General features: G+C 37.4%; 1 protein-coding gene across 1 annotated transcript; it reads right to left on the minus strand.

Moving 5' to 3' along the window:
* Positions 1-18,829: 18,829 nt before the first annotated feature.
* On the minus strand, positions 18,830-108,423 carry stab1 (stabilin 1). The gene is made up of 69 exons (XM_036559229.1): positions 108,058-108,423; positions 107,696-107,823; positions 105,223-105,338; positions 105,059-105,144; positions 103,274-103,343; positions 100,710-100,805; positions 99,117-99,227; positions 95,920-96,107; positions 94,845-94,975; positions 92,208-92,335; positions 92,017-92,087; positions 91,742-91,888; positions 90,080-90,208; positions 89,542-89,613; positions 88,218-88,331; positions 88,076-88,129; positions 87,613-87,693; positions 87,361-87,519; positions 87,162-87,224; positions 85,971-86,066; positions 84,344-84,430; positions 84,152-84,263; positions 82,439-82,625; positions 79,218-79,311; positions 78,827-78,985; positions 76,361-76,456; positions 74,163-74,258; positions 72,898-72,945; positions 72,661-72,788; positions 72,456-72,564; positions 72,285-72,362; positions 69,322-69,423; positions 65,352-65,456; positions 65,124-65,258; positions 63,929-64,057; positions 62,240-62,293; positions 61,772-61,885; positions 61,163-61,358; positions 60,494-60,589; positions 60,334-60,379; positions 60,140-60,219; positions 59,902-60,027; positions 59,034-59,107; positions 58,727-58,798; positions 56,441-56,560; positions 56,245-56,292; positions 54,862-54,942; positions 53,662-53,808; positions 52,308-52,442; positions 52,141-52,200; positions 49,358-49,534; positions 48,307-48,393; positions 47,780-47,926; positions 47,622-47,678; positions 45,465-45,654; positions 45,102-45,251; positions 36,699-36,803; positions 36,506-36,613; positions 33,169-33,362; positions 32,214-32,358; positions 30,865-30,998; positions 27,609-27,774; positions 27,398-27,504; positions 27,180-27,299; positions 25,108-25,254; positions 24,252-24,365; positions 23,852-24,007; positions 21,945-22,046; positions 18,830-19,189 (listed from the first exon to the last, which is right to left on the minus strand). Exons 1-69 carry the CDS (start codon positions 108,109-108,111, stop codon positions 19,127-19,129), a joined length of 7,677 nt encoding a protein of 2,558 aa, XP_036415122.1. The 5' UTR covers positions 108,112-108,423; the 3' UTR covers positions 18,830-19,126.
* Between the last annotated feature and the right edge of the window lie 2,475 nt (positions 108,424-110,898).

Below are 110,898 nucleotides of genomic sequence, written 5' to 3' on the forward strand. Positions count from 1 at the left end.
TAATGTCTGTAGATTGGGATCACTGTTAGAATAATTGAATTACAGGGCAAAAGAAATGGCCTTACTCTTTTCGAAAGCATGAAAATGTACTTTTCATTCTTTCTCTTTCCAGCAATTTGGGGAGGGCTGCTGTTATTTGTGTGCAGTGTTTTTTTTGTTTTGTTTTGTTTTATTTTTTATTTTGTTTGTCCCACCCTTTTTTCTTTATGTGCCAACACTGGTATTTTGGTGCTTAACAATTACAAATGTTGCCACTAGCTTTCCCCTTGGGTATTTGGAATTACTCAGACATGGATGAGTTCGGGCTGTGCCTGCATTAGCTGATCAACCAACACCTTTAAAGTTCTCTCACTGATAAACAGATGCGAGTATAGCCCTCCTACATCTGCAGGTTTTGTCTAAAGTCTAACTTGAGTGAGATTCCAGCCTCCTTCTAGGTCGGACATCAGAAATCGCAGCCGATGTAGCCAAAACGTGAAACGCTTGGGGTTCTAAATTTTTCAGCAGTTCAGTTTGTCTGATGGTTCTCTATACTATACATAGTTTTGTGTCCATGTTGCCATGGTGACAAACATGCTGGATTGACTAACACATTTTCAAGTGCAGTCCGTTTCTAAAAATGGCTGAAAATGCTTTTTTTTTTCCAAGTTATATATACATATGTATATGAGCAGTTTAGTTGAACGATTCTCTACAATATACATAGCTAGATGGGCTTAGATATGGATGTATTCTTCAAGACTATTGCAGCATAAATGTCAACAAACACCTTTTTGGATCTTTTTGATAAATAAAAAAAATCACGTTATCTTTGTGCACAGCTGAACCCTTTCAGATAAGCCATCGGCTGTTCCTTTAATACTGGATCATTATCGGACTGGTTGTTTTGGGAGGTACGTTACATCTGAAACTGCAGACCTGCTGTTATACATCATAAATCATAAACTTTTTTTTTTTTCTTTCAGCCCTCTTTCAGTCTGCTGCAGTAACGATTCAAATACAGCTTGATATCGCCCTACTCAGACATTCAGTACAGACTTCTTTTTGTTACCGGACGGTCATTTTCATGCAGTTGAATCTGTGACCTTGAAAGCTGTAAATGTCAGTGTTGTATCTTTAGTTAATATTAAGAAGTTGTGAATTAAAGTATTTAAAAACACCCCGTCTTCATTTCTTCATCTGCTTTTCGGTTTGTGAAAGACGTTTAGCACAGAAACCAGTCACAGCTACTCTTCTGTGGCTGCTATTAATACTTTTGTGGGTTTTCTGAAACAGTGACTATCGAAAGGGTCGGTATGGCCTGGTTTGGGGGATGGGGGGGGGTGTCTTGCAGCTAAATTTATAAACCTAAGCAAATTGTATTGCTGTGTTCATAAAGCCAGTGGCCCCACAGTCGCCTGTAGATCACATTTACCTTGGGGTGGAAAATACTCATGTACTTCATTACTACACTTAAGTATTATTTTGGAAGAATTGTACTTGAAATGAGTTATTGGAACTGAATTGGATATTTGGACTTCTACACAATTATATTTCCAAAAACATTTCAGTTTTAGACCTTCAAAATACTCACTAGAACTTAAAAAATCAGTGGTCTTTAACATAAAACATCTGATTTTTGACCTTTGGTTTCCCTTTACGTTAGATGAGGTGTGAAAAATCACTTTAGGTAAATGGTTCAGTGTAAGATGAAATAAATCCATCATTGAAATTGAATGTTTAATTTTAGTGCTTTTTTTTAACAATTGCAAAGTTTAAATTTAAAGCCTCAGAGAACCAAAGTGTGTCTCATGCATAACTTCCCAATGACCAATAGATGGTGGATGCGTTTTGCTGAAATTCTTGTTTTTCCACTGTACACTGTAAAAAGTGGCTCATCAGATCTACCTAAAAAAACTTCATGTGGTAACAAGTAAATTAACTAGTTTTATTCAAACTAAATAAATACTTTGAATGAATGATTCTTTCAATCAATGTAGTTTTTTAAATTGAATAAAACTGGTTCAATTACTTGTTACCACATAAAGTAATTTTTTTGGTAGATCTGATGAGCCACTTTTTACAGTGTAACAAATGGCTCAAAAATGGCACAATGGCTTGTGACTGGTGAGAATATTGCTTATGTGTGAACCCCCCCAGTTCACATTGAACACTGTAAAGGTGGCTCGTCAGATCAACCTAAAAAATTACTTTGTGATCACAATAAACTAGTTTTATTCAGCCTAAATAAATACTTTGAATGAATGATTTTTTTTTTGTCTATGTAATTTTATGAGTTAAATAAAACTGGTTCATTTTCTTGTTACTACATGAAGTAATTTTTTTTAGGTTGATCTGTTGAGCCATTTTACAGTGTTTGATGTGAAGTGGGTGGTCCTAATCTTGGGTAGTTCATCCATAAGCAATGTTCTCTCCAGTCACAAGGTGACTTGTGGATTGTCCCGCTAACATATCCTTAAGACTGTGTTCAAAACAATCTCCTCTCTGTTCAAGTGAGAGAAATATACAGAGGGAAAGCTAACCACCAAGCGAAAGCCAGCCTAGCAAGCATAACTGAGCTGGCAAGAACGGCCATTGCCGATTTGTTTGGCCACCCAGCCACGCCAGCATGCCCTGGATGTACATCCAGCAGGAAAGTAAATAAAAATGTATTTTTGCCGTCACCAAAAAATAAAGTTGGACATTGTTTTACTGAGCTGTGGACGTTGGGGATTGTCTACAGCACCACCTGTATACCAAAGGCCCATTTAACTTGTTTTTCTCCGGTTCTTTTGCATCTTTTTTAGTTCTGCTTTAGTAACGTAACAGGCTGAAAGTGTTGGATGGAGGGATGTCAATCAAACATGGTCATCAGAATATTAGGCCACGCCCAGACAGTTGTCTGGCAATATTTTATTTGTTTTTTTTAATTGAAACTTGCCTGGATGTTTAATAAAACACTAAATTTTAGTATCATAGAAACATTTTAAACATTTTACACAATTCCCTGAAACTTAAAGCTTTTTACTTCCACTTTTGAGTAAGATTTTCACTAAAGTATAATTTCTCTGTACTTTCTCCACCCCTGCCTGATTATACCTTATATTTCTGAGGTGTTCTGGAACTAAATGCTTTTCTGAAAGGAAAAAAAACCTGTTCACAGCTGTCACAGCTATCTAGATGTAAACCACATGCTGTATTATGGTTTTGAAATGGGTCCAGAACATCAGCTCAGAATAGCAGAGCTCCCCCATTACAAACTCCTCAAGAAACACGTATCACGGACTGAAGCTTTGCAACGTCTGCATACTCTTCAGAAACTTAAAGAACTATGAGAAACCATTGACATCCAACGGAGCTTAAAGTTTCGGTGCCTCCAAATGCAATGGCTGTATGTGTATAATCATAATACTGTAAATGTACGCTGTGTGTGTGATCTTGGTTCTTGCCTGGCGTCTACCTTACAAAGTTTACAAATATGAAAGTTTGTCATGTGGTATAATTATCAATCAGCAGTGACAAGGTCGGTTGAGGAAAACAGCTGTGGCTCATGCTGGTGGTGAAGAAACTATGAATAAAAGCCATGAAAGAAGCACTGCTGAAGGACGAGGACAAGCTTATAGCACAGTAACTAACATAAAACACTGTGTCTGCAAAAATACACTACACAAGTTGCTCACACCTGCTCATCTAACGTATCTTCTGAAATCAAGGGTATTAACAGGATGTTTGTTGCTCCTTTTGCTGCAGTAACAGCCTTTGTTTTATTATTATTATTATTTATTATTATTAAAGCTTTTCGCGAGCCACAGTTCTGCTTTACAGTTTTGTCCAGAACCACAGTTCTGCTTTACACTTCATCGACAAGACCTCTGAGCGAGTTTGAGAGAAGTTTTGTGGATGTATTTGTTGATAAGATTTGGGTGACTATTGACGTCTTGTTAGCAACATTAGCCTCGTCGCTCCAGCGCTCAACTAAAGAAGCAGATTCGATTGACTGGGTAAGTGGAAAAGTTTATACTTTCGATTTTTGCTTTGTATTGGTATAATTATGTATAATGTGGTTCTTTATGGATGTAAAAGCTGGACAATAAACAAGCAAGACCAGAAAAATGTAGATGCCTTTGAACTTCGGTGTTTTGACTTTTGAGAGTACCTTGGATGGCAAAGAAAACAAATGGATCCTCAATCAAATCAAGCCTTACATCTCGCCCGAAGCCCAGATAACCAAACTGAAGTTCTCGTTTAGTTCTGATAAGAACCGGTTCATTGGAAAAGACCGTTATGCTTGCAAGAGTTGAAGGTAAAAGAGGAAGAGGATGACCAGGTACAAGATGGATGAATACAGTCAGAGTAATCATGACCAAACCATTCAGAAGCTGAAAGACCCAAACACGACTGGATATTCTAGAGAAACACTGTCCATATGGTTGTCAGGAGTCAGAAAAATAATAAAAATATAGTTTGTTTTAACGTCTATCCTGGAGCAAGGCTGAGGAAGCAGGATTGAGAAATGTTGCTTTACATTTTGCTTGTTTTCATGGAAATTTCCAGCTTAATAATAAAAAAATGTACGCCTCTACATGAAGTATTTCAGTTATTCTGTGAGAGGAAGCAGAGCTGTAATCTTTTGTTGATGCTAACTACAAAATTCATTTCACAAGGCCGTGATCATAGTGTACTATACCAGTTTGAAGCCTTAGACCTCAAATAATTACTGCTAAATATCTAATACAGCCACAAAAACGAGATACAATGTATACCAGTTCATTGTTAAACCCTTTTAAGTTTCCTTTCATGCTAATACCACACCAGTTCACACATTACCATTAGGTAAACCAACCCCTTGAGTTCCTTTGTTCGTTAAATGCTTGGACCCCTAAATTGCTGATTTTCAGGACATGTGGCAGTGCTAAGGCTCGCTGTGACTGGGCTACACAAGCATTTCTAATGAATATGTCTTCTTGAAGACTCCAGGCCGAATGTGGCTGTGCTGATAGATCTGTAGGTCAGTGCTTTGTTCATTGTCACCATGTCTAAATAAATAGTCCTTTACAGCACGTGTGAGTCAGTCTGCTTTCATCATACATTAGTAACCATTTACTGGGCCATAAAACGTGTGATTATGACAGGCCTGTGTGAACCATAAGCTTTTTTTATTGCTGCCTAGACATTTGGCTCAGCAATATTCATTCAGTTGGTGTTTTCAGAGCTTTGTGAAGGAAAGAGATTGGGGGATGGGAAATGCGGGTGAGAGCTGTAGAGGAAAGCCAAACAGAATTTATTGGCTTCTGGTCTGCCTCTGGGTCCTAAAGCCTGAGGGTTACTTCCAAAGCTTTGTCCCATAAATGTGCACCAGAGGCAGAAAAGAAAACAGGGATAGTTCTGTAAATCTGCTTGGCTGAGCCACATCGGAAGACAAAATACTTCACATATGCATGTATGCCCACATTAGTTGTATATTGTATGAATGCACCAAGTTATTAAGCATGATTGTGCTGTTCATGGAACAGTCTTTGTTCTGTTGCCACACACTGTTGAGGAATTGTTTGTTGGGATTACTGTTAATAAATGATTTATTAAACATTGGTGTGTTTAAGTTTAGTCACTTTGTGTGGTATTTTGCTTTACTTATTTATGATGTTTACAAAATAAAACTAGGTAATTCCAGCTCCCTGTTATTGCTGTGGTGTTCCAGGTGGTTGCCAGGGGATTGCAATGCAGTTGTCATGGTTTTCCAGGTGGTTGCAAGGATGTTGGCAGTTGGTTTCTGTGGCATTCTGTATGGTTGCTGGGTCATTAGATATTGCTAGATGGTTGCTAGGGTGTTGCTAAGCGATTGCAATGATATTCTATGTGGTTGCTAGCATGTTGCTAAGGTATTGGAGGAGATTGCTGCAGTGTTGTTAGGAGGTTATTAGGGTATATCATGGTTGCTAGCGTATGTTAGGTTTTTGCTAAGATATTGGTAGGTGCTTATTGTGGTATTTTAGATGGTTGCTAGGGTTTTGCAAAGCGATTGCTATGGTATATTAGATGGTTACTAGAGTGTTGCTAAGCAGTTGCTAAAGGATCCAAGGTGGTTACTATGGTATCTTACATGGTTGTTAGGATATTTCTAGGTGGTTGCTATGGTATCTCTGTAGTTGCTATGGTATAGAAGAAGAGTGCTGCAGTATTGTTAGGTGGTTATTATGGTATCTAATGGTTGCTAGGGTATGTTAGGTTTTTGGTAAGATATTGCTGGATGCTTATTGTGGTATTTTACATGGTTGCTAAGGTGTTGCTAAGTGGTTGCTAAGGAATCCAGGGTGGTTGCTAAAGTGTTACTAGGTGTGCTCTATGTTATCCCAGGTGGTTGCTAGGGTGTTGCTAAGCACTTGATGTGGTATTTTAGGTGTTAAGCAGTTGCTAAAGAATACAAGGTGGTTGCTGTGGTATATTATATGGTTGTTAGGATGTTTCTAGGTATTTGCTATGGTATGTCTGGAAGTTGCTAGGGTGTTGCTACGTGGTTGCTATGGTATTGGAGGAGATGCAGTATTGCAGTATTGTTAGGTGATTATTATGGTATCTCATGGTTGCTAGGGTATGTTAGTTTTTGGTAAGATATTGCTGGATGCTGATTGTGGTCTTTTAGGTATTTGACAGGGTTTTGCTAAGCAGTTACTAAGGAATCTAAGGTGGTGGCTAGGGTGTTACTAGGTGGTTTCTAAGTTATCCCAGGTGGTTGCTAAGGTGTTCTGATGAGGTTGTTATGGTATCTTAAGTGGTTGCCATGACATCTCTGGTAGTTGCTAGGGAGTAGCTATGGAAGCATTATGTTTTTGACAAGATGTTTATGACGAGATGCTATTGTAGTTTTGTCCAGCAGGCTTGTTGCCTGTAATAAACTTTGTTGTAGCCGTTATTTTCATAACAGCTGGTTGTCGTTGCCATGTTACAGGCGAACAAGACAGCGTGATAAGTCTTTTAGCCATTGGCACACATACATTGCCTCTCATCCAATCACATTGCGAGGTCAGAACTAAATGTGGTATAACCACTAATTATTTGAAGGCCTGTTTAAATTAATAAGTAACATTCAAACCAGCGATGTGTACAAGTTTCATTGATAATAAAAGACAAAAAGCAGAACCAGCAATGTATATTCAATAACGGACACAATAATTAAGTGCAGATTGGAAAACTGACTGAACAATTGATTTCATAGTCGCTTTTCAAATGTAAAGCATGACCTAATCAAATAGAAAAATCCTCCAATTTCTCATCTCATTTTCAGCAAATAAAGCAGTAAGCCATGATAAGATCCAATCTTCAATAAATAATTCAAAGCATTATTATTTATAATTACAATAAACAAGTCATCCCCCTCAAGGCAATGTAACCGTAGGCTGTGGTTGCCAAGCAACAGAATAGTCAAAGACTACTTAATGAATAGCACAATGGTTTTTAATTACATTCCTCATTCATACAGAATTCAGCTGATGTGTGGATTTATTAGTGTACACTGTATATGAAGTACATTGCAATGGCTTCGAATGTGGCTCTGCTAATCAGGTTTTAGAATCTGCATCTAAAACTTGACACATTTTATTGGATTCTCATCTGATTCTGATGAGCAGATCGTATTGATTTCTAGTCAAGCACTTCTTCTTCATTTTCTAGTATGTAGGCAGACAGCATGTACCCAAAATGACTGCTGAGGGAGGACTTCATGCCCCATAATTCCTCAGTAATCGTCACTGAAGCTGGTCGTTTGCCTTAATCTGGCTGGATCCACTTTTAAACTGGAATTAACTGCAGCATGAGGAGATACTCACCCACCCATCAGCACGGCGAGGCCTGGTGCGCCTGCCAAAGACTTGTTTTGAGTAAACAGACTGTTTTTGCATGACTTCAAATGGAGCTTTTTTTGGGCTGTTTACAGTATGTTATGAGCCAAAGTGCTATAAATATGTATTATGTGCTCCCGTCTCTTGAAAACTGCCGTGTAGACTTCCGAAGTCATGTCGTCAGTCTGTAGTCGGTGTCACCCATATTAGGAGGTCCGCTGGTTTTCTCTGTGGGGACAATGAATGGTGTTCCAAAGCCGAGAAATTCTGCCATACGGGTATTTTCCCCCTGCTGACAAATCCTGCTAAGATCAGCTTTTGCTGGAAGCTGCTTTCAGATGGTCTAAACTGATCTTTGACGGTCCAGGTCAGTGGGTCGTCAACTGGCAGACCCAGCAAAGTATTTCAGTGGACCAGCAAAGCAGATTAATGCAAAGCTGGACTTTTTTTTCCATCTCTCAAAAAGATTTTCCACTATTTTTTATAAATTTGTTCACAATAATACCCAACGATCAAAACATTTTAAAATGCTTAATAGATTGTAAAAGTATGTTAAAAATAAAACAGGTTAGTTTCCTGGACTAATCCTTAATGGCCAAGCATTTAAAGATAACCGTTTGTTTATCCTGACCATTGTAACTAAAAAATCTGACGTCTTTTCAGGAGATCCTCTGAATTAAAAGGTTGACACGACTACCGCTACATGCAAGCTAACACTGCTGCACGCTAGAAGCCTCAGCAAAATACCCCACGCAAACCAGCTAGCTCTGTTCAGTGTGGTAGTGAAGCTACTTTGGCAGTTTACGGCTGCAGTTTGAGTAGCTAATATTGGAATATTATTAGTGTTTAACAGTAGACTTGCTTTCATGTGATGTCATTTCAGTGTGCAGGAGTGTGAGCTTGATGTAGCATGTATGTAGTACTATGTGCACTTTGACTGCTGAATGACCTCAAAATTCAGAGGATCCAGTGATCACCGGAATGTGTAATCACTATTCATTTCTGTCAGCTTCCTAATACCATACATATAAACTGAAAGATGCACATGCCATTCATGTGAATTGTGTTGAAAGTTTTTTAATTTTAGATAGGGGTGAAGGGAAAATCCTTTCTTCAAAAATATCATTGTTTGTATCTCTTTGGACTATCGTAACAGCTATCAGGGCTAAAGGACAGTCTACAAATTACATCGCAAGTGGCGATCAAAGGGGTCCAAGCACAAAGCACCATTATGGAGCCAGTAGAACACAAATGATGGGAGTTTTAGAATGGCATCTTTTTTTATAATAGATGTTGAGTCTCAAAAGCCTGCAAATTTCATGCACTGCATTCTGTCAAGTTATTATTTGAAGCTCTGTAAACTCAAAATTTTAAGTTAAAATATAAAATTTTGGTTAAAATATTGAATCAAAAATATCAAAAATATGAAATCATACATATCTAATAAATATTGAATTTTAAACTTGATGTGGTAACCAGGACATTTTTTAAATAAATAAGTCTCAATACTTACAAATCTAAAATATTTGGACATGATTGTATTGCCATATCTTTTGAACTCAATGAACTAAATATTTCCACAAGTAGTTATGCCTGTATTTTAGTCTCAAAGTGCAGCAAAATATATCTTAAAAATGCTGCTGGACCTGTCTACAAGGGATTGGTTTCTGAACTTGTCACCTCTTTTACTGCTCATGGGTTTTCTAACATGGGCTATGATCCCTACTACAGAATGACTCATAACTTAATAGATCTACATGCATTAAATGTGTTCATGCCAGCCAACAGTCTGCACTTCTACAAGTCACTTGCCACTTTCAATGAGAGCTAAATATCCAAGGGAGGGAGGAGGAATTAAAATTATACCAAAGGCTGCAAAGAGGCGGGGGCCAACAAATCATATCTTTTTTTTTTTTGTGATGTGATTTTATGACTTACTGAAAAATTCTTAATTAAATCACTTTATTCATGTAATAACCATTAAAGACTAGTTTTAGATACAGTGCCAAAAGCAATGTGTCTCACATTCTGTCTCCCCTCCAGTGGGCCTCTCTGTGTAAATGTTCAGTGGTTTAGCCCGGTCACGGTCTGTATGAAGAACGTTTTTAATTCAAACAAAGATGATCGCCAAAAACATAAATCAGGCTTTCAAAAACGCCAAGACAAATTGGAAACAGAAAAAGAACAGCAAAAACAGGGAGGGCAGTATGTCACCCGGTCACCTGGGAGTATGCCGCCTGGTTTTTCAGAGGTAAAGGTGGGTTATAGGAATATACTGGAGCTGTTTGAGGAGGAAGCTTACTCCAAAGTAACTGCAGTTAACAGATGGGAAATGGAGCGACAGCTGTCTAAACAGAACCCCGTAAATGAAGGCGTTCTGCAAAACATTAGCATTTTTTAGCTTTTCCACTCATAAGCCAATAGTACAACATCTCTTTGCATTTATTTTAACATGTTATGTTCTTTCGAACACTGAAATGTAAAAGTTTAACTAGAAAGTAAAGGTGAAGTACAAAGTGGTATCTATATGTGTGCTAAGGACACTGTAGCTTCCCCATCAATCACAGCCTGGGTAAAGTACAGATTATAATAAAAATATCTCCATTATTTCAGGACTGAATTTTATGATCTATAGCTGGATTAACAAGTATGTTTGTGGAAATTTTAGTGGGTTTTCTATAATATATTTGTACTAGACTAGTCAAAATCAGTTCATTATAGAACACTTTTTTAGAAGCAACAAACAGTTTCGGTAAGTTGTACACAGTACACTGATATGCAGTCATCTTGCTTATAATTACGTTTTGCTACATGCTGGACATGCCAGCATGGGAAAGAGTTAGAATTATTTGTGAATATGCATCTGTGACCACCTCTGAAAGTGGTTTGAGTGACAAGATCATAGTGTTTCTCTAAGACGTACTGGACCTCGTTCACCAGAGCTGTAGCTGCAGGCAGGCTGGGGTGAGCCTTGGCCTATCCAGATTGATTACAGGCCCACCAAATAAAAGAAGGACAGAATAGTTACTAAGCTGCTTTTTTTTTAAATATAATTTGTTGTCGGTGAGTGCTGTCATTGTATTGTGTCTAATCAAGTCATTACACTCTCTGTTAAGCCCCACCTTATTTTCTCAGCCTTCCTATCAGTGCTTAGGAACCATTACTATGCACCACTGCCTCAAGCCTTCAGCACATCAGTGTTTAAATTTGAAGCTGCAGTTGTGGATAAAAGATGACACGGGGGGATGTGAAAAAGCAAGATCCCATCTCAACAGAGCACAGTAGGTCCTTTTCTACCCAAAACCAAAACCAAAGGCAATTAAAAAGACTTAGTTGTCTGGTTTCTGCAAATTTGATACAATGCACTTTACCACAAAAGTTGATATGGGATGTGTTGAAATGTCACTTTGGTACATTGTGTCATCAAAGGTAAGATATAAATGGTCCATAAGCATTCTTGTTTCCACTGTGGCAGTATGCTTTAGCCTAAGATGATCAGGTTCAGGCTAAGTTTGCTGTGTTGTTGTTCATTTGTATACTTGACTTTGTACATCTCAGCTGTCTGATTTAAACTTTGTTATTTCATCTTCATTGGGTAAAACTTGTTCCTGTGGTGAGCTCGCGCATGCTTTATAGTGCTGCAGTGTTGGTTGGATTTTTTGTGAATCCAGCATTCTGGTTGATTACTGTACGTTGAATTTTGTATCACAATAGGACAAAAGCCTTGTAATAAGTAGGGTGAAGACTGCACTGCTGTCATTGCATTTTATGTACCAAGTTGGCCTACCTAAAAATTTACTTCTGCTTACACCACTGCCATTCACATCTCTACTTATTTGTGATCCATTTCCTGTTAAACAGGTTCCACTGCTGCTGCATTACCAACACAACCAATAAATCAGGTCAGATTGCTAAACACTAACATCATATCCATCTCTCAAGGCTACGCCAAAACACAATTAAAACATATAAATATAAAAGATTTCTCACTAAAATGAAGAATCCATGAAATGCAATAAATTCCCCATTTGGAAATAAGAACTTTTCTGGGTTTTTGTAAGTATTAAACATGACATGCCTGCTGTAGATGAACAGCAGCAACTAAAATCCTTGAAACTGACTATGAAAATTTTGTTCTGTCTTGTGAAATTTGTCATGATTTTCATGTTTTCCATGGCTAGTAGCAGCGGAACAAAAACAGGGAGGGCAGTATGTCACCCGGTCACCTGGGAGTATGCCGCCTGGTTTTTCAGAGGTAAAGGTGGGTTATTGGAATATACTGGAGCTGTTTGAGGAGGAAGCTTACTCCAAAGTAACTGCAGTTAACAGATGGGAAATGGAGTGACAGCTGTTAACATGTTATGTTCTCTCGAACACTGAAATGTAAAAGTTTAACTAGAAAGTAAAGGTGAAGTACAAAGTGGTATCTATATGTGTGCTAAGGACACTGTAGCTTCCCCATCAATCACAGCCTGGGTAAAGTACAGATTATAATAAAAATATCTCCATTATTTCAGGACTGAATTTTATGATCTATAGCTGGATTAACAAGTATATTTAATCCAAATTTTAGTGGGTTTTCTATAATATATTTGTACTAGACTAGTCAAAATCAGTTCATTATAGAACACTTTTTTAGAAGCAACAAACAGTTTCGGTAAGTTGTACACAGTACACTGATATGCAGTCATCTTGCTTATACAATCTAGCGTGACAGATCCATGCTTGGTAAATATCTTGCTAACCTCATAAGCAGGCATGTGGCAATGTAAAATTTTCATATCACAATAATTGCTTAACATTTTATTCTGGTTTATAGTTTATATTATAGTTGGTTTATATTATACTGATATTGTAATGAATAGAAACACTACATGTAGAAATTGTGGTTACACATTTTAGGAAGTTCTGTTTTCCCTGATGGCTCTTTGTATAACAGCACAGCATTCTTCATTCACTTCTGGATTTTTTTTTATTTCTTTTCAGCCCAGGTGGTAGACTTTTTGGTACTCTAGATAGCATATTAAGTATTAAAGGACAGCACTGAGTTTACCATGAGCTGTGAAGGTGCTCACAGCAAAAACACAGTACAACAGCTGTACAAACATCAGAAGACCACAATCTGACGTCAAGTGGGAGCTTCTGAAACCAGACTTAATTTACGTATCCTAAAAAAATTCTGTTGAAACTGCACCTTGTGCACTAAAATGCAGTGACTGTATTTGCAAGTGTCATGATAACAATATAGTGTGTTAACTATCATGGTATACCTCATTTTTTATACAGTACACTGCAAATCTGACTGGCTGAGAATTTTTTTTTTTCCACAACAACTGTATCATTCAAGCCCTGCGATGGACTGGCGACCTGTCCAGGGTGTATCCTGCCTTCTGCCCAATGACAGCTGGGATAGGCTCCAGCACCCCACCGCGACCCAGAAGGATAAGCGGTTTAGATGATGTATGTATGTATGTATGTATCATTCAAGCTGAGCTCCGGTTACTGAGTAATTTTGCTGCTACTGTTTAGATGATGCCTTAAACAAAATGTACAGATATTTTTAAAATGCATTTGCTTGTAGTTTGTTCTCGGTCTTCACATGAGTGAGAAAATGTAGCTTTGATCATTTTTTGGATGTTTATTTCATGAGAAATTGAGGACAGAAAGTTCAATATCCAATATAAAACCAACTGTCCTGCAGAAAAGCAATAGAACACACCAGGTTGTGTGTTATCAGGATAATGATGATCTGATACTCAAATTTGGCAAACCTCATCCTCTTTGTAAATGTTCCATTGCTGTGCTGAGAAGTTTCTGATTGGTGAACCAACCATTTGTCCCTTATCTTTAAACATTGTCCAATGTGACAAAACAAGCGATACTATCTAGAACCCAAGTTAGCGTCATCAGGGCACACCAGGAGGCGTGAAATGCTACGAGGGTACTCCTTTGATCTTTTTCAGATGATGCACTTGGGCTCAGGAACTGAATAAACACCAAATTGTAGTCATATCGTTTATCTGCAGCTGTGATTGGCCAATGGAGAGAACAGCTGCTGCATATAAAGCCCACCGTGCTGGACTGTCCTCTCTTGACTGTGAGCTGGTCTTTATGCGGTTCTAATCAAAGGCATTATGGTTAGGTGTGAAATCAGGCCCCAGATGGTCTAGGTGATTCGAGTGATGTTGATTTGCTTCAGACAAGGAGCTGTGAAGTGCCCTATTCTGGCAAATGGCAGCCATTTTAGCCACCCGTTGTGCCAAATTCTGACTCTGCCACACAATCAGACTCTCCTTCACGTGCAGGTGTGTGGACGCTAGATTACATTTGCAGTTTCTGTTGTTTCTTTTTGTGAACATATACCTTCAGTTAGAAAAAAAACCCCAAGATTAACAGTTTTATGAAAAATGATTACAGCAGAAACCGTGTCCATATGCCTGTGTGAGATGAGTGCAGTGAAGAGGAGTCAGAATTTGGCACAACAGCTGTTGTCTAAAGTGGCTGCCCGCTGTGTTCATCCTCACAGTGAAGTTTTGTTCATTTTTATAGCTCACAGTGAGTCATACTGCGTCCTAAACCACTCTGACACGTCCGTACGATGCTAATGAAGAGCTGGAAACGGGTTGAGCAGGTTGACAGAAGTTTTGGGGATGTATTTTGCAGAAAAAGATTTGGGTGACTGTTGACTTCTAGTGTTTAGCTTTTCGCTTATAGCTTCAGTGCTAAACTCAGGAAGCAAGAAATTCGGGCACCAAACATGCCTCGGCTAATGGACGACATCAGAGCTAAGTGGAAAATTGTGTTAAATTTGATTTTTTTGTTGCCGAAATATTCCTTTAAAGTCTGGAAATGTGCTTAAGTGCTAGAACACTAGATGCAGTGTGTTTTTGCCAATAACATCCTGGTTGTGATTTTGTTGATTCGAAGGTTGCTGATCATTACAGCTGCAATATCATAACACACATCTTTGACTCTTCTGTTGGTTTTATACAAGAGTTTTGCAAAGTAAAGGAAAAGTAAAGCAAATAAGCTCTGTGCATTGATTTAAAGGTTTTTTTAATATTGGCAAGTTCTTCCACCAAAAAAGTAGTTCAAAAAGCTGTCTGAAGGAGAATGACAGCACCTTCCGAGCAAAGGACAGGCCACAATTCAAATGTTGTTGTCCTTTCTGACAGTCAAATGCAAAAGTTTGAACGCGTTTTGTTGATTTTCTAAGTGATAGCACATTCTCTACAGAGAACACAAACATGGCATTTGTAGTGCAAACTTTAAAGGGCAATTTCTGTTCATTTGCTTCTGCACAGGCCAAACTTTGTGTTTTCCCCCAGTATGTTAAATTCAGCAAATACACTGTAACTGTATTTTTTATGATTAACAGTTTTTACTGATTTTTATCTTAGATTAATACAAAACCACATATATTTGTATTATTGCAACATAACAGCCCTTTACCCTCCCCCTTCCCACCCCAACTGTGTCGGTACTACATTCACAACCTGACCTAATCCAGTGCAGTACAAGGAGAGAGACAGAGAAAAAGAGAGGAGGTGACAATTATGCTTTTTGGACTTCTGACCACGGATGGCTGAGCCATCGCTGAGCTCTGACAGTAGATCCAACACTAAGATGTGGTTAAGCTGTGGCTAATTGATACTTTATCAAATAGAAATATAGATGTAAAGTCACATGCAACACACACACACACACACACACACACATATATATATGTGTGTCCAAACCTTTGCATGTGACTTTACATCTATATTTCTATTTGATAAAGTCTTAGTGTTGGATCTACTGTCAGAGCTCTGTCTTCAGCGATGCCACAGCCATCCGTGGTCAGAAGTCCAAAAAGCATTATTGTCACCTCCTCTCTTTTTCTCTGTCTCTCTCGTGGGTAGGATGGTTCTTCCTCTCCTACCATTACTCAGCACAGTGCTAGCCAGTGTGGGTATCTGAAGGTGGGGGAAAAGAATTAGCAATTAGTGTTCTCCTACATGCCCTGTGATGGCCTGGCGACCTGTCCAGAATGTTTCCTGCCTTCCGACCAATGAGCGATTCCAGCACCCCCTGCAGCCTGGGAGGATAAGTGGCTTAGATGATGAGTGAGTGAGTGAGTGAGTGTTCTCCTCCAAGCGTGTTGAACTGACCAATGATGTTGCATACTCAGCAGTTTGAAAAGATGTGGTGGAGCATCACGTGTCTCAGATGAAGCATGTGCTGAGCCTTCACCCTCCTAGCTTTTGCAGACAGAGGTCTAGCTGGCAGGTAGAATTGGTAAAGGAAAACATCTCATCATCTTTAAATACACAGTGTTGAGTTTCAGTTTGATTGACATTATTTGCCAACACCATGTTCTATAACGAACAATCAGATTCACCCACCAGCCGCTGGTCTTTTCTGAGCCTTGCATTCGAACAGTGCAAGGCCGTCCTCAAACACGCAGTTATCTTATCTTCTTGCTCTGAGAGCCAAATCTGCTGCAGGTCAAATTTTTACTCCCTCAGTTCTGCTCTCAGTGCTGATGGTTTTGATGATTCCTGCTACAGTGATTGGGCTCAGATTGAGTCACGCTCTCCATCTTCCCCCGAGTACTCATTCCATCATTGGTTACATCAGCAATCAGACCGGCTCTTCATCTGAAATATGTTCTCTTCCTCTAGTTCTTTTCCAACCTCTTGTCGTAGATCAGAGGTCGGCAACCCAAATGTTAAGAGGAGCCATTTTGTCCTTTCAACAGAAAGCAAACCACCTTGGGAGCCACAACATTTTATGTCTGTTTTACCATCTTGGCTGTAAATATGTCTCAGTATGTGCTGATGTACTAGTGTAGGCTAACAAATTTAATATAAACAAAAACAAATATTTAGTGTGTCCTGCCTTAAGCTTTAGCTCAGCTATAGCTGCTTTTCTCGGATTTCCAGCAGGAAACTTTTCTGCAAAAGTAGAACAGTTTTTTGTAAAATGAGACTGAAGTCAGCTTCTCATTCGCCAGCTTCTTGTTCGAATTTTCCAGTTCCACCTTAAACAGGGCCTGAGGTGCCAGAATGTAACTGCTGCACCACTTAAGGTGGACTGGGAAAATTCGAACAAGAAGCTGGCGAATGAGAAGCTGACTTCTTGTTTCAGGCTAAACGTATCAGGAAACCAGCTGGAGTGCTTATAAATGTCAATTATTATAAAAGTCCATTTCCAAATTATTGATGTTATTCTTAAATTTTTCTCTTTGTCTTTTTGTTAGCTACTAACTAGGTGAGATTGCTGTTGTTGCTATGGTGACCAGCAGTCTGCACGCCAACCTTCAGGGTTAAAGGGTGAATTAGCAGTTCTACATTAACTCCAGCGTTTAAGACCACTTATTGTTAAAACTGTGTTAGAATGACCAGCAGAGCTTTATTTTACTGCAAAGGAGGATTATTTTATTTTTACCTAAAAATCTAATTCTGATGTGGAGCCGCAATGGGACAGAGCACAGCTGTTTTTCTGTACTGAGCACTTCTGAGTCATTATACATATTTGAGTGATTATTCACATATTAGCCTCAAATGGCAAAGGTGTTTATACCACTGTTATGCTTATGCATTGACAATCAATCTCTAAAATGGAAATTTTACTGCAAAAGGAAAGAAAAGCGTTTTTAACTTGTAAGTTAATGTGGCAAAAACAATTTTCAAGTCATTTTGAACCATTCCTTGGTCTGTCCATCATTATATTTTAGGCAAAGGGTAAATGGACTTTTCAGATTATGTAAATGACCAAAATGGAACATGAAAACAAGGATTTTGCGCAACAGTGACAACAGATATTTTTACCTATGCTTATTTGTGACTATTGGAGCTAGGCTTCAGTTCAGGTGATAAATATTAAAACATCCCTACAATAATGCTAATTTTCTCCTGACTGTGATTGGTCCTAATCACCGCATCGTTTGCTCTGAGACCTGATTGGTCCTAATCACCGCATCATTTGTTCTGAGACCTCCCCCTGACTGTGATTGGTCCTAATCACCACATTGCTTGTTTTGAGACCTCCCCTCCCTGACTGTAATTGGTCCTAATCACTGCTTTGCTTTCTCTCAGACCTCCCCTGACTGTGATTGGTCCTAATCACTGCTTTGTTTTCTCTGAGACCCCCTGACTGTGATTGGTCCTAATCACTGCTTTGTTTTCTCTGAGACCCCCTGACTGTGATTGGTCCTTATCACTGCATCTTTGTTCTGAGACATTCCCCTTACTGTGATTGGTCCTAATAACTGCACTGTTTGGTCCTAATCACCACATCATTTGCTTTTAAACCTCTCCTTGACCGTGATTGGTCCTAATCACTCCATCGTTTGTTCTGAGACCACCCCCTGACTGTGATTGGTCCTTATCGCCACATTATTTGTTCTGAGACCTCCCTCTGACTGTGATTGGTCCTAATCACTGCATTGTTTGTTCTGAGACCTCCCTCTGACTGTGATTGGTCCTAATCACTTCATTTTTTGTTCTGAGACCTCCCTCTGACTGTGATTGGTCCTAATCACTTCATTTTTTGTTCTGAGACCTCCCCTGACTGTGATTGGTCCTAATCACTTCATTTTTTGTTCTGAGACCTCCCCTGACTGTGATTGGTCCTAATCACTTCATTGTTTGTTCTGAGACCTCCTCTGACTGTGATTGGTCCTAATCACCACATCTTTTGTTTTGAGACCTCCCCCTGACTGTGATCGGTCCTAATAACCATGTTATTTTTTCCAAGATCTCTCCCAGACCATGATTGGTCCTAATCATTGAGTCATCACTGCATCATGCGTTCTGTGATGTTCCACGTAATGGCTTAATCATTCACTCAATCATCACAAGATAAAGTTCAATGCCACAGTCATCCTTAGCAGGAGTCCAAGACTGCATAATCGTCCTCACTCTCTCTGAGAGGGTAGAATGGCCTCAATATATCGTCTGTTGGTTGACAGAACTGGCATTTATTGTTCTCCTCTACACGTACAGCTGATAAATCCAACTGACAGGAAGGTATGAAATCAATCTCTTTTATTCCCAATGACAACAATTCAACATTGTCTCTCCATGACAGAGTTGAGGTCCAGAAGTAAGTTCAGTAAATGCATCACAGACAGATGTCAGAAACTATTTGTACATCTAGGAATGTGATTGGAGATGAAAAACACAATGTTTTGATGGAACTCTCTTTTAATTAATAAACAATGCTGAAAATGAAGAGAAGATTAAAAGAAATATCACATGTAGAAAACATGGTTGTATGAAAAACTTGGAGTTCTGCTTAAAAATGGCCCTGTGTGTTTCATTTGTTTGCTAGTCGAGGAGGTTTGGTGGGACTGCAGCATCCATGGCAGGTGATTCTGCTTGTTGTGGTTCCTGAAACAGAAAGTGTATACTTTTCATATACTGTACAAACAACAATGAACACATCTTATGCTTATGCTTGTAATATTTCTGTTTTAAAAAACAAAGACCCCATTTATGCCTGGTTGTTTAATGCGTCTTAGTATCAGGATTATATGTCCTGTAGTCTGGTTAGTGAATTCAGATGTTTCAGCTGAATAGTGAATTCAGTGGAGCTTGTATAATCTTCATAGAAAGGCGCTCACCAATAGAATGAGATGCTCTGGAGCAGCTGCACATTAGCCTAAGGTCACCATGTCTCCAAGTGTGGGCTAGAGGGGTATAAAGCCCCCCAGCATTGGTCTGTGGAGCTGTGGAACTGTGTTCTCTAGAGTGATCATCCACTAATACTCATGTGGCTGAATGCAATCAAATCCTTACAGCAATGTTCCAGCATCTAGTGTAATGCCTTGCCAGAAGAGTAGAGGCTGTTGCTGCAGCAAAGGAGGACAAACTCCCTATAAATACCCTTCATTTCAGAAGAAACGGTGGAAGATCGGGAGTCCACAAACTTTTGGAGAGCGTATCAGACACCATTTAAAATTCATCTAAATCTGATTGTTCAAACCACTTAGGTAGAAGGTCAGAGACGCATTTCAGCTAGTCTTGTGGACCAGATGTGATCTTGTAACAAGAATACGGGTCTGAGGACAACTTGTTAAACATTTTGTGCTGGATTGCAGCGAAATATGCCCCTAACAAGGGTACGCCCCCTCTAAAAACCCCACCCCTAAATTTCTCTAGCCCATGCTCTTTTAACGTCTGGAATACAATGATAATACAAGCCAGACAAACTAGCTATCATATTGCTTTTCTTAGCTAACAGAACTGTTTTTTCTCTCAAAAGAGGTAACACCCCCACACATCTACACACTTAACTGAAGTGTTAGGGGGGACATTTCAGTGATGATTACTTTTATTACATCCAAGGACTAACTCCGAGCTCCGGACTAACTCTGAGCTCCGTCTTCACAAGCCGTTGGATTGATTTAAAAATTTCCCATTTGGTTTGTTTTCACCCTAATAACCCTACGTCCCCATCCACAATTAGCCTAAAATGTTCTTTTTTTCTCAAAACATCTATTTTCAAAAGGAGGGATGCATTTCTAGATTGTATCCTGATTTATTTTTTTTCTTTTGTTCGTCTTGTGGTCTGTGCAAAAAATGTTCCCCAATCTATATCTTACTTTAGAAAATCTGGAACAGAATTGGTGACGGTATACTTTAAAAAGTAGTGGTTCTTCAAGGGTTCTTTAGTAAAGAAAATGATTCTATATAGAACCACGAACACTCAAAGAACCGTTTACATGATAAAAGGGTTTTTGCATTGTGAAACACTTCTTCAGATTGATGGAGAATGTACTGTAGATAGTTTTATATAGAACCTTTTATAGTTTTATATAGAACCTTTTTGAAAAGGTTCTGTACAGCAGCAAAAATTGTTATGACGTCAAACTTGTAATGATAGAAGAACCATTTTTGGTGCTATAAAGAACCCTTTTCAGAAAAGTTCTATATAGAAGCATCCACAGCACATTCTCCAACAATTTGAAGAACACTTTAATCATGCAAAGGATTCTTTCAGTACTCATGGTTCCATACAGAACCATTTTCTTTACTAAAGAAACCTTGAAGGACCGTCATTTTTAAGTGTGCAGTAAAGGATTTCTGACATATTCAGACGTCATACGGGTTTGCTCATTACTGTGCGACAGCAGATTTCACCACATAAACACTATGAATGGCATAAACGCCGTAAACGTCCTGCAGTCAGTCCAGTATAACCGCCAAGTCTGCCAACCGCGCACATGAGAAGAGCTGACTTCCATCTGTAGCACATCTGTAGAGAGCTCTGTGAAGACGCTGCCATTGTAGCTGAGCTCGCTAATCCTACTCGGAGAAGCTGCATTATGGGTATCCCCTATCTGGCAGTGTACATAGGTTTTACACTACTTATTGCAGTGCATTGTGGGATTGTTTGAGTGCACTGGACCTAGCACAATGTTTTCTATTCATCGTTACAAAATGGCAGAACCCCAGAATCGTGCATTACACAGTGAACAGGGCACAGTTTCAAACACAGCTTTGGATTTACTAGCAGCACCACATTTGCTAGTAACCGGTAGATCACGTTCTATGAGGGCGTGACAGATGGAGTGACGGAGCTTTCTCACTGCACATATCAAAACGAGAGCCAGTTAGCACAGTAGATTAACAGATAGAACAATTTTGTTGCTTAGTCACAGGGAGACGCGAAGCCAGAGGCAGCACTAGTGAACCTGCAAGGAAAAACAAGAGAGTGCAGTGTGCCTCGCATTTTTCTGGTTTCAGTGTGAGCCCCCATCTTCTTGTACATGTCAACTGAAGAGTCTTACCCTAAATTAAAGAGTACGAACAACAGCATGCGAAATTGCAGTTTTCAAGGTGGCAACCATCTTTTGTAGAGAACAGGGAACGAGGAACAGAACAGGTGATTGGTTGCTGTGTTATGATCTATTTGCATATTACGTGTCATATAGCAATAGGATTTTATTCAGGCTAACCAGAGAGACTCGTTAGACTACTAAACATTAAAATTCTATCAGCATACAATCCAGATACAAGTCACATGAAACGACCATGTGCAAACGTTACCTCAATGTGTTTTAAACTGATAAGAATGGAAAACATTGTTAGTACTGACAGTGTATGAGCTACTGAAATGTTCAGAGAAAATCTCAGCACATACCCCAAAAGGCTCTGCGAATGCCTTGTAGCCACTGTATAAAGGGTTCGGTATAGATACTATAGCGGGATTCCTGCCAGCCTTTGTGGAATCTTCATCCTCATTCTGTTAAAGACGCAATGACATTGAAAATGCAGTAAATTCAACTTATTCATGCATACATTTTGTACTATGTTGCTAAAGTATATACATAAAGAGAAAAATATCGAATAGATTTGTAGAGATAGACAGCTGCACTACGTAAGGTTTGTGGATTTGGAGACCTCTCTGGTGGAAATGTGTAATTGCACGCAACATGTTTTGTAACGTAGGTTGTGCTTCAGACTTCTTCCTTGAGCGGATCAACTTGATAATTATGAGCATGTTGGAAGAGAATTCAAAGAGAACTCAGTCAAAACTTGGTGAAGGACACGACTTCTGAGGGTATGAGAGAATTATCTATTACTGTCATCACATCTTCATCAGTATATTGTTGATTTTGCATCTGAGACCTAAACATTGTGCCAGACCTTCTTTTTGAGCCTGTGCATGTAACGTTAATATGTATAACATATGACGTGTTCTAAAAACTCCTGATCCGACGCCTCTGACTTGTTAATGACTATTTCAGGCTTTGGGGCGGGGGCGACTCGCAGCAGCACATGTACACAATATTTTAGCTTGTTTTCTGACTCAGCATATATAATTGGAATGGTGTAGTGGTTGACACCTCAGCCTTCTACGCTGTGGCCTGGGCTTCAATCCCCTGTCTGGGCAAGCACCCTACACTATACCAAGAGTCCTTGGGCAAGACTCCTAACATTACCTTTGCCTACCTGTGTAAAATGATCAAATTGTAAGTAGCTCTGGATAAGAGTGTCTGCCAAATGCCGTAAATGTAAATGTAATGTAAATATTTCTTCCAAATTTAACAAAAGGTCTTACATAGTGCAGCTCTAAAGTGGAGTGCTTCGCTAAAACTCTTTTTTGTTTACTCATAACAGCACTGCTGTGTGCTCATTTACTGATAAACTTCAAGGTTACCTTGCCCCACTTTAATACATGAATGAATCCGTGATGTAATTCTAGATGGGTCTGTGTAATTTTTCTGAATAATGTGAACTCCTTGATCGAACACCATTAGCACGTACAACGGTCATTATAAAAATAAAATATTCATTTGTTAAAGGGCTCATTTGTGAACTGCAGTTGTTTGCAGTGAAAACATGAAGAAGAAAAATTAAAACAGGACGGGCGACAGCAGAGAACCTTATGGCCACTGTAGGTTCTACTACACGTTTGGAAAGGAAGGGGTGAGGGAGGGGATTGGCTGCAATCTGCAACCTCTAAATCTTAATGGTGCAGCATGTGCTGCAGCTTTAATAAGCTCTTCCCTACTTACTGTGTAGTTTAACATCACTGGTGTTTTCCAAGTACAAATATGTCATCAAGTACATTATCTAACTTGCTAGTGAGCTTGATACTTAGAGAGACATTATGACAATTCCCAGTGTTTATCTGGGTAATTCTCTTACAGTTACACAGTATTGATAGCCTTTTAATTGGAGAAATACCACAATATACTGCTGGTTGAAGAATACTGCGTCAGAAATTCATAGCATATTTATTAGTACATTTATTATGGATCATAGTATATAGCAAGATCTTACATCTAAGCATAACTTACACTTTACAGATCTTGATATTTCTGTTATTTTTAAGAATCTCCATTTAGTTTTGTAACTAGATTGTTTTTCATCTTTACACATATACACAAACTGAACTAGATATTTATGTACCTTAAATATTCATGGAATAAAGTAACACTGACTATAAAACATTGAGCTTGTCTGCCACATCCCCCAGCTATGCCCATGATTTTTTTAAGAAACGTAGAGTGTTTTTACCGGAGAGTTTCGAGATGATCTTACCTTGAAATACTGGAAGCGAAAGGCATCATTCCTATACTTCAGGAAATAATATGCCACACCAGCAATAACACCCCCAATAAATATGATGATCAATACTGTAGTCACAGCTGGTGCACTGGACTTCGAGTGGGCAGCTGATGGGGCTGGCGGCACCACCTGAAAATAATGAAAACATACACCTTGCCTTTAATTCGCAACCAACTTTCGCTGAAAGCAATGCATTTTTATTTTTACATATTTTATTCTTATGAATAGGACCTAACTAGCTGTAAGACAGTAGAGATAACAAAGGAAATCAAATTGCAAAGCTTTCAGCACTGAAGTGCTTCTTTTCATTAAAGATTTGTGATCATTTATCATTTAATAATGTGTAATAAAATGACCCTTATTATAAACTCACAGTGACAGGAGGTGCTCTTAAAGGGCCCTGGATGACATGGATTAATCCATTAGTGGCTGGAATATTCCAGTCTAATATTACTTGTTTATTCACCAGTTTTATTGGTGGAGTATCCTGTGGAAATAAACCATAATTATGTGATACATGATAAAAATACTACAAAATCATATATATTAGAAATTACAGCTTAAGGTGTTTAAATATGAAGGGTTAGGTCAAAAGTCAGACAAAAAGCCAGACACTTAATGTTAGATTGATCTATCATTATTATTATCTATGGCTATCTATGGCATATGTTACCCACCAGTCTAGTACATAATGGTAACATATGCCATAGATACCTATAGATAATAATAACAATAGATCAGTGTAACATTAACAAACAGTATCTATGGCATATGTTTCCCACTGGTCTAATACATAATGGTAACAATGAAAAAATCAAACAATAAGCATCTTAGAGATATTTGGGTAGTTTCTGACTTTTGATTAACTGTATAATAATTTTAACAAACCTAAATTTTAGTTAATGTCTATATATTTGCAGGATTGACCATATTAAAGATAATGAACATAAAATGTCAACCACACATGTAATTTTACCAGGGGCGCCCAAAGTTTTGCATACGACTGTGTACACACACATTAGAAATGAAAAATAACAAAGGAAATCTAAATTTTCAGAATTTCTTCAATAGTTACAATCAATGAGCTGAAAATTTATTTTAAAAACACCTTGCAAAAAGCATAATCACCATATGTGTGATAAAATAGATATAAATAATAATTTGAATAAATTACATTTGTACTTCAATATAACTCCCATCAATAAATATTCACCAGTATATTAACTTACATCAGCCTGAGTTTTGTCTGAGGTTATCACTATTACGAGGTTGTAGCCCAGTCGAGACGGGATTGCTGTATTATGCTTCAGATCCTCATAGAAATGTAGGCTGTTGTTGGAGGATATGTGGTACTCCATGTCCCTCCATGACAGAGTCTGGAAATGATATATATGACCAGGATATAACAGGACAGAAGTAATAAAGTGGCTACCAGATAGGAAAGAAAGTCTTAGCTGAGATTGAAATGGATGAAGGTAAGTCTTATGGCACGGTACTTTCTGTATTTTCCCTTGATGCCCCTTTATAACGTCTGTGTGGTTTTATGTACAACAAAAGTCATAACTCATTTTTACAGGATTGTTTCCCAGCCTCTCTTTATCCCTTAGAACTAAAAGGCTGTTTTGTTACTGTGTCTTTAAGACTGATTTATGTAAGTGAGCTCTGTTTATATGAAATTTTTGCCAACATTTTCATTTAGTATCAGTTGCATTTGTGCATTTTGTAGATCAAAACAGCATTTATGTGGACTATTCTACAGTATTAAAGTACCAAAGTGTTCAGACCTTTGATATGTACAAGGATAATGTTATGATTTATTTAAACAAGACATTTAAATAAGCTAAATATATACCAAATCACCATTTATTTATTGAGGGGTGTCTGTCCCAAACCCTTACCTCTAAATTTACACTTGTGATTGTAATACCTGCTTCTTTTTTGCATTTTTTTAAAGATATTTCTGAATTCTTTTAAACTGAAGTTAAAAGATTTAGATTTATCATGTGTTTTTAAATAAAGTAAACATTATTTAAAAAAAAAAAGCCATGTTTTCATGTCACTACCGAAACAGAAGGAGATGTATTCCATGGGCGGGGCCTTGTTTTAGCCACGCCCCCTACGTTTTACAGCAGCAAGTGAGACTGCAGCCCTGTTCAGCCTTCATTGTTTTGAAGTAAATGTGTCCCAAAGTCTAAAAATCAGTGTGGAACATTAAGAACTGTCACTACTGAAACACATATTTTCTGCAATTAAATAAACTTTCTTGTGTTTTAATGATATTATTATGATTTTATGTTTGTACAGTTGGTTAAAGCTGTGTTTGGTAGTTATGTACTGCCTACTGTTTTTGAGTTCTACTCAAAATGGGCTAAAATTGTCACTCCTGAAACATTTGGTAAAGTTTACAAAAAACATAAACAAGGTATAGGGCAGAAATCGGCAACCCAAATGCTAAGAAGAGCCATTTTGTTCTTTCAACAAAAGTCAAACCACCTTGGGAGCCACAAGATTTTATGTCAGTTTTACCATCTTGGCTGTAAATATGTCTCGGTATGTGCTGATGTACTAGTACAGGCTAAAGTATATAAATGAAAATGCAGACTTATAGCTGCTTTTCTCGCATCTCCAGCAGGAAACTTTTTCTCAAAAGTGGAATAGTTTCTTGTGAAATGTCTCTTAACGTTAGATTTTTTATGAGGCTAAAGTCAGATTCTCATTCACCAGCATTTTCCCGTTCTACCTTAAATGGTGACTGAGGCGCTAGAAAGTAACTGCTGCTCCATTTAAGGTGGAACAGGAAAAACTGAATCTGGTGAATGAGAAACTGACTTCATCTTTGTGACTTCTTAGTGTTTGACAGTTTCTCATTGCAGATTAAACGTATCAGGAAACCAACTGGAGTGATTATAAATGCAAATAAGTCCATTCATCTCCAAGTTGTCAAGGTTCATCTTAAATCTTTCTCTCTACCTTTTCATTAACTACTAGCTAGGCAAGACTGTTTAAGACCATTTATTATTAAACTGTGTTGAACGATCAGCAGAGCTTTATTTTACTGTAAAGGAGGATTATTTTATTTTTACCTAAAAATCTAATTCTGCTGTGGAGCCGTAAGAGGGCAGTAAAAGAGCTGCATGTTGCTGACCCCTGGTAGAGGGTCACTCAAAGCAAAAGAATTTTAATCTAAAGTCCAAGTCAGTTAAAAGTCTGAAAAGTGTTCTCAACTCTATTGAATCAGTTCAGTAGACTGATCCACATACAACAGATATTTAAGTCTGTTTACTTTTGACAGACAACTCACCTCATTTCCAGAGAATCCTGCATTATGGGGCACAAAGAGTGTTGCATTTGAGGATCTGGTTGAGAGGAAGTTCAAGAGATTTTTTCCCTCCACAGCAGCTTCTGCGTACTTTACCAAGGTCTGAACGAGGGCCAAGTATAACATTAATGATTAAAGAAGTCTATACATCTGCAAACAATGTGTCGTTTGTTCAGGAAAGAGAGAGAGAAGCTACTTACAGAATAAAATACTGAGAAATTTGAATTGGTAGCAACAACAGATGCCAGATTGCCGTTACAGAAGTCTCCGTTGCCCACGTATCCAGGTCCACATTCACATGTTACCTCTGCAAAGTCAAACAGAGGTTTTATTACACATTGTTCACATACACAAAGACTATGAGTGCAAAACAGCTTTTTAAAATTCATCTCTCATACATTTTTAAAGTACCTCTCATTCTGTAGCAGTAAGCATCATAAGTGCTGCTTAAGTCAACAGGATCTTTGTACAGCACTATTCCAACGTGGTTGTCACCGCACTTAACAGAAGGAAAGCGTATCGGATAGCCCACTTTCTTCCCATCCATCCATCCGGCCACGCACAAATGCATACCCAACTAGGAAGAGAAGAGATCACAGTTTTGTAAACTCTCTTTATTTGTTAGATTAGGGGTTGGGAACATGAGGCTCTGGAGCTGCATGCAGCTCCTATTGTGGCTCCACAGCAGAATTAGATTTTTAGGTGAAAATAAAATGATCCTCCTTTACGGTAAAATAAAGCTCTGCTGATTGTTCCGATACAGTTTTAACAATAAATGGTCTTAAACACTGGAGTTAATGCATAACTTCTAATTCACCAACCTTTTACCCTGAACGTTGGTGCGCAGACTATTGGTCACCATAGCAATGCAGACAACAGTCCCGTCTAGCTAGCAGCTAACAAACAAGTCGCGAGGAAGTTCCTTGTTCGAATTTTCCCATTCCAATTTAAATGGTTACGTTCTGGTGCCTCAGGCACCATTTAAGGTGGAACGGGAAAATTAGAACAAGAAGCTGGCGAATGAAAAGTTGACATTTGACAAGCAACTTTTCTACTTTTGAGGAAATGCTTTCTGCCAGAGATGCGAGAAAAGCAGCTACAGCTGAGCTAAGTTAAAGCTTAAAGCAGAGCAAAGCCTGTAGTGAAATATATTTACAGCCAGGATGGTAAAATGGACATAAAATGTTGTGGCTCCCAAAGAGGTTTGATTTTTGTCTAAAGGATTAAATGATTCTTCTTAGCATTTGTGTTGCCGACCCCTGCGTTAGACCAAACGGTTCAGGAAGAATTAACAGTAACACTGTATGATAACAGTCCCTAATAAACAGCAACTTAATCATTATCTAATAGTTTGTTAATGAAGTTAATGTCAAGCAACTTGTATAGTCCCTGTCCAAAAATTAACTGTGACTTTTACTTTTCTTTATCATTTGAGCACAGCTGCCTTTTACACTGTGTGAAATTTACATGATGAATGAGCCATCAGAAATACTCCAAAATTGCTTGGAATAAAATCACTTGACATTAACTTACATTAAGGTACATTTAGGTACATTTCTCCTGTAATCTTTCTAATTTTTTTATGATATGCATTAATAAAAGGTACCATTCAAATTATTAACCATTTTGCAAAAAACTAAACATTAATTGTAGTTTATTGTTAGTGATTTAGTTTTTGATACTCATAACATATAAATTATAAAACTTGAAATATTAAGCATTTACTTAGTTGCACAATATTATCATGAGTAAATGTTTTCTTACTGCTCAGTTAATCATTAATGTATGTATGAAGGTATATTTTATAACCTACTACATTGAAATGTAATATGTTTTGTGTGTCAGTTAATCATACAAATGGTAACATTTATTAATAAACGAGTACAAATTCTGTAATTATTAATTATCATGAACTAACTATTGGATAATGATTAACTTATATTTATAGGAGCCTGTTATTACACAGTGTTACTGAATGACCTTTATCAAAGTACTTCTCTAATGAGATGAATTCTTATGTAGGCTCATCCAGGCACATCAGCTAAAAATAACTTGCATGCAAACATGATTCATTAGTGTGAGCAGCTTCATACGATCATTAACAAGCTCATTAGCTCCTTCTCACTGTATACTGTGTTAGTTAATGAAGCTATTCAGTATATTTAAACTGCTAGGTCCTCTGTATGTTTACACCTTGCAACATTTGTGTTTGTAAATAGAAGATATCTTATTAGGATTTGAAGTTATCGTTGTGTATACAGTCTTATTCTGCAAAAAGAACATTATAAAATAGACAGTTGTGGTTCTAAAAGCTGATTGGCTGAGCCACAAGTACTGGACATAAGTCTATATTAATGTACCAAGTAATGAAAAACTATTGCAGTGTTATTGCATCTTTAATAGCTATGTTGCTTGTAAAACGAAAACCTACAGTTAACCAACTTCATGGCTTGGAGGAAGAAGTGTTAATTGCAATAATTATTAAACATAATTTAATTCATTTTTTTACTGAACACTGATTTTTTCACTTTGTGTTTAGCCACAGTTTTATAAAATGTAATACTTTTACTGTTATTTAAAAATGGCCTGTTTTTGCTTTAACATTGCTTTATTTAGCCATGTTTTCATCATCGTTTGACAACATGAAAAATGCAGAATCGGCCCTACTGATACCGAATACAAATCAAATGTAAATGGGTCAATGACGAATAAGGCTTTGAAAATAATTCTTTAAAAATTCTCATTAAAAGGGATATGATGTAAATTTTTGTATCTGCAAGATTCAATGTGTTGATATCGGTTCCAATATTTATGAAAGGGCGGCTGACGTTGGCATTGCACCATTAAGGTCACTTGGGGTCTTTTATTAAAACATGTTAGAATAAAAGTCCTTTGTTGTCAGTGAAATTAGAATTTACATACAAAGTTTTGTAATGAATACTTCAAAAGTTGCAACTTGTAAATGACCTTGTTTAAACATTGAATTTAAAGGTTTCAAGCACAAAATCATGCAAACTATTTTATTTAGAATTTTGTATAATTAAATTGCTCTTTTTTAATAGCTGACTTAACCTGCATCTGGATGGTCGAACCACCTGACAGTTTTTTGATGTGGAAGGCGCAAATGCCTAAAATGAAGTTTATTCTAATGCACTGAAAATATACTGTGATATGTCACGCATTTATTCAATTATTTAACAGGAAACTGAGGTACTTGGACATAAAAAAATGCACATCATGTCAGTGACCCAAATGCAATTATTTTACTGTGTAACTGTATGTAATATCACTACTGTCTAAAGAAAAACATGTATCTCCAAAATAGTAACTTTACAGAAGAAAGGCAGGAATTTTCTTAACTTTTAATGTAATTTAATGTGAAGAGATTTATTAATCCAAGTAACTTTGATGCATTTCTATTGGTCCATTCGGCATGAAATTTTTACACAGTGTAAAGCACAGCTGCTGTGCTCAAATAATGTAGAAAAATAAAACTCAACAAAAATGGAGATACGTTTTTTCCTTTGGATGTGTGATTTATGGAAACTGAATGTAAAGCAAAACATCAATAACAACTCTAGACGTCTGATTACTGATTTACTGCTCAAAGGAAATGATTCCATTAGAGGAAATAATGTATTAAAAGCAAATCCTGTGAAGCTTTTACCTGTTGTGCATCAGAAAGCTGGGTGAGAGTAGCGAGGGTGGCACCTTCAGCTTTGCAGGCCACCTCCGCTGAGGTGTAGTTCATTGTATACTTCCCTGCTGGTGATCTCAGATGGAAAACGCCAGCGGTTTTGGCTGAACAAGAAACAGTCCCATTAAGTATTACTAAAACTAATCCTAGTGTGTTGTAATGTATGCACTGGAGGAGTGGCTTTATCACTACACATTTCTCTTTTTAGGAGTTTACCGCCATACAACACAAATCCAGTATGTGCAGACAGATAAATAGCAGGGCATAAAATACACAAAGCACTTCACACTGTAACAAAATGCATAATTCAGAACAGCAGCCAAAACTGCAGTGCAATAAATGTTATTTATAGGGCTGTATGTGCAGTGTATGAGCACAGGTTGCTGATCTAGGGGAATAAAGAGACACTGTAATAGTGCAGAAGGAATTGCGGTAACACTTTCTATGAATGTCACCTTTGTAAGCATCTATAAACACATGTTATAATGCATTCATAAGGCACTATAAACATGGCTATAAATATTTATAAAAATGCATTACACGTTATAGCCATGCTTATTATGCATTATGAATTGTTAAGATAATACATTATAAGTACTGATCATAACAAATTATAAGAGCTCATAAGTTGTATTTGTCCGCTCTAAGTAAAGTGAAGCATACTGTACTTAAACGTTCTTCAGTGATAAGAGTGAGGGTTCAAGTTGAAGTATTTACTGAAGGATTTACTGAAACACTAAAACATACACAATAAAGCTCATTACAGGCTTCAAATGTCAGAGTTTAAACTAGTGCTGCCATCAGTGCTTTACTCAATGTGGGAAAGTCAGTGTACACCACCGTTAGCCTGGTATTTGTCTTTACTTTGCACTCTCTAAGCTGGGACTGACTTCTGTGGCACTGACAGTATAATATGTTATCAACACTACTTATAATGCATTATATTAACAATTCATAATGTATAAAAAACATGGCTATGAAGTGTAATCCAGTGTAATTCATTTTTGTAAATGTTTATAATCATGTATATAATGCCGTATGAAGGTATTAAAACATGTTATAAATGTGTTTATAGATGCTTACAAACGTGACATTCATAGAAAGTGTTACCGGAATTGTTTTTGGTTAGATGGGGAAAACTGCATGAAGCTTGCCAAGGGGTTATTATCTAAATGACCAGATGACCATAAGAATCTATAACATAGATTGGGTCTGACTGCTACCTTTTTAATACATTCCAGCAGTTATCATTTGTGCACATGGCAAATCTGTTAATGTTCGGCAGCAGCAACAACCATGGAAGCACAAGCGAGTCTTACTGTGGAAATGTAAGTCTTTGCAGATGGCTTTGGCATCGCAGCCTCCATTGTCCTCCAGGCAGCGGTCCACAGGTGGCACCACCTTCTCAAGGCACTGGACACCATTTCCCACGTACCCCGGGAGGCATTCACACCGCCTCTCATTCTGACAGGTGAAAATGGACTTCATGAAATCTGTTTTGTCATGTGTTCTCTACAGTGACCTTAAAATGAACCTCGACTGGGAGCTCAAAATTTATGCATGATTAAAAGATGTAAACAAAGTTCATTCAGAGTGGTTTGGTGTAAAATGCTTTGTTCTAGAGAAACGTACTGTTAGAATTGTTGACAGTGGTGATGATAGGAACCAGACGTCCACATCTAAAAGCTCCCTCACAGAAGCTTTTGCCCTAAAATGCTTTTGTTATTCATTTATGTTTGAGAGCTACAAACAGAGTGCTGTAAAATAGTAGAATAGTCCCCAAAGACGACCTATTATATTTCAGATATATTCCTATTTTACCATCATCAGCGTTAAATATAAAAGCTCAGAAGACACATGTAGGTTCTCTGGTGGTTTTGGATAGTAAATAAAATGGCTATGTTTGTGTTGTTGATATCGCAAACTCTGGTTCTGTAAAGGAATCAAAATCAGTATTTTTCTCTATAATGAACGATTTCAAATCAAATCACTCTGTTTACATCTTAACAATTAAATTATGCAGAAATTATTTAGAAAAATCTGTGGATTTCTCCTTTAAAGGAGCCTCCTTGTAAGTTTAACAGGAATGGGCCGGGCTAAACTGCTGAACGTTGAACAGGCAGTATGTGTGAATGCACTGGTTTTCGTACACTTCGTCAAATTGTACATGCTACATGAACAAATATACTACATTGTTTTGGAAATAAGCTAAGAAAATTAGGTTTTCCATGCATGCCCTTTAAATCAAGCAAAAAGTATATATATAGTACTTACAGGTCCAGTAACAATGCAATTTGCAAAATCGCTACAGCCGCCATTAACTTCCTCTACGCAGGGGTTGATAGGGGAGCAGACAGTGCCATCTCCAGAGTACCCTGATTTACACGAGCAGGTGACGTTGGTACCTGTCTGTGTGCAGTCAGCCTGGTCGTGACAGCCTCCATTATATTCACTGCACAGATCAGGAGCTACAACAAAAAAAACATGAAATCCTTAACATTTATCAGTGACAAGTACAGCTTAACCCATTGAAGTCATAAACATCACCAGCGATGACAAAATCATGCTGCAATTTTGTATAAATTATTTTTTTTACTCATATCTCAATGAAATCAGCTGAGACATTGTTTGGAAAGTGCAGATTCTAAACTTTCTATCCACACCACATTTGTGGTTTGAATGCGAAAGCAGAGATATTTTATCATATATATCAAATTTGTAAATTTTCGCTGAAATAAAAGCCATCCTTTAAATTGGCCACCGTTTTTGTCATTTGTTGATAAAACAAAGACAAGTTAGAAGTGCAGACTTGAAGCTGTTGATACAGAATGTAAATCAAATGTAAATGTAACTATTACATAACTGAGTATGCAATAATTATGTAACTATGTAAATAATTATGTAACGTACTGCAAAACAACAGCAATAACTCAGACTTATGAGGGTTGCAGATCCATATCTTACTGTCTGGATTTCACACTGATAATAAAATGAGTATCATATGAAGGAAAGAGAAGCATATAAACAATCCGCATTAGGGATACATATCGACAGTGGAGTCATATCAGCAGCAGCAGAGTATGCAAGTGGAGCGGAGCCGCTATTCTGTAATCACTCCACTCCAACTCCGCTCCAGGTTTTCTGTTTTCTGTTTCTCACTCGCTCCTCGCTCACACATCAGAGAAAACCTGCTCCATATAATTTATTCTTTTGATATTTATTTAATGTCTATAAAGTATGGACATTGTGCATTTCATTTACTTGTAATTGTAAAAATGTATGGCAGTTATTAAACGAAAAACTAGTTAAATATTCTGCGCTACACAGTTTTTTTTCCAGAAGGTATAGGTGTGAAATGATGGCCCAATCACAAGCCAGAAACCTGCTGAGAGTAAACAAATACACGTTTTAACATGATCTTCTTTATCATCCGTGCAGTAAAATGGATGACGCTTTAACTGTGTTTGATGTCTGTAGAACTTTGTTGCGATCAGTGAGAATTTCCAGTGCAGGCCTGCTAAACAGTTCCGTCCTGTGTGAGCTCTCGTGGTCACCCTGCCGTGTCACTCCCCTGCTAGAAAACCCCGCATAGACCAACATGGCTGGTCACCAGCAAAACCAGTGTATGCTGCATCCTGGATGCTGGTATGCTGGTTGGCAGCAAAACCAGCATATCACTGCTCTCAGAACAAAACCTTGTATCTCCATTTTTTGTCATTGGTAACACTTTATTTGGATGGTCCACTGTAGATGTTTGGTAGATGCTCAGTATATCTTAAACAAACCAAAATCAGATAAATATATATTAAATGTAAGTTGCGTGTAAAAGATTCTATTAAATCTATCCCTAACTCTAAATCTAACCCTACTCCTAACCTCAAGGCAAAACCTACACCTACTCCTAAACCTAACCCTAACCTTAATGTTGTTGACAATCAACTCAGTATCACCAGAAAGCTTGTTAATAACTTATCTGTAGATCATCTGTAGTGGACCATCCAAATAAAGCATGACCTTGTCGTTTTTCTTTTTTTAAAATTTCTTTTACATTGTGTGTAAAATTCATGATGAATGGACCAAAAGAAATGGCCCAAAATTACTTGAAAAAAAACATCTGGTTATACTGACTTACATCAAAAGTAAACAATGTTTTTTCCATCTCCTGAAAAGTTATCGTTTTGGAGATATGAGGTTTTGTTCCGACAGCACCAATATGCTATGCTTTGGATGCTGGAATGCAGATCAATCAGCACGACCTTTCTGTGTGACAAGCTAAACCAGCACTAGACCAGCAAAACCAGCACACACCAGCATGGAATGCATGCTGTGCTGTGTTGTTTTCAGCAGGGTCCAATCACACAGAGGTAGTCAACACTGAGTTAAAGGCTACGTTCACATTACCAGGTTGAAGTGACACAAATTAGATTTTTTCCCCTAATGTGACTCAGATCTGATGTTTTCAGAGCTGTGTGGACACACAAATCTGATCTTTTTAAATCCGACTTTCATATGTGGTCCTAGATCGGATACGTATCTGATTCGTGGCCATGCGACCTTAATGTGATGCTCAGATCGGAATTCATGTGCTTTTTTGCCACTGCACGTGTGCCATTATTCAGCGTTACCATGGCAGCAGCGCCGAACAGAAGTTAAGGCCTGTAAACGGTGGAAAAGTTGCTAATCTAACCTTTTTCTCCTTCGTCTCGCTCTAATATGAACAGCTGATGAGAGTTAATTACCTTCACAGTGAAGGCTCGTTCACATGACGTCACTGAGTAGGATGTGTGCATGCGGGTCATTTTAGGGCAGCAGTTTTTTCACATTAATGACAGATTTGAATCACTTACCTAAACGAGTGTGAACTTGTGTCAGAGAGATCGGATTAGGGCAAATAATCGGATTTGAGCAATGAGGCTTGTAATGTGAATGTAGCCACAATATTTGCATTTTACTCATTTCACTTCATTTGTAACTATACAGAAATAAATATTACATTTATCTGTAATGCTAATCTAGTTATATTAAAAATCCAAATGTCTACTTTTTATGTGTATATACAACAACGTTCCTCAACCAATGCCTACAAAGATTTTAGGTACTTCACCCTCTACGGTGGATGACATGGAAAGATTCCAGGAATCCTGAGAAATCTCAGTGTGTAAAGGGCAAGGCTGACAGATGGCACTGCATTTAAAACCATCATGCTTCTCGGATGGATATCACCACATGGGTTTAGGAATACTTTGACAAACTGTTAATAAACCCTGTTTGTCACTGCATCCACAAACATAGGTTAAGACTGCACTATGCACAGAGGAAATCATATGTCGACAACGTCCAGAAACACCACCGACTTCTCTGGACTCCAGCTCATCTGAATTGGACTGATGCACAGTGGAAGCATGCATTATGGTCTTATGATTAGAACATTTTTATGGAATTTGTTCATTAAAATTATAGACGTGTTCTCCACACCAAAAAAGTAAAGCATTGTTACCAGCAAAAGTTCAAAATCCAAGGTCTGTCATGGTATGAGGGTATATTAGGGGGTTACTTGCACATCTGTGAGGGCACCATTAACTTCGGTGGAGAGACAAGTAGTTAAACCTACCTGCGCAGTTGAGGCCGTTTCCTTCATACGGAGGTACACACTCACACTGGTTCTCAGGCCGGCACACTGCGTTAGAGTCGCACTCAGGGGAACAAACAGGCTTGACTTCTATTAAATCACAGTAGGAGAATATTAGTGAGAGTCAAAACACATTATAATTGGGAACTTAATGAAGTCAGATGTTTTTTTTTACCAATTTTAGATTCGCATTGCTTTCCTGTCCAGCCCTCATTGCAGAAGCAGCTGCCATCGCCATCTAGGCCGTCATCACACTTGCCGTTAGCAGTACAGTTGCAGGCTGCAAGCAGAGGTCATTTCATATTTATTGAATAAGTAATTTTTACCGAAACGTTTAATGAACAGGGTTATGGAGCTAGACAGACAAGTCTTCAGTCGAGTCTGCGGCATAAAGCCTTTAGTACTTACAGGTCCTGTAACGATTTTTTGTGTGTAAACTTACTTGTTAACAAGAAAACAACAAAACGACAGCGCTGCACATAAAATGTAGGACACAGGTTAAAATGACTTGTTTTGACATTACATTTTTGGAAATTAACCAGATAGCTTTATAATTATGCTGTTGCTGGAAGATTTCAATGAATGTATTTCAGTTCAATGTCAGTGAGGTAGAACAGGCCAAAATCACCATATTAAAGATGGACGCAGACATTTTATGTGTTCTTGTGTTCATTTAAATGACCATTTTAATAACAATGAGAATGAGAAACTGTGTTAGATAGTAAAATGACAGGCTAATCATGAGAAAAGGCAGTCCTCTGCATGCAAGAGCCAGTTTAAATGTAAATTTTAAAGTTTCAAGATATGGAGCTGCCATTAAACCAACAGTTTGGCAAATAAATTACACCCCACCCCACCTTGCCCCAAATGTAGTAGATCAGCCAAGACATGTTTGATGTCCTAAGGTTGCTTCTTTATTTGTGTACAGCAGCTATGCTGCTTATGTAGCTAACAACAGAACTAGCACCAAGTTAGCACTGTGCAAACTGCATGTCCTAATCATCACAGCTTGCCTCAGACTGCAACCAGTTGATATCAAATAGACTTGCTTATGTTATTTCTGACACTGTATGACAGTGTTCAATCAATAAAATGCAGAAAAGTACAGACACAGTTCAGGCTTAAAGAAGGCTGCTAGCTTTCAGCCATGCTAACAAACTTCTGTCCATGTTTATAGATACCAGTGTGTCAAACAGTGTCAGAAGCCACAAGCAAGTCTATTTGAAATTACTTAACAACCCAGTGTGGTTTGAGGTTAGAATGTGATGATTTATTTATGCAGTTTGCACAATGCTATGCTAATGGGTAGCTATAATCTCCCAGTACTTGTTATTTACTTAGCCTCATGGCAGCAGTGTGAAACTAAAGAAACTCCAGACACCAAACATGCCTTGTCTAATGGAAAACATCTGAATGTAACTGCAGCACCATTTAATTCACAAAACAAGCAGGCGAAAAAGACTCCAACTTTAGCTCCCACATCTTTAATTTAAAGTTGTTAGTTTGCTCTGCACATCTTACTCTGGACAGTTTCACAAACCTTGGACAGTATTGAGCAGCTTCACTCAGCGTTTAAAGACACGGAGAGGCCGTTCCATTTTATTAGCATCACAATCCCAACAGCAGCCTGTAAGCAGCCATGCTGTGTGATTTTATCCACTTTTTGATGGCTGAAGCAGCATATTAAATTGAAGGCTTCACAGTGAGCTAACAACTTTAATTCACTTTGTGTTTTTGTTGAGATCGAAAACAAGAAGCCAGTGTAGGGAACGTTACTACTAACGCTACTAGCAAGGTCTAAGTCAGTAGCATAGCTAACTGAATAGTGTGACGACCGAGCTTATTTAGACAGGGGTTCATTTTATTTTTTATGCCTGTGTTTATTTCGACACGTTGCTTCTGTGTGAGCCATTTCAGTACCTCACTGTTAACCAGCTATTCAGAGCAGAGCTCATCAAATAATTCATGAACCCACCGAAAAAGTGAAAACAGCTTGTTTCATTCATGCACCAAATCGTGGGGTTGGAAAAGGGCATGTAAAACTGCATCTGGGTGGATTTTTCCTACCCATTTAGTTGACAAAGAAAACAAATTGCATTATGGAAATGAAAAATTCAGCAGAATGAATGCTTAAAAGTATGAATTTGGCTGAATTCTCGGTCAGACAATCTCTAGAGCATAGGCCAATTTTAGGTGGGCTTTAGCCCCCCCCCAAATGTTATTTAGCCCCCTTCTTCTTATGTAAATGTATGGGGGACCAGATTTGCCAAATTGAAAAATAAATAAAATTAAAAAATAAATGGCTCAGTAAATTAATCAATAAATAAAAAAAAATAAATAAAGTATATACTGCTTATTGTGATGGTAATTATACACATATTTCCTTTTTCTGCAGTTATATATTTCTCAATTCATTTATTTCTGTATTTTTTTTGTTTTATTAATGCCATTTTTATATTTTTTCCATATCTATATTTTTAACAATTGTTCGCTTTATTTTTTGATTCATGTATTCTTTTATTTATTTATTTTTTCATCAATTCATTTATTTATTTTTTCATTAATTCATTTATTTATTTCTGTATTTCTTCGTTCATATGATAATCAGGGGGCGTGTTTTTCACGTTCAGGCTTAGCAATCAAGCCCAGGAGGAGAAGAGCTGATTAAACTGTTCTTTCACTCCATAAAGAACTGCACGGGCAGACAAACCTGCTGATAAATAACTCTCGATGGCATCCACAGGCCGAATGTGAGATGGGTGTCCAAATGTCTGAGTGGTCCTTTGTTACAGCTGAGAGAGCAAGACAGGTACAATCGATCTACAGAATCTGATATCGATCATCCAATAGGAATATTAAGACGCTGTGACATCATTGACTGACGGCCCCTTTATTAGCATAAGGACAAGGAAATACAGAAATAAATAGAGAAATAAATAAATATATAAATTAATAGTTATGAAAATAAATTAATAAAATAAATTAATAGAAAAAATAGGAAGAAATGTTAATAAACAAACATATAAATAACAAAAATAAATACAAAAATTAGTGAGAAGGGGAAATTACTAAATAGACATAAATAAATGCAGACATTAATTTATATATGATTTTAATTATGAATATATTAATTGTTATGTATATTTATTTATTTTTAGATTTATCATCATTATTCTTTGCAATTCTACTTCATATATTAATTTACTAAGTCATTTATTTTTTTCATTTTGGCAAATCTGGTCCTTCATATAAATGTACCTCTCCAAATCATCAATATACTGTAATAGCAGGGCGAGACCTGGGGAGGCGCTGCTACTGCTCTAATCCAGCGCTGCCTCTGCTGTACTACCAGAGACTGACTAACGTAATGTTCAGCCAATCATATCAGAGCTCATACGTTGTAAGCCAATCATATCAGACCCGGGGGAGGGGCTCTGTTTCTGCACTGTAACCGAGCTGAAGACAGGATTTTAGCTAAAAGCTCACTAAAATAAATACTAGACGTTATTTAAAATGTATAACAGACAGAGTGAATATATCCACCTACAATATGGATTTGTGGCAGATTATGGTCAGGATAGCCGGATATCTGTCTCTTACTTGGCTGCTTAACTCTACTGAGCTTAGCTACTTAGCTAACCTAGCTACTGAGGTGAAGAAAAGAGGCTAGGCTAACACTAACATTAGTACGACGGCGTTTTAGGGCCGCTGCTAATAAAAATAAAAAAGTAGACTTCGAGAATAAAGTCGTACTATTTCGAGAATTAAGTCGTAATATTTCGAGACAAAAGTAGTAGAATTACGACATTAAAGTGGCATTAATACCAGGTACGGGCGCAGTATTATGGCCAAAGGCTTTGCAAAGGGAAGGCAGCACCTCCTCGTGTTAAATGAGGGGCGGTGAGTTGGTGGAGTTACACTTTCATATCGATTCACCCATAAAGAAACACTCAGTCTCCCTGTCTCTCCTGCACATCAGCACCAGCCTGTTATTAGTGTAAGAAACAGCTGAAACGGCTGAGCAGGAAACTGTTTATCTAGAATAAAGAGCCAGACTGACTCGGAGGAAACTAACTGTCTGTTCTGTTGAAGGAGAAGCGCAGGCAGGGTCGTCTACACAGCTATTGGGGGCTACATCTCCGCACCATTCAAAGAGGACATGGAGTTTCACAGACAATGAGAATGATAATCAAAATGATCGATACACAAGCAGACGGGAGTGAGTACAGCAACCGAGACCCCAACGTGTTATGGCAGCCCCCCTACAGTTAGCCCACTTTATGCTCCAAATATTACTTTTTTTCTCGAAATAGTACGACTTTATTCTCGAAGTCTACTAATTTTATTTTTATTAACAGTGGCCCTACAACGCCGTCGTACATTAGCTAACTAGCTGACAAGACAGCTAGGTTAGTTTGGAGAGTGCGAACCATAGATATAAACACCTAGATGCCGCGTTGGGTCCAGCCAGGCACGTCAACGGCGTCATCATTTTAGGGCGGTCAACATCACTGCAGGACTGCATTCAGTACCGTTAGAGAGCGGTAGTTTAAGTAAGATACTGTCCAGAATTACACTATTTCAAGAATATTGTTCTCAGAAAGCGGGATAGGATTATATAACGGAGGGAACGCAGTGATCCACGCTCTTGTTTGGGTGATGCGTATTGTTTGTGTGATGTTTGTGTAGATATGGCCGTGTGGTTGGTGAGGCACAGAGAACCTGTTTTTGTGATTGTTTTTCCTCTGGTTTTATATTAAGCTTATTTCATTTAATAGTCTATTCAGGGGGTCTTAACTTTATGTAGAAGATGGTAAATGCTTTGTAGGTAACTTATACCACTCCTTAATCCGTGTAGATATTCATAATAGATTAACTTTAGCATTTTAGTACACGAAACTGCACGCTTCTTATTTGCCAGTATCTTGTTCGAATTTTCCCGTTCCACCTTAAATGGTGCAGCTCCAGGCAGAAAGTGACTGTTGCACCATTTAATGTGAAACGGGAAAACTCGAACAAGATGCTGGCAAATAAGAAGCCAACGTTAGCTTTGTTCTTCTTACTGTGTTTTGGGGGGTTTATTTTATTGTGTGTGTGTGTGTGTGTGTGTGTTTAACGTCAGGTGCAGACTGAATACTGCTGGTCCTGACGGCTAATTAGCACGATCAGTTATTAAAGAAAGTCTAGATTAATCTATATCCGAGGATTATAACAAAATAAATTTGGTGAAAATCGAGTATTTAGGAAGTTGTGGCGGATTTAATCCTGAGACTCATCATCTCTCAATACAAGCGAATTTGTTCACAAGCAGATCTTGACCGCCCCAACATGGCGGACGCGCAGACGTATCGTCTCAGATAGAGAACAACGGACAACGCGGCATCTGGGTATTATATCTATGGTGTGAACGACCAAGAGGGGTGAGAAGGGTCTGGCATGTGTGCAGCCAAGCTCTACTGTGAGAGGAATAGAAATTACGTTACTGACAGCTGTTATTTTTGGTTTTCTGTTTGTCTTTCTATTCGCCAGATTCTTGTTCAAATTTTCCTGCTGCGAGGCGCCTGAATGAAACTGCTGCAGCATTTAAGGTGGAACGGATAATTCAAACAAGAAGCTTCAGCTTTGTGTGAAAAGTTCATACAGTGTTGATCATAACACAGTTTTATATCCCTCAATTCCTCAACCTATGGATTGAAATTAAGAGGCAGCAGCTCCAGAAGGCAAGTCAGATGAGAAGACTTTTACCAGTTTTAAAAAAAAAGATCGTTATTTCCTTGAGTTCTTTTTAATCTGAGATTAATAAAAATGATTGTATTACTAAACACAGGATGAGAGGGAGAGAAAGAAGCTGAAGGAGACTGACAGGACTGAAGGAGCAGATCTGATGGAGGTTAGTGATCAAGAAGAAAGTGAGGGAGAGTTGTGTAAGCTTTTGGTTAAAATTAATAATGAATTTAATTGAACTTAACTAAGAAAATATAATATTTGTCACCATGATCATGAACGTCTGTCACGTAGCTTATTAAACATGCCTACAGAGCAAAATCACGCTCCTTCTGACTGCACCAACTGAACTGATCTATAATCTGTATATTTGAATTATATATTTAAGACCTTGTAGTTTATCTAAGAGAGAAGAGATAGTGCTGCTTGACTTCAGTACCTTTGTTTGATCTGTGCCTACTGTCAATGAATGTATATAGTGTTTGTTATATTAGCTCTGTGTTTAATACAAACTATGAAGAGACCAATTTACTGTGTACCAATTTGACCAAATAACAGTTTTTTCAATGGCTGATGTACTTGAAATTTTCTGGCTGTTGCTACTCTAAAAGGGCATTATAAACATTTTCGGACCATTTAAAAAAAAAAAAAATCTTTGGGGACTATGCCCCCAGACCTCCCCTAGTACAAGCTTAGCCCCCTATCCATGAACCTGTATTGGTGCCCCTGCTCTAGAGAAACCACTGAGAAAGCGCTACACATACTGGCCTATATGATCTAGTTTCTATCTTTGGTTGTGTGAAAGATTTTCTTTAAGATTCATGGTTGGAAAAAATAGTAATTTCACTTTTAATGGTTAATTAATGGTTGATGTTATCATCGATCACACTATGGTGTGTTTCACAGCACTCTCTGACTATTGCAGCTTCTCTGTATGTGAAACTGTGACCCCGAAGGGTAGATTGGAGCTTTGTTCCCAAGTGCTACAAATTGTATTGCTGTGTTTCAAGCAGGGCTAAGAAACACTCCTCAGTCTCATTTGAACATAAAATTGTGTCTTGACTCATAGATAATGGTATAAATGAATATGTTGGCTAAAGCCAGTGATTATTATTTTTTACGTAATGTTATATGGGTCAACAAAACTGAAATAGCCGATGTGGGATGACGTGGTATTTTTGGAGAGAAACAAGGTGTTTGTCACAGAAGGCCAAGGCCAACTGAAAGAAACTGAGTGATTGTAAAAGAAACAAAAGTCTTACATTTCTAATAGAACTCAGTGAAGTCAGAAACTGCACGTGAGTGAGGATAATGTGAGGTAGTTGGGTGAGGGGTCCTCACTCCAGATTTCCCTGTTTTTACCTTTGGCTCGTGAGATTAACATTTATGTATTTGCGAAGCCTCAATCGTTAAATAAATAATTTTGTTTTCGTTTTTTTTTTTAATTTTGAAATAAACAAGTTTATAGTGGGTATTTTTTTTTCTCAATTAATAACGTGATTTCCTAATGCTGTTGTTATTTCCTAATTCTGCTGTTTATTTCGATATGTAAAGAACGCGATCTAACAAAGCTAAAAAACTGGTAGATTTCAATTTGGTTTGTGTCACAAGCATCACTTTGATCAAGAAAATACGTTTATATGAATATTCTAATAAGAAATTGTGAGTTGTGTTTTGAGTTTGCATGTGTTCTCACTGAGAAACTGCCACAGTTTCACCAACAATAAAGGCAGCATGGAGCTTCTTTTATACAGGGGTGTCAAACTCAACCACTATAAGGGCCACATTAAAGAATCTCAACAAATCTGTGGGCCAGATATTTTGTTTTATTTCATTTTTGATTAACATTTTGTTATAACTCGAACTGGCCATTATTTATTAAAAATATGATAAATTGTCAACAGCAAGATATAGGCACTGGTTGTAGACCTTAAAATATGACATGAATACTTGAAATATTCAATATTTAAAAGTCCCCAGGAGCTCAGTCTTTTAAACCTACCTATTTGTTTGAACTGGACACCTGGCATCTTTTTTTGCTGCAAGTTTATTCAATCTTGGGCTCGGTTTCTGAGCTGCTGAGCAAATGTTAGGTGCTTATACTGGTTGAACTGCAGCTGAAATGCAGCTAGTGTGTTTAGTGATATGACTGGTGTGGATTTGAATTGAGGTGAAACCGCTGTCCCATAGACTGTTGTTGGGGTAGGAGGGTCAGAGCACACATTACGCATTGTGAAATGAGCTAATATTAATAGAAAGTTAAAATTTTACCATTTCATGAAAAATATTAACTCATTTTAAACTTGATGGCAGCAGTGCATCTCAAAAAAGTTGGGACAGGGGCAATTAAAGGCTATAAAAGTAAGTGGTACTAATAAAAAAACAGCTGGAGGAGCAATCTGCAACTAACTCACATGACTGGGTATAAAAAGAGCATTTTAGAAAGGCAGAGTCTCTCAGAAGCAAAGATGGGTGGAGTTTCACCAATCAGCAAAAAACTGCATCTAAAAATTGTGGAACAATTCAATGTAAAATTGTGAAGACTTTAGATATCCCACCATCTACAATATATAGTATCATCAAAAGATTCAGATAATCTGGAGAAATCCCTGTCCCAACTTTTTTGAGATGTGTTGCTGCCATCAAGTTCTAAATGAGTTAATATTTTTCTAAAAATGTTAAAATGTCTCACTTTCAACATCTGATGTGTTCTATGTTGTATTGTGAATAAAATATGGGGTCTATGAGATTTGCAAATCATTGCATTTCTTGCATGTTTTTATTTACATTTATTTACATTTTACACAGCATCACAACTTTTTTTGGAATTGGGGTTGTAATTTTTGAAAATTACCTGTGCAGTTAGGGCCATAGTGGTTTGTGTGGCAGAGCTCGCATGCTGTCCCATTAAATCCAGGATGACAATTACAAGTGCCTCTCCCAAATCGCCCATCATCACAGTCACCATGTTCTCCACACGGTGCCTCCAAGCCCCCCGGACACACTAGAGAAAATAAAAAATAAAAATACACATAAGAAGACATACATATCTACTAGGACTGAAGGATTAATTGCTTTAGTATCAATATCACTATTTAAAAGAGCTGCAGTTTTAATTATGTCATAAATTATTTAACACTGTGTTTTAAATAAGTCTTTTTAGAATTGTCTTACATTGAAATATGTGTGCAATAGAGGAACCAGGTCTTGCTCTCACCTTGACAGTCTCTTCCATAGTGGTTCTTACAGCACTGCGAATGCCAGATCATTTTCTTGCACACTCGGTTACAGCCCATATGGTAAGGTCGGAAGTCATAAGGGCTTTGGTGAAAGTATTGCACGTCATCAAAAAGAGTGTGATGTCTATACCTATAGCGCCAGGGCGGTCTGCAGAAGCTGGTTGTGTTCTTTGGAGAAAGGCAGACATCAGTACAAAGTTGAGCGTAATTATGAAAAGCGTCACTAGAAGATGCATAAATGTCTTGTTCTCTGTACTTTAGAATACTAGTTTAGTAAAATATTCCAATACGTATGTTCCTAACTCTGAAGTAAGTGTGGGGGCAAGCACTGTGATAGATCTTCATCAAATAAAAGAACATAATAAACCTGCAGTTCAGTAAATGTTGTTTGGACACTTGTAGTACACTGGTATCTTTTGTTCGGCCACAGAACTGTAATTAATCTAGTAATAAAGAACAGAATTGCAAATGTTAAATGAACTTTACAGTCTGTGGCAGCTTAGCTTAAGTTAGCCTAACATCGTCTTCTCTGAAGACATTCTGCCGAGGCTGCTTAAAACATCCGTTTGGTCTGATGTACGAGAGCTGAGATGTGTTTTTACTCATTCATTTCCTAAAGACCTTAAGCTGTTTTTTCTTATCTTTGAAACCTGAGGTCTGAGGATGTCCTACTGCATATGCTGTATCACTGAAGGAGATTTTTATACAGTCAGCAGCTGCGTTTTTACAACAATCTCATCTATTTTAGGTACAATAACCATAGTATTAATGTACAGTATTAATGTGGCCCTTGTCTGTCAAAGTGGGCAGTTCTTGGTCACATTGGAACAAAATGCACTTCACATTTTACAAGGGTACTGGTACATTTCTGATCATCAAGGTACCAACAATGTAAATGCACCCACAAAGCTAAAATAACAATCTTGTGATCTAATGACCAGCAAATACATTTTTCTCAGAGGAAAGATGCAAATTTGTACATAGTTCCTAACCTAATGTTTTAAAACAGAAAAATGAAAGTAAAAGCTGCAGTGGAATTACTATAAAAGCATAAATGCAATGAAATAGTGCAGCTATGTTCCCTAAACAAAGAATGTACAATCAATGCAACATTTACATGTTAACCATCATCGGCAAACTTGATATCCCATTGTTTTCAATGGAGCAGCAATGGAAAATTCCGCTACCAGCAGCGGCAACAGCAGTAGCCAGCCAAACATTCTCTTACGATTTCAAATTTTCCAGCTTCCGCTGCCAATCATGATGGTGGTGTAAACAGAATGTTGATTTTTTTTTTGGGAGCCATGGATGCAAAACATCTCATTAATGAAGTCCAGGTGCCCCCAGGTTATACAACAACAACTTAAACAATATAGAAAATGCTCCTGGATTTTCCACCTTAATTAAACAAAATCAACTCTGCTAAGTCTCTGCTCTGATATGTATCTATGTTTTCATGACTGCATGCTGCTATTGGTGGTGTACTGCTGTGGGGGCATTACATATTTTCAGTGGCAACATGTAAACCAGGGCTGTCAAACTCACCTGCTATAAGGGCCATATTAAAAAATCTCAACAAATATCTGGAAACGTCTATATTTTTATATGCCAAAACGTCAACAGCAAAATGTAGGTTCTCAACCTTTACATATTACACGTGAATACTTGATATATAATATTATTGACAAATATTAATGTATTTAGTAATATATAATTAGTAAATTAAAACAATTTTGTATTATTTTTGTGTTTGACACATGGGATGTAAACACAGCACAGGTGTAGCTTGCGAGATGACTAAGAAGGTTCCTTAGTCCACCCCGAAGCAAGGCGCAGCCAAAAACCAAAGCAGAAACTCTGATGAAGGCCACTGTCGGCCAACACACTTTTTTAAATAAAAGTGCCAAAAAGTGTTTTTTGATTCCCTCAAGAACTTTTCAATGGGTGGTCCATAAAAAAACATTATGTGCAGATTGTAAAGAACCTCAGTTTTAAAAGAGCCACCACTTAATGTCGAGGTTCCACGCCAATCAAAGACCAGTTGTTTTTCCCAGAACTGTATGACCCAGCCAAGAACCAAAATGAGGTTGAACAAAGCAAAACTGAGAAGAATAATGTAATTGCTGGGTACTTACTGTGTCCTCGCTTCCATAAGGACAACTGGGAGGAAAGATACAATTTCCACAACGACCCTGTGATGAGCATATACTGTTAATATGCCTACATTCTGTTAGTTTTTTTCATTTTTGTTTCATTTAAATTAAATTTGTAACATTATGATGTAATATCTTACTTTAATCTCTGTCTTTCCAAAGTCATCACAGTGTGCTCCTATATTAGGTGGCTCAAGGACCTTGTCGATCCCATAAGCGATCCCTGAACTGAAGGCCAGGTGTCGCTCTATAATTTTAGCATCATTTCCATTGATTAAAATATCACCCTATAAAAAGATCATCAAAGCATAAATTCAGTATGACCAGTATGACAAAAGACAGCACATAACGAAAATATCTAAAATTAAAAAACATCAAAATAAAATGCTATAATGTTTCTTTGTTTTATATAAAAATCAAAACAATCTGTTTTTAAGTGTGTCAAGGTCATAAAACATACAAGCATTTAAACATTTGCATTCTGAAACAAAAATTAAGCACTTCTAATATTATAGAAACCTAGTTTTTAGCAATTACTCCTTTACTACAATACGATAACAATAACTACAATAACAATATATCTATGTAGTAGTAATACAGAATATAGCAATGCTAATAATATTACATTGCTATAAATGTTGTCAAATGAGAAAAAGCAAGAACTCACAATTAAATTTTTGTCACAGCTGAAAGTCAGTTGTGATCCGTACATTGTTCGGACGTATCTCTCATGTGGCAGTGCACAAGCAGCTGTCTATGACAACACAAAGTATAAAACAAATTCAGATTAGGGCTGAAAGTAGGGGTGGGCATTATGGCGATATATTATCGTCATCATGATACATTAAACCACAACATGTTTTTCCTAGCATATCGTGGATACCGTCAGTATTTCAAGAACACAGCATGTTTCATCACAAGGAGAGCATAGTTAGTCCTGTTTAATTGTATTTAGTAGAATGCAGCATGTGAAACATTGATCAAAAATCACCGTATTCATAGTTTTTAATAGTATTTTTAAATGTGGTAAACTACTGATTCTGTTTGTTTCTGTTCCAACTTATCAAATCTCAGAAAAAGTAAATACTGTGATACATATTTCGTGAAAATGTCTTTAAATATCGTGATGTTATATTTTTGCCATATTGCCCAACTGTAGCTGAAATATTGATTATTTTTTGCTCAAATTGCAATTTACAAGAATACAATTTTCAAATCTTAATAGCTGCCATTTTAATTGTGGCCTACAAGTTGTAAGTGGGGTATTTTAATCTAATAACATGGAGCTTGTGAACTGCTTGTAGACAAGTTAGACCAATCTGAAGCAACCAGTCACCCAAATGATAGCCAATTAACTTGTCATCTGGTGCACTGTTCAGTGCTCGAGCGTGAAGCCAGGAAAAGGTATTAGACAACAAAACCAAGCCTGGACTTCAAATTCTTAGTAAATAATCACAATTTGAATTGCAGACAAGATTGGTTTAAAAAAAATCGCAATTAGATGTTTTCCCCAAATCATTAGGCCAAAATGATGCTGAAGTCACTTTAGTCACTGTGCTTGGATTATTCAAGCTCTGACTTGCAATGAACTGCTTTGCTAGTTAATAAATTGCTGTACTTGTCCAAAAAAAAAAAAATCAAGGACTCCCAATCAAATCAATTAAATTAAACAGTAACTGATGGCCGACCATTAATAGAGGACTAAATGTGTTACTTACTCGCTGGTCCTTCACTATGTGAACTTTTATGAAGGCCTGCAGCTTGTCACGATGGTCTTCACTGTACAGCCACTTCTTTTGTTCAGCTGGGAGACTGTTGAATGCATTATCACTGGGCCAGAACATCGTGAAAGGATAAAACGGCACATGCGTGACCATATTAATCAAGTTGGCTTGCTGCAATTAAACAAAATTGGAAGAGATGTGAGTAGACAGTATCGGATAGACGTCACATCAGCACTGGTGGTATTGTTGACAAACCATTAGTAAACACAGCGGCCGCAGCAGAACTAGTGTAGCCACCTTTTGTCTGCCATTAGTTAATAAAGCATCCTGACAGATAAAATATAGCCGTGGTGTGCTGTGTGGTTCATGGTTGCACTAACAACAGCAACAAAAAATGGTGTAAGCTTTTATAGCATCCCGGCTGTCTGATTGAGGGGAAAGAGACTGAAGAGCTGAGTCAGAGAATTGTTAACAGTGAGAATAACCAGGAAAAGCTTTCAGCCATCTTCCCATAATGCTATCAAATCATTCTGTCACAAGTGGACAGGGAAGGAGAAGGATGAATTCTGTAGTTCTGATTTTTATCATTTTCCAGTGTTGGAAACTGCTCATGATTGGCAGCTGACACTGGCTGATGATGGACTTTTGCAATCCAACTATTTATGTCTAACTTAGATCTCTTAAGCAGTAACTAGGCAGTAAATGCAGTCAATGCCGTAACATTAGAAGAGCTCAAGTTAGCTTAAGCTAATTTTAAGGTAATACTGATGAACCCGGTGTAACCATCTAAGCCAGGGGGCGGCAATCCAAATGTTAAGAGAGCCATTTTGTTCTTCCAACAAAAATCAATCCACCTTGGAAGCCACAACATTTTATGTCCATATTGAAGTAACGTTTTACCATCTTGTCATCAAATATGTCTCAGTATGTGCTAATGTAAATGAATATAAATGAAAACACAGACTTACTGTGCCCTGTTTTACGCTTTAGCTCAGCTGTATCCGCTTTTTTCACATCTCCAGCAGGAAACTTTTCCACAAAAGTGGATTAGTTTATTATAAAATGTCTCTCAACGTTCACATTTTTACGAGGCTGAAGTCAGCTTCTTATTCAAATTTTCCCCGTTTAAGGTGGAATGGGAAAATTCAAACAAGAAGCTGGCAAACGAGAAACTGACTTAAGCTTTGTGACTTTTTAGTGTTTGACAGTTTCTCATTGCAGATTAAATGTATCAGGAAAACAGCTGGAGTGATTATAAATGCAAATAAGTCCATTTGCCTTTAAATGATTGATATTCATCTTAAATCTTTCTCTTTGCCTTTTTGTTAGCTACTAGTTAGGTGAGATTGTCTGTGTCGCTATGGTGACCAGCAGTCTGCACGCCAACCTTCAGGGTTATAATGTGAATTAGCAGTTCTACATTAACTCCAGTGTTTAAGACCGCTTTTTATTTATTGTCAGCAGAGCTTTATTTTACTGCAAAGGAGGATTATTTTATTTTTAACTAAAAACTTAATTCTGCTGTGGAGCCGTAAGAGGGCAGTGAAAGAGCCATTGCCAACCCCTGGTCTAAGCAGAGGCCCTGTCATCAGGAGATCGTGACTTCGATCCCCGCTGATGCTACAGCCCTCCCCCTTCACTCAGCACGATGCCAGGCAGCGCAGATGTCTGTTGGCTGATGTAACAGAACTGGTGGTTAGTGCTCTCCTCCAAGCGTGGCATCATGTGACTGGGGGAGTCCTAACTAGTGGGTGGAATTGGATATGTCTAAATTGGGAAGAAAATTGGAACCCCCTCAAAACACTGATTAAACCATCAAAAACAGATGTTCACCCTGTTACTTTTGTGCTTCAGTTGATGTTTGATGGTAAAGACAGAATATCTCTGACCCTTCCACAGATTAAATAACCTTAATTTTATGATTCTGTTTATTTGTTTGCTTTTAGCTCCTCTGATGTGTACACTGATGCAGTATTTACAAGGTAGCTATGGATGTCTGGATATGTTATTATTAAGCTATAGAACACTTGAGGTGGTGTGTTAATTCCTTCCGCCAATTTATAGTTCCTTAACAAGCAGCTTGTTGCTACGTAACAAACTGGCTCAGTCGCTGCACAGTCTGCTGTAAGCCTCGCTTTTTGAAGTACGGACTAAGCCATAAAACTGCTGCAATATCAAGTTTAGCTCAGTTTGGTCTATTTTGCTAGATCAATATTAATGTTGTTTTGTTCCAGCCACAGTGACAGTGTTTATGAAAAAGCTTGATGTTATGGCGAAATATCAGCATGGTTAGAATGCTTCTCAACCAATCAGCTTGTGTGGCCGGAACTAACTGTTGTATAGCAGGCAATAATGCATAACTGGGGCTCAATGATAACTTTTCGATTTGGTACGAATCAACACCTCCGACCAAACTGATCTTTTCTTAATATCTATATTTGGAAGCCATAGCCAGCACTGATTGCTCATACACCTTATGTTGATGGAATGTGAACAATATGACTGCGGGGTGCGTTTTCTAGGTTTTTACTATCAATACAATGTAAATATAATGTGGATATTTGATGTAGTTTGGATGTACTTTATTTGGATTTTCTGTGCAAAATTAGGTTTCATATGTTCCTAATTTGTACCTTTGTGACATGATATTTAAGCATTAAGGAAGTAATGTTAGGTAATACACTATCAATTCTAAAACCAATTCTGACCATTAATATAAAGGTTAACAAGATGAATGATTACCCTTAAAAGGGCAGTACAAAACAGTGCAGACTTACTTGTAACAACTTGCTGAACATGGTGTACCCATACGCTTCTGCTGCTGTAGTAACATTCAGCTAAAATATACACATATAAATACTGATTTACAAAACCAAATGATAAAAGGTTTATATTTTATATAAACATTTAATATTTAATATATTTTCTCACCAGAGAGACTTACATGTGGTGGAACGAATGCAGTCTTGTCCTTCAGTTCATATGGGAAGAGGACGCCGTCTATGAAATGTATGATTCCATTAGAACATTGGTGGTCACTAGTGATGATTTTTCTTTTGTTGTTGATGTATACAACACCCTGTGAACATTGGAAGAAGGTATCAATAAAAAGCTGTTCCTATATTTAAACGGCAGTAATTTAATGCCGTATTTCAAAGCAAGCAAGTAATTTCTGACAAATTAAGTGAAATATTTTGCTGCTGTCATATCAGAAACCTCATGACGAATGGATCAATAAAAACGGTCTGTGAAATCTTGCCAAATTAACCCATATTAAAGGCCTCATATCATACAAAGTTTAAAAAACTATACAAAAATCATACATTTTCCTCACAGTTTAACGTAGTAAACATATAAAAGGCAAAAAACATTCACTTCCCATTTCTTATCATCCATATTCAGAAGCTAAACTGCAACAACATTACATTTTGAATTAATTGTTTTTGAAACATATCTGCCTGCTCAGCTTACAGCAGTTTAGCCCTGCCCATTCACACTGAAGTTATAAGGAGCTATAAGGAGCCATGACAACAAACAAACAAGAGCTTCTCAGAGCTAATGTTTCTGTAAACAGCTGTTTTAACTAGCCAGCTAACTAGCTGCTTGTAAAGCAGTTGTAAAGCATGCCGTCACTGGACTCTGGAGCAGTGGAAACGCATTCTGTGGAGTGATGAAACACGCTTTTTTATCTGGCAGTCTGATGGACCAGTCTGGGTTTGGCGAATGCCAGGAAAATGTTACCTGCCTGACTGCATTGTGCCAGCTGTAAAGTTTGGTGGAGGAGGAATGATGCTATGGGGTTGCTTTTCAGGGGCTGGCCTAGTACCATTAGTTCCAGTGAAGGGAAATCTTAATGCTTCAGCAGACCAAGACATTTTGGACCAATGTATGCTTTCAAGAAAAAAGCTTGTTGAAAGTTTCCCAGAGTGGAAGCTGTTATAGCTGCAAATGGGGGGACCAACTCCATACTAATGCCTATGGATTTAGAATGGGATGTTATAAAAGCTCCTGTAGATGTACTGTGTAGGTGTCCCAATGCTTTTGTCCATATAGTGTTGCTACAGAAAAGAACACCAGTGGCAGCCGGTAAAATATTATTTGAAGGCTATAAAACTGCAAATACGCAAGCAACTGTCTGTTTTTGGTACATAAACCACAGAAATGTTATCAAGGTACTTCAGGTCAAAGGGTAAAAGCAAAAAATGCAAGATACGGGTTGTTTAATGTTCAGCACAGTTTTCCCTTTTCCTATAAAGTTTTTTTATTACGATAGACTTGGTTCTGCTATGAAGGCTTACATCTCGTACGCTGAAGCGTAATACATGCCCAGAGGCAGCAACCACACGGGAGACAGACTTGAGCTCCGATTCAGGCAGCTCTTCACATCCGACAATGTGGTACCTCAGTAGGTCTGCCATGCAGCTTTTATTCTTCCATTCCTCAATCTGCTTAAAAAAAGGCAAGAAGCCATTGGTCCAAACATGAAAAAAGGAAATATTAAAAGCAAAAGGAAACAGACAGCTACACAATTATTGGCCATTTGGAAAAGATGGATAAAAAAGATTAAATAGAAAAAGTTACACTGAAAATATGAGAGAAATCTAACCTTTAACTTAAGTAAATTTAGTTTAAACTCTTTCTGCAGGCATTCTAGTGGCCATTCTGCAGTGGAATGGAAATGGACTCATTTGAAAAAATATAATCAAGTGCACTGTTTGTTCCCCATAACTCTATTATTGTAACTAGGACACTGTTGACAATCTGTGTGTGACTTTGGGTTGAGCTGCTAGTGAGCAATGAGGTGTGAAAGGGGAGGGGTGCAGCTTTCTACATGATTAACAATCCTGTACAACTGACACAATTAACAAAAAATAACAATTAAACACAATAACAAAGTTTTTATAAATATTGACTTGCTTGCTCGACTGCTAAGACGAAACATAGACCATGAAATTTTTAAAGAAAAACGCATTTTTACTGAAAGAGTTTTTTCTTAGATTAAACCTCATTCAATTAAAAGTTAAAAGGTCTTCTCTTATTTTCAGTGTGAGACAAAGCTAATTAACCACAAAGATTTGTTTTCATGACCCTTTTTTTGAACCCATCTCTACCACAGGTGCCAATAATTATGGAGCTGACTGTAGACATATGGGCCATGTCACTACAGGCTTTTCGGATTTCCACTCGACCTTAATCCCGGAAAATACGATTAGGAGGTATTTAATAGTGTCAAAAGCACAATTGTTTTGACACACAGAAAACATGAAATGTGGCATTCCATTTGATTTGATTTCATTTTCAATACAATTTATAAAATAAACAACATTTTTATTTTAGAAACTATAATTTATAATAACATTTTCAGGGCAGTTTTCATTATTTAAGGTCATACAATTGACAACATTATACTTGGTTACAGTTTGTTTGAAAACTATGAAACTGTATGTGTCACAATCATTTCACACCTTTTAAAAAACCACGAAAAAAGGAAATCATACCGTGTCGTTCACAACGTAGTCTGCATGAGGAACAAATACAGTGAATGGTCCTTTACCGTACAAATCCCTGACCAGTGAAATCTAGAATAAAGAAATGTGTTAACACATCAGTTTCATGTAAAATCTTTTTTATGTGTTGTTTTTGTAATGTGTAGAGTATAAACAACTTTATTGAACTTAAAAAGTAAAAAATGAATGGCCACTTTATCAGAAATCCCTTCCTCACAGCTCCATCTTGCTGGTGTACAGTTAGAGACTGTAGCTCATCTGTTGATGCACAGTTTGTGCTAGCCATCCTATAGTCCTTCATCAGTGGTCAAAGTCTGACCGCAGAGCCGCTCTGGTTTGGATAATTTTGGGTGGGGATTTACCCTCAGCGTAACAGTGACTCTAGCAACGCCGCAGTGTCTGATTCACTCGCACCAGCACCACATACACTATGATGTCAGTGTCAATGCTGTGCTGAGAACGATTCATCACCCAAATGACCAATGATGAATGGGGTGGAGGGAGGCTGAAAACCTGTGCAGCAACAGATGAACTACAGTCTGTAATTATACACGTATACCTATATAAGGTGGGTGTTTCTAATAAAGTGGTCAGTGCATGACAGTACTAAGCAGTACTGTGCAATAGTCAGAGACCACCCATTTATTTTTTAGTGAAAATCTTTCAGCTTCAAGAAAAAAACATGGAACATATATTTCACAGAAAAGTACACAGAAGCCTCAACAACTAAATATTATATCAAATATTTTTTCAGTATTTAATGTGTTCACTCTTTGCCTTTATTACAGCTTCCATTCTTTTCAGGAGACTCACTTTCAGTTTCTCAAAGAAATCTGCAGACACACCTCCAAAGTTTAGTCTTAGAAGTTGGTTGATCATTTTCTGAAGTAATCCAAACACATTCATGTTGAGGTCTGGACTCTGGGGTGGTCAGTCCATTGTTCAGCTTCTTTGTTTGATGTCTCTGTCTCCTTTTCTCAGTGAGGTTCTTCTTGACAGCTACACATCCTTTCAGACCCATAGCGCTGAGTTGTCTTCTGACAGTGGAAGGACGGACAGAAACACCTGTGGATGTTTTCAGATCTGAAGCAGCTTGATTTTCTCCTCTCTCTTAAAGTTGAAAGCTTTAAGTGCTGTTTATCTGATGGGGACAGTTTTGGTGGTCACTCAGGTCTTGCAGGTGATTGTTAGGAGTCCCAGTTTCTCTGTAGCTTTTTATTATTATTATTTATTGTTATTATTATTTTTATTGTTATATTTGTACCTAATGGCTGTTTTTGACTGGAAATGAAGTAAATGAAGGGTAGTCTCTGATTTTTGCACAATACTGAAGGATAATGAGTGTAAGATACTGTATAAAGTGGCTTTACTTACTCCGAGATTCCTTCGGAACCAAGAAGCCTCTGGTTTGTGAAGAAGCTCCTGCCTCAACCAGTAAAGGGATTCAATTAAAAAAGGGCAAGAAAAAATAGTCAGAGAAGTTTTGAAAATGAGGACTAACACATTTACAACCACTATTTCCATATTTAGATTTCCTTTTCCTTCTGTCCTTCTGCCAGAGGATACTCACTCTAGTCACAGTTCCTGCGCATTCAATGCCGTTTCCTCTGTAGCCGTAGCGACATGTGCAGTTCCTTTCCCCTGGGCCAGTGTATTGACAAACAGCATTGATGTTGCATTCTCCATTGTCCTGCAAAATTGTTTAAACACAGTTCAACGGCATGTAAACTGTTTCCAAGATAACCTGATTAGCCAGCATTACTGGCTTTCATATGTTTCCACAGTTTTTGAGTAATTCATATGAATGAGTTGAGTATGAGATGACTATGCCAAAACATAGTCATAGAGTTTTCTTTCTGGCCTTGTAATATGCAAAGATCTGGTTCTGGTTCTAAAATCTGACTGGCTGATGTTTAAAGCCATTGACATACACCTGTATAGCATAAAATGGTATTTCGGCTAAAATGCACTGTTATGTTGCTTGGCAGCCACTTCCTACTGTTAATGAACTACACTGCTTGGCAGAGTAACTCTTTAATTGTAATGTTATTGATAATAGATTTAATTATATATTGAGCATTTGTGTATTTTATCCAGCAGGGAACCCTCAGGGTTTTCTAGGCTTCTAGGCCTCCAGAGAAGGGCTAATGGTTTCTAGGAATGAAAAAAATACACTCTTTCTTCACTTTTAACTTTTGATTGAAAACCATCTTGAAATCAAGGTTAAGGGGGCTTGTTAGGCACAATGTGAAGCTTAAATAAAAGCACCAAACAAATGCTTCACTACTGTAACAAACATCTGAAGGTGCATGGCATGCATTTTGATCTCACGTAGCACCAATAGCATTACTATTATCAGTGTTGTGGGTCAATGTCCTGGTGATTTTAGAGTAAATAATCTATCTTTTTGTTTCTCTGTTAATTCTAATGACCTCATGTCCTCCCCCTCCATCCCCTCTCACACTTTTTTATTTTATTATCACCAATCACACTCTTCTTGTTGCCTCCAGGCAAATAAAAGCCTTAAGCTCTAAATGTGCTGCTACCCAATTACTTTCAGTGTCCACTATATTACACTGAGTTGTCAGTTTATTAGCTACACCTACCATGTGCTTACACTTATCAGACATTTTATCAGAAACACACACCATATAGGTGCACGTTGTAGGTTTACAGCTACAGATTTCAGCCCATCTGTTCCTGCACAATTTATCAGCTCCCCACTACCGCATCCAACAATGGAAAGGGACCACTAAAGGACCACCTGTTTCTATTTCAGCCTCTACCCTGTCCAATACTGCTTCACTTCAGACACCAGCAACACACACAATACTATGTTAGTGTCACTGTAAATGTACACCTGGTAATGCACCAGTATGGCAGGTGTTTCTGATAATATGAAAAAGACAATTCAGTGCAGTGGGTCAAAAAGGATGCGTAGCTGTCAAGAAGCCTTTACTGTGAAAATTACATGAAAAAAAAAAAAAACAATTGAACCTGAAATTTAACCAACTTCTAAGACTGAACTTTCCTGAAAAGAATTATAGCCATAACAAATGCAAAGAGTGGACACATTAAAAACTTGAAAAATGATAGTTTATGTAGTTTTAAGGCTTCACTGTCTTTTTCTGTTAAATATGTGGTTTCTGCTCTTTTGCTGATGCTAAAAATTGAAAGCCTGTACTGAAAAAAATAAATGAAAGTGTGGTCTCTGACTTTTGCACAGTACTGTAGGTGTAGATAACAAGCTGGAATTTTTGGTGCTCTTATTTAAGCAATGGTTTGCATCTTTGCATTTTTTTTAATTTTACCCGATTTGCTCCCCAATTTAGTCGTCTCCAATTCCACCCGCTAGTTAGGACTCCCCCAATCACACGATGCTATCAACGCTAGGAGGGTGAAAGCAAACACAGGCTTCCTCCGAGACCTGTGAAGCGTCACCGCTTCTTTTCGAGCTGCCGCTCACGCAACGTCACTGGACAGCCAAACGCGCTCGGAGGAAAGCGCCAACCGCCAGATCTGTTACATCAGCTAACAGACGCCTGCGCTGACTAGCATCGCGGTGAGTGATTGGGGGAGAAGGAGGGGCCATCCCACCCACCCAGAGAGAGCGAGGCCAATTGTGCTCTCTCGGACTCCCGGCTACGGATGGCTGTAGCATCACCAGGGATCGAACTCGCGATCTCCTGATGATAGGGCCAACGCTTAGACGGTTGCGCCACTCGGGAGCCAGCATCTTTGCATTTAATAATGGCTTTAACTTTTCCTGTCTCTGGATTCAAATGGACCTCTTAAAAATGTACTTGGTGGTCTTACGTTTGTGTGAAATGCGTTTGTTTCCAGTGTGGTTACATACCTTTAGGCATGGATTTATTGCAGAACATATACGTCCTTGTGCAGCAAAGCCAGGTTTACAAACACATGCGGCCTGGAATATGATATTTTACGTTATACCAAAAGAGATTTTACAAGTGATGGTTCAGCTAAACAATTGATTAACAATAAAAGAAAGCTAATGTGGTCATTTGGGGTCATTTCCCGTTACCTGGAAACACTACCATTATTAGCACCGTTAGTCTCATTAGCATTATTTAATAAATGTCTACCATTTCAGCAACTCCTTATGAATATAAGACTATAAAAAAATAAATTGTAATATTTACTGTATTTGGTCCCGTTTTGACACAGTCTGCATTTTCAGAGCATCCACCATTGTTGACTAGGCAGGGATTTAGCTCTGTTATAGAAATAAAAAATAGCAGCATTACATATTTCCATGAATTTAATTGGTGCAGGGATGCAAAAATAAACTGGACAGACTATGGAACCATGGAGCACTCCTTCAGTGGAAAAAGAAGATTACACAGTACTTGGTGAACTTAGGCAGCCATGAAAATTGTTTTATCTCAAAAAATTATTTATCTCAAGAAATTTATTTGCCTGTAAAAACACTATTTAACACTACAGTAAATACAAATAAACATAAATACAATAAAACGTGACGAGTTTCTTGTTTTTGGAAAAAAGTTATTGATATCTGGGTTATCAGGAAGAACACGTTAACTGTCGTTAGCCCGTGGATGTAATGTAAGTTAGCTGGGCTGATGTAAATGTGCAAATAGATATACTTTTATTTCTACTCTCTCGTACTTACATATATATATTTATTTATGGCCACTTCTGCCTTCTGCCTATTTTTATATCTACCTACCTGCCTGTCTGTCTGTCTGTCTATCTAAAAGTCCCTTGGAAGCTCTAATTAATCTGTGTGTGCAAAAAACACATTAAATGACATGGAAATAAACATTTGTCAAAGGAAAAAAGCTCACGATAACTCCAGACGTTAAAATAACACAAACTAGGAAATTTGGGGTGGTTTTAAAGATGGCGTACATGGCATCAGTATCCTTCTTATTGCTGGACCACTAACAGCTGAATTTGATGTTTTATTCAAGTCTTTATTACGCAGATCTCAGCTCGTTGGATCATAATGAATCAAACCGTTTGTCATTCAATCTCTTTCACCCTTACCTACACACACGATTCCATCTCCCGTGAAGCCATCGTTACAGAGGCAGCCACGTTCCCCAGGTGCGATTTTCATGCAGCTTGCATGCTCCGAACAGCCACCATTATTAGTGCCACACAGTTCTATTTCTGTGAAAGCCAGGGTAGTTCCAGAAAAGCATTATGAAACAAAAGTAGATTGAACAAATACCACAAGCGTTACCTGAAGTCCTCATAAATATTAAAATATTAAAAAAAGAACCTTTGCAGAGGGTTCCGTTTCCTTGGTAACCTGCTATGCACACACACACTGGTTTTCCACCTGAACCTCCTGAAATACAACTGAAAGAAAATAATTATGGTTTTCAAATAAAGAGACTTTTCATTATTGTAACATATAGATTCTGAATGCAGGGGATCATATTATAATTCTGTGCAATGTTTTTTTCTGCTTACTTGGCATTTTCGTCACAAATGCCTCCGCATTCATCATTAACGACAGCTGAAATACAAATAAAAGGCATTTTATAGGCAGGACTCTAGGGCTGAGTGAGGATGGTTATTAAAAACTCATGAAATGTTGTGATCCATGCTTTAACAGGTTTGCAGCACTAACCCACAGAGCAGTTCACTCCTTTCCAGCCCTTATAGCAGATGCATTGGCCATTACCGTCCAACCCATCCAAACATTTTCCATGTTCACAATGACATTCTGTAAAACAATAACACAACCATGAAATATGAAATATCTCAAATGCATATCTTTCATTTTTCTGGCAGCTCAAATGTGCATTCATGAGATAATGACTTATGTCCTGACTTAATATGACGTCCGAATGAGATAAATATGTCATAGCCACAACTTAGTGTGATGTGGAAATGAGATAACTGAGTCATTTTCATGACTTAATAAGGCATAGGAACAAGGTAGTTAAGTCATAGCCACAACCTTGTATGATATGGGAACAAGATAAATAAGTCATAACCACAACTTAGTATGATCTGGGAGTGAGCTATTTAAGTCATAGCCACAACATAGTATGATGTGGAAATGAGATAATTAAGTCATAGCCACAACTTAATATGATGTGAGAACGAGATAGTCATAGCCCCAAGCTAGTATGATGTAGGAACAAGATAATTTAGTCATAGACATGACTTAATAAGTCATAGTAGCACAATAATTAAGTCAAAGCCACAACTTAGTATGATGTGGAAACAAGATTATTAAGTCATAGCCATGACTTAGTAAGGCATAGGAATGAGGTAATTATGTCATACCCACCTGATTTGCAGTCTTTGCCGTATCTTCCAGCGTCACACATTTCACATGCTGTGCCATGAAATCCCTCATTACAGAGACACTCTCCATTGCCGAAAAGGCCGTCCTGGCATTTGCCGTTGTTAGAGCACCAGTTGTCCACTGCCCCGGGGCATTTAAAGCAGTCATGGCCAAAGTAACCTGGGCAACAGGAGTGGTCCTACAACAGGTAGAAGAGCCAATGATTGGAGATTAGCATTCGCAAAAATAATGCTAAGTACAGTCATATGCAAAAGTCTGAACACCTCCAGTAAAATGATGTTTTCTTGACTTAAGAACAAACTTAAATATGGCATTTTCTCAGCAAATTTAAGGGCACAATCTGTATTTATTTGCTGAGTTTAACATATTAAAAAAATAAAACACAAAATATAAAACGGGCCATAACTTATGCACAGACCACAATTTATATATTATTTGTTCCCCAAATTTTTTTAATTCAGCACGTAAACAGTAATTGTACCTTAAAATGTGCAGAAGTGTTATATTCAAGTCTTATTGTCACTTAGAAAATCAACAAAACTTTTCGTGTATGATTGTATATAACGAAAATAAAAAGAGTGGATATTTTACCTTTGTAGTCCTCAGACAGTCTATCATGCATCCTGACACAGACTTTCTCTTTTTTCCTACTCGTGTCCTATATTTACAGTTGGATTTCATATTTGGAGGGAAACTCGTCTTTATCTGAAACATTAATGGAATAAATAGAAATGTTAGATATAACCCAGTAAATATAAGCAATACTGAAATAACAGCATAAAAACAGCCCACAAGGGCTCAGCTGTATGAAGCAGCGGTGTTCAGTTTCAGTCCACTGGGACCCTGTGCTGCATTTTTTATTTTTTTTTTGGTCCCTCTTCTAGCCCACCTGTTTCAAGCCAAGAAGGGCTTGATAATTAGCTGATGAATCAGGTGTGTTAGAGAAGGGAAAGCACTGTGAATTACACAGGTCTCACAGGACCCGCACAGAGAACAAAACCCATGTATAAGAATAAGAACAGAAGAAAAAAAAGAAGAACAGAGGGAGCGTTGTCTTACAGGCTTGGCACTGAAGGTGCATTTGGGAGGCAAATTGCAAGGACCACACCTTCCCTGTGAGAATCAAACAAAAAACATTTTTACATGTTTTTTATGCTACCACTTGTGCAGGTACATGCAAGTCAATTACCGCAGACAGTAATTTGCCTGCATTTAGAAAAGAACAGAAAACCTGTTGACTCACGACACTTATAATAGAAGCACCTGCCTACTGGCAGTCATTTTTTTCCTAATTACAGGGAAATCACTGTCTGTGGTAAACGACCATATGCTACAGATACAGCAGAAAGAGATTAGGTTGAAAAACACTGAGTTTTCTTTTAACTATTGCACTACTGACAATTCATGATGGGTTCTATCAAGGGTGGCTTGTCCATTTCAGCCAATAAGGACTACTTAATAAAAAAAATGAAAAAAAAAATCCAACAATTTTAATTTTATAATCAGAACTCATTCTGAATATTTTCTGTCTTTATGTTTGATGGGCCTAAACAACCTCCCAATGACGGATGTGCATACCGACTAATCTTCATATTCGATTATCTGTCCATAAACCAACAACACGTCCTTGGCAACACATTCTGTCCATCTTTCCGTGATGAAATGTAATGAAAATCTGATTTCAGTATTCCAATGGTTAACCAAATACTCAGTACGCATCCCTACTCGTAACTAACTTTGCATATTTTGACCCTGTTATAGCGCTCAAGACCCAAATCTGACCACCAAATTTGAGTTCTCTCTATAATTTTCTTCACATTAAATGTCTCACACATGCAGAGCTGTTTTCTATTTGTGTCAGTGGAAAAGTAGTGATTGTTTAATAAAAATACTCTGGGTAGAGGAGGAAAGGGCACAACCGAAATGGGGTAAAATGTAACATTGATATTTTATGTAGATAGTTAACACAGGACGTGCTTTGATCATCTTCTGAAGCTCCCATAACAATGTCCCTTGTGCATTTTCAAAGCAGATTATTCAGATTCACCGTAAAGTCTGTTTTTGCATCATTATTCATCATATCATTTTTGTATCAAGGAACGCTTTTAATTAGAAGTTTTTTTTAAGTTACAGATTTCACGTACGTTAATCTCCCTCTCGCTGGCTGCAATATAGCACTGAATATAAATAATAAATGAGAGTTAGCCAGGCTAAAGTACGGCCTCCACATGGCAAGGTTAGTTGAACGCAGTGTTACTACTAAGCCTACCAAAGTAAATAATGAAACCATTTTTGGACGTTTTAATGTATAGATTCATCAAAAACATACTATATGTTGTGGTTATTTTTTCTCATTCATTTTGGTGAATATATCTCTTCATCTATGAAACAAATTGTTTGTATTTGTAGGTTTTGTAGGTTGCTAGCGTTAAAATTATTATAGCTTAAACACTTTTAAAATTATTTAGCAAAAACCAAACATGTTAGGTTGTGCCCTCTCTGCCCTACCTTTTAGCCTCAAATGCTTACTGAACACTCCAAATCATGCTCATTTGCTTCTGACCTCACAGACATCACAGCTTTTTCTCTTGGTTGATTATTTGGCTTTATTTTCTTTATTTTCAATAATCAGCTGTGAATTCAGAAAACCGCTGTATTAAGAAAAGCTATGCTTTTATATTTTATCTTTTTTAATCATCCATATTTTCACATATTCTCGCATGAAAAATTGACCAATGTGAGACTTACTAAGACTTTCAGAATCACGTCTTGGCTGCAGTGGTTTTTGTGTATCTGTAAAACACGGGGGATGCTGATGATAGTGCCGTGCCTGGTCTGAGTGAAGTTTCCGTCCAAGGGCACATCATTAACCAGTGTCTGGAGGAGAGAGGAGGTTGGTCAGTCATTTCTCATAAAGGAAAGTTCCACCATTTTTTTTTTACTTCAGTGTAATTCACTTATTATTATTATTATTATTATTATTATTATTATTATTATTAAGTGCCGTCAGGTTTTTCCGACTCCTGGTGACCATCTGTCTTCCCTTAGAATATCCTGTCTTGTGTAATTCACTAGCCCTCCTGTTATCCCCAAATATACTAACAAATCTGTGTAAAATGTTGACGTTTTTTATTTTTAATACAGCCAAAACAGCCTGGGGTCAAACTGACCCCAAAGAATGCTGACGCACGCAAAAAGTGTACAGGACATTGACAACATCATCATGTTAATTTTATGTTTGTCCCCATTAAATTAGGAAAAGTAATTAAATATGAAGCAAAAAATGTCAGTCATTTATTTAGAGACATTAAACATGGAATCGGGTCAAATTGACCCCAAAGATAATAGGAGGGCTAGAGAGGAACTATTCATGTGGGATGTTTTGAAGAAAAACAGATTTTTTTACAGCGTTAGTAATGGAACCAGGTGTCACAAACTCTATAAAGATCCAAAGAACTAGTGGTTTCTAAACCCTTCAAACATCTACCATCTTTATTCCCACTCTGAGCTTTTATATGTAATAGTGGTGATGCTAAAACGATGGTAAGTCCACAACAGTCAGTTTTCTTTGGGCACTATTTGTCCTAATGTCTGGCATGTACCTCCCATGAATGAATTTTAAAAATACACTGTAGGTCATCATAAAACAATATTTCACACATCAGGCAGTGTATTCATAACCATTTCAGGTACTAACTTTCTGTGAGGGAGCTTTTAGAGGTGGACATCTGGTTCTTATCACCACCACTGTGAACAATTCTGACTCTGTAAGTTTCTCTAGAACAGAGCATTTCACACCAAACCACTCTGAATGACTCTGTTTACATGTTAACTGTTTCATTATGCAGAAATTTGGAAAGATTTGTGGCATTCCCCTTTAACATCTAAAACAACTGAAGGAAATATGCACTATATGCTAATGGTGTACTAAGATACAACGTACCTCGTTTTTACTGTTTAAATGAATCATGATTTGATAGGCATTCCCGAGAAGTGTACTTTTCAAGGTCCCATCAGTCAAGTGTTCAGGAAAAAGCTGTTCTTTTGGAATGACATGATATTTCACCACATCGGCATCCTATTAGAACAGAAACAAACCAAATTTACAACATTACTCGACAGAAATACATGAGAAGACCACCTAAAACAAACAGTTCCTTTGATGACTTACCAGTTGTGTTAAATTTGCTTGCTCCAGGTACATCTGAACAGCTTTGTTGTGTGGAACAAAGATGGTGTAATCTCTTGAAGGGATGATTTTGGACAAATTACACAGCTAGAAAACAAAGAAAACCATCTGCTTATTTTGAAAGAGCAGCAGGTGTTGATACAGTGATGCCCGGCTCAAATTAAAGACACCCTCATGACCTGTGCATTGTGTTCTCGGTGCTCTACCATGCCTCACCAAGCTCATTAAGGGGTTGATAATTAGTTAATAAGTTGGATCAGGTGTGTTAAGAGTTAAGGGTGGCAAAACTATCATTTTTATTTACACAGTATATGATTTGTGTCACGTTTTCTTTTTCTGTGGTTGGCAAACAAGCTAAGGCACTAGCAGAACAGTGGTTTGACATTTGAAAAAGGCAAAGTAGAATGAATTCATTTTTGTAGTAATACTTTAAACAACTATAAAGAACTGTAAAAATTGGTTACTAAAGTAAGATCAGGCTATATTGTGCTGCCAGCAAATCTTCTACTTGTTATAATGCAGCTTATGCAATTACTTTACTTTATTGTTGTTCACAGCCTCCTGAGAAATGGTCCCAATCTCTACTTTTTTATGATACATCCTAGGAATGCAAAGTAGTCGCTACCCTGTGAGCCTAAAATAATGGACATGCCTCATAAACACATAAAACACAGCACTGTGTTTTATTTCAGCAGGGCTTTAGGCTCTACTGAATGAAAAACGCAGTCTAATGTAATGTGGTCTACTTACATTTACCATATATTATTAGCCCAAATTAACAAACATATACAGCCAGGACTAGCTTGAAGTTCATATGTATGATTTTAACTAATTTAAACTGATATGTATGAGTTTATCAAACTCAAAATAAAGTCAGTAGCTCACAGCGTTAAAGCTTTTTTGTCATGAGACTAATATCATATGCTAACCTTCAGCTAACAAACACAGTTGTAGGCTACAGCTAATAGCTACACTCAAAAAAAGCAACAAAAAGAGCCAGTTGTAGCCTAACTTAGCACTGTGCCATGTGGCTAAACATATACATATAAACATGAACATATACAGCCTGACTGGGACTAGTTTGAAGTTCATATATAGAGCTTAAACAACTGAAAATAAAGTCAGTAGCTCACAGCTTTTAAGATTTTTTGGCATGGGACTAATTTTATATGCTAAGTGTTAGCTAACAAACACAGCTAAAGGCTATAGCTTATAGCGACACCCAACAGAAGCAACAAACAGAGCTAGTTGTAGCCTAGCTTAGCACTCTGTCATGTGGCTAATATACATATACATATAACATAATAATATACACATACATATAACATAAAATAAACATATCACTGCTGTCAGAACAAAACCTTGTATCTCCAAAATGGTAACTTTACAGGAGAAGGAAAAAAACTACTGTACTTTTAATGTAAGTCAATGGAACCAGACGTTTTTTCCAAGTCATTTTGGGTCATTTCTTTTGGTCCATTCTTCATGAAATTTACATACAATGTAAAGGGCAACAGGTAACTTCAAATTATGTCAAAAACTCAAAAACAAAAACAAAAATGGAGATACGAGGTTTTGTTTTGACAACAGCGATATACAGCCTGACTGGGACTAGCTTGAAGTTCATATGTAGAGTTTAAACAACTGAAAATAAAGTCGGTAACTCACAGCTTTCAAAAATTTTTGTCATGGGACATACTTCATATGCTAACTGTTAGCGGACAAACATAGCTGTAGGCTATACCCTGATAGCAAGAGGATAGTGGACCACTGTAGACCCACTAATGGCAAAGCTGGCGGCCCACTGGCGTTTTGATCAGCGTTTTCTGGGCGGCCCACCGGCGGTTAAGTAAGTAAGTAAGTAAGTAAGTAAATTTTATTTATATCGCACATTTAAAACCAAAGTGCTTCACAAATTATGGTTAAGCAGAATAAAAGACAAAATTCCACTTTTTATCACTCATTTTTCCCTCACAGTCAAATTTACCAACTTCTCCTTCCTTCCTTTAGTTATACTAAATTAGTTTAGTAAATAATTTTAATTTAGCACAGAGTCAGCAACAATATTTTCTATAAAATCATTTTATATCAGGCCTAGTCATTATTTTTTTTTATCTCAGTTGTTTGTAATATTTGTCTAAGTTTATTTTCTAAAATAAAAGTCTCTGTGCATTTAAAATCTGTTTGAGGAGATTAAAAACTAGTTAATGCTTGTATGCAGGACAGTAATCTGGGTGGTCCGATGGTGGACCAGGAGTGGCAAACAGTCAGCGGGGTGCCAACCTTATGAAGCCAGCGGACCGATATATGTTCGCTATCAGGGTAGCTTATAGCGACACTCAACAGAAGCAACAAAAAGAGCCAGTTGTAGCTTAGCTTAGCACTGTGTCATGTGGCTAAACGTCCTATTTATGATTATGCTGTAAACTGCATTAAGGGTGGTTTAATCTCCACTATATTCCATTATTAACAGTTCTGGCTCTATTAGTTAAAACAAAATGTAAACGAGGAGTTATGAATCAATAAGTTGGGCTACTCGAACAAGTTGATCTCTCTTGTATAATTCAAAAACAGTCCTTAATACATCTGCCAGTTAATTAGGTAATCATTAACATCCTCAACACATGTTTAGTGCTCTGCAAGTACTGACAACAGTACTGACTCAGAACAGCGACTGGCACAACAGTTTAACTGGTTTAAAGTTTGCGAATTCAATCCTTGTGATGCCACAGCCATCTGTGATCAGGTGCCCAAGGGAGCATAACTTGCCCCCCTCTCCCCCACATTACTCAGAGCAAAGCTAACCAACATCTGTTAGTTGATGTAACAGAACTGGCAATTAGTGCTCAGTCTCAGAGGAGGAGTGAGCTAGTCTTACTAGCTAGCAAGAGGAATTGGACATGACTAAATTTGGCAAGAAAAATGTATCATGACTTGTAAAAACAGCAAAAGCAAACCAACATTGTGTTGTTGATATGACAAAATTGCCTCTGTTTTTTTAAAGATATACAGTGGAGTCCAGTCTGAGACCACACTGAAAATCAGGTATTTTTTCATTAACACCTGGAAATAAACAATAGAAAGTTGAATCTTGAACAATAATAAAAGTATGCCATTTAGAATGAAAAATAAATATTTTAAAAATCTGCATTATTTGTAGGTCATTATTCAAATTATAGCAAATTTGTGGAATTGACCATGTTAAAGAGTTGTTTTTTTGTCTTATCTGCTACAGTGATGCTAGAGTTCAGACTTTCAGGTGATTTGATCTGCTCATCACAGACTTTTGCACAAACTTATGGAGTCTGTGCCAGTTTGAGCGCATGCTGCCATTAAAGCAAAAGGGGGACATACTGTACCAAATACTAAGAAATTCTGCAAATCATGTGAATATTCGAAGATTCTACTTTTCACTCCAGTTTTTATGCTGATAATTTGTAATGAATATGAAGAATTTTCACCTGTGCTCTCAGACTTTTGGACCCAAATTGTACATACATACATAATATATATATATATATGTGTGTGTCTGTGTGTGTATTTATGATGAATGGACATATAGACATATAGAAATGGTATGGTTATGTTCTGACTGCGATGTTTTTCTAAAAATTAAATAGATGTTAAAAGTACGTGTTGCCAATTTTTCTCTCAATAAAAGCAAAAAGTATATTGTAGTATGTACTTCATGAATATACCACTACATTTTATTCCTAATACAGAGAAATTAAACACCAGTTTTGGTGGGCCTGAGTGAAGGGGACTTTAAAGAACTCAGTGTTTTAACCCACCTGATCCAACTCATCATCTGATTATCAAGCACTTCATAACCTGAATTAAGAGTGTAGGAAAAACACTAAAATTGGCCTCACTTTGGAACTCCAGGACGAGCGCCTCAGATCTGCGAATGATTAACTATTAAAGTGCTGTATAGGGGTTAGTCCGGATTTACCAGAGCAGCTTGTCTGAACAGGCTGAATGATGGGTTGTCATCCAGGGCCTCCATCAGTTCAGGGGGTACCGGGGGGAAGTCCGAAACAGGGGGTTTCAGAACCTGACACACAATACATTCAGCTTCACTTCAGTACAAATATTCATTTAGGAAAGGATTTTATACTCATAATCTAGAACATAAAGGGTTTTTTACAAAAAATCACAGTAACAATAAAGTAACAAAGATGAATGTACACTGTACCGGACACAATCTTGCTAAAAATGCATCGCCAGTACTGCAAACCCTAGAACTGTTAGAAAATGTCATCAAAAACAGTCAAATATATCTTGGTTTAAACGTGAGGTATGCTAATTCAACTAATGCTACTAACCTGCTAGCAAACAACTAGCCTAATTATTAATATAGTCAGTGCTGGTAATTGATAAGAATTTTTTGCTGGCTAGTTAATTGGTAATTTACCAGTCAGTTTTCAGTCAATTCAGCTTAAGCTAGTCTATACGAAATAATAAAAAGGTTAAACAAGTAAATAGACAGAATTAAAAGACAACAGCTTTGTAGCTGATATTAAAACCGTTAGCTAACACTAGTTTGAAAAGCAGCTACGAAGCTAACGCCTTCTAATTCTGTTTATTTACTAATTTAAGCTTACTTAATTTCCAGAGAGAGCATGCAATTATGTGTCTGAGACCAAACTGTGTTGTTTTAAAGTGAAGCTCTTTCTGGTTTGTTTAATATAATATTGGGTTTAAATTTTAGCCAACAGATTACATTCAGTACTTCAGTATTTCTGAAAGCAGATACATTTTTCACTCTTTTACTCAAGTACCGTTCAATTTAGAGACTTTTAAAACATTGGACCTCATTCACCAACCATTCTCAAGGAGATATTGCTTCTTAAAACCCACTTACGCAGTTTTTACGAAGATTCTGACATTCACCAATATTTTCTTATCTGGGATTTGTTCTTAGGTAGGAACAAATCTACACTCGCTCAAGAGCACAAAGGTGTGAACAGTTTCTGTGGTTTAAGAACACAATGTGAATCGGATGTAGACTTTTTATTAGGCCCTTTCTCAAGAACAAACTTAACAAATACTTAGGAAGATATTGGTGAATGAGGCCCATTGATGTTTTTCTACTTTTACTTAAGTGTCATTTCTGACTACCGTTAAAGACTAATCATGATAGAAAACTTTTTTAAATAACAGATTTACTGTGTTATGTAAACATTATTGAAGATGTAAAACCAGACTGTTGACTCCGCAGTCCATCTTTGGATAATTAGTGGCAAAAACAACCTGTTTAAAATCCAATGTTTTTGTGATGTCACAAAATCAGACTCAATTACATATGCTTGCATAGTCAGTTTAGCCCCGCCCCATACATACGGAACTTGTAATTAGTGTTTTGGCATAGAGCAGGACACCTAATCGGAACAGAGCTTATTTACATATATCAGTCTTTTTTTTGTTGTTGTTTTTTTTTTATTTTTTATTTTTACCCGATTTTCTCCCCAATTTAGTCGTCTCCAATTCCACCCCGTTAGTTAGGACTCCCCCAGTCACACGATGCTATCAACGCTAGGAGGGTGAAAGCTAACACAGGCTTCCTCCGAGACCTGTGAAGCGTCACCGCTTCTTGTCGAGCTGCCGCTCACGCAACGTCACTGGACAGCCAAACGCGCTCGGAGGAAAGCGCCAACCGCCAGATCTGTTACGTCAGTGAGTGATGGGGGGAGAAGGGCAGCCATCCCACCCACCCAGAGAGAGCGAGGCCAATTGTGCTCTCTCGCACTCCCGGCCACGGATGGCTGTAGCATCACCAGGGATCGAACTTGCAATCTCCTGATGATAGGGCCAACGCTTAGACGGTTGCGCCACTCGGGAGCTACATATATCAGTCTTAAAGGTACAATAACAAAAAACAGCCTGTGTAGTTCTAAGGGGTAAAGAGAGATTGGAAAATGGACATAAAATGAATTCTGACTATTCTTGGCACATAAACCCACACAAACTTTTAAAAACATGGTTCTTCAGAGGTTCTTTAGTAAAGAAAAAGGTTCTGTTTTGAACCATGAACACTTGAAGAACCATTTGCATGATTATAACATTCTTCAGATTGATGAAGAATGTGCTGTAGATGGTTCTAAATAGAACCTTTTTGAAATGGGTTCTACATAGCTCCAAAAATGGTTCTTTTATTGTTACAACACTTGTAAAAAAGATGGTTCTTCAATGGTTCTTTAGTAAAGAAAATAAAAAACTCAAAGAACTCTTTGCATGATTATAATGTTCTGCAGGATGATAGAGAATGTGCTGTAGATGGTTCTAAATAGAACTTTTTTGAAAAGGGTCCTACATAGCTCCAAAAAGCGTTCTTCTATTGTTACAACACATGTAAAAAAGATGGTTCTTCAGTGGTTCTTTAGTAAAGTGTTCTATCTAGAACCATGAACACTCAAAGAACCCTTTCCATGATTAAAGGGGTTTGTGTATCATTACATTGTTCTTCGGATTGATGGAGAATGTGCATTTATGTGCTACAGACGATTCTATATAGAACCTCTTTGAAAAGGGTTCTACATAACACCCAAACAGGTTCTTCTGTCGTTACAGGCTTGACACCATAACAATAGAAACACCCTTTTGGTACTATGAAACCATTTTAAAAAAGGTTCTATATAGAATCGTTTTCAGCACATTCTCCATCAATATGGAGAACGCTTCAATCATGCAAAGGGTTCTTTGAGTGTTGATGGTTCTATATATATATATCTATATTCTATATAGAACCATTTTCTTTACTAAAGAACCCTTGAAGCATCATCTTTTTTAAGAGTGAAGCTTTTTTGGTGCTATATAGAACCCTTTTCAAATAAACCCCTCAAAGAACCATGTTTTTTAAGAGCGTACTAAAGACTAAAGGGGAGACATTATTGTGAATAATAATAGAGCACTTACTGTGCTGATGACGTGAATGTAGCCATTGATTGCCTTGATATCTGGTGTAATAATGACAGCATTTCCAACTTTAAGCTCCTGAAAAGAAACAACACTGACTCATTCACAATGCAGTGATAGAGGAATGTAAATATGCAGATCAGCTGCAGCTTATTGTTTTGGGAAAGTTACCCCGTCTTTATCAGTGACCTCCCACTTTGTCTTGCTTATAGTTGGGACCATTTTGTTGACTTGCTTCTTCAGGTCTTCAAAAGTATAAATACCATCTAAAAAGTGAGCTCTGAACAGAACAAACAAAAAAACAAGTGGACAAGTTTACAGTGATTTCTCCCTCATTACAGACAGGTCACTCCATGATAATCTCTTTAGAGCTTACTGGAGCAAGTGAGGAAGCCGATAGTAGTCTAAATAAAATGCATCATCAGCAGCACTCAGGTTGTTAAAAGCCTTCTTTAAGGGAACTAAAGCGGTCACATTGCTGTCAGCGCTGATCACTGGGTGTCTCTGGAGATAAAAGCATTAAAGAAGAAAGAACAGATGTTTTATATGCGTTAGAATATGGATGTTTCAGCTCTGGTTCATTCAAAAATAAAAAAAACAAAATTAGACACACCTGTAGATAGCGGTTAAAATCGCTGAAGAGCCCGTTTTCATCCAGCGCCTGCAAAAAAATGAAATAAACTAATTAATAAAATTAAAGTGCCCACTATTATTGGTAATTTTATACTGTAAAAATATGCAGCCTTTAAGCTTAAAAAAAAGTCAGTAAACAGGTTAACCTGAAATGTTCAGCTTATTGAACTCCAAATAATAAATTAACAAATATAAAAGACAAATTATTCTTATGTTAAGTTCAATGAACTCAAAAATTTCAAGATATCCCAGTTACTTACCTTTTAAATGTTAAAGCTGGATCATTTTTACAGTGTACACTGTAAAAATGGTTTGTCAGTTCAACCTAAAAAACGTGCTTTGTGGTAAATTAACTAGTTTTATTTATTTATCAAAAATGATTGAAAAATTCATTCATTCAGTGTATTGATTTAGATTGAATAAAACTACCTGTTACCACATCAAGTAAATTATTTGTTTTTTATTTCTACAGTATATGAAAGTTTGATGATAAGTTGTACATAGCACAGAGTAACTATCCTACGCCCCACTACCATTTATTTATTGATTGAATGATTGATTGATTGCACAATATAGACCAGAAAGAAACAAAACTAGCAACAACATTGCTGACAAAAAGAAACCCAAAAATAATTTCATGAAAGGGTGCACATCATTCATTTTAATTTTTTCCCCAGAGGTTCACTTGATGATCACGTGGTTTTATGTATAAAAATCTGTTGCAGTTAATTTTTATATAATTTGATATAATGTCTGTTTTTGTTGCTGTGCCTATAAGACTGAAATATGTAAATAAGCTCAATCAAAAAGCAGTCCAGCATGAATGGGCGAGGCTAAACTGCTGTAGGCTGAATAGATGGTTATGTAAATGCCTTGTTTTTGTGACATCACAAAATAATTCACTCAAAACAGGCTGTTTCTGTAGCTTTGTTTCCACGTATGGACTGAGCTGTGTATGTTTTGAAACTTTAACGGCGTTAACACACTACAAACTCCATTAAAAAAAGAGAGGGAAATTTGGTTTTCTATGATATGGGCCCTTTAAACTGCATAACAATAAATAAGAACAAATACAGTGTTAGAGTTTGTGTGAAAGGAGATATAAACCTGTTTTTTTGAAGTTGACAAGCCTGTTAATTTTTTCTGAGGAGGTAGTCTCATCTTTTAGTTTCAGTAACACTTTAGATGTTTAATTTGCAATCGCTACATTGAATAATGTTCCTCTACTTTCAGAAGGAAACTTACCACAAGTATGTTGCTGTAGCACGTGATGCCGTCTCCTTTATAACCTTCACGACAAATACAGCTGTGTGTTCCATTACCTTTAAACGAACACGCGGCCTATAAATAAAAACATTTAGTGTCACTGTTAGCAGTTAAACTACAGGCCTACTGTGCGTTCAGCTTTAACATCAGATTCAAGTACAAGCAGATAATGTTTGTGTGTGTATATATATATATATATATACACAGACACACATAAATATGTATATATGTATATGTATGTATTGCTGCTGTCAGAACAAAACCTCGTATCTCCAAAATGGTAACTTTACAGGAGAAGGAAAAAACATACTTTACTTTTAATGTAAGTCATTGGAACCAGAATTTTTTCCAAGTCATTTTGAGCCGTTTATTTTGGTCCATTCATCATGAAATTCACACACAATGTAAAGGGTAACAGGCATTTATTCTCTGAAGAACTTCTACGTAACAGCTATTTTGACTGGAAATTACGTAAGTGAAAGGTTATCTCTTACAATTTGAACAGTACTGTAGCTAAGCATAATTTGTAAAGCAATAATAACCATTTATAACCATGTTCATACATACATACACCTGTATTAAAATGCACACACACATTTGTTGAATAAGTACAGTAACTGATTGATTACAAGCCATTTATAACTAACCTTTGTTATTTGGATAGATCTTATATTATGTAGTTGTAATTTATAAATTATAAATATTCTCCAGAAACTCAACAGAGAAATACTCCAGCAGCATCTGTAAATTAAAAGTAGAACACTGGCCTGGAACAAAAATATTTTTTAGGCTAAAGAAATTACTTTTATGGTCTTAAGATAAGAGACAATGGGCTGAATCAAATATACAGCTACAAAGAGTCCATCATTCTGTCATCTTTTACCATTTATAAAACATAGATAAAGCTCTCTTCAGATCACGCTACTCAAAATTCTTTTCAAGAGCTTAAAAACGGTCCAGTGCTGGAGAAAAGCAGCGGATAACACAATACATGCAGCACTGCCGTGTCTTTCTTATTCCCAAATCAATCCAGTCAATCAAATCACTGCCAGTAGGAGGATGTGATTTCACGTCAAGTCACATTCTGAAGAGAAACGTCAAAGCAAGCGGCTTCTTTACAAAGATCTCATCTAAAGTGCTCTAGAAAAATGGTTAGGAATGGAATAAAGGTTTTAAATAACTAATATTATGTCATAAGTCATAAATACTTTAATACATAATTAGGCTTATATCATTAATTATGTACATTAGTACCTCATTCATGTTGACTAGCCAGTTATGCAAGTTTTATGAACTGGCAATATAATCAAATATAAAAAAAACATATACAGACTATTTAACTGAATTAATTCAAACTGCAGTCCCATAGAAAAAAATTTACAAAATAATTTATATTCAGAATTTAAATATTTGCAAGGATTATGTCATGATCTATTTAAACCCAAGGCATTAATAGAGATAGTAATAAGCTAAATATATACACAACCATTATTTATAGGGTACTTTCTACTGGAAGATGTCTGTCCCAAATCCTAACCTCTAAATTCGCACTTGTGACAAAAATACTTTTTTTTTGCAATTATTTTAAATGTTTTTTTAAAGATCTTTTGAAGAGAAGTTAAAAGATTTAGATTTATCATGAGTTCAATTTAAATAAATAAATTCTATTTAAAAAATGCCTCATGTTTTTTATGTCATTACCAAAACAGAAAGAGTTTTAATCCAAAGGCAGAGCCTTATTTTAGCCACGCCCCTGCACCGTTATGTCACTTAGCAAACATGGTCTACTCTTAACAGCTTACATTTCATGGTGGAATCGATTATTGTGATTATTATGAATAATTTATTTGCATTATTTAATCATGCACTGAATATTTGTGTATATTATCATATTGTATTATGTCACCATAGTCACCATACATGTAATTTGCATGACTTTACCACAAGTAAGGGCTTGTCACAAAAAGTGGTTTTGCTCCATTTTATTATATTGCTCTACAGGTCTCAACAACACCCCTTACCTGTGGTGAATTCACAGTAAAGCAGAGTTTCTCAAGGCTTTATTGTTTCAATTTTAATATTTTAAATATTATTTCTTTTAATTATGTACTTCAGGAGCCTTAATTGCACGTTGTAGCCACTAATGACATTTGTGAACATGTTAAACATTTACAAACCAGCTCATGGCAGCCTCCATTATCTGTCAAGCAGGGGTTAACAATCTGACATATGAAGCCATCTCCCATGTAACCCTTCTTGCAGGCACATTCATTCTGGAACAACAACAGAGTAATTCATAGCTGATAACTCCATAATGGTGCACCACATCAAAATGAGATTACAGAAGTGCTAGAGATAAAATCTTTAGCCTCTTATCCTTTAGAAGTTAAACTGGCAACACTTTAACTGAACCCTGCTTATTTCTGCATTGAAATATGTCATGACAGATATGCTGTTATGAGTTGTCATGACAGATTTTGTTCAGTAACATAACAGTGTCATGTTACCATCTGTGTGTTTACATGTACTCAATATTCTGATCATAATCAGATTTCTGCAGTTATCTGATTATTCAAATGGTCACGTAAACAGCATACTCCAATTTCTTAGATCGCAGTAAGGTCTAAAAATCTGATTAAGAAATCTGATAAAGAGAGCTGGATTTTAGCTCAGTTATCAGATTTCTCAGTGCATGTAAACTCTTACTCTGATTTCTTTCGGATTTTTCAGTCTGTGCATGTGCAAAACAGACCGCAGTACCGGAAATAAGCGAGCAGCGTTGCCACAAGATGGCAGCAAAACACTTTTGAAGCCACGCTGAAACCAAATACATGCTTGACGAAGTAAAGGATTTAAATATTCTTCATATTCTAGATGATGTATGTTCATACTTTCAGGTAAAATGGTGTGATGTTTTTTTAAAAAAAAAGCCATGTCAAGAACTTTTACATTAATTTGAGTTTTACATTACGTTTACGTCACGTCTTCTTCTGTGAGTTTACAGGCTGGTTGCAAAGCAGAAATCTGATTACTGCCTGACTCATGTAGACCCGGAGTTTCCCCATTATCTGATGACTCAAGTGCATGTAAATGTGTTGATTGGATTACTGACAAAACCTGATTTTCTGTAGTTGCTGGATTAATAAGTGCATGTAAATGCATTGTCATGACAATTGTTTGATTTTATGATAGCTTATGTCACATGATAAGTTCACTGTGTACATCAAACATTATGACATCTTTAGGGAAAATTAACAATGATAACATGACACTTATATTTCTGAACAAAATTTGTCATTATAACTCATGACAGCATTTGACATCTACCATGACATGGTCATGGTATGGTTATGTCAATGTTACATAGCAGAGTGGTAAATAAAAAAGCATTGCGTACATTTTTATTAATTATTTCTCAATTCTAGCTCATTGAAATGAGTGAAGAAATCTCTACATTCTTTGTATTAAACAGCTGGCAAAAATGTGAGCCTGATTTGTCTGTAATAAAAGGAATATACACTATATTGCCAAAAGTATTCACTCGTCTGCCTTCACACGCATATGAACTTGAGTGACATCCCATTCTTAATCCATAGGGTTTAATATGATGTCGCCCCACCCTTTGCAGCTATAACAGCTTCAACTCTTCTGGGAAGGCTTTCCACAAGGTTTAGGAGTGTGTTTATGGGAATTTTTGACCATTCCTCCAGAAGCGCATTTGTGAGGTCAGACACTGATGCTGGACGAGAAGACCAGGCTCACAGTCTCCGCTCTAATTCATCCCAAAGGTGTTCTGTTGGGTTGAGGCCAGGATTCTGTGCTGGCCAGTCAAGTTCTTCCACATCAAACTCGTCTTTATGGATCTTGCTTTGTGCACTGGTGTGCAGTCATGTTGGAACAGGAAGGGGCCGTCCCCAAACTGTTCCCACAAAGTTGGGAGCATGAAATTGTCCAAAATCTCTTGGTCTGCTGAAGCATTAAGAGTTCCTTTCACTGAGACTAAAGGGCCGAGCCCAACTCCCGTGCTTTACACCACTGCATTCAACGCTTTGCGTTGCACTTGGTGATGTAAGGCTTGGATGCAGCTGCTCGGCCATGGAAACCCATTCCATGAAGCTCTCTACACACTGTTCTTGAGCTAATCTGAAGGCCACATGAAGTTTGGAGGTCTGCATTGACTCTGCAGAAAGTTGGCGACCCCTGCGAGCTATGCGCCTCAGCATCTGCCGACCCCGCTCTGTCATTTTACGTGGCCTACCACTTCGTGGCTGAGTTGCTGTCGTTCCCAACTGCTTCCACTTTGTTATAATACCACTGACAGTTGACTGTGGAATATTTAGTAGCGAGGAAATTTCACGACTTGTTGCACAGGCGGCATCCTATCACGGTTCCACACTGGAATTCACTGAGCTCCTGAGAGCGACCCATTCTTTCACAAATGTTTGTAGAAGCAGTCTGCATGCCTAGGTGCTTGGTTTTATACACCTTTGGCCATGGAAGTGATTGGAACACCTGAATTCATTGATTTGGATGGGTGAGTGAATACTTTTGGCAATGTAGTGTATATGACAAACATTTTCTAACACTGTTTGCATCTTTTGCCCCTTTGACCAAAAAAAGAGGAAGATGTTTTTGACCATTACCTGACCTGGCTCAGTGGGTATGCAGTCAGCATGCTCGTGACAGCCACCACGACTCTCCAGCAAACAGTTATTGACCTCCACACACAAGAGGCCATCGCCCGTCCATCCCTCATTGCACACGCAGGACACGTTTCCGGGGCCTGCATACACACACTGGGCCTGTAAACACACATGAGCCATCTGCTGAAAGTGCTGACAGAGGCAGATATTTACTCAGCAATTTCTATAGCAAGTTGAGCAACCAATCTGAACTGCCAAGATTTAACTGTTCTGCAATAACTTCAACAATAGAAACAGATATAGTAGAGGAAGTATTAATAATTCAAGACACAGAGAACAAAACATATTAGAAAGAGAAAAAGAATAGAAACAAGATAACATTCAGCCTCACGTTTACGTGGCACCCTCCCCTGTCAGGTTTGAGGCAGAGGTTAGCTTCAGCGCAGGTGTATCCATCCCCATCATATCCGGGATTACACACACACCTGTAGCACAGCAACAGTGCTAAATATACAACTGTTCAAGGAAACTGTGGACCATCCACATGTTTAGGTGGGGAAATTTTGTCCACATACAAAACACATATGAAAATGTATTGAAGCAATATTATAAGTGACTTATGCTTCACCCACAAGTGCATTTGTTTGGTAACGACTGTTGCCAGGTGAGAAGTTTTGTACAAAAATCAGTTCCAAAAAAGTAACAGTATGTGAAATGCTAATAACAACAGAAAGCAGTGATTAGATAATTCTGTTTGATCTGTATTAGATTGAAAAATTTGAGGTTTTACTTTATGAACCTTTGTATTTTCTTTTATGACTATACATTCATTACAAATATAATGCCAGCAGCAAATTCCAAAAAAAGTTAGAGCATGTTTATCACTGTTACATGACCCTTCCTTATAACAACATTTAATAATCGCTTGGGGACTGATGACATCAATCCAGTTTTGAAAGCAGAAATTTTTGCCATTCTTCCATTATGCAAATCTTGTGCTGCGGAGTTGTATGGGATCTTCACTGTCATATTTTATGCCTCATAATGCACCACACTTTTTCAGGTCTGGACAACAGGAAGGCCAGTCCAGCACCCGCACTCTCTGATTACGCAGCTGTGCTTGTTATGTTGATGTCAGCATGAACGTCCCTGAAATAGACGGCGTCTAAAAGGCAGCTTATGTCGCTCCAAAATATGTATATATCTTTTAGCGTTAATGGTGCCTTCACAGGCATTTTGTGAACATTATACTGGTAGCAATCTGGATGGTCCTTTTCTCCTTTGGAGGACAGGACATCCACTATTTCCATAAACAATCTGAAAAGTTGATTCGTCAGACCACAATACTTTTTTCCACTGTGCAACATTTAAGATGAGCTTGAGCCCAGAGAAGTAGGCAGCATCTCTGGATGTTTTTGACATGTGGTTCCTGCTGTGCATAGCACAGCCTTTACTTGCATTTCTGGATGCAGCGAAGAACTGTGTTTATTGACAATGGTTTGTCAAAGTTTGTCAAAGCATGCTGATCTTTAATAAGGGGTTGAAGGACGCGGGCATTTAGTTGCGGTTTTTACACATTTATGCACAGACTGTCTCCCGATTTCCCTGAATTGTTTGATGATATTATGAACTGTAGTGAGGGAAATACAGAAAATCTTTGCAATCGCTCACTGAAGGGAGGAAAAAAAAACTACACTAAGGTGAAAACACTAATGATAAGGCGGCACTAAAGAGGGGACATCAGAGGGCAGAGCCAAGACTGGGAAAGTGTGACAACTGTGAGATCCTTCAGTCATACACAAAAAAAAAAACTGCCACTGATCTGAAAGTCTGTCCACCCTGGCAACAGTTGCTATGTAGGACCACATTTATGAGTTGAGCATAGATAGGTACATGTTTTTTCAGCTTTAAAAATATCTTGCAATAGAGGTTTATGTGGCAACAACACATGTTTATTATGAATTTCAGCAGCTTTTATGTACTAAATCAAGACTATATTAATCCTGTGCTATAAAACAAATCAAGGAAAAAATCCCAGGTTATATTAATCCCATGCTATAAAAAGAACTGCAGAAGTTACCCCAGGGTATACACCGATCAGGCATAACATTATGACCACCTCCTTGTTTTTATGCTCGTTGTCCATTTTATCAGCTCCACTTACTATATAGGTGCACTTTGTAGTTCTACAATTACAGACTGTAGTCCATCTGTTTCTCTGCATACTTTGTTAGCCCCCTTTTACCCTATTTTTCAGTGGTCAGGACCCCCATGGACCCTCACAGAGCAGGTACTATTTGGGTGGTGGATCATTCTCAGCACTGCAGTAACACTGACGTGGTGGTGGTGTGTTAGTGTGTGTTGGGCTGGTGCGAGTGGATCAGACACAGCAGTGCTGCTGGAGTTTTTAAACACTCACTGTCCACTCTATTAGACACCCCTACCTTGTTGGTCCACCTTGTAGATATAAAGTCAGAGACAGCAGCTCATGTGTGTCAGAACAGTTTGTGTTGGTCATCCTCTAGTCCTTCATCAGTGGTCACAGGAAGCTGCCCACAGGACACTGTTGGCTGGATATTTTTGGTTGGTGGACTATTCTCAGTCCAGCAGTAACACTGAGGTGTTTAAAAACTCCAGCAGCACTGCTGTGTCTGATCCACTCACACCAGTGCAACACACACTAACACACCACAACCACATCAATGTTACTGCAGTGCCGAGAATGATCCGCCACCCAAATAGTACCTGCTCTGTGAGGGTCCATGGGGGTCCTGACCACCGAAGAACAGGGTAAAAGGGGGCTAACAAAGTATGCAGAGAAACAGATGGACTACAGTCTGTAATTGTAGAACTACAAAGTGCACCTATATAGTAAGTGGAGCTGATAAAATGGACAATGAGCATAGAAACAAGGAGGTGGTCTTACTGTTATGCCTGGACGGTGTATTAATCCAGTGCTATGAAACAAACCCCAGAAAAAACACCAGGTTACATTAATCCTGTGCTATAAAATGTATCATAGAAATAAACATAAACATAAATATATTCATCTTGCACTAAAAAACATACCATAGAAATAAACCCAGTTTATATTAATCCTGTGCAAACAAATCATATAATCTATCATAGACATATCATAGAATTAAACCCAGGCTATATTATTCCTGTGCTATAAAATGTACCATAGAAATAAGTCCAGGCTGTATTAATCCAGTGCTATAAAGTGCACCATAGAAATAAGCCCAGGCTATATTAATCCCATGCTATAAAAGAAAGCCTTCGTACTCTTGATAACAATGCCTTTTTTTCAGCAGTTGATAATTCCTCCCACACTGCTAATGTAACACAGTTGATTGCATTCATAAAGCCTTCAGGAGCGTCTGAAAGGGGGAATCAGGTGGATCTGATTAGAGCAGTAATAAAACCTGGAGCTAAACTAATTAAGAATCAGTTACACTACTGCTGCAGACATTTGGTTAGACTCTTCTTTTATTACTGACTTATTCTCTGCTGTCTATTAAAAAACATTTGGATTGTACTGTGTTCATGACATCTGAGTATGATACTGTAAAATTGGTGTAAAAAAACATTGTAAAAAACAACAGAACTGACATGGTTTGGTCGTCGATATAGGTGCAGTGGGCATTGATGTGGCAGTGTTTGAAAGCTCCGTCTGAGTCACAGGGCGTGGCTGCTTGATCACAGAGCTCCCCGGAGTACCCCGGGAGACAGGAGTCCCTGCGGCAGGCCCCCAGACTGCCGGGCCTGTTGTCACACACCCCATGGACACAACGGCAATCTGCATGAACACACAAACAAATTATCACAAACATTAAAAACCTGTTTTTTAAAAGGAATAGTTCTGGGGAGGCTTTGATGCCATGAAACACATGATCACACTATGCAGGACCACCAGCCCGTCATCAATCATTCCCCACTAAGCGCACTAAACCCACTAAGCCCACAGCAGCTGTGATGGCGGAACAACTAAACATACTGGAATTAAAAACTGCGATCAGAAACAAACAGAATAGGATTTAGCGTTTAGGAAAAACCTGTTGAAAAGGTTGGAATCACTCATCATAATAATTTCTGTTCTTTTATTAAATTATATCTAAAATACAGCGCATGTTGAAATACTAAGCCAGACACCAAGAGATATTTGAAGATGTTTTATTCAATAGTTCAAAGGGTTTTTTTTTTTTGTTTGTTTTTTTTGGGGTGGGAAACACGAATAAATAACACACCGTGAATATCTATTTATAGTTATTTCTTATCGAATCTGCCTTGAGATTTGCAAGGCATTCTGGGTGTTTTTCAGCTTTATCATTATAGAATCATTTACAGCTCTGTTCAAAATTCAACATCTAACATTGCTTCATTTTTTACAGCTCCCTGCTAATTAGCTGAAACCTATACAATTGTAGAGCATTATATTTACATAAAGCAATAACACGAGAGACTGTGCATTACTGTGAATGTATCACAATACCAAACAGAATAAAATCCTTTACCTGTGGAAAAATCACTCTGATGCCTCATAATGTTTATTGCTTTTACAAAATGCCAATATAAAATGATAAAATACACAAATTTTCAGTAAATTAATTAGGTTAATTTCTGTAAATCTTGTGTTATTAAAGGTACCATTGAAATAAACCCCAGCATATTACCTATTAATCCCATGCTATAAATAGAACCATACAAATAAACCTGGTTGTGTATTACTGTGACTGTATTATAAAGCCATGCAGAATAAAACCCCTTTACCTGAGGAAAACCACTCTGACACATTGACTCATAAGGTTTATTGCCTTAACAAAATGTCAACGATATAAAGTATGATAAAATACACATACTTTCAATAAATTAATAAGGTTTATTAATTAGATTACTCAGCAATCGCAAAAAAAATTCTTCCACCAAGAGATGTAGTTCATTTAAGGACAGAGGGTTCCCCGTCACTGGGTCTGCGGCCTTGCGACCTTGCTGGGGACCTTGCTGGACCATGCTGAGTGACCAGGTAAACCAGCAGCAGGGTAGCATAAACCAATACAGGTTTTTTTCAGCAGGGAATATTCTTCACTTTTTAATTTGCTTTTTAACAGTAAATCATTCAGTAAATACTTCACCTAACATTGAATATTAATGGGGCAGCAGTTTAGCCTGTTAGCTATCTTTTAGCCTGTTTAGCCTGCTGTCTTTCAGCTTAATTATTAAAAAAATAAGTTTTTAGCCCCTCAGTTTAAACAAAAATTTAACATGAGAAATATTGAAAAAGACACACTGTGTGTTGGACACATTTAAGACATATCAGACTCTCACCTTCATTGCAGTTTTCTCCATGTTTTTTAGAGTCTGTACAGATGTGGCAGCCAATGCCCTTGAAGCCCGGATTACACTTGCATGTGCCGTCCCCGTTAATGCCATCAGAACACTGTCAGCAAAATCAGATATGAGGAGGAGCCTTTATTTCTTCGTACTCTTTATTTTATAAGCAAAGACTTTTGTACTCACAGTGCCTTTATCATAGCACGGGTGTTGGAAACCTCCAATACAGGGTTTACAGTCCGGCCCGTAGAAACCCCTACAGCACTCCGTCCTCTGAAAGACAAATCAGCCATAATATTCATCTGATTATTTACCATATTAACAGACAAACAGACTATATATTAATTATTTCCCACTCACAGCTCATAGCCCCCTCAAAACTTTGTTTTCGTTTATTCTTGTCATTGAAAAAAATAGAAAAAAGTCAAAAAAGCAGAATCAAACCTGTCGATACGGAATGTAAATATATAACTCAGATGTGATTAATAATGTAATCCAGTCATTACTAGTAGTATTATTTTTAATTTAGTTGTGTCTAGTTCCACTCCTAGTGAGGCCTCCCTGTATCTACCAAGCAAGGGTGAAGGTTAGCACATGCTTTCTTTGAGACACGTGAAGCTTACATGGACAGACTTACTTTGCTCTGCTCGCATCTCCAGCAGGAAACCTTTCCACAAAAGTTTGATTTTTAAGAGGCTGAAGTCAGTTTCTTATTCGCCAGCTTCTTGTTTAAATTTTCTTGTTCCACCTTAAATGGTGCCTGAGGTGCCAGAATGTAACTGCTGCACCATTTAAGGTGGAACGGGAAAATTTGAACAAGAAGCTGGCGAATAAGAAACTGACTTCAGCCTCGCGACTTTTTAGTGTTTGACAGTTTTTCGTCTTTCTCTTTGCCTTTTCGTTAGCTATTAGTCAGGCGAGACTGTTATTTGTGTTGCTGTAGTGACCAACAGTCTGCACGCCAACCTTCAGGGTTAAAGCGTTTAAGACCATTTATTGTTAAAACTGTGTTAAACGATCAGCAGAGCTTTATTTTACTGCAAAGGAGGATTATTTTATTTTTATCTAAAATCTAGCTCTGCTGTAAAAGAGCTGCATGTTGCCGACCCCTGAGCTAACAGATGCCCTCGTTAGCGAGTGATCCCCTGAAGACAGAGCCAACACTCATACGGTTATGCCAGTTGCCGCTAATAATGTCAGTCTTTTTAAACATCTCAGCAAATCTCTGTACTTCAAATCTCTAGACTTCAAAACTTTCAAGCCAAAAACAATTAGTAATTTATATTTTTCATCAAATGTATCATCAACGATGAAGTCATAATTATCTTTGCTGCATGCTACAGGTGACACAGCATGGTGGTTTTTTTATCTTTCTTTTTATAAAAAATTGTTATACAGAAAAACATTATTTTAACTTCCCTGGTACAACATTTTTGAGGCACAATGCACACACTCAAAAATAGAGGTAGTAAACCCCTCTTGTCACTGGGGTGGTACCCTCAAGGGTACATATCAGTACCTTTAGTCAGGGAACATAATTGTAAGTTGTATTGACTCCACACACCCCGTCTCGTCTCCAGGCTTTTTATTTTATTGATCTGTTTTAAAACATTAGATTATGAAAAGATAGAAATACATACTTTTCACCTGGAAAAACTGATTTAAGGTTCACAATTGGACCTTCAAACCACTGTTGTACCTTTGAGGGAACACTCTCATAGTTTTTACCTTGACGAATGAAAAATGTGCCCACACAGAACTTTTATTTCTAACAGTGCACATTTCAGAAAATTCCAATAAGACATTTTCCTACCGTTCGTGTTACGTTGCAGTATTTGGCGCAGCCTGCTACTGTCGGAAAATCACTCTGCTGATCACGAGAAAGCAGGCAGTCTTTAACAACCTGGGGCTAATACAACAGAAATGACACAAATGCTGTTACATACACTTAACAGTGGTCAACAATTAATTACCATGACTTTTAAGTATTAATTATAACTAAACTGCAGTGATCTAATTGCATTATGATATACGCATTACTCTGAAATACATGAAGTAAATTCATTCCTACCACTTACATTTAATGAGCCTAAATTCTTCCCCTCTAAAGTCTACATATAATGTTTACAAACCTCTTTTTAAACCACAAAATTAAACAGGCTGTTTTTTGTTGCTGTGCCTTAAAACCTGATATATGTAAATTACTTCTGAGAACATTAAATCAGTCCAGGCGGAAATGTAGAACGAACTGGTGGGCCCAGACTAAAATCCTCAGTGCTGTCAGCAGAAATAAACTTCAGCCACTCTTTTCGGATGAGTGGATCTTTTGGTAGGCAGCAATGATCCATTGCTTCCCGACAGACAGGAACAGCACAATGTTTAATCACTGGCTGACATCATCAACTCTAATAACTGGACGGGGCTAAACTATTTAAGTGTGTATTTCAAAATGTGTACGTTGTTTAATCATTTATATGTAAACAAAGTCATACAGAGTGGCTTGGCGTGAAATGGTTGATTGTAGAGACTCAGGTTTCTTTACAGTGGTGGTGACAGGAACCAGGGGTCACCATGATAACAACACAAATATTTTATTTACTATCCAAAACAACCAGTGAACCTACACAAGTGTTTTATATGCAATGTTGATGATGGTAAAATAGTGGTAAATCCTGAAAGATATGTTTTCTTAGGGGACTAATTTGCCTTACAGTGTCCTGCATGTATCTCTCTGTCATGAACATATTAAAAATACATACATACATTTTAGGCCAAAGCATTCCTTTAAAATTTCCATGAGGGAGCTTTTGGAAGCATTAAATGGTTTAGATGTCTGGTTTTTGTCACCATCACTGTGACTCTGTGAGTTTGGAGCACTTTAAATCAAACCACTCTCTGACTTACTTTACCTCTTACCAGTTATAATTATGCAGAAATTTAGAAAAAATCCCCTTTAACACAGTCAATAGAGAGAGAGAGCAAAAGCTTGTATATCATAATATACCACTTCTATGCTTCCTGGTGGACACTGTGTCTCAGAAATGTGGGGGCATGACACACACAGACTCTGCAAAAAAAAGAAAAAAGGTAGATATAGCTTCAAAGGGTCTAATGTAAGGAATGAGCTCATGAGCTCAAGAAAAGTTACCACAACAAGGTTTAGCTATGACTGAGGCAATGTGATCTGAAATTGTCCTACATACCATGATGATGGTGCTCTCGTTAACGTCACAGCGATGTGGCATGATTGGAAGGATGGAAGGAGGCACCAGAACTCCATCAATCAAGTGAATGATGCCGTTTGACGCAACTATATCCTTTGATTCGAGAGGTATTCCTTTTTCACCAAGAAGCACTCGTCCCTGCAGGCAAAGGAAGAGAAAAGCAGTAGAGGACCTCACAGAAAATCACCTGAAACTCATCAAGACCAGCAAAAAACTGACACAGACACTTACATCACCAGTGACATTGATTAGTATGGCCTGACGCGCCATTGTCTGAATCTCACTCATGCTGGCCAGCTGGTCCACTGTAACCTATGAGACATATGTAGCTGTTTGAACACTCTGTGTTAGCCTATATATCACTGCTGTCATCAAATCTGTGTCATACATTTGTATATTATACATAATTTGAAAATGTCAGCTGCCTTTTACATCATGTGAACAAATCACGATGAATGGACCAACAGAAATGGTCCAAAACTGCTTAAAAATTCTGTTAAATTTAAGTCATAAAAAGTAATTTTGGACAATTTCTATTGAGCATGAAACGCTCACACAGCGTAAAAGATGGCTGGCATTTTTAAAATTGAAAAAATTGGAAAAAAAGTTAGGTTTAGAAATGACTGTGACAAAATGTTAGAAAACACAACTCTTTGTGTAACAATGTCTTTAAAAAATACAAAGAGAAACTTACAGCCGCCTGGGAGAACATGTGGTGCTTCAGAAGCTCCTGGAGTTTGTGCTTGGCCTTCAGGAGACAGACATGCATGTAGAATTTGTCATAAATTGAACATGACTGAACGTTTTGGATGTTATAGATTTAAGAGATTACTTACATCATTCAGCATGTATATGACACTGCCATCTCTGAATCTGTCAACTGCTTTATTGGTTGGGATGAACACTGTGAGTGGTCCTGGACCCTTGAGTGGCATTGGAGCTCCGCAGTTCTATAATAACGTAGGGGTGGGTGATATGGCAAAGATATAACAGCATGATCATGAAGACATTCTCGCATACATGATACATGATGGTTATATTTAGCTTTAATAAAGCTGGTGAACAAGTTGGAATAAATAAATGTGATAGCAAAAAATATTTTCACATTTAAAATAAGGCTTTCAAAACTAGGAGTACAACAGTGGTACAGTGGGTTTTCTTTACTTCTCAGTTTTGTGGTGTCTGCAGCTTACATCGTCATAGCCTCTTTTTTCTTTTTGTATTTATTTATTATTAATTTCTCGAAACCCAGAAGGATAAGCAGCTTAGAAAATATGTATGTGTGAATATTATTAATTAAAAAATAAATAAATAAAAATTCTTTTTTTTCTTTTTTAATTGCAATCAGGAATCTTTCTTTTTTCAGTTTTACCCACTGCAATCAGGGTAATCTGTAATCTGTTTTTTTATTTTATTTCATTATTGTATACTGGTGTTACTGGTGTGACGACTGACAATCTGTTATTGTAAGGATAAATCTTTGAAAATCAAAAAAAAACAAACAATTAAAAAAAATTAGGAGTACAATGACGAGTTTTTGCCATTCTACATTTCGTTGGTGTCCTAACAAAACAACGTGTCTTCAAAATGGAAACTTTACAGAAGACAAAAATGCTCTTAATGGAAGTTTTGGACCTTTTCTAGTAGTCCATTCAACATGAAATGTTTACATAATGCAAAGATCAGCTCAAATGATATGACATAAAACTATGATAAAAAGCTGAGATACTTGTTTTCAAAGCCTTTTTAATGATCCAAGCAGTTGTTCAGTGTTCTAGTACTGACGATACCCATCATACGCTCAGAAAAGCATATAGTGGTATAATTTATCACAATAATGATATCGTAAACATATCGTAATATTTCCCACAGTAGAGCATCAACTAGAAAAGTGCATTTCCTAAAGACAATGCAGTGATTGCGCAGCTTAAGCAATTCCCAGGTGGTTGCTAGGGTTTTGCCAGAGGGTTACTGTGGTAGTTTAGGTGTTTGTTAGGGTGTTGCTAAGCAGCTCTGTGTTATCCTGGCCAGTTGCTATGATGTTGCTAACCGGTTGCTGTGGTATCTCTGGTGGTTGCTAGGATGAACATTATGGAGCAGGTGTCTCTGAGGTTGAATACCCCAATCATCTAAGCATTTAGAAAGGAAAAAGACACTCACATCTACCAGTGACAGAAATCGGTTGAATCGGTCATCCTTAGCGATAATCTCTCCAATGGTCTTTGAAGAAAACTGCAATTGCATAACGGAGCGTGAGTTAGAACACAGAACATTATTTATCAGCTACTTCTTTATCAGTGTTGACATTAAAAGTCCCAGTTGATAACCAAAGCGTGCTGTAGATTCATATGAATTGTTTTTTATTCAATCAGGGCATTGAAACAAGTGGAGAAAGTGTTGAAAGTGCAGATTCCAAACTTTTAACCCGTACCACACTTGTGTTTGAGTAGGAGATATTTAATTTGAATTTAATGAAAAGTTACTGTTGTGAGTCTTGTCTTGAGGAAAGAAAACAACTTGACATTTTTCCATCTTTTTGTCATTGAAAGCGGTGCAGTTTCCATGTAGAATGCAAATGGAATATAAATGCAATTGATTAGGCAATTACATTCACATAATATGGCAAAATGACAGTAATAACTTCAGACTTCTATGGATTAAATAATATCTTTGAAAGATATTTTCAATTATGATTTACCTCTGCATTGCTTGACGTGTCTACATTGGCAAATGCTTTGTCAATGATATGTATAATTCCATTGGCTGCAGGAATGTCAGTCTCAATTATGGTAAACAGCGTGTCTGGATCTCTCTTTGAAATGAATTGCTGCAAACACAAGCAAAAATCAAACGTTAAACCACATTATAGAAGAATTACACAGTAAAAGGCCCAGGCGTCTGGGAAAATTATATGTAAAGCCATTTATGTGGGCATTAAGCATGAATTTATTTAAAAAAAAACACCCTAACAGTAACTGAACCGTAAGTATAGAGAAATATAGAGACGGCACATCAGATAGCAATAATATCACTACTTCATTTCTGATACTGAAACTTTGAGCTGATATGGATCCACTATAAACTAATCTGAGAGAGCTTTAATGTATTCATTACACTCTTCCACCAAAAAATATATGAAAAATATATGAAAAATCTGACGACTTGAAGACATCCTACACACTTAAAAAAGATGGTTCTTCACAGGTTCTTTAGTAAAGAAAATGGTTCTATGTAGAATCATGAACACTTACAGAACCATTTGCATGATTAATGAGTGCTTTGCATCCTGAAAGCGTTCTTCAGATTGATGAAGAATGTGCTGTAGATGGTTCTATATAGCACCTTTTTGAAAAGAGTTCTATATAGCACCAAAAAGGGTTCTTCTATGGGTACAAGCTTGACATCATAACAATAGCTGAACTCTTTTTGGTGCGATATAGAACCCTTTCAACAAGGTTCTATATAGCACCATATACAACACATTCTCCACCAAAAGAACCATTTTAGGATGCAAAGAACCCGTTGATCATACAAATGGTTCTTTAAGTGTTCACGATTCTATGTAGAACCATTTTCTTTACTAAAGAACCCTTGAAGAACGATCTTTTCAGTGTAGCGTAAACTTAGCTAGCTACTGCGTGTTTGTATGTTAAGTTAGACTATGTAATGATTACTGTTAATGTTACTTACTTTGCCTTGTTATTTTTTCCGATATTTCAGACTAGATTTGCTACATCTGTCACAGAACCGGATCAGGTTCTTTCTTTTTGTTTCTCCAGTTCCTTTCATTTTTGGCTGATATCAGCCCGATAATGATACTGCAGTGGCGATCTGTGACTGTTAGAGCTGCTAGTTCTACTAGTATGTAAGAGTTAAGCTAACAGATTTTTGGTGGTTCTAGATAAACTATGAACATTTAAGGCATGTGAAAGACAAAGACATTAACATATCAGGTTTACAGTGACTTTTTAACAACAAAATTTTCATAGCACAGAAAATAGCCAGCAGTTTTATTTTCAAGTTACAAGTTATATAGTCACATGCAAAAGTTTTGGCACCCCAGTCAAATTACGTTTTGCTGATTGAAGTGAAAATAAGTTCACACATCCTTTACAGAGAACAAACTTCTGCACATTTTAATACACAATTAATGTTTATTTGATGAATTTTCAGAAATCGTTCATCAAATATATGGAAATTGTGCACTTAAAATTTCAGAAAAATGTCCCATCTAAGGCTGTTCTCTGTAGAGGATGTGATAACTTATTTATACTTAGAAAATCAGCACGCCATTCGACTGGGGGTGTTCAAACTTTTGCATACGACTGTTGGAAATATAATTCTGATAAACCTAATTTACCTTTTTCGCTTTAAATCTGAGCACTTCTCCTCCATAAGTCCACAAGTCTTTGCCTTCCAAGTGTTTGTAAAGGCGCTGTCCGAGGATAAGGTGGTGTTTACATATGGCCCCAGCAGCTAGCTGGTTGTTAAGCTTGTCCACAGATATCTACGTACATACAGTTTCCACATATACAGATCAGCAACAAGAACAAGCAACAAAATATACAATTAGAAACGATCAGGAATGGAAAAAGATGTGAAGGAGAACTACAATAAGTACAGATTTTTACTCACTTGTGATGTATCCACTGGAACGAACGCTGTAAATGGTCCGTGCTTGCTCAAAACAAGCTCACATCCTGTCTCTGACTTTCAGAGAGAGCTACTTTGCTTTGATCATGCTGGCTCTGATAACATGAATGTACAGTTTAGCTAAACTCTAGAGAGCAGATGAAAGATCCATGCGGTAAACTCAGAAGCACTACCGAACAGCGTGATGGTTCCAGTGAGCTTTCCTGCCTGGCTGCCCTCTCTGTCCAGCTCCAAAACTCGCTCCATGATGTTACCATAGCAACGCTTCCCATCCCTTATCTGCTGACGGCTGCAAAGGCACCTAAAAGGGGAAATGCCTCCATTTAGAGCCAAAGCCTTGAAGATATACTCCCAGAAGACTTCAGCTAGGCACTGGGGCAAAGCCTCTGGATCAGAAATTCAATCTAGCTTTATAGCATCTCTAATGACTGTGTAGGGCTGCACGCTATGAACAAAACTCGGTATTATCTCGCGATTATACTGAGATTATATTGCTACATATTGCAATTACAGTGACTTACAGTCATATGCAATACATGACGTTGATTTTCTAAGTGAAAATAAGTTAATATATCTACAGGGAACCCACTTACACATGACATTTTCTGCCATGTGCACAATTACTTTTTATTTGCTAAATTTAACACAAACAAGAAAAATAAAATATAAAATACAAAATGTGCCATGTACAAAAGTTTTCATAAATGGCACATTTTTTGTTTTTCTTTTTTAACATTTGTTTTTATGTTAAATTCTGCAAATTAAAATCTAAGTAGAGGACGTTTTAACATATTTTCACTCGACAACATATTTTAACTGTAATTTGCCCAGGGCGCCCAAATATTTCCATATGACTGTATGTTTGGTTGATTAAAATGTGCACAGTATTAGGTAGAGGCTCATTTGCATCTGCGGCCTTACTGTGCTACATAACAGCTTTTTTTGTTAGTTCAAACTAGCAGTAAAATGTTGGAACAAAATCCTGGGGAGGATTTTTACTTCCTGGAACTGAATTTCCCACCTCTGAAACTAAATGTAAAAATGATTGCAGATAAATGTAAAAAAATATTCTAATGTTACTACTCTACATGTTTCAACTAAATAGGAAAAATGTAGAAACGTTAAATGTGTGCACAATAATGAGCTGAAGATGATTGTAAAATGGCTTTTCTTTAAACAATTGTAGAATATTGAGGAAAAAATGAACTATTATCATGATAATATAATTCATGATAAATGTATATGTTTACAATAAATACTATAACTATATTACATATAAATAAATAAATAAATAAATAAACAAACTATAATAAGGCCTCACATAATGCCACATGCTATTTGATTGTTGAGACTGTTTCTAATTTTATGTTAAATATTTTTTCTGTTTTTTTCCTGACATTAGAAATATGAATAACCCTTTGACTGGAAATTATTTAAATGAAAATGTGGTGTCTAAATTGTGCCCAGTACTGTTTAATACAGCATCTCTACATTGAGATACTTTAGACACCCCTGGTCAAAGTGCACAGTTTGTTGATTTTCTAAATGAAAAAAGTTAGCACAGCCTTCTGCATGGAACAAAAGGAAATATGGTTTGTAACTAAATCAGCAGCTGAGGATCTGAAAGTAAACTGAATCTTGCAAAACAAGAAAAGACTACAAAAATATCTAAACTCTTTCTGCTTGTACTTTTCACTGTGTGAAACGTCATTAAGAAATGAAAGTTAAAGAGTACTGTTGAAGCTCTCTGAAAAATCTTTCATAAAACTGCTTATAGACAAGTCAGGCATGCAAAGCAAAACCCCCACATTGCCAATGACCCACAGCTGACTTGACTGGCAATGGAATAGTGATGAACTTGGCCAGTATGCAGTATGCCAGTATGGATGAACATTATCTACATGGAAAGGTCATCATAAGGAAAACTTAACTGTGATCTCATCACAAAAGCAAAATGCTAAACAACACTTAAATGAACCAAAGGTATTTTGGAAAGGTCTGTGGTCCAATGAAACAAAAAACAAAATCTTTGGCTACAATCACCAAAGCTATGTTTGGAGGAAAACAAGAACAGCATTTGATGAAAAGAACACCTTGCCAAGTGTGAAGAATAAGGGTGGATCTATTATACTTTGGGATTGTGTGGCAGTCAGTGGCACAGGAAATGTGGGGAATAGAGGGAAGAAAGGATTCTACTACATATCAGCTAGGTCTGGAAGAAAATGTGAAACAGCCAGTCAAGAAACTGAAGAAGAAAAGAGGTTGGATATCACAAGAAGTCAAATGATACAAAAAATTAACCAAAACCTGAACTACTTTGAGATTTGAAAGAGTAATGTTTTGCAATCATCCCCTGACTTATGCATTATTGAATTTCTGTGGGTAGATGTGCATGTAAGAAGACGTATGAATATTTCTGTCCTAGAAGCACTCAGCAAGGAAAAGTGGAGGCTAGATTAGTGAGATCATTAGCTGGCCACAAGAAATGTTTGGAGGCTGTGATTCCAGCCAAAGGGGGTCTTACTAAGCACTGCACATGCCATTTTTTCCAATATATTAAATTTAGCAAACAAATAATAAGCTTGTATTGAAATTATTAGAAAAATGTCAACATATTTTATCCCATGCAGAGGATGTGTTAACTTCTTTTCACTTAGCAAAAAAAAAACAAACAAAATATGTAAGTTGATCAGAGATGCCTACATGTTAGCATACAACAATTTGGCCTCTAAACAAAATTATTTGAAGTATTCGGGCAGCCTAGAAAAACAGGGATTTGAAAATGCCCATATAAAAAGGGAGACACTGACCTGGCTATTCCGTCTTGGCCAGTTTCACATTGTGCATTCCTGTGGCATGTGTTCTCCGTGCAAGCAGACTTCAGAGTACAGCCAGCAGCCGGGTTAGATCCCTCCATTCCGCTCATGCACACGCATTTTGCCTGACGTGAAAAACAGACTTATTTTTATATATTGTAAACTTAATACAAGCCCATTATTGTAGCAAAAGCTAATCAGACTCCAATCTAAACTTAATGAAGCATAACATCCTTGTGTAGATGTTCTACATGTATTAACTACATCTACATTGTATCTACACTTACGAGCCATTTTATTAGAAACGCCTAACATATAGGTGCAATGCCAATGGAATAAAACACTTTCACTAGATAGAAACAAGTAAAAATGAATATAATCATATCAAATAATAATAACCTTATAATACTCTTACAACACTCTCATAATAAGAAATTTTAGGTATATGGCTTGATTTATGATGTTTTCACTTGCTTAGATACCATTTCTTGCAGTGTAACAGATGATAAATAAATGTTTATATAAGGGAATATTGATAGATTCCCATGATTTGCATGAAATAAAGCAAAGTTTTTATACCAGCAGTAAATGAGTTTTTCACCATCACTGGGGGCTGTTGTCATGGTAACAAACTTAACTGTTACCAGGCATAAGCTTAATGCAACGCTTTTCATAGCTTTATTAAAAGTGGAATTACTGTTTTTCTCCTGCATTTTGTCCATTTCAGCTTATTTGGGAATATTGTGACATAACGCATTGTTACATTGCTTTTAGGTATCATGATGTTTGTGGATGTCACTATCATAAAATTTTAGTTGACGATTAATTGTCATATAAATAATTGCAATTAACAATTGATTTACACTTTTTTGGTTCATTGTAAGCCTAAAATTGCCAAATTTACATTTATTTCCCTCAACCCAATTAACATTTTGCTTGTTGCGGCATGACGTGAATCTAATGACTGTGAAAAATGCGTGCAGACAGGCTAAATAATTATGAAAAAACTACTGTGATTTGGCATGTAGATCAGTTTACCCTCATTCTGAATGTTAGACCCAAAACTGACCTTGCCTGGGCCTTTATATTCACAAACGGTAGAGTTAGAGGGGCATCCTCCGTTATTCTGAGAGCAGGGATTAATAGGGATGCAGATTTTGCCGTCTCCCTCGTACCCGGCTTTACAAGTGCACTGAAACTGTCCCGCCTTGTATGAGCAGTCAGCGTTCACGTCACAGACATTTGGCGAACAAATACCTGAAATGGGTCAGAAAGACTATGTATTAAAGTACTGACAAGGCTGTGAGTTGTGAGTTTTTTAAAAATAACATATTAAGTTTGTAATAACGCTAACTCAGCAACAATGAAAGCTTGAAAATAAATCTAAAAAACAAATGAAGAGGTTAAATGTCTTATTTTTTGTGCTTCATTATGATGAAAAGTGTCCGTTTGAGAGGTTTATTGGTTATATAAAACACAAAAACTATATAATAATAAGATGAATTTGTTATTAATAATAACTCAATGAGTGATTCTACACCAAGCAAGTTTGTTGACAGTAGGCTGTGGTTTCTATGCAACATAGTGGTCAAAGATTATTCCCTGAACAGCTCAGTGTGTTTTTCAAAATTGTAATAATACAGGATTTAGTTGTAAAGTACGCTTATGCGTTTTGCCATACACAAATATTTTCTTTGTATTTCGCTGAAGAGGATGGAATATGAATATTAACACTGCTGTTATGGGATACCATAGCAACACCGTAGCACCTAACTACCATCTTGCAACATCCTAGCGACGGATGTGGAACACCCTAGCAACCACCTGAAATACCATAGTAACCACACAGTAACACCCTAGCAATGATTTGGAATACCATAGCAACTGCTTAGCAACATCTAGCAACCACCTGGGATACCACAGCAATCACTTGCAAAGTCTGTAAACCACTAGGAACAACACAGGAACCAAAAATAATCATATATTAAACATTCTAGAAAAACCCTAGCAACCACCTAGTAACAGCCCAGCAACCACCTGGGATAACACAACAATCACTTAGCAACGCTATGGCAACCACTTGGAACAACATAGGAACCAAAAACAACCACCTAGCAACACTCTAGCAACACCCTAGCAACCACCTGGGATGCCAAAGCAATTCGCTTGCAAACCACTAGCAACCGCCAGAAATACCATAGCAACCACCTAGTAACACCCTAGTAATATTGATGAATTGCCTAAACCATGCAGTCACTGTGCAATCACCTAGCAATACCTACCAATCACCTCCAATACCTTAGCAATCATACAGCAACACTCTAGCAACCACCTGAAAAACCACAGCAACCACTAGCCTTGGGGTGATAAACAATATTATTGAATATCGCAATAATTTCAACCAGTGACGATATTAAGTAAATTATCGTTTTATTTTTTTATCATGTACCGTTGCCATGTGACTTTTTTTTCTTTTGTCATTCTTTGTATTTAACCATAGACTTTGTACAAGCATTCTAATCTCTGGTAGGTTAAAATTTTAGTCCTAAGCTATAACAGAAAAGACGGTATTTAAGTATAGACCACACAAACATAACTAATTAACTACAAATATACGTTTTTAAAACGCCACTTGAAAAGATTAGAACGTAGCGTTTCAGTCTGGCAATGAATGCTGGGTATATGCAAATGAAACACTCCGCTACGTGTGACCTTCTCCCTAGACAGTGAAAAATGGATGAGCTTGTACAGAAGAAGAGTGTTACTGCACCCGTTTGCCAATATTTTGGTTTCCAACCAGACGAACACAGAGAACCGTTAGATGTTAACAGTGTTACATGCCGTCTATGCAGAAAACTGATCATCACCAAAGGCCGCAATACAGACCAATACAGGCCGTAAGTACTTCAGCAAGACAGCGGTGCCTGAGATGTATAATAATGTTAATTATGTATGAAACAATCTCGGTTGTTAAAGACTATAATCATAATAATATTAATAAGTATTATTATTTCTTCTAACATAACTGTTTTTTCCAGAATTAAGATTCACTGCTATACTTCTCCTTTGCTGTTCCACTGAGATGCAGCAGTTCACTTACATAGGCTGCAATAAAATGATCACGTGACTGAAAGGCCCACTCACTTGGGTTTTCTTCGTAAATAAATTTTTAACATGATAATATTGTTTATCGCAATAATTCTGGAGACGGTAATCGTTTGTCTAAATTTACTTTATCGCCCAAGCCTAGCAACCAATACCCTAGCAACCATGTCAAACATCACAGGAACCCCCTAGCAAACCACCAGAGGAACTAGAGCAGCCATACAGCAGCACCCTAGCAACGACTTCAGGTAACATTTTGTGGCGTCAGTGTAGAATAAGATGCAGGAAACATTTGCACTTTAAAGGTGAAGCTCTTTTACTGAACAGACAGCTAGAGAGAACCACTGCTCAGTACTAGCAAACAGGGCCAGGAAACAGGCAGCTCACTTCTAACCATACAACTGGTCTACACTAACACTGATTCTGTTACCCCACAGCCCAGCATAGACTGACACAAATAGCACACATACACATCTTTAGGCTAACAACCACACATTCTCCATTAATCTGAAGAATGCTTTCACAATGCAAAGAACCCTTTAATTATGCATTCTATTTAGAACTACTCTTTAAGTCTTTAATAAAGAACCATTGAAGATCTTTTTTAAATGTGTACACCCATCTACAGCACATTCTCCAACAATCTGTAGAGCCCTTTCACAATGCAGAGAACCCTTTAATCATGCAAAGGGTTCTTTCAGTGCTCATGCTTCTATATAGAACCATTGTCTTTACTAAAGAGCCCTTGAAGGACCATCTTTTTTAAGTGTGTACAAAATGTAGCTACAATAAGAATGGCTTAGCAAAACCTGAGCAACCACCTAAGATACCATAGAAATCACCTAACAACACCTTAGCAACCTGCAACAACATAGCAACTGCATAGCCGTACCCTAGCAACCACCTGGCAACACCCTAGCAACAACCAAACAACTGCCTTAAATACAGTAGCAACACCCTTAACACCTTATGCAATACCGGGGATTTGTTTAAGCTGTGCAATCACTCTGCATTGTGTTCAGGAAACATTAAGGCGCTTTGGTAGTTGATGTTGGTCTTCCAAGTCGCAAATGTTTGGCATTGCTCAGTGTGTGTGTGTGTGTGTGTGTGTAATATGTAACGTCATTAATGTACACTATGTAATGTGTTCAAAGGCAGTACCTGCACAGATCTGTCCAACTTTCTTAAAGTTAGGAAGACATTCACACACAGCACTCCCTCCGTCTCCTTTACAGTATGAGTTGGCAGGGCAGGCACTGCAGGAGGTGGAAACTGCACAAAGAGAGAAAATATGTACAACAAAAACTGTTAACATCTACTTTAGTAAATTAGTATTATAAGCATATCTGTACAAGTTCATCATTTATAGTCATGCTTAACTAAATCCACTAATACATCAAGAATGAGTGCGTTTACATTCCCTCCATAATGCAGTCATAATCAGATTTTTGCAGTCATCTGATATTTCACATGTTCATGTAAACAGCATACTCAGATTTCTTAGTGCATGTAAACCCTTACTCTGATTTCTTTCAGATTTCTCAGTCTACGCATGTGTGAAAACAGACTGTGGTACTGTAAATAAGTGGTGTTGCCGCGAGACGCAGCAAAACTCTTTTGGAGTGTTTTTATGAAACAGTTCCAGTCCCAAAATCTAATTGGCTGAGCCGCGTTCGAAGCCAGGGTAAAATACATGATATACGCACACCTATGACCACCTCACAACAACTGAACGCTGTATTACTACACCACTTTGAAAAATCCTTGTGCTGTTCTTAGAATAATCTTTGACTCTAATGCTGCTTGCAAGAACCACTGAGTATACTGATGTAGTAAGAACCCATTTTTTGTTTAAACTGAGGGGCGTACAGCTTATGTTCTTAACTAGAGCCAGGCTGGTCAGTTAGCTAACAGGCTAAAAGATAGCCAACAGTCTAAACACCTCCATCATTAATATCACAGGTTTGAATTAAAGTACTTACAGTATGATTCACTGTAAAACGGCAGTATGAAAGTCTAAAATTGTCACTTAAATGGATTACATGCTTCAAATGTGTTTCAGTCAGAAGTCACGTCAAACGAATCTAAATCCTAAACGGCTCCATACTCCCTAAATAATCTGCTGGCTATGAAAGTTTAGAAATTCTAGCCTCTACATCCAAATAGAGCATCATTTATCGAGTGTTGATGTGACTGAGTCCTAAATGATTATTTCTTAGCTGTATTATGCACTGTTATGGTTCAGAATCCAGTATTTAAATTCCTGCGTAGTCCACTAGGGAGCAGGGAGACATCAGAGATTCAGCCCCAGCACGAGAAGACAAAAAGTTTAAAAACTCATGAAATGACCGCAATATACAGTGATGGGCGAACAAACGTTCTTCTCCTTGTTTAGTTTGCTTGGCAACGACACCATACTCTAAAAGAACTAAATTTCTTGGCAGAATACCTTAAATTGTTTTCCGAAAAATTGCGTATTTTGTCATATTTTATGTTGGCCACCATTTTATAAACGCAATAAGCCACTTGAGGCTGTGCGTTATTTTGATTATATCACAGGGAAGGGTATTCTTAGGCACGATGCAACGTTGTTTTGCTTTAAAGTAGTTGTATTGTTTTAATGTAACATATTATTTTATGAATTATTGAACAACATAACAGTTCTTAATGCTCTAACATTTGTAACAGTATTGAGACACAGACAGTCTTAAAAGCTAATACAGCTAATTAATACAGATATCTAAACAACATTACCTTTGTCACACTTCGGTCCTGAATATGGCGGTTGACAGTAACACTGTCCGTCTCCATCTGGACCTGAATTACACACTCCATGCACACAACTGCACACTAAACCAAAGGCACAGGACCATTAGTATATACAGATGTAACAAAGACCTTCAGAGTGGTTTGGTGTGAAATGCTCTGTTTTGAAGAAATGTACCAAGTCAGAACTGTTCACAGTGGTGGTGATAGGAACCAGGTGTCCACCTCTAAAAGCTCCCTTACAAAAAGTTATTACATGGTTATGAATACGCTGCCTGAGGCATTGTTTTATGATAGCTTTGAGAGGATTTTGTTCCCAGATCCATTCATAGCAGAGAGGTACATGCAGTTGTTAAGCAAAATAAAAAAAACTTATTTTTTCAGATTCATCACTATTTTACCATCATCAACATTACATATAAAAGTTCAGAGGTTATTGCTGCAGAAATAGTCATTTCCCTGTAATAGCTGATCTTATAGTTAATCACACAGCAGTCTAATGGTGAATTTTTATTGCCCTCTCTTTGGTTGTGCAAACTGCATGATCCTGAAGGTTAACTTAAAGTTCAGGAATGTGTTAGAGTGCTACAAATTAAAGGAGGTGATCTCCTCCTCCTTTATTTTAGAAGTAAATTGTATTTCAGTTGTTTCTTCCTGAAACTAATCAGAAGACAATGGAACAGCAGACCATTGTTTATGACCTTGGAGCTACAGGCCAGCACACCCTTAAGACACCAGATGTGAGGTGAACAGTTTGACCATATATGGGTCTTCTTCCTTTTCATTTATTAGGCATATACAGTGCTCCTTGAAAGTTTGTGAACCCTTTATCATTTTGTGAATTTGAGATGAGGCAAACAGTTATACAGTTTTCATTTATTGAACAAAGTGATCTAATATTAAATGTCATTGTTGGCAAAAGTATGTAAACCTCTGCTTTCAGTAACAGGTGTGACCCCCTTGAGTAGGAATGACTTCAGCCAAATGTTTCCTGTCACTGTTGATCAACGATGCACATTTCCTAGGAGCAATCTTGGCCCGTTCCTCATTACAGAACTGCTTCAACTCTGTTGTGTTGGGGGCTTTCTTACATGAACACCACACCTTAGGTTCTGCTTCAACATTTCTATTAGATTAAGGTCTGGACTTTGACTCAGTCATTCCAAAATGCAAAATTTCTTTTACTTCAACCAGTCTTTGTAGTCTAACTGGTGGTTGCTTTAGGGTCGTTGTGTTTCTTCAGGACCCACCTTCTGTTGAGGTTCAATTCACGAATGGAAGCCCTAACATACTCCTCTAGAATTTCCTGATACAATCCAGAATTAATAGCTTTATCAAATGAAGGCAAGTTGTCCTGGTCCAATAGCAGCAAAACAGCCCCAAACTGTGATACTGCCACCACTGTGTTTCACAGTTGACTCAGGATCCTGGAATGCAGTGTTCAGTTTTATCAAACATCACATCTCTCATTTAAGCCATGATAGACTCATGAACTGACATTAGCGAGTGCAAAAGAGGCTGGTTTCTTTGTGATCTCCCAGAATATTCTGTGCCATATTCTTGTCATTTTTGTTGGATGACCACTCCAGGGAAGGGTAACAGTGCCTGACAGTGGATCATTGAAGTCCAAACTCGTCAGAAATAGTTTTGGGACCTCTTCCAGCCAAATGAGCTTTGGCAAATAATTTTCTGAGGGCTTCAATAATCACATTGAACTGAGACATGGCCTGCACTAACAAATGTGTGTTGTAAAGCCCAGACTTGGTGGTTAAGACTCAGGTTGATGTTTTTTTACACAAAGCAGAGTCAGTCACTCTCACAACTAATTGTTTTTCAATTGACTTCATCTCCTGACACTAAGTATCACCTATACCAAACTGATTTTAGAGGTTCATATAGTTTTGCCAATAAAGACATTTAATGTTGGATGAGTTTGTTTAACAAATGGAGGAAAAACTATAGTATTGTGTTTTGTTAAAATGTGTTCTCTTTATCTATTGTTATAACATGAAAATCTGATTTCATTTTAGGTCACATTCTTGTAGAAATTCACAAAAAGATAAAGTGTTCACGAACTTTCGAACAGCACTGCATGTTAACACTCTCTTGTTTATTCGTATCACAGTTAGGTATAACCAATGGATTTTAACTTCTTTGTACTCTGTTGACCGATAAAGTGGACCAGCACCCTTTTTGGGGACTATTTAACCTTCTGTAAACTGTTTTGGGTGGAGATCTTTGGGTTTTACCAGGAGCTTCTCCTCAGTTGTGATTCTTAAATAAAAATATTACTTTGGAGACTTAAATGTGACCCCCTGATTTCTTGTTACCACAAGGTTCAGTTTTGGATAGTAAATAAAATGGCTATATTTGTGTTGTACACATGGTGACCCCTGGTTCCCATCACAACCACTGTAAAGAAACCTGAGTCTGTAAGATTCTCTACAGTGAACCATTTCACACCAAACAACTCTGAATGACTTTATTTACATCTTAACAACTGAACTAGGCAGAAATGTTGGTGGAATTCTCCTGTGTAAATTGAAACAGACCTGAGCTGCAGTGTTCCCCATAGGCCTTTTCATTGGTGCACTTCTGGCAGGCAAAACCAGTATAGCCGTCCTGAAAACACACATTCTTAAAACCCCATCCAGCTGACAAAGGTAGAAACTTCACTGAAAAAACTGAGGTCACACTTTATTTGGATGGTCCCCTATAGATGATCTACAGATACTTAAATCGTGAACAAACTTTCTAGTAATACTCAGTTGGTTCTCAACAACATTATGGCTAGAGTTAAGTTTAGGAGTAAGTGTAAGTTTTGCCTTGAGGTTAGGTTTAGGGTCAGGTCTAGATCAGGGTTAGATTTAATAGAATCTTCCACATTTCATGTTCAGTTGCATTTAAAAGATATTTAGTTGAATGTTACTTAAAGATATACTGAGCATCTAAAAACGTCTACAGTGGACCATCCAAATAAAGTGTTACCCAAGCTTGTATTCTAAGTCATCGTGTTATGCAGTTATTGTTGTGCAATTTTCACACAGTATAAAAAGCAACTGCATTTTAAACTTGTACAAATGGAAAAAACACAACAAAGAAGATATGAGGTTTTGTTCCTACAGTGCCGATATGCTCATATAACAGACGATACTGTGTAATCCTTCATTCAGCACAATGTGACAAATACTAATTTGTCTTTTGTGAAATACAGTACTGATCAAAACTTTGGACACACTAACTCATAGAAAGTATTGTTTTGTTTCTCTGCTTTTTTCTATATGGGTGGTGGAGCAATGAGTAGCGCTGTTGCCTTACAGCAAGAAGGGCCTGGGTTTGATTCCTCAGCTGGGCAACCAGCGTGCTTTATGTGCGAAGTTAGTATGTTTTCCCTGTGTCTGTGTGGGTTTCCTCCCACAGTGCATAGACATGCAGTCAGGCCAATTACAGATGCTAAATTACCCCTGGGAGTGAGTGTGTGCGTCTGCCCTGTGATGGACTGGTGACTTGTCCAGGGCATTTCCTGTTTTCTGCCAAATGAGCGCGGGATAGGCTCCAGCACCCCCATGACCCAGGAGGATAAGCAGCACATTTTGAACAATAGTGAATATAATATGAAGTAACGCATGGAAATATGCTGTAAAAAAGAGTTTTTTTTTAACTGATTTTAGATTTTAGACAAAATATTTTTGCTTTGATCAACGCTAAAACGTAATTATGTTTATATTATTAAACTAAAGGATTTTGAAAAAAGGATTCCATTTTGTCACTCACAAAACATCATAACACTACCCAAACTTTACCAAATGTCAAAACTGTTTCAGTAATGACAATTTCGGCTCATTTTGAGCAGAATGCTAGCCAGTGTATGACTAGAAAACACAGCTTTGAAAATGTTCACACATAAAGTCATACATTTTTGACTCGAACACAAAAAATTTACTAAAATGCAGAAAATATGAGTTTCGGTAGTGACAATTCTTAACGTATGATTTTCAGATTTTGGGAAACATTTATTTCAAAACAATGGGATCTAACTGCTCACCATGTGGCCATGAGGGACAGGGATACAGGTCACTTCTTGCTCTAAAATGCTGGGTTGTGGCTAAATAAGGCTCCGTCTACAGACTAAAACTCAACTTCAAATCAAAAAGAACTTAAAAATTTGAAAAATAACCAAACAATCATTAGTATTTTCTTATATTCTTTTCTTTAAAGTTGCGTCCAAACTTCTGAGTGGAACTGTATGTTTATTGGGGTTGCTATAAGAAATTCTATGGTAATTCATAATAATATGCATACAAAACTCTGCGATGTACAGAAAGTCATTGAAATACCTCACAAGCACAGGTGCCATTCCCTGAGTCTCCATCTGAGCAGGTACCATGCAGATTACAAAAGTTCCCCGACCAGCTGCGACAGGCTGGAAAAGCAGAATGTCAGCTTAGTCCAGTTGTTGATTGTTTTAAATCAGCTTATGTAAACAAAACGTGACACTCACGTAAACACAAGGGCCCCCAGAAGCCGATACAGCATCTCTTTATCGTGATGACCTTTTCACAGGACCGAGAGCAGCCAGGCAGCTCCAACAGGCGGTCCCCAATTTCCACTGAATACCTAAAAACATGAGAGGAGGTCATATACAATACAAAAGACATGCTTATAAAATAGGACTGTAGTTACACATTATCATTTATATAATACTGTATAATACCTATGTAATAACCTTTCACCTCTGAAATGTTCTCAGTCTTACAGTAATATATAATACTAATGTAATTACATATAGTCAAATACAGTCTTGCTGTTTCTACATAAATTAGATTATTATGCCTGAAACTATAGGTAGCCTACACAAAAGATGATTCTTCAAGGGTTCTTTAGTAAAGAAAATTGTTCTATGTAGAACCATTAACACTCAGAGACCCTTTGCATGATTCAAGGGCTCTTTGCATCATAAAAGAGTACTTCAGATTGATGGAGAACATGCTGTAGATGGTTCTGTACAGAACCTTTCTGAAAAAGGTTCTATATAGCACCAAAAACTGCTATTGTTATGATGTCAAGCCAGTAACAATAGAAGAACCCTTTTTGGTGCTACATAGAACCCTTCTCAAAAAGTTTCTTTAAAAAAAACATGTGAAACTCATTCTTTGTCAATCTGAAGAACCCTTAAAGAGGCAAAGAACCCTTTAATGGTTCTATATATAGAATCATTTTCTTTACTAAAGAACCCTTGAGGAACCATCTTTTTTAAGTGTGTAGCTAGCCTAGACTGCATAGCCACACACCATTTTCACCAATGGGATTAAGCCAAACGTACATTCGTAAATGAAAATTAATTTAATTATCTTTTTTTGCTGACTGCTAAATGCACTAGTGAAAATGTCTCTATTTTGTGTTCTCTTTTAATTTAAAACAAGAATCTTTGAAATGTTAATACATTTCTGAATTGTTTTGTATTTGCTTTGTCGCATAAAATTAGAAAACCATACTGTTGGCTTGTGTTTTTGCATCTTCAAAAAAATAATAAAATACACAAAAAAAAGAAATAATTGATATACAGCAGTATGTAAAAGTTTTGGCACTATTTTGAGGTTAGTTTTTTTTTTCCCCAATTTTCTCCCTAATTTAGTCGTCTCCAATTCCACCCGCTAGTTAGGACTCCCCCAATCACACGAAAACACCAGCACTTGGAAGGTGGAGGCTAACACAGGCTTCTTCCGAGACCTGTGAAGCACCACTCCGAATTGCTGCTCACACGTCATTGGACAGCTGACCGCGCTCGGAGGAAAGCGTCAACCGCCAGATCTGTTGCGTCAGCTAACAGATGCCTGCGCTGACTAGTATCACGTTGAGTGATGGGGGAAGAAGGGGGGGCCATCCTACCCACCCAGAGAAATCGAGGCCAATTGAGCTGTCCTGAACTCCCGGCCACCGATGTAGTATCACCAGGGATTGGTTGCGCCACTTAGTGTGTAAATAAGTTAATACATCCTCTACAGAGAACACGCTTCTGCACATTTTAATGCACAACAACTGGTTATTTGCTGAATTTAACATATTGGGGAATAAAACATGGCCTGTGCAGAAGTTGTGGTACACTTTACACTGCAAAAAATGGTATCTTTTGCTTTAATGGCAGCGTGCACGTGAGTTTGTGTAAAGACCCTGATCAGTTGAACAAATCCACCTGATAGTCAAGCACCAGCGGAAGACATCAGACCAAAAAAATCTATTGACGTTCACTCTTTCTTCATTTTACTTGCCATAACTTAAAATGTTCAATACAGTCTCAGACATTCAGACCCCCCTGTAGATACAGATCTTTACAACGAGTTAGATCTGACCACACTGGTCTAAACAGCATTCTTCTCATGTCATATCAGGTAACAGCAGGCTTTCTGGATCAGACACAGCAGTGCTGGTGGTGTTTTTATACACCTCAGTGTCACTGCTGGACTGAGAATAGTCCACCAAACAAAAATATCCAGTCAGCAGCGTCCTGTGACCACTGATGAAGGACTAGAGGATGACCAACACAAACTGCAGCAGCAGATGAGCTATCATTTCTGACTTTACATCTACAAGGGGAACCAACAAGGTAGGAGTGTCTAATAGAGTGGACAGTGAGTGGACACAGTGTTTAGAAACTTCAGCAGCACTGCTGTGTCTGATCCACTCGCACCAGCACAACACACACTAACACACAACCACCACGTCAGGGTCACTGCAGTGCTGAGAATGACCCACTACCAATGGTCTGTGGTGGTCCTGTAGGGGTCCTGACCACTGAAGAACAGGGTAACAAAGTATACAGAGAAACCGATGGACTACAGTCTGTAACTGTAGAACTACGAAGTGCTCCTGTATGGTCAGTGGAGCTGATAAGATACTAGGAGGTGGATTTAATGAAGTGGCTGATCAGTGTGTGTGTATACATGTAAATCAACCCCTGTGTAAGGTGTTGTTACCGGCATTCAACATCCGTGGTGGTCTTCCTGAAGCCTCGTGGGCAGACAATAGCAGGTGCTGCAGCGCAGGATGTACATAGAGTGGAGTGCTGGATGGTGCGGGGCACATCGCAGCGATTGGACACAGCCTTAAACAAAAGAACCAGAATAATAAGCCTGGAAACATGGTGCAAGCTAGTATCCTACTTTCTTCTACTACTTCCTATCCTTCCTTTGAAAGCCAAATATAAGTACAATAAGACTGAGAGTCACAATATGTTTCATAGACATGCCTGACTAACAAATGCTATCTTAACAGAACTTGCAACCCTACACATGAAGTCAGAAAGTCCACACACATTAGAGTGAGAAACTGGACTTACCTCGATTTGTAAACTACATGGCACCATGAGTCCTAGGACCAACAGATAATACATGACTGCTTCCTGAGAACAAGGCGACTTTGGGCACTCTGAATGTCCTCTGAGATAAGCATGCAAGAACGAAAACTAGCAAGGCTCCCTCAGGTCCTGCAGCAACCTGGAGTCATGAGGGGAAAGCAGAAAAGTAACTTCTTTACCTCCAGACTCCACTTCAAGAGTTTTTTACTTGCTTTCGGGGAACAGCATGTTGGTGGGTTCCCGTCGAGAGAGGGAGGCAGTGCCGTTTTGCTCTGCACCACTTTCAAAGCAGAGGAGTCAAGAGAAATTATCTTTTCCTGACAGGAAAATGGACGGATTTCCTCTGCTGAATCGCCCCCATGACTGTTAGGAAATCCGTGCTTGTCAGCTGACCGCTCTGCGAGGTTCAGCAAAAAATTTGGAAAAAAACAAACTGTTCAATGGCAATTAGCAGAAGAGCCTTCATTGTTCAGAGGTGTGTTGCAGCCAGAAAGCCTGCTCTTCAGAGTTCAGCTGCTTTTTTCAGAAAGTCTTACAACATCTGCATCAGTTGTTCTGATCAGTGCCAGGCTGGACCTTCACTCTCACAAATGAAGGCACCAGAATGGGCTGCCATGCCATTGAGGAACCACCTCTGGTTCCGTAAAGAACCTTTCAGTAGATGATTCTTAAAAAACCAACCTTCATGTAACGTGAGCGTTCTATTCCAGCGTGAAACTTTTGTCTTGGGGCCAAAATGTGAAAAGACAAAACAATAAACAATCATCTGCAGAGGTTTGGGCGCCAGATTCCATGTTTCGTTGATTTGCTTAGTGAAAATAAGTTTTCAGTTATTACTGAATAAAATAACAGCAGTTATTATTCAGTGATTATAAACTTCTGAACATTAGTGCATTTAAATATAAAATTAGAAAACCACACTGTTGGCTCATATCTTTGCATCTTCCAAACAAAAATAAAATACACAAAAAAAGTAATAGTTGATATACAGCTGTATGCAAAAGTTTGGGCGCCCCTGGTCAAATTCCATGTTTTGCTGATTTACTATGTAAATACGTGACACATACTGTCTACAGAGACACACTCCTGCACATTTTAATACACAGCTACTGTTTAATTGCTGAATTTGACATACTGGGGGAAAAATGTGGCCTGTAAAAAAGTTATGGTACAATTTACAGTGCAAAAAAAATGTCATTTTATCAAGTATAATTATCTTAAATATAGTCAATAAATCTAATATTTCTCCTGATGAGAATGTTGTAAGATTAATTTTAGAATATTTAACCAATTTTTAGACATTTTTTACTGTTTTAAGTGATTTTATTGAGGAAAGATTATTTTGGCAGATAATTTTCCTTCTTTTTTTTTTAAGAAACGTACTTGAAACCAGCAAATTATCTGCTACTATAGTGAGATAATATTACTTGATAAAATCACCTAAAACAAGTAAATAATGTCTATAAAAAAGCTAGATAATCTTATAATCAGTGCACAACCATCTCAAAATGGGAAATATTAGATAAACTGACTACATTTAAGATCATTTTACTTGGCAAGTGTATTTTGGCAGTGTATATTTTATGTTTTATTTTTGTTTTGTATTTGTGTTAAACTCAAATAAATAGAAATTGTGAACTGAAATTTGCCATATTTTCATTTAACAACAGTACATTTTATAACATTACACTACATTTTGTTACTAAATACTTAAAAAAAGTGACACACAGTATTAAAATATGTCTGCTCTCTGATTGGCTGAGGGGGGTGGGGTTAGTGTAACTTTTTGGTGGGCCAGACCAAACGTCCTCATGGGTGAAGGTGACAGACGTTGGGCAGCCCTGCGCTAAACCAGATAGATTTTTCTGGAACTGTATATAGAAGCGAAGAACCCTTTAGGAAGCTTAATTTAACAGAAGAGTACAAAGTTCTTTAGATAATGAAGCAGCTTATCACTGTTGTGGGAAGAAAACCTCATATTTCCAAAATGGTAACTTTACAGGAGAAGCAAAAATCTACTTTACTTTTAATGTAAGTCAATGGAACCAGACTTTTTCCCAAGTCGTTTTGGGTCATTTCTTTTGGTCGTTTCAGCATGAAATGTATATACAATGTAAAGGACAACAGGCATTTTCAAAAATGTCAAAAACTGGAAAAAACATCAAAATTGGAGATAGGAGGTTTTGTTTTGACAGCAGCGATATATGCTGTATACAGTATGTTCAACTGTAACCTGCACATTGTAGTCTACAGTGATGGAACAGAAATGAGTTTTAATAAAATATTTTGGTACAAAACTCAAAATTTACAAACTTTTGAAACATAATTTCCTAATTTCTATTTAGGATTAACATCTTTTTAAAAAGTCACAGTGGAAGTAAACAGTCTGCTGCTACTGCATAGTTACTTGAATTGCAGATATGCTAAAGCTGGCTAGCCTAAACTAGATAATTAGGTAGATAGATAAACTAAAGGAATGCAAAAGGTTCAATAAAAAGTCCATGTAATGTAAATCAGCTGAGCCATTTCAGTGTGTATCAGTACTTTGAAAAGATTTTCAATTTATTTTAAAGTGCTGCACTGACATCAAAGTAGGGATGCAGGATCGGAATCGGCAGATTTGTTATTTTCACTTAGGCCAATCTGTGTTGCAGTTTTTATGATGTAACTAATGTATTTGGATGCTGCTGATACAGCTGAACCAAAGTTTTGTAGCATAATTATCCGTGACTCATTGTGCTAAACAGCCAATCGCCTCTTACTTTCAATGTAGCACTTTATTTATTTTCATGTTCTTCAAACATGAAACTCATTTAAAATTTA

This window comes from Colossoma macropomum, unplaced genomic scaffold, assembly GCF_904425465.1.
Source record: "Colossoma macropomum unplaced genomic scaffold, Colossoma_macropomum, whole genome shotgun sequence".
NCBI lineage: Eukaryota > Metazoa > Chordata > Actinopteri > Characiformes > Serrasalmidae > Colossoma > Colossoma macropomum.

Excerpts from the sequence above, each read along its gene's own strand:
- stab1 (XM_036559229.1), bottom strand. The coding sequence starts at position 108,111 with ATGTATTATCTGTTGGTCCTAGGACTCATGGTGCCATGTAGTTTACAA. Across the intron at positions 92,088-92,207 it reads TGGAACCATCACGCTGTTCG|AGACAGGATGTGAGCTTGTT; the intron begins GTAGTGCTTCTG and ends TCTGAAAGTCAG. Across the intron at positions 89,614-90,079 it reads ACACGTCAAGCAATGCAGAG|TTTTCTTCAAAGACCATTGG; the intron begins GTAAATCATAAT and ends ATGCAATTGCAG.